This window comes from Pelmatolapia mariae, linkage group LG16_19 (assembly GCF_036321145.2).
Source record: "Pelmatolapia mariae isolate MD_Pm_ZW linkage group LG16_19, Pm_UMD_F_2, whole genome shotgun sequence".
In the NCBI taxonomy this organism is placed as follows: domain Eukaryota; kingdom Metazoa; phylum Chordata; class Actinopteri; order Cichliformes; family Cichlidae; genus Pelmatolapia; species Pelmatolapia mariae.
In genome coordinates this window covers 33,699,933-33,844,111 of record NC_086241.1, presented here as the reverse complement: position 1 = coordinate 33,844,111, position 144,179 = coordinate 33,699,933, and the positions used below count along the sequence as shown (strand labels likewise).

Here is a 144,179-nt window from a genome sequence, read left to right as displayed (position 1 = left end):
TCTCAGATTATGGGGCTATTGCTGTATGATTCAGCTTTTTCAGATCTTGTACCGTTTTAATCTTATACCTCTTTATGTTTTCAGTTGCAAAATTGTGATTTTTCAGAAAATACATGCGTTGTTATGGTTGCTATGCAATTAACTCAGAGTGTGCACTTGTCCTTTCTGAATTTTCTCTTCATGTCTGAACAACTTCTTGCTACTCGCTCAATTTCCACTCAACCCCCACAAATTTTACATCAAAACGTAGGTATTTTTGCTGGCTTTCAGAAAATGGCACTATCAAGGTTGTGGGACTTATAGATGTTTTGCAAATCTCCTCAGAGTAACATGAAGGTTGAAAACTCTCTATAGAAACTCAATGGAGAGTTTCTTCAAAATCAGCGCTGGAATTATCTAATGAGAGGCATTTTCAAATCGTCATATCTCCTTAACGAAACAAAGTTGAGACATGACGCTTGTGCCAATATATCTTCAGGTATCCCTGATGCTCACAATTCAAGAATTTTTTCCTCACCTATTACCGTTTGGCCATGAATTACTCTTGTTTGAGGGTAGGAAATTTGTACCTCGCTCAGATTTCTTCAGATTTCAAACTCTGGAAATGAGGCACTTTTTTCTCTCGTCATATCTTTTTGATGGATTTCAGCAGAGACCTGAAAATTTCCATGACTGTTCACCAAAGCCTGCTGTTTCTTACGGTGAAAGAATGATTTTGATGCTCCATATAGATTTAGAGTTACAAAACATTGTTTGAGGGCAAGTCAAGGCAGTTTTGCTTTGCCTCTGCTCAGTTACAGTGTATTACAAGTCATATATCTTTAATAATTTATATTTTATCTCTGATTTATGAAGACCTGCAGATTCCCCCATCTCTTCTGAACAAAACGGTGTCAGAATGAGCGTTCTATCCCCTACGGTAAGGATATTATGGCCATTTGTTCGAGGGGAGTCCTGAATGTGAGAAATACACTGAAGAAGACTCATACTTCTCTCTGTGTCTGTGTGTGTAAGTGCTGATTACAGCAGGTGCAGCCAATTTAGCTGACCTAGATATACCAAGCCCAGACTCTTAACAGCCACTGTTCCCTTTAGGCTCTGTGTATGTGTGTGTGTGTATCAATATTTTTCCCATGTTAAAGTATTACTCCTCCATAATAGTATTTGTGCTAAATCAAAGTACTTCTACTACAGCTTAGTACTTCTGCTCAATCACAGTATTTCTGCCAAATCATAGAATTACTGCAATTTCATAGTATTTTGAGGAATCCCTTTTGTTATAGTATTACTTCTAAGTCATAGTATTTCTGCTTTGTCATAGTATTTCAACTGAAACATAGTATTTCTGCCAAATCATAGTATTACTGCTATTTCATAGTATTTGAGTGAAATTACAGTGTTTCTGCAAAAACATTGTATTTCTGTTAAATCATAGTATTTTTGTTATCTTAAAGTACTTGCACTCAATTATAGTATTTGTGCCAAAGTTTAGTATTTCTGCCAAATCATATTATCTCTGCTAAATCATAGTGTCTGCCAAATCATAATATTTGTGCCTAAGCGCAGCATTTGTACGAAAACATAGTATTGCTGCTTTATCATAGTATTTGAGCCAAATCATAGTATATGTCGTGACATAGTATTTCTGCCAAATCATAGTATTTTTCCTAAAGCATAGTATTTCAACAAAATCGCAGTATTTCTGCTATGTTATAGTATTTGTGCTTGTAGAAAAACCTGTGTTATTGTGAGCTACATTACCCAGCAGCCTCTGAGCAGTGAGGGAATTCATGGGACTTCTGAGCTAGATGGTCTTCCTTCGTTCCTGGGCTAACGATTGAGGAGAGAGCTGCTGGGAAGGGGAGCAAATAGCCCATCCTGTATTTGTTGGGGATGGTGTGTGTCACATAAACGTGAGTTAATGTTCCATGCTTAAGATGTTTACCCTGCTACTTGTGTGTATTGGTTTTAGTTACCTTTAGCGTATGTGCTAGTTAGCGATAGCTATGGCAGCCCAGTTATTTGATTGTTTTGGGCTTGTTCCTGCTTTGTTTGTTCCCCCTGCAAATTTATGTGAATTTGTACACTGTAATATCGCTGTATTACATAGTGGCTAAGTAGGAGGCTAACTGTTACTAAGTGCATCAGTGTACATAGGTCATCTCTTGTGTTGGAGTGCCCTCTTGTGGCGCTTTTTGGGTAGTGCCTTAGTAAACATGAACACTGCAAAGAAGTGGTATCAGTATGGTTTGTAGTGGAGGAATTTGTTGCCAGTTTCTTTCATCTTTAATCCGTATTCATGTTGTAATGTAGTAACTTTTGTGGCACAAATACCACAATATGGCAGAAATACTATGTTTTGGCACAAATACTTTGATTTGGTATACTTTAGCTTCTTCACCCCTTTTCAGCAAAATTTTCATTTTTTTCACCCCTTTTCAGCACAAATTCCAGCTTTTTTGGCTGTTTTCAGAAAAAAAAACTCTTTTCAGCAGAAACTCTGCTGATTCACCTCTTTTCAGCGCAACGTTCTGCTTCTTTGCCTCTTTTCTGCAGAAATTCTGCTGATTCACCTCTTTTCTGCAAAATTTTCATTCTTTTCGCCTCTCATCAGCACAATTTTCAGCAGCTTCTGCTATATTCAGGAGAATTGTCAGTCTATCCACCTCTTTCTTTAGAGAATGAGTTTAGCTCAGTGAGATGAGTAGCTGCCTTGAAACCAGGAAGGCCAGGTTCAAATCCTGCTCATGGCAAAATTTCTTTTTACCACTTTTCAGCAGAAATTTCTCCGTCTTTACCCCTTTTCAGTAGAACATTTGGCTTTTCACCACTTTTCAGCAAAAATTTGTACTTCTTCACCTCTTTTCAGCAGAATTTTCAGTTCTTCACCGCCACACAATTTTTTGCAACTTTTCGTCTTTTTCAGCTATTTTCAGCAGACAGCTTCGGCGTTAAGGCATCCACACAGCATTTTCGCAGGAAATGCAATTTTTTCTAGTTATTCTTCAAGTTGCTTCCGTACGTTTTTTGCCGTGGAACTACTTCCTCAGTTTTCAGCCGATTTTCTCCGTTCAAACTCTAAACTGTTCTGCTCTTTCTGCTAATGTTTGCTATATCTTTTGGTGTTTATTACTATTATACTTTTAAAAATATTACACTTTTTTCCTTTTTTTTGTCCCATTGAAATGAATGGAAATCTTCAGAAATTCTGCTAAAACTTGCTTGTTTTTGAAACTTAACTACTTCCTCATACTTTCACCTAGAAACTCCATTCAAACTTTAAAATGTTCTCAGATTATTGGGCTATTCCTGTATGACTCAGCTTTTTCAGATCTTCTACCGTTTTAATTTTATACCTCTTTGTGTCTTCATTTGCAAAATTGTGATTTTTCAGAAAATACATGCGTTGTTATGGTTGCTATGCAATTAACTCAGAGTGTGCACTTGTCCTTTCTGAATTTTCTCTTCATGTCTGAACAACTTCTTGCTACTCGCTCAATTTCCACTCAACCCCCACAAATTATACATGAAAACGTAGGTATTTTTGCTGGCTTTCAGAAAATGTCACTATCATTCTTGTGGGATTTACAGATTTTTTGCAAATCTCTTCAGAGCAACACAAAGTTTGAAAACTCTCCATAGACAGTCAATGGAGAGTTTGTTCAAAATCAGCGCTGGATTTCTCTAATGAGAGGTATTTTCAAATTATCATATCTCCTTAACGAAACAAAGTGGAGACTTGAGGCTTGTGCCAATATATCTTCAGACACTCCTGATGCTCACAATTCAAGAATTTTTTTCTCACCTATTACCGTTCTGAGATGAGTTACACTTGTTTGAGTGTAGGAAATTCGTCATTCGCTCAGATTTCTTCAGATTTCAAACTCTGGAAATGAGGCACTTTTTTCTCTCGTCATATCTTTTTGATGGATTTCCACAGAGACCTGAAAATTTCCATGACTGTTCACCAAAGCCTGCTGTTTCTTACGGTGAAAGAATGATTTTGATGCTCCATATAGATTTAGAGTTACAAAACATTGTTTAAGGGCAAGTCAAGGCAGTTTTAATTTGCCTATACTCAGTTACAGTGTATTACAAGTCCTATATCTTCAATAATTTATATTTTATCTCTGAATTATGAAGACCTGCAGATTCCCCCATCTCTTCTGAACAAAACGGTGTCAGAATGAGCGTTCTAGCCCTTACGGTTAGGAAATAATGGCCATTTGTTCGAGGGGAGTCCTGAATGTGAGAAATACACTGAAGAAGACTCATACTTCTCTCTGTGTCTGTGTGTGTAAGGGCTGATTACAGCAGGTGCAGCCAATTTAGCTGACCTAGATATACCAAGCCCAGACTCTTAACAGCCACTGTTCCCTTTAGGCTCTGTGTATGTGTGTGTGTGTGTATCAATATTTCTCCCATGTTAAAGTATTACTCCTCCATAATAGTATTTCTGCTAAATCAAAGTACTTCTACTACATCTTAGTACTTCTGCTCAATCATAGTAATTCTAGGTAATCATAGTATTTTTGCCAAATCATGGTATTTGTGTCAAATCATGACATTTCTGATATGTTATAGTATTACTAGTAGGTGGAGGTATTTCTGTTATGTTATAGTATATGTGCTGAATATAGTATATCTGCCAAATCATAGTATTTATCCCAAATCATAGTATTTATGCAAAATTACTGAATTTCTGCTAAAAAGCAGAAATACTACCTTTTAGCAGAAATTTCTGTCAAAAGATATTATTTATGTTAAAACATAGTATTTCTGCTAAATCATAGTATTTGTGCCAAATCATAGTATTTGTACTAAGTCATAGTACTTGTGCCAAATCATAGTATTTGTACCCAATCATAGTATTTCTGCCATATCATTGTATTTGTACCAAATCTTGGTATTTTTTTGCCAAATCATGGTATTTGTGCCAGATCATGTTATTTGTGCCCAATTAAAATTTCTGTTATGTTATAGTATTACTACTAAGTCGTAGAATTTCTGTTATGTTATAGTATATCTGCTGATTATAGTATATGTGCCAAATCATAGTATTTATAGCAGATCATAGTATTTGTGCCCAAATATAGTATTTCTTGCCAAATTGTAGTATTTGTGCAAAAACATACTATGTCTGCCAAATCACATTATAACTGCTATGTTATAGTATTAGTACTAAGGCATACTATTTCTACCAAATCGTAGTATTCCTTCAAAATCATAGTATTACTGCAGTTTCATAGTATTTGAGCGAAATCGTAGTTTTCGTGCAAAAACATACCATGTCTGCAAAATCACATTATAACTGTTATGTTATAGTATTACTACTAAGGCATAGTATTTCTACCAAATCACAGTATTCCTTCAAAATCATAGTATTACTGCAATTTCATAGTATTTGAGCGAAATCGTAGTATTTCTGCAAAAACATACTATGTCTGCAAAATCACAGTATATCTGTTATGTCATAGTATTACTACTAAGGCATAGTATTTCTACCTAATCATGGTATTCCTTCAAAATCATAGTATTACTGCAATTTCATAGTATTTGAGCAAAATCGTAGTATTCGTGCAAAAACATACTATGTCTGCTAAATCACAGTATATCTGTTATGTTAAAGTATTACTAGTAAGTCACAGTATTTCTGCCAATTCGTAGTATTTGTACTAAATCATGGTACTTGTGCCAAATCATAGTATTTTTTGCAAATCATAGTATTCGAACCAAAACATAGTAGTATTTGTACGAAGTCGTATTTCTTCTAAATCATAGTATTTCAATCAAATCTCAGTAGTTGTGCTGAAACGCAGTATTATTGCCAAATCATAGTATTTGTACTGAAACATAGTATTTGTGCCAATAAGAGTATTTCTACTAAATCATAGCACTTGTGCCAAATCATAGTATTTCTGCCACATTGTGCTAGTTGTGCAAAAACATAGACTGTCTGCAAAATCATAGTATATCTGTTATGGCATAGTATTTCTACCAAATCATAGTATTCCTTCAAAACCATAGTATTACTGCAATTTCATAGTATTTGAGCGAAATCGTAGCATATGTGCAAAAACATACTATGTCTTCAACATCACAGTATATCTGTTATGTTATAGTATTACTACTAAGTCACAGTATTTCTGCCAATTCGTAGTATTTGTACTAAATCATACTACTCGTGACAAATCATAGTATTCAAATCAAAATATAGTATTTGTACCAAAGCATTGTATTTGTACAAAGTACAGTATTTCTTCCAAATCATAGAATTACTGCAATTTCATAGTATTTTGAGGAATCCCTTTTGTTATAGTATTACTTCTAAGTCATAGTATTTCTGCTTTGTCATAGTATTTGTACTGAAACATAGTCTTTCTGCCAAATCATAGCATTACTGTTATTTCATAGTATTTGAGTGAAATTACAGTTTTTCTGCAAAAACATTGTATTTCTGCTTAATCATAGTATTTCTCTCATCTTACAGTACTCAATTATAGTATTTGTGCCAAAGTTTAGTATTTCTGCCAAATCATATTATCTCTGCTAAATCATAGTGTCTACCAAATCATAGTATTTGTGCCAAATTATGGGATTTTGCCAAAACATGGTACTTTTGCCAAATTATAGTATTTGTGCCCAATTAATATTTCTGTTATGTTATAGTATTACTACTAAGTCGTAGAATTTCTGTTATGTTCTGCCAAATCATAGTATTACGGCTATTTCAAAGTATTTGAGTGAAATTACAGTGTTTCTGCAAAAACACTGTATTTCTGCTAAATCATAGTTTTTCTGTTATCTTAAAGTACTTGCACTCAGTTATAGTATTTGTGCCAAAGTTTAGTATTTCTGCCAAATCATATTATCTCTGCTAAATCATAGTGTCTGCCAAATCATAATATTTGTGCCTAAGCGCAGCATTTGTACCAAAACATAGTATTGCTGCTATATCATAGTATTTCTGCCAAATCATAGTATTTGTCCTAAAACATAATATTTCAACAAAATCACAGTATTTCTGCTGTGTTATCGCTGTATTACGTAGTGGCTAAGTAGGAGGCTGACTGTTACTAAGTGCATCAGTGTACATAGGTCATCTCTTGTGTTGGAGTGCCCTCTTGTGGCGCCTTTTGGGTAGTGCCTTAGTGATGATGTGTGTGTTTTTCAGCAACCCGCCCCTTTGCCAGGTGGCGCAATCAGTAATGACACTGCTCTGCAGCTCAAAGGTCGTGGGTTCAATCCCACCTTGGTCAACATTTTTTTTTCACTACAAATTTATACACTATCACAGACCTGTAATTTATATTGCTAATTTTTTTCACTACAAATGAGTAGTACAAAAACATACTATGTCTGCAACATCACAGTATATCTGTTATGTTATAGTATTACTACTAAATGACATTATTTCTGCCAATTCAAGGAGGCTGACTGTTACTAAGTGCATCAGTGTACATAGGTCATCTCTTGTGTTGGAGTGCCCTCTTGTGGCGCCTTTTGGGTAGTGCCTTAGTAAACGTGAACACTGCAAAGACGTGGTATCAGACTGGTTTGTAGTGGAGGAATTTGTTGCCAGTTTCTTTCATCTTTAATCCGTATTCATGTTGTAATGTAGTAGTACCACAATATGGCAGAAACACTATGTTTTGGCACAAATACTTTGATTTGGTATACTTTAGCTTCTTCACCCCTTTTCAGCAAAATTTTCATTTTTTTCACCCCTTTTCAGCACAAATTCCAGCTTTTTCAGGTGTTTTCAACAGAAATCTCTTTTATTTCTGATTGCTGATGTCTTTGTTTTTCAGCCGCCCGCCCCCTTTCCAGGTGGCGCAATCAGTAATGACACGGCTCTGCAGCTCAAAGGTCGTGGGTTCAATCCCACCTTGGTCAACTTTTTTTTTCTCTACAAATTTATACACTATCACAGACCTCTAATTTATGTTGCTAATTTTTTTCACTACAAATGACTAGTACAAAAACATACTATGTTTCATAGTATATCTGTTGTGTTATAGTATTACCAAGGCATAGCATTTCTACCAAATCATAGTATTCCTTCAAAATCATAGTATTACTGCAATTTCATAGTATTTAAGCGAACTCGTAGCATTAGTGCAAAAACATACTATGTCTGCAAACTCACAGCTTATCTGTTATGTTCCAGTATTACTACTAAGGCATAGTATTTCTACCAATAGTATTCCTTCAAAATCATAGTATTACTGCAATTTCATAGTATTTGAGCAAAATCGTAGTATTTGTGCAAAAACATACTATGTCTGCTAAATCACAGTATATCTGTTATGTTATAGTATTCCTTCAAAATCATAGTATTACTGCAATTTCATAGTATTTGAGCGAAATCGTAGTATTGGTGCAAAAACATATTGTCTGTTAAATTACAGTATATCTGTTATGTCATAGTATTACTACTAAGGCATAGTATTTCTACCTAATCATGGTATTCCTTCAAAATCATAGTATTACTGCAACTTTACAGTATTTGAGCAAAATCGTAGTATTTGTGCAAAAACATACTATGTCTGCAAATCACAATATGTCTGTTATGTTATAGTATTACTACTAAGGCACAGTATTTCTACCTAATCATAGTATTCCTTCAAAATCATAGTATTACTGCAATTTCATAGTATTTGAGCAAAATCGTAGTATTTGTGCAAAAACATACTATGTCTGCAAAATCATAGTATTACTGCAATTTCACAGTATTTGAGCGAAATTGTAGTATATGTGCAAAAACATACTATGTCTGCAAAATCACAGTATATCTGTTATGTTATAGTATTACTACTAAGGCATAGTATTTCTGCCAATAAGAGTATTTGTACTAAATCATAGTACTTGTGCCAAATCATAGTATTTCTGCCATATTGTGCTAGTTGTGCATAAACATAGACTGTCTGCAAAATCATAGTATATTTATTATGTTATAGTATTACTACTAAGTCATAGACTTTCTGTTTTGTTATAGTATATGTGCTGAATATAGTATATGTGCCAAATCATAGTATTTATAGCAAATCATAGTATTTGTGCTAAAACATAGTATACTGCCACATTATAGTATTTGTGTAAAACCAGAATGTCTGAAAAATCATCATATATCTGTGATGTTATAGTATTACTACTAAGGCATAGTATTTCTGCCACATCATAGTATTTTTGCAGAAACATTGTACTTCTGGTAAATCATAGTATTTCTACTAAATAATAGTATTTCTGCCAAATCATAGTATTTGTGCCAAAATATTGTATTTGTACAAAGTCATAATATTTCTTCTAAATCATGTTATTTCAATCAAATCTCAGGAGTTGTGCTAAAACACAGTATTATTACCAAATCATAGTATTTGTACCCAAACATATCTGTTCAACTTATTTAACTCTTCTCAACAGTCCAACACCTCTTCTTCACCCCGTTTCAGCAGAATTGAGTTTTTTCACCCCTTTTCAGCACAAATCCCATTTTTTTCAGATGTTTTCAACAGAAATCTCTTTTTTAGCAGACATTCTGCTGATTCACCTGTTTTCAGTGCAACGTTCTACTTCTTTACCTCTTTTCAGTAGAAATTCTGCTGATTCACCTATTTTAAGCAGAATTTTCAGCCTTTCACCTCTTATCAATACAAATCTCAGTATCTTCTGCTCATTTCAGAAGAAACCTTTTCACCTCTCCTCTTTTCAGTACAAATTTGAACTTCTGTACCCCTTTGAAGCAGAATCTTTGCCTTTTCAACTCTTTTCAGCAAAAGGTTCTGTTTTTTCACTTGTTTTCAGCATAATTTTTCAGTTTCTTTAATGCCATACAATCTTTGCAGCTTTTCAACTTTTTCAGTCATTTTCAGCAGACAGCTTCAGCGTTCCGGCATCCACACAGCATTTTCGCAGGAAATGCAAATTATTTCTAGTTTTTCTAGTTGTGTGGATGCTTTAAGGCATCCACACTATTGAGTTCCTGTTTCTCTTTATTCTTTATACTTTATTATTATTATTATTCCAGTTGCTTCCGTACGTCTTTTGGCACTTAACTACTTCCACAATTTTCAGCCGATTTTCACCGTTCAAATTTTAAACTATTCTGCTATTTCTGCTAATGATCGCTATGACTTTTGGTATTTTATGCTATTATACTTTTTAAAATATTAAGCTTTTTTCCTTTAATTTGTCCCATTGAAATGAATGGGAAACTTCCGCAATTCTGCTTAAACTTGCTTGTTTTTGAAACTTAACTACTTTTTCCTACTTTCACGTAGAACAACCATTCAAACTTTAAAATGTTCACAAATTATTGGGCTATTCATGAATGATTCAGCTTTTTCATATCTGTTACAGTTTTACTTTTATCCCTCTTAAAGTTTTGAGTTGCAAAATTGTGATTTTTCAGAAAATACATGCGTTGTTATGGTTGCTATGCACTTGGCTTCCAGTGTGCCACTGTAGGTTTCGCAGTCTTCTCTTCATGTCCGAACAACTTCTTGCTACTTGCTCAATTTTCACTCAACTTCCACAAATTATACATCAAAACGTAGGCATTTTTGCTGGCTTTCCGAAAATGTCACCATCATTGTTGTGAGATTTATAGAATTTTGGCAAATCTCCTCAGACCAACACGAAGTGTGAAAACTCTCCATAGAAAGTCAATGGAGAGTTTGTTCAAAATCACCCCTTGATTTCTGTAATGAGAGGCATATTCGAATCGTCATATCTCCTTAACGAAGCGAAGTTAAAACATGAGGCTTGTCCCAGTATATCTTCAGACACTCCTGACGCTCACAATTCAAGAATTTTTTTCTCACCTATTACCGTTCTGAAATGAGTTACACTTGTTTGAGGGTAGGAAATTCGTCCTTCGCTCAGATTTCTTCAGATTTCAAACTCTGGAAATGAACCACTTTTTTCTCTCGTCATATCTTTTTGATGGATTTCCACAGAGAGCTGAAAATTTCCATGACTGTTCACCAAAGCCTGCTGTCTCTTACGGTGAAAGAATGATATCAATACTCCAAATAGATTTAGAGTTAGAAAGCGTTGTTTGAGGGCAAGTCAAGGCAGTTTTCGCTTGCCTCTACTCAGTTATGGTGCATTACAAGTCAAATATCTTTAATAATTCATATTTTAATGATAAATTGTAAACACTTGAAGATTCCCCCATCTCTTCTGAACAAAACGGTGTAAGAACGACCGTTCTAGCCCCTACGGTTAGGAAATTAAAGCCATTTGTTTGAGGGGAATCCTCACTATGAGAAATAGACTGCAAAAATCCTGTCGCTCTCTGTGCTGCATGTGTGTAAAAGCCTGCACTTGGTGAACCAGTTTTGGCGGGAAAAAGTACACAGCCTCTCTGATTGGTGGATTCAAATTCAGCAGCTCCAGGCTGCTTGACTGACCTAGGGGCATACAGGAAACACAGTATGCACAGCCACTGTTTGTTCACTTGCTGCTGCTGCTGCTGCTGTGTGTGTGTGTGGGTGGGTGGGTGGGTGGGTGGGTGGGTGGGTGTGTGTGTGACCCTTTTTTTGGCAGCATCTCATTGTAGGATATAAATTGAACATATTGAGACTGGTTGACAGGCATAGATCCTGTGTGTGTGTGTCCCTCTGTGCATATGTGTCCATATTTGTAATTGTGTGTATCTGCTGGCTGTTATTTCTCTTTGTTTGTTTATTTTTTTAAAAATTTCTGTGAATTTTTCACTGGAACCTAACCATGTTCAGCATTTTTTCAGCTGTCCATTTTGCTTTTCCAATATTTTTACTTAAGTTATTACTATTATGCAAAATCATAGTATTTCTGCTACATTTTACTATTTGTGCTAAATACAGTATGTCTGCTAAGTCATGCCATTTCTGCTATTTTATAGGTTTTCTGCTAAATGTAGTATTTCTGCCAAATACTATTATTTCTTCCAAATCATAGTATTTCTGCTAAGTTATTATGTTTCTCTTAAGTCACAATTTTTTTGCTAAGATGTTATGTTAATGTTCCATGTCTGAAATACATTACAGAAAGCCCATGTCTCTGTCGGTGTGAGCAAGGGATGCAGCTGCACTGACAGGGACAACTACATAGCCTGATGAAGCAGACAGAAGTGACAGCTCTGATTGGTGGATTCAAATTGAGCAGATCCAGGCTTTTTGACTCTCATAGATACAGCTGAAAATATAAAGCTGAAAAAAAAAACTGAAGAAGCCGATGTCAGTGTTTGAAAAACTTTTTTAACTTCTAATAACTTTACAGAAGTGTGTGTGTGTGTGTGTGTGTGTGTGTGTGTGTGTGAGAGAGAGAGAGAGAGACCCTTTTTATGGCAGCATCTCTTTGTTGGATAAAAATATAATATATTCAGACTGGTTGACTGGCATAGACCCGGTTTGTGTGTCTCTCTCTGTACATTTGTGTATCCATATTTGATTTTGTGTGTATCTTTTGTTTTGTGTATCCATATTTGATTTTGTATGTATCTGTTTGCTGTTCTTATTTGTTTTTTTTCTAAATGTATTTTTATTTTATTTTTTCACAGGTGAACAAAAATTCATTTTGAGCGAACTTAACCATGTTCCTTTTTATTCAGCTTGTCATTTTACCTTTCCAATATTTTCACTTAAGTTATTACTATTCTGCTCAATCATAGTACCTGTTCTAAATCATTGTTATTAAGCTATATTGTAGGATTTCTGCTAAATCATAGTATTTCTACTATATTATATTTTTCTTTATAAATATAGCATTTCTGCTATAGAATAGTATTTCTGCTATGTTATAATACTTGTTCTAAACTGGGGTATTTTTGCTAAAACATAATATTTATTTAAAATTACAATATTCATAGTATATTGCAGTGTCTCTGGTAAATCACAGCATTTCTGCTATGTTGTACTGTTTCTCTAAATCATAGTATTTCTGTAATGTTTAAGAATGTTTGGCTAAATATATTCTTTCTGTTATTTTATACTATTTCTCCTAAATTCTTGTATTTTTGAGAAGTTATCGTGTTTCTGGTAAGTTACAATATTTCTGCTAAGTTCTGCTATGCTATTGTATTTCTGCCAAGTATTATGTTTCCTCTAAGATATTACAGTTCTGCTAAGTTACTACATTTTAGCAAAGTTCCTTTGCTTCTGCAAAGTTTTTACAATTTCTGCAACTTTTCAGCTTTTTCAGCTAGTTTCAGCAGACAGCTTCAGCTTTAAAGCATCCACACTGCATTTTCGCAGGAAATGCAAATTTTTCTAGTTGTGTGGATGCCCTCAAAGGGCTTCCACACTATTGAGTTCCTGTTTCTCTTTATTCTTTATACTTTATTCTGGTTGCTTCCGTACGTTTTTTGCCGTTTAACTACTTCCTCAGTTTTCAGCCGATTTTCTCAGTTCAAACTCTAAACTGTTCTGCTATTTCTGCTAATGTGTGCTATGACTTTTGGTGTTTATTACTATTATACTTTTTAAAATATTACACTTTTTTCCTTTTTTTTGTCCCATTGAAATGAATGGAAATCTTCTGAAATTCTGCTAAAACTTGCTTGTTTTTGAAACTTAACTACTTCCTCATACTTTCACCTAGAAACTCCATTCAAACTTTAAAATGTTCTCAGATTATTGGGCTATTCCTGTATGATTCAGCTTTTTCAGATCATCTACCGTTTTAATTTTATACCTCTTTAAGTTTTCAGTTGCAAAATTTTGATTTTTCAGAAAATACATGCGTTGTTATGGTTGCTATGCAATTAACTCAGAGTGTGCACTTGTCCATTCTGAATTTTCTCTTCATGTCTGAACAACTTCTTGCTACTCGCTCAGTTTCCACTCAACCCCCACAAATTATACATCAAAACGTAGGTATTTTTGCTGGCTTTCAGAAAATGTCACTATCATTCTTGTGGGATTTACAGATTTTTTGCAAATCTCCTCAGAGCAACACAAGGTCTGAAAACGCTCCATTGAAACTCTATGGAGAGTTTGTTCAAAATCAGCGCTGGATTTCTCTAATGAGAGGCATTTTCAAATCGTCATATCTCATTAATGAAACAATGTTGAGACATGAGGCTTGTGCCAATATATCTTCAGACATCCCTGATGCTCACAATTCAAGAATTTTTTCCTCACCTATTACCGTTTGGCCATGAATTACACTTGTTTGAGGATAGGAAATTTGTCCCTCGCTCAGATTTCTTCAGATTTCAATCTCTGGAAATGAGGCACTTTTTTCTCTCGTCATATCTTTTTGATGGATTTCAACAGAGACCTGAAAATTTCCATGACTGTTCACCAAAGCCTGCTGTTTCTTACAGTGAAAGAATGATGTTGATACGCCATATAGATTTAGAGTTACAAAACGTTGTTTGAGGACAAGTCAAGGCAGTTTTGCTTCGCCTCTACTCAGTTACAGTGTATTACAAGTCATATATCTTCAATAATTTATATTTTATCTCTGAATTATGAAGACCTGCAGATTCCCCCATCTCTTCTGAACAAAAGGGTGTCAGAATGACCGTTCTAGCTCCTACGGTTAGGAAATTATGGCCATTTGTTTGAGGGGAATCCTGAATGTGAGAAATACACTGAAGAAAACCCATAGCTCTCTCTGTGTCTGTGTGTGTAAGGGCTGATTACAGCAGGTGCAGCCAATTTAGCTGACCTAGATATGCCAAGCCCAGACTCTTAACAGCCCCTGTACACTTTGCTCTCTGTGTATGTGTGTGTGTGTGTGTGTATCAATATTTCTCCCATGTTAAAGTATTACTTCTCCATAATAGTATTTGTGCTAAATCAAAGTACTTCTACTACATCTTAGTACTTCTGCTCAATCACAGTATTTCTGCTAAATCATAGCATTTTTGAAAAATCATGGTATTTGTGCCAAATCATGGTTTTGGGGCCAAACCAATAATATTTATTTCATGTTATGAGATTACTACTAAGTGGAGGAATGTCCGTTATGTTATAGTATATGTGCTGAATATAGTGTATCTGCCAAATCATAGTATTTATCCCAAATCATAGTATTTATGCAAAATTACAGTATTTCTGCTAAAAATCAGAAATAGTACCTTTTAGCAGAAATTTCTGTCAAAAGATTTTATTTATGTTAAAACATAGTATTTCTGCTAAATCATAGTATTTGTGCCAAATCATAGTATTTGTAGTAAGTCATAGTACTTGTGCCAAATCATAGTATTTGTACCCAATCATAGTATTTCTGTCATATCATCGTATTTGTGCCAAATCATGCTATTTGTGCCAAATCATGTTATTTGTGCCCAATTAAAATTCTGTTATGTTATAGTATTACTACTAAGTCGTAGAATTTCTGTTATGTTATAGTATATCTGCTGATTATAGTATATGTGCCAAATCATAGTATTTATACCAAATCATAGTATTTGTGCCCAAACATACTACAATTTGGCAGAAATACTATTTGTACATAAACATAGAATGTCTGCAAAATCATAGTATATCTGTCATGTTATAGTATTACTACTGAGGCATAGTATTTCTACCAAATCATAGTATTCCTTCATAGTATTTGAGCGAAATCGTAGTATTTGTGGAAAAACATACTATGTCTGCAAAATCGTAGTATATCTGTTATGTTATAGTATTACTACTAAGGCATAGTATTTCTACCAAATCATAGTATTCCTTCAAAATCATAGTATTACTGCAATTTCATAGTATTTGAGTGAAATCGTAGTATTTGTGCAAAAACATACTATGTCTGCAAAATAACAGTATATCTGTTATGTTAAAGTATTACTACTAAGTCACAGTACTTCTGCCAATACGTAGTATTTGTACCAAATCATGGTACTTGTGCCAAATCATAGTATTTTTTACAAATCATAGTATTCAAACCAAAACATAGTATTTTTACGAAGTCATAGTATTTCTTCTAAATCATAGTATTTCAATCAAATCTCAGTAGTTGTGCTGAAATGCAGTATTATTGCCAAATCATAGTATTTGTACTGAAACATAGTATTTCTGCCAATAAGAGTATTTCTACTAAATCATAGTACTTGTGCCAAATCATAGTATTTATGCCACATTGTGCTAGTTGTGGAAAAACATAGACTGTCTGCAAAATCATAGTATATCTATTATGTTATAGTATTACTACTAAGTCGTAGACTCTCTATTTTGTTAAAGTATATCTGCTGATACAGTATATGTGCCAAATCATACTATTTTTAGCAAACCATAGTATTTGTGCTAAAACATAGTATTTCTGCCAAATTGTAGTATTTGTGCAAAAACATAGAATGCCTGCAAAATCATAGTATATCTGTTATGTTATAGTATTACTACTAAGGCATAGTATTTCTATCAAATCATAGTATTCCTTCAAAATCATAGTATTACTGCAATTTCATAGTATTTGAGCGAAATCGTAGTATTTGTGCAAAAACATAGTATGTCTGCAAAATCACAGTATATCTGTTATGTTATAGTATTACTACTAAGGCGTAGTATTTCTACCTAATCATAGTACTCCTTCAAAATCATAGTATTACTGCAATTTCATAGTATTTGAGCAAAATCGTAGTATTTGTGCAAAAACATACTATGTCTGCAAAATCACAGTATATCTGTTATGTTATAGTATTACTACTAAGGCGTAGTATTTCTACCTAATCATAGTACTCCTTCAAAATCATAGTATTACTGCAATTTCATAGTATTTGAGCAAAATCGTAGTATTTGTGCAAAAACATATTATGTCTGCAAAATCACAGTATATATGTTATGTTATAGTATTACTACTAAGGCGTAGTATTTCTACCTAATCATAGTATTCCTTCAAAATCATAGTATTACTGCAATTTCATAGTATTTGAGCGAAATCGTAGTATTAGTGCAAAAACATACTATGTCTGCAGAAATCACATTATATCTGCTATGTTATAGTATTACTACTAAGGCATAGTATTTCTACCAAATCATGGTATTCCTTCAAAATCATAGTATTACTGCAATTTGATAGTATTTGAGCGAAATCGTAGTATTTGTGCAAAAACATATACTGTGACTTTGCAAACATAGTATGTTTTTGCACAAATACTACGATTTCGCTCAAATACTATGAAATTGCAGTAATACTATGATTTTGAAGGAAAACTTTGATTTGGTAGAAATACTATGCCTTAGTAGTAATACTATAACATAACAGATATACTGTGACTTTGCAGACATAGTATCTGTTATGTTATAGTATTACTACTAAGGCATAGTATTTCTACCAAATCAAAGTTTTCCTTCAAAATCATAGTATTACTGCAATTTCATAGTATTTGAGCGAAATCGTAGTATTTGTGCAAAAACATACAATGTCTGCAAAATCACAGTATATCTGTTATGTTATAGTATTACTACTAAGTCGTAGACTTTCTGTTTTGTTATAGTATATGTGCTGAATATAGTATATGTGCCAAATCATAGTATTTATAGCAAATCATAATATTTGTGCTAAAACATAGTATACTGCCACATTATAGTATTTGTGTAAAACCAGAATGTCTGCAAAATCATCATATATCTGTGATGTTATAGTATTACTACTAAGGCATAGTATTTCTGCAAAATCATAGTATTTTTGCAGAAACGTACCTCTGGTAAATCACAGTATTTCTACTAAATAATAGTATTTCTGCCAAATCATAGTATTTGTTTGAAATCATAGCATTCGAACCAAATCATAGTATTTGTGCCAAAACATTGTATTTGTACAAAGTCATAATATTTCTTCTAAATCATAGTATTTCAATCAAATCTCAGTAGTTGTGCTAAAACGCAGTATTTTTGCCAAATCATAGTATTTGTACCCAAACATATCAGTTCAACTTATTTAACTCTTCTCAACAGCCCAACACCTCTTCTTCACCCCTTTTCAGCACAAATCCCAGCTTTTTCAGGTGTTTTCAATAGAAACTTCTTTTTTAGCAGACATTCTGCTGATTCACCTGTTTTCAGTGCAACGTTCTACTTCTTTACCTCTTTTCAGTAGAAATTCTGCTGATTCACCTATTTTAAGCAGAATTTTCAGCCTTTCACCTATCAATACAAATCTCAGTATCTTCTGCTCATTTCAGAGGAAACCCTTTCACCTCTTTTCAGTACAAATTTGAACTTCTCTACCCCTTTGAAGCAGAATCTTTGCCTTTTCACCTCTTTTCAGCAAAAGTTTCTGTTTTTTCACTTGTTTTCAGCATAATTTTTCAGTTTCTTTACTGCCATACAATTTTTGCAGCTTTTCATCTTTTTCAGTCATTTTCAGCAGACAGCTTCAGCGTTCCGGCATCCACACAGCATTTTCGCAGGAAATGCAAATTTTTTTCTAGTTATTCTTCAAGTTGCTTCCGTACGTTTTTTGCCGTTTAACTACTTCCACAATTTTTATGCTATTTTCACCGTTCAAATTTTAAAGTATTCTGCTATTTCTGCTAATGTGTGCTATGATTTTTGGTATTTTTTGCTATTATACTTTTTAAAATATTACGTTTTTTTCCTTTAATTTGTCCCATTGAAATGAATGGAAAACTTCCAAAATTTTGCTAAAACTTGCTTGTTTTTGAAACTTAACTACTTCCTCATACTTTCACATAGAACAACCATTTAAACTTTAAAATGTTCACAAATTATTGGGCTATTCATGTATGATTCAGCTTTTTCATATCTGTTATCGTTTTCATCTTATCCCTCTTTAAGTTTTGAGTTTCATCTTTGTGATTTTTCAGAAAATACATGCGTTGTTATGGTTGCTATGCAGTTGGTTCTGAGTGAGCCACTTGTCCTTTTTCAATCTTCTCTTCATGTCCAAACAACGTCCTGCTACTTGCTCAATTTTCACTCAACCCCCACAAATTATACATCAAAACGTAGGTATTTTTGCTGGCTTTCAGAAAATGTCACTATCATTGTTGTGGGATTTATAGAATTTTTGAAAATCTTCTCAGACCAACAAGAAGTCTGAAAAATCTCCATAGAAAGTCAATGGAGAGTTTGTTCAAAATCACCGCTGGATTTCTCTAATGAGAGGCATTTTCGAATCGTCATATCTCCCCAACGAAACAAAGTTGACACATGAGGCTTGTGCCAATATATCTTCAGACACTCCTGACGCTGACAATTCAAGAATTTTTTTCTCATCTATTACCGTTTGGCCATGAATTGTGTTTGTTTGAGGGTAGGAAATTTGTCCGTCGCTCAGATTTCTTCAGATTTCAAACTCTGGAAATGAACCACTTTTTTCTCTCGTCATATCTTTTTGATGGATTTCCATAGAGACCTGAAAACTTCCATGATTGTTCACCAAAGCCTGCTGTCTCTTACGGTGAAAGAATGATATCGATGCTCCAAATAGATTTCGAGTTACAAAACATTGTTTGAGGGGAGGTCAAGGCAGTTTTCTCTTCGCCCCTACTCAGTTAGGGTATATTAGAAGTCAAATATCTTAAATAATTTATATTTTAATGATAAATTGTTAACACATGAAGATTCCCCCATGTCTTCTGAACAAAACGGTGTAAGAATGACCGTTCTAGCCCCTACGGTTAGGAAATTATAGCCATTTGTTTGAGGGGAATCATCAATATGTGAAGTAGACTGAAAGAAGCAGGTCTGTGTCTCTGTATGGGCTCAAAATGTGGTCATAAATATTTTGTACTTGTAAATCAGGATTTGTATGTGTAAAAAGAATTTGTGTGTAAAAAAGATTTGTGTGTGTGTGTGTGTGTGTGTGTGTGTGTGTGTGTAAAAAAAAAAGATTTGTGTGTGTAAAAAAGATTTGTGTGTGTGTGTGTGTAAAAAAGATTTGTGTGTGTGTGTAAAAAAGATTTGTGTGTGTGTGTGTGTGTGTAAAAAAGATTTGTGTGTGTGTAAAAAAAGATTTGTATGCGTAAAAAAGATTTGTGTGTGGACTTAGCCAAAAAACCCCTGCAAGTTACACGTACGAATTTTGACCCTATTTTTCTTCCTTTCGTCTGATTGGTCAATGTCATGTCAATCACAAATGTAATAATCCAATCAGAGAACAGATGGGTTTGGCTGTCGGAGGGGCACTTTTTTGAACTGCAGGTCCTTGAAGGGTAATACAGTTTGAAGCTGGAGGATCTCTATATAAATATCCGATAGCAGCTAGGTCCGCTAACTTTCAGCAGCTGTTGAAAGGATAAAGTTGTGGTATGTCAGTGGTTAGAAATACCATCATTACTTTAGGATTAGTTTAACACAAAGTCAGGGCTGACCCGGGACCACTGCTGTGAGTCACAGTGCGCAGCATAAAAGTCCTTTCACATCGGAGGCAGGATGTGCTGCTAATGCTAACTGCTAACTAAAAGCAAAGGATCCAGAATTTGTTTCGCTGGCTGCTGGGCTCTGTGGGTTTTTGCAGCAGCTCTACCTGTACTAGATGCACCTGCTCCTTGTCATTTCTATCTCTGACTTTATGTCCTCTACAAGAGTTTCGTTTTTTTTTTTTGCTAGTTCTTCAAATGTTCAATAAAAACATGTATGCTAATTCATAGCGAAGAAAGCTTTGCAATGAAGACTGTCATTTCCAAAACACTGCCCGCCCCCCCGCGGTCCGCAGCGCTGTTGAAAAGGCTGTGGAAGTCCCTGTATTAAGCACGTAAACCTGTGACACAAAAATCACCAAACTCAGACCACAGACTGTTTTCCTTCGTGGTGATGAAGGAAAACGCTGGGTTGGCATGTAAAAGGGCATTTATTCCCTTCAAAGACCTGCAGTTCAAAAAAAGCGCCCCTCCGACAGCCAAACCCATCTGTTCTCTGATTGGATTATTACATTTGTGATTGACATGACATTGACCAATCAGATGAAAGGAAGAAAAATAGGGTCAAAATTCGTATGTGTAACTTGCAGGGGTTTTTTGGCTAAGTCCACACACAAATCTTTTTTACGCACACACAAATCTTTTTTACACATACAAATCTTTTTTACGCACACACAAATCTTTTTTACACATACAAATCTTTTTTACACACACACAAATCTTTTTTACACACACACAAATCTTTTTTACGCACACACAAATCTTTTTTACACATACAAATCTTTTTTACACACACACAAATTCTTTTTACACATACAAATCCTGATTTACAAGTACAAAACTGATTTACAAGTACAAAATATTTATGACCACATTTTGAGCCCATATCTCTGTTCCTGCCCGTGTAAGCAGGTGAACCTGTTTTGGCGGGAAAAAGTAAACAGCATCTCTGATTGGTGGATTCAAATTTAGCAGCTCACAGCTATTTGACTGACCTAAAAACATACAGGCAGGACCATTAACAGCGCTTGTTCACTTCCTGGTGTGTGTGTGTGTGTGTGTGTGTGTGTGTGTGTGTGTGTGTGTGTGTGTGTGTGTGTGTGTGTGTGTGTGTGTGTGTGTGTGTGTGTGTGTGTGTGTGTGTGTGTGTGAGAGAGAGAGAGAGAGAGAGAGACCCTTTTTATGGCAGCATCTCACTGTAGGATTCAAATTGATTATTTTTAGACTGGTTGACTGTCCTGTGTGTGTGTGTCTCTGTGCATTTGTGTTTCCATATATGTCCATAATTTTAATTGTGTGTATCTGCTGGCTGTTATTTCTTTCTTTCTTTTTTTGTCAATTTTTGACCTTTCAACAAGTACATCTGAGAGACCCTTACCATGTTCAGCATTTTTTCAGCTGTCCATTTTGCTTTTCCAATTTTTCTATTTAAGTTATTACTATTCTGTTAAATCATACTATTTCTGCTATTTTAGAAGATTTGTGCTAAATATAGCATTTCTGCTTAATAATAGTATTTCTGCTGAATTATAGAATTTCTACCAAATCATAGTATTTCTGCTAAATCATAGTATTTCTGCTACTTTTTGGTATTTGTGATAAATACAGTATTTCTGCTAAAACATCAAATTTCTGCTATTTTATAGCATTTGTGCTAAATATAGTATTTCTGCTTACTTATAGAATTTCTGCTAAAACATAGCATGTCTACTAAATATAGTATTTCTGGATAATTATAATATGTCTGCCACATCACAATATTTCTGACACAAGCAGCATCTGTGTGTGTGTGTGTGTGTGTGTGTGTGTGTGAGAGAGAGAGAGAGAGAGACCCTTTTTTTTGGCAGCATCTCATTGTAGGATATAAATTGAACATATTGAGACTGGTTGACAGGCATAGATCCTGTGTGTGTGTCCCTCTGTGCATTTGTGTTTCCATATGTGTCCATATTTGTAATTGTGTGTATCTGCTGGCTGTTATTTCTCTTTGGGTTTTTTTTGTTTTTGTTTTTTTTATTTCTGTGAATTTTTCACAGTTGAACAATTACACTTGATGGAACCTAACCATGTTCAGCATTTTTTCAGCTGTCCATTTTCCTTTTCAATATTTCTACTTAAGTTATTATTATTATGCAAAATCAGAGTATTTCTGCTACTTTTTAGTGTTTGTGCTAAATACAGTATTTCTGCTAAGTCATGCAATTTCTGCTATTTTATAGGTTTTCTGCTAAAATATAATATTTCTTCCAAATATTATTATTTCTTCCAAATAATAGGATTTCTGCTAAGTTATTATGTTTCTCTTAAGTCACATTTTTTTGCTAAGATGTTATGTTACTGCTCCATGTCTGAAATACATTACAGAAAGCCCATGTCTCTGTCGGTGTGAGCAAGAGATGCAGCTGCATTGACAGGAACGAATACATAGCCTGATGAAGCAGACAGAAGTGGCAGCTCTGATTGGTGGATTCAAATTGAGCAGATACAGGCTTTTGGACTCTCATAGATACAGCTGAAAATATAAAGCGGAAAAAAACTGAAGAAGCCGATGTCAGTGTTTGAAAAAGTTTTTGAACTTCTAATAAAAATTTACAGAAGTGTGTGTGTGTTTGCGTGTCTGTGTGTGCGTGTGTGTGTGTGTGTGTGTGGTTCTGTGTGACTCAATTTTTATTCGCTGGTGACCAGCATCCCATTAGTGGATTCAACTTGACCAGATTCAGACTGATTGACTGGCATAGAAACACACAGGAAACTTCATGCTCTGTTTGTCTCTGTGTGCCCTTGTGTGTGTATGTTTGCATGTCTGTGTTTATGCTTGCATCTATGTTTGTACACATTGTTTTCTGAACATGGGTTATGTGTGTGTGTGTGTGTGTGTCCCTATTTGTAAACATTGCTAGTCATGTCATTTTTGCCTTAGCTTTGTGTATCTGCTGGCATTTCCTTTGTAACTTTTCTAATGTTTCTGCCAATTTTTCACAGTTGAACAACAACTAATCTTTTGAGAAAACTTCAGCTTTTTGAAGCTGGCCGTTTTGTGTTTCCAATATTTCTGCTAAAGTTATTACTTTTCTGCTGAATTATACTATTTCAGCTCCTATGTTGCATTTCTACTACGTGTTACTTTTATACTACTGTATATTAAGTTGTACTCTTACAACATTTTTCCAAGTTTTTAGGTTTGTGCTACATATTAACATTACTGCTGTATTACAACACTTCTACCATGTTGTACTATTTCTGCCAAGTCACTATTTTTTTGCTAAGTTACAATGTCTGCTATATTCTCCTTTGATATAGTATTTTTGCAAACGCTTTATGTTTCTTCTTAAGTTTCCGCAAAGTTATTATATTTTGGCACAATTTTTATTCATCTACAAAGTTATTACAATTTCAACCACTTTTCTGATACTGACTTCAGCTTCTTCAGCTATTTTCAGCTTTTTCAGCAGTTTTCAGCAGACAGCTTCAGCTTTACAGCATTCACACTGCATTTTCGCAGGAAATGCAAATTTTTCTAGTTGTGTGGATGCCTCATGGCATCCACACTATTGTTTTCCTGTTTCTCTTTATTCTTTATCTTTATTATTCCTCTAGTTGCTCCGTTCTTTGCCGATTAACTACTCCCTCAGTTTTCAGCCGATTTTCTCAGTTCAAACTTTAAAAAATTCTGCTCTTTCTGCTAATGTGTGCTATGACTTTTGGTGCTCATAGCTTCTATACTTTTTGAGATATTGAATATTTTTTGCAATATTTTTGCCCATTGAAATGAATGGAACACATTATCAATGTGGTCACTTGTTTCTGCTCGCTGGGCTGAGCTGTGTTTTAGTTCAGTGAGATGAGCAGCCGTTCTCAGACTGGGAGGCCTGGGTTCAAATCCCGCTTATGGCAACATTTCTTTCAGTTAACAATTAAACTTTTTTTTAACTCTTTTTAACTCAATTTCAGCTTTTTCACCCCTTTTCAGCAAAGTTTTCAGTTTTTTCACCACTTTTCAGCACAAATCCCATCTTTTTCAGCTATTTTCAGCAAAAACCTCTTTTCAGCTGAATTCTGAAAAGAGTTCTGCAGAACTCTTTTCAGCCTAAATTCTGCCTATTCACCTCCTCTGCAAAATTTTCAGCCTTTTCACCTCTTATTAGCTCAAATCTCAGCTGTTTTCAGAAAAAACTCTTTTGAGCAGAGATTCTGCTGATTCACTTCTTTTCTGCAAAATTTTCAGCCTTTTCACCTCTTATCAACACAATTCTCAGCAGCTTCTGCTCATTTCAGCAGAATTGTCCGTCTTTCCACCTCTTCTTTGTGTAAATGAGTTTAGCTCAGTGAGATAAATAGCTACCTTGAGACCTGGAGGACCAGGTTCGAATCCTGCTCAGGGCAATGTGTTTTTTCACCACCATACAACTTTTGCTACTTTTCATCTTTTTCAGCTTTTCAGCAGACAGCTTCAGCGTTAAGGCATCCGCACAGCATTTTCGCAGGAAATGCAAATTTTTCTAGTTATTCTTCAGTTTCCGCCTGAAATTTTGCAGCGAATCTCGCCTCGCAGTTTTGAGACAAGCTTCATATATGTTACCTCATTTTGTGCGGCTGGATCAGGAATGGTGTGCTATGACTTTTGGTGTTTATGACTATTATAGTTTTTTAAATATTAATATTTTAGTGAAAATGTTCCCGCGCTTCTCTGCCAAACAGTTTTGACAATAGGGTTACATATGTTAGATCATTTTGTGCGGCTGGAGCTGGACTAGTATGGTATACACTTTTGGTGTTTATGACTTTTATAGTTTTTTAAATATTAATATTTTAGTGCAAATTTAGAAAGATTCTTCTTTTGGCGCCATAGAAACAGACTTCATTTGTGGTGTGTTGGCTCCATCTTTTGGTCCCACTGAAACAAATTTCAAACTTCATTTGTGGTGTGTTGGCTCTCTCTAGTGGTATGCCGGGAGTAGTACGGCCTGTCTACCCTTATTTGGATTACCGTAATGTTGACAATATCAACGGTGCGCACAGCGTTGCTGCTTTCAGGAGCCATTGGAATTTTTAAGGTTGCGCAAATCATTCAAAAGTTACGGTAATGCTTGGTGGAAAACTCAATATCCCACAATTCATAGCACGCCTCTGCCGAGTCAAACAATGGCGGCCATCACTTAGTTTTTATTTTCCTCTTAATACTGTTTCTAGGTCACAAAATAAACTTTTAAGATATTTTCAGGCGAGAATGTAGTTGTGTAAACTTCAAATATCTGCTCGTTTTGTCAAAACATCCCATATTAGCAACAGTGTTCTGACGATGTCGTTTCTGCCTGAGGCTAGCTGGCTAGCTAGCTAGCGCGGCTTTGCTAACAAGCTACAGCCGGCCTGGATGACAGTGAGGGCGGCTTACTATCGTTTCACCCCCGGTCCTTCGCAATATTTCGTGGTCACAGCTGGACTTATTTTTTGTTTATATGGACCGATGATTTATTTATTTATTCATTTTAGTAACGGTATAAACAGTGAAAGGTGGTGGATTGGCCAGATGTAAACTTCAAATATCTGCTCGTGTTACCAAGACATCCCATATTAGCTCTGATGTTTTCGGTGCCTGCAAAGAGCTAGACAGCTAGCTAGCTAACCCGAGCTGGCTGTCTTTTTGACTCAGGGTCATAGCTGGACTTATTTTTCGTTTTTATGAGCCGATGAGGGTTTTTTTTTTAGTAACGGTACAAACAGTGAAAGGCGGTGGATTGTCCAGATGCTGGTCGATGTGGAAAAAATAACTGAGTTGTTTGGTGGTCGCTGACGCGGAGCTACAACCGAGGGCAGCTATCCACCGGTGTGTGTCAGAAAGAACATGCGGGGAACGAGACATACGAGGCGGCGAGGCGACCGCCGATCGACCGGTGGTAGATCGTGGATCAGGGAAACCGAAGGCAGGAGAAGCAGGCGGCTGCCGGTCGGAGCGTGAGGTGAACTGAATTTCAGGTAAGAAGTTATGAACTGCACTCTATTTGGGTCAGATATAAACCGAGTTTAGGTGTAGTTTATTTTCGTTGTGCTGACTTTTTACAATCAGTTATAATAACTCGTACTGCGTGCTAGCTAGCACGACGGAGTTTCTATACCTCTGTGTGCGCGCTAAGTTACTGATGTTGAACTTTATGACAGCCTCCCCTGTCATTCTCTCGCCTGTTCAAACTTCAGTCATGAAACTGATCAATGATCGGCTTTTCTCTCTTGTTTGTTTATCGCGCTAAACAACAGCAGCACGTTTAAGCTTGATCAGCTGTTGTTAGAATTCATTTGATTTTAATTTCTAGTATCAGCTGATGTTTGCTGGAGCCACAGCTGTAGAAGCGGCTGGTGGAAACCAGGAGATGACCTTGCTGAATCATCAGAGCTGAACTGGTGATGGAGAAACAGGTTTACCTTTCTTTTAGGTGACATGAATGAGTTGAAGGGAAGTTATGAACTGTTTCTGAGAGAAATAAACACCAAGCTCCTTTTTTATTTAGCTGACAGCTGGTAACTGTGCAGGGGCGGATCTAGCAAAGCTTTTGCCAGGGGGCCAGGTAGGGCATCTTACAACCAAAGTTTGTATAATAATACACAAGATTGGCTGTAGACCATTGTTAATCATTCAGAACACTGTGTAAAAATAACAAAAAACAAAAAGTGAATGCAAAAGTGCATAAATATTTATTTTACGTGATTGATGTGTGTGGCGGGGCGTGGTCTGCAGGGCGTGGTCTGCAGGGGAGGTGGACCCACCTGAGTGGCATCTGCAATCACGCCTCTCTGGCGTAGTCTGTGCTCTCTCGGCTGTTTTTTGGGTGTGTGTCGGGCTGTGAGTTGAAAAGCTACAGCTGGCTGTGTGGGTACACCAACCATGTGTGAAAAGTGGTCCATAACGTAATGCTTCAAAGCATGTTCATGCAAACATTGTCGGGTCTGCCGTAGTACAATGGGACTTCTGCTCATGAAACTATGTGCACAGCGTCTGCAAATCGGGGCTGTACAAAGTCACTTCATCTTTACCCAAAACTGTAAGCTGTCATCTGTGAGGCGCGAGCGGTGTTTGATTTTACCATAGTTCATGGTGGAGAATGGCTGCTCTGCTGAGTTTTGCTCTCCGTAGCTGTATGAATGGCAAACTACACTGATTCGCAGCGGCATAGGCACACTTAAAATGTCTTCTGAAATTTTCGCTTTCTAGTTATTTTTATTATATATATATATAAATAGATAGATATACTCTCACAAAAAATTAGTACTCTTTGTGTGTCACATGTGTGTCACATCTGCTGTTCTATCTAGAAGAATCTATATTTAACATCAAATTGTGATATTTTGCCCTGCCCATCGCATTATCTTTAACACTGAGAAGGGTCTGGCTGCAGCCACTGGGGAGCGCCATATTGGGACCTCCACACTAACCGGAAACACGTGACCTCCACAGTAGGCAGAAATACGTTCCTGTATGGATCATCGACAGTGGAAACCTTGCAAGTTTTTGTTTTTTTTAATGAACTTTGTCATTGTTATTGTTCTAAATAATCTCAAAGAGACAAGCGACATATTGAATCATTCAGAACAGAATCACGCCTCCTTTTTCTTTTCTACCAATCAGAGGAATACACATCATTGCCACAGTGCAGTTGGTACACCAATATGAAATTGACAATAACTGAAAGTAAACATAGAGATATATATATATATATATATATATATATATATATATATATATATATATATATATATATATATATATATATATATATATATATATATATATATATATATATATATATATATATATATATATAACACCCATCTCGCCCCTGCGGGCGGTTTATCCTTCAAGCTCGGGTCCTCTACCAGAGGCCTGGGAGCTTGAGGGTCCTGCGCAGTATCTTAGCTGTTCCCAGGACTGCGCTCTTCTGGACAGAGATCTCCGATGTTGTTCCCGGGATCTGCTGGAGCCACTCGCCTAGCTTGGGAGTCACCGCACCTAGTGCTCCGATTACCACGGGGACCACCGTTACCTTCACCCTCCACATCCTCTCGAGCTCTTCTCTGAGCCTTTGGTATTTCTCCAGCTTCTCGTGTTCCTTCTTTCTGATGTTGCTGTCATTCGGAACCGCTACATCGATCACTACAGCCGTCTTCTTCTGTTTGTCTACCACCACTATGTCAGGTTGGTTAGCCACCACCATTTTGTCCGTCTGTATCTGGAAGTCCCACAGGATCTTAGCTCGGTCATTCTCCATCACCCTTGGGGGCATCTCCCATTTTGACCTCGGGACTTCCAGGTTATACTCGGCACAGATGTTCCTGTACACTATGCCGGCCACTTGGTTATGGCGTTCCATGTATGCCTTGCCTGCTAGCATCTTGCACCCTGCTGTTATGTGCTGGATCGTCTCTGGGGCATCTTTACACAGCCTGCACCTGGGGTCTTGCCTGGTGTGATAGACCCCAGCCTCTATGGATCTTGTACTCAGTGCTTGTTCCTGTGCTGCCATGATTAGTGCCTCCGTGCTGTCTTTCAGTCCAGCTTTGTCCAGCCACTGGTAGGATTTCTGGATATCAGCCACCACCTCTATCTGCCGGTGGTACATACCGTGCAGGGGCCTGTCCTTCCATGATGGATCCTTGCCTTCCTCCTCTTTCTTGGGTTTCTGCTGCCTGAGGTATTCACTGAGCACGCTGTCAGTTGGGGCCATCTTCGTGATGTATTCATGGATGTTTCTTGTCTCATCCTGGACTGTGGTGCTGACACTCACCAGTCCCCGGCCCCCTTCCTTCCGCTTAGCGTACAGCCTCAGGGTGCTGGACTTGGGGTGAAACCCTCCATGCATGGTCAGGAGCTTTCTTGTCTTTATGTCAGTGGCTTCTATCTCCTCCTTTGGCCAGCCTATTACCCCAGCAGGGTACCTGATCACGGGCAGGGCGTAGGTGTTGATGGCCCGGATCTTGTTCTTACCGTTCAGCTGACTCCTCAGGACTTGCCTGACCCTCTGCAGGTACTTGGTGGTTGCAGCTTTCCTAGCGGCCTCTTCATGGTTCCCATTTGCCTGCGGGATCCCCAGGTACTTGTAACTGTCCTCTATGTCTGCAATGTTGCCTTCTGGTAGTTCAATCCCCTCAGTTCTGACTACCTTCCCTCTCTTTGTTACCATCCGACTACACTTCTCCAGTCCGAACGACATTCCGATGTCATTGCTGTATAGCCTGGTGGTGTGTATCAGTGAATCGATGTCTCGTTCACTCTTGGCATACAGCTTGATGTCATCCATGTACAGGAGGTGGCTGACAACCGCTCCGTTTCGTAGTCGGTATCCGTAGCCAGTCTTGTCAATGATCTCACTGAGGGGGTTCAGGCCTATGCAGAACAGCAGTGGGGACAGAGCATCTCCATCACCATCATCCCGCACTTGATGGTGACTTGTGCTATGGGCTTGGAGTTGGCCTCTAGTGTTGTACGCCACATCCCCATTGAGTTCCTGATGAAGGCTCTTAGGGTCCTGTTGATCTTGTACAATTCTAGGCATTCCAGTATTGAGTCATAGGCCTTCTTGTAATCAATCCAGGCTGTGCACAGGTTGGTCAGTCTGGTCTTGCAGTCTCGGCTGACTGTTCTGTCTACCAGTAGCTGGTGTTTTGCGCCTCTGGTATTCTTGCCAATCCCTTTCTGTGCCCCGCTCATGTATTGACCCATGTGCCTGTTCATCTTAGCCAATATGATGCCTGACAGGAGCTTCCATGTAGTACTGAGGCAGGTTATTGGTCGGTAGTTGGATGGGACCGGTCCCTTCTTGGGGTCCTTGGGGATCAGGACCGTCCGACCTTCGGTTAGCCATTCCGGGTGTCTCTCGTTAACTAGCAGCTGGTTCGTTTGTGCTGCCAGACGCTCGTGGAGTGCAGTCAGCTTCTTCAGCCAGTAGGCGTGAACCATGTCGGGCTGTCCAACTCTTCATACTGGAGACCCTTTCTTGGATATCTGCCACTGTGATGGTTACTGGACCCTGTTCAGGGAGGTCGCTATGGTCTGCCCTCAGATCCACTAGCCACTGAGCATTGCTGTTATGGGTTGCGTCCTTCTCCCATATGCTCTTCCAGTATTGCTCCGTCTCCAGCCTTGGTGGTGCTGTTCTCTTATTGTTCCCTTGCCACTGAGAGTACACCTTTGCTGGTTCTGTGGAGAACAGCTGGTTTATTCTCCTGCCTTCTATCTCTCTGGTGTACCTCCTCAAGCGGCTGGCCAAGGCTGTGAGTCTTTGCTTGGCAGTTTCCAAGGCCTCAGGTATGGACAGCTTACTGTATTTCTTATGCACCTTCTTTGTCGCACCTTTCTGCAACTCCGTTAGTTGGCTAACCTCCCTTCGTGCTACTTTGATCTTGCCCTCTAGCCTCCTTCTCCATGGTGGGTACTGCCCCTTGTGGCTGTTCAACTTGTAGCCAAGCATCTCACTGATCACTGCTGCCGTATTGTAGATCAGCTTGTTAGTGTCGGTAATCGTGGTTGTAGGTATCATCCGTAGTGCTGCATTAACATCATCTAGTAGACCTTCTGAGGGTACTTCACGTAATCTTGGTAACCGGCTACGGGGGATCCAGGTTTCAAGCTTGGCCATGATCCTATCTTTGAGGTCAGTTCCTCTCGCACTCAACGATCCTTCTCCTATCTCGTACCCAATCTCGGGTGGGGGTGATGATATCCCCCCCCTGACCTGGCGTCCTGACTCCTCCTTGCCGTAGCATTTATGTTGTACCTCGTCAATCTCTAGCTGTGAGAGCAGTCCCTTCTTTCGAATGTTGGAACACTGAGCTACTAGTTGTTTCGCCGTCATTGTGGATGTTGGGTATCGAAGAATCCATAGGTCCCTCATCCTATTCATGTAACCCCTTCCGACAGGGTTACTTGCGTAGTAGCATTCCAACAACGCCCTGTTTTCGTCTCTTGCCCACCGATGCCTTCTTGTTCCAGTAGCCCACTTGTCGTCAGGGTGTCCTGGTTCCTCAACACCTGACGCGGACCTTGTTGATCCGGGCGACGTCCGAGCCGGCATGCCTTCATATGTATCTGTCTCGCTCTTGTCTGCAGTAGGCTCACTTAGCATAGGGGTCTAGCCTTAGGACCCTTACTGGATACAGACGCCCCAGGCGGGAATCGAACTTGCGATCCTCTGCTCCACTCACTCATCTTTAAAGATGACTCACTCATCTTTAAAGATGAGTGAGTGTTTTGTCCTACCTGGATATAAGGTGTTAACCAAATACCTCCTCAGAAACTGATTATTGCATTTTTCATTAATCAAGTCAAGACCATCTAATTTAATTTTATGTAAATTTGGAGTCAGTATATTTGAAAAATTGTTCTTTATCATATTGACAAGAACTATTGGGATATTCTGTGAAACCTTTTTATAGAGCTCGAACGAGCAACTCATGTCATATCTCTCATTAAGCCTGTTTAATTCAAGTATATCTCCATTTTCATCCACTATATGTGTCACAGACCAAATTTGTTTTGTCATCCATTCTTCCACAAACATAGATTTCTCCCGATTCAATATCACCCTATTATTCCACAATGGAACGTTGTGGGGACTAAAGTTATGTTTAAACATTAATTTAATTAATTTAACAAAACTTGTTGATGAAATTTGGAGAGTTTTATGGGCAGTTTAGAAATTTCAAAATCACATACTAAAAGGAATTGGATCCCCCCAAAATATTGAAAATAAGAGAAGGTATCAAGAACCAGATCTCATCATCATTTTTTAAGAAAGATCGGAGCCAATTAATCTTTAACATGCCATTCATTATTTCAGAATCGATTGCTTTTAAACGCCCCTCTTCATAGTCTTTTATCAAGTCCCTGTTACTGATATAATGTTTATTTTTCCATATGAAATTAAAATTCACCTTATTGATGTCTTTTATAATTCTTGGTGGGATGGCTAGGGAATAAGCTGGATAGATTAATCTGGACAAAGATTCAACCTTGGTTAACATTATCCTGCCGAACAATGTTAAATCTCTCTGTAGCCAATGGTTTAAATTTTTTTTGCATTTGTCAATTGTGTTCTGAATATTCTTTTCTTCACTATCAGCCATGCATTTAGTTAACCAAATTCCAAGATATTTGATTTCATGTTTGGCAGGTATATCGTACAAAGAAGAGTGAGAACAATTGTGGATACTCATGAGTTCACATTTGTCCAGGTTCAGGCGTAGTCCAGAAGCATCAGAAAAGATCTTTATTGTATCTAAGGCCAATGGAATTTGTTCTTTATTTCTTAGAAAGATTGTTGTATCATCGGCGAGCTGACTTATTATTAATTTGTGGTTATCTAATCCTTTGATGTTTGAATTTATGACGGTAATAGCAAGTAATTCAGTGGCTACAATGAATAAAAGAGGTGAGATGCTGCAGCCCTGCCTGATACCTCTCTCCAGAACCTGGGACATGTGCCTTCTGAAAGAGAAACACAACTATTAATATCAGTGTATAACATAGTGATCATATCCAGAAATGCGTCTCCAAACCCAAAATGTTTAAATGTCTTAATAATAAAAGTGTGTTCGATAGAATCAAATGCTTTTTGGAAGTCCAAGAACAACATAAAACCATCATCCTTAATTAGGTAATTGTAATCGATAAGGTCCAAAACCAAGCGGATATTATTTTGGATCAACCGTCCTTTGAGAAATCCTGATTGTGTTGGGCTAATTATTTCAGAAATACCTGTTTTTTTGTCTTGTTGCTAAAACTTTTGTAAAAATTTTGTAGTCTGTATTTAAAAGTGTTATAGGTCTTAGATTACTTAGTTTTTTCTTATCTTTCCCCGGTTTTGGAATTAATTTTATAACTCCTTGTTTCATTGTTGCCATAAGCTCCTTTTGATTTCTACATTCATTTAATGCACTGAATAATAGTAATTTTAGATCTTCCCAAAAGTGCTTATAGAAATTAGTTGTTATTCCATCTGGTCCCGGTGAGCGATCAGATGCCATGCTCTTAATAGCAAAATCAAATTCTTCTATAGTTAGGTCTTCATCACAAATTTCTCTAAAATTATCATCAATTACTGGAATCCAGTTACTGATTTGTCAAAAAAGGAGGTGACATTTTGTTCTGAGTATGAAGACTTATAAAGGTTACTGTAAAAAGCAAATACTTCATTTGAAATGTGTTTAGGGTCTGTACATTCCTCTCCATTGATTATTAGGTTACATATTGAATTATATTCTTGTCTACGTTTTTCTAGATTGCAAAAATAGGCAGTGTTCTTTTCACCCTCTTCTATTCACTTGGCTTTGGATCGCAAATAAGCGCCCTTGGCTCTATAAAGGTACATTTTGTCCAATTTAGATTGTAAGTTGTTAATTTTTCCTTTTTCTTCCTCAGTCCAATTCAATTTGCCATAAAGATTCATAAGTTCTGTTACTACGTTTGATTCCTCTTCTTTCCTTTGTCTGTTTAACTTTTTACCAAATGCGATTGAGGTTTTTCTGATTCTAAATTTAAGATATTCCCATTTGAGTATCGGTGTATTGATGGCTTCATCATTCTGGATATCTAAAATTAATTTTTTAATAGAATTACAATACTCCTCATTTCTCAGCATCTGAGAGTTAAATTTCCAATAATCCTTAAATGTGTTGTTTTGGTCTTTGCTTTGTAGTCTTAGAAAAATGGCGCAATGGTCACTTAAGGGACCATTAGAGATGACTGTTTCCTTAACATATTGTAAAATTGAGTTGGATACCAACCAATAATCAATACGTGACCTGCTTTGACCATTAAGTTTGTGCCAGGTGAATTGTTTTACATCTTTGTTTAACTATCTCCATACATCTATTAATTTAGTATCATTAGCGAAATTTTCAAATATTGGGTTTTTATGTTCTCTTGAAAATTTTGAAGGCCATCTATCCAACCATTCATCAGGAGTCACATTGAAATCACCTCCAACTACTATATAATCAGTGGGGAATTTGGTATTAAGTTCCTTTATAACTGTAGAAATTTGATGCAGGTTCTTATTCTCTTGATCATTGTTGTATCCATAAACATTAACCAAAGTAATCAGAGTATTATCAGTATTTAACACACAGGCAACCCAATGTCCATCTTTGTCTGCCATGTTGCACAAAAACCTACCAGGACATCTGTTGAAACAAATAGCAACCCCAGCCGACCTGTTTGTACCATGACTAAAAAAGAAATTTATCTCCCCATTGTGACCAAAACTTATCTTTCCTGGCTCAATACACGATCTTTAATGTCGTCATTATCTTTTTTGAGTGATTCAATCTCTTTTTCCAGGTGTTTTATTTTCTTTTTGCATTCTTGCAGCTCCTCTGAATTAAACTGCACCGATTTAGCGATGGAAGCCAGCATGGCGCTATGTTGTTGAATTTGTTTGCCAACTTCGTCCATGCGATCATCAACACGTTTTCCAAGACTCTCAATAGCTTTCAGTATAGTGTCAGTGGATGTGTTGGAGTCGTTAGTCATTAGCCGTACCATTTGCTTTTTTCTCCATATGTGGTTTCTCAGGAGTATTATCAGGGGTTGTTAACAGTCTGTCCCTCTTGTTGCTGCTTGAATTAGCCGTTTCCATCGGGGCTGAGTAGTCATGCTCGCTGTTTCTCTGGGTTGTGAAAGGGAGGTTTTTCACTGCCGGAGGTTTCGTGTTGTTGTTTTTCTTCATGTTCGGGCTGAAACGTCGTCAGTATAACTCAAAGGAGTGGATTATATAACTTCAAGATTAAAACATCGGGACTTTAGTGAGGAGTTCAGACGGATGCGACTGCTCAGTCCGCCATCTTGCCCTGCCCCCAGAAACCTTGCAAGTGGATCGTAAAGGTTGGGACAGAGTCTTTCATGCATAAATTTGCCGTTAATAATTATATAATTCTAGGAATCATCTAGTTTGCTGCACTGATTATGGTGGCACTTTGTTAGCGCTACAACAACGGTCATATCCCCGAGGTATCTAAACTTTAGTAAGGTATGTGTGCTTTTGACACCTCTGGTTAGCATTTAGTGGGCAGTTTCAAACGTATTTTATTTTTTGCTTGTTATTGAACAAATTCACTTCACTACTTTTCACTATCTGTAACATCAATGCACATTGTTCCATTTACTGCATATTGCACTTTATTCATGTCTTTCATTTCACCTCCAAAAACATTGTAAAGTTCGTCACAAAGGGGTTTATATATTTATAAATACTAATATTCTCTATTCCATTCTGTTCTGCTTTTTTATTGCACAGATTTTAGTTAGCCTTTGTTAAATTGTCTGTTATATGTCAATAGATACGCATGTCACAAATAAAAGTGTCTTGAAAATTATGTTTTTGTAAAGAATTTTCTCCCAAATCTCTTACATGCTAACTGTAATGTGTTACTTCTGCTAAAACCTGAGCTTAAATGTGTATATGGTGTTTATCTGTTTTTCTCTCTGTTTTAGATGCACATATCAATTTGGAATTATGCCTCCAAGCTAGAATTGCAGGAATGCACAACATGTTGCAGAAGACTTCTTCACTGCCCTCTGTGCCCCACTTTCAGCTCTACTGTCAGGGCAAAGATTGAGGAGCATATAAATGGACACATTGAAAATGCTTTGCCTTTCAAAGGCATGTTGGTATTAAATATACCTTTTAGTTAATGTAACGGTCTTTTGCATTTGATGTTTGTTGCATTTGATGTTTGTTGTATTTGATTTTTGTTAAGCTGTATGTCTGGATTTTGTTCCTTTGCGCCCTCTGGTGGTGAACTGTGTAGGGTACAGCTTTGCTGTTTGGGTCTCCACCCAGCAACTTTTTCTTTTGCTAGCGCACATGGTGTCTGCATGCTGCAGCTCACAGTTAGCTCCACACATGGAGAAAATATTGTTTAAAGAGTGGAAATAATTGAGAAAGAAGATGGAGGATAAGGCAATAAGGCCATAAAGGACTATTTAGCACCTCCTGGATGTCAGCTCACGAGGTTTGTGTGTTTTACATGTTTTATTTTCTGTAATTAAGGATTTTTGATTGATTGATACTGCGTACAAGAGCGCATTTTTATGTGATGTTTTTGTTTTATTGTTTTGTCCGTGAGCAGTTCTCACGGGTTGCCAAGACCAGAATAAACCCTGTTCTATAACTACATCGTGCGTACGTCCATCCTTGAGGGTGCTACAGTGAGAACTGTGCTCTGCGCGGGTAGATGAAAGGACGCAGCCCCGCAGGAAAGTCAGGTGCCCCGAAAATAAGTGTTGCCTCAGTTAAAGGACTCAATATAATTAACCACAAGAAAGAGAAATAAAAAGGAAAAAGGACTGCAAAAATAATTAAGATAAGTTTCCTTTTATAAATGAACAAAGGACTGGAATATTTCTTTTTTTCTTTTTTTTTTCTTATTGTTTACATTTCTGCTGTTTAATTGACTGATATTCATACAGTGATAGATTAATGTTGTGATGAGTAACCTGTGCATTGTGCGTATGGTAGGTTTCAGCAGCTTCTGTAAGAAAGTATTACTGGCTTGGACAAAATATGTAAAGTGACTTAAGTATACACGTTGAGTGATGTTTAAAGAGTAACAGTAATTACTGTGCTTTAAAGTTGTAACAGTAAACGTAGATTAATATTCATTTGTTCCTCAACTACCAAATCAAATTTAAGCTGCTGCACCATTACATTAAGTCTAAGTAAGATACACAAAAAAAACAAAACCCTCCAACAATGGCAGAGTTTGACGCTAATCCAGAAGTCAGTGAAAAGGGTGATATGTGGAACAACTTTCTGCAGATGAGCAACTACAAGCAGTTAAAGGCACAGCTGATGATGTTTCTACTACCTCACAAAGAGCACGACAGAGCCAACGAGTCCGTACATTGACGGAAAAGGGCAAAGAACTGTACGGTGAGCACATAAAGAAGGCTGCACATCGTTTCAGTGTGCGCTATGAGAAGTGGAAGGTTGTCATTAAGGATGCCAAAGGAGCTATAGATGGTCAATGCTCAAAGGATCTGCTACAAGAACATGTTACCAAGGTTTTGAGTGCTTCTAAGGATGTGAATGCTGCCTATGATGACTTCAGACGTATTGAATCTCCAGATAGTGACACAAGACGAAGGATGGATACGTGTGAAGCCATAACAAAGACAATTATCGAATCTGTAAGAAAGTGCCCAAGCCCAAGTAGTGCGGAGGTTCAAAGAGATGAAGAACTTTGGAAGGACACTGAGTCTTCATCTAAATCCGTAGCCTCAGATGTGGAAAGTCAAAGAGATGAAAAATGGAAGGAGAATGACTCTATGCCTAAATTAGAAGCCTCAGACAGGATGAGTGTTAAGTCACACCACACTAAGCGCTCTTCTCATTCAAGGGTTTCCTCTAGACACTCCAGCAGGCTCTCGGCTAAAAGACAAGATGCAGCTGCTGAAGTTGCAGCAAATGAGGCTGCTCTCCAAGTTCTGCTTGAACAAGAAACCCATATGAAGGAAATTGAAAGGCAAGAAGCAGAAATAGCACAAAGACAAAAGGCTCTAGAAGCTAAGCGCAGAGAAGTAGAGCGACTTGAGACTGTAAAAAAGCTGAATGCAGCAAAGGCTCGACAGCGGGTGTATGAACAAAGTGAATGTTCAGATGAAGAAATATACAACCTACTTCACCACAGATCTGATAAGAAAAATGAAGTCAAGTCTGAAAACCATGACCAGCATATGAAACGGTGTTCCTCGCCACAAAATGTGACACCGCAACGAGAGGTGAGCACAGAAGATCTGGTCAAAGCATTTGCAGTATCTCTTAATGCAAGTCGTCTTCCGGTACCAGAGCCAACAATATTCAGTGGCGATCCTATCAGATATAATGATTGGAAAATTTCCTTTCAGACTCTGATCGACAGGAAAAATATACCAGTTGAAGAGAAGACTTATTACCTGAGGAAATGTGTAAGTGGCCCTGCAAGGAAGGCAATAGAAGGCTACTTCCCGCTTGGCACAGAGTCTGCATACTATGCAGCATGGACAGTTCTCGAAGAGAGGTATGGCAATCCCTTCCTCGTAGCAAAGGCCTTCAGAGACAAACTTGACGCATGGCCTAAGATAAGCTCTAAAGGCAGTATGGAACTTCAAGCATTTGCTGACTTCCTTTGCTGCTGTAAGACAGCCATGTCACAAATGAAGGGGCTTGAAGTGCTCAATGACTGCAATGAAAACCAAAAAATGCTTGCAAAACTTCCAGATTGGCTGACTTCAAGGTGGAACAGAAAGGTTACAGAAGTGCAGGAAGAGACTCACACCTTTCCAAGCTTCAGCCAATTTGTAGATTTCATCTCATGGGAAGCCAAAATTGCCTGTAATCCTATAACATCTCTCTATGCTCTGAAGCCAAGTGAAACTGAAGGGGCAAAAACAACAAGGAACAGAGGCAATGGAGCAAAGGTGCTAGCAACTAACTCAAATGAAAGGACTGGTAGTGCTAGCTGTGTGTACTGTGGAAGGTCGGGTCACAGCCTACTTAAGTGTAGAAGGTTCATAAATGAGAGCATTGTTGAGAGACTAAAGTTTGTTCAAGACAAGAAGTTATGTTTTGGCTGTCTGAACTCTGGTCATCGCTCCAAGGATTGTGAAAGCAGAGAAACCTGTGACACATGTAATAAAAGACATCCAACATGTCTTCATGAAAATCGCACTAAGGAAGAGAGAACAAGGAGAAATCAAACCAAGAACAGTGACAGGACAAGACAAACGAACTCAGACGTCTCACAAGACAACAGTGTCACACCAACAACAAGTGAAGCAACTTCTAACAGAGTCACGCAGAATGTCGACGACACTCACACATCTTCCATTATTCCAGTATGGGTGTCAACCAAAGGTGAGCCAGAGCATGAAATTCTTGTGTACGCGCTCCTTGATACACAGAGCGATACAACCTTTATTCTTGAAGAAACGGCACAAGCTCTGCATATCAAAGGTGAATCGACTCAACTAAAGCTCACTACCATGTCTTCAAGAAACACAGTTGTGGCCTGTCGCAAGCTCTCAGGTCTACAAGTCAGAGGGTTCTACTCAAATAAGATCATTTCCCTACCAGTAACATATTCCAGAGACTTTATTCCCACAAACCGAGATCACATTCTATCGCCTGCAACAGCTAAGGCATGGCCGCATCTTGAATGCATTGCAAGTGAGATCGCTCCACTACAAAGCTGTGATATTGGTCTGCTGATTGGGTACAACTGCCCCCAAGCACTTGTTCCTCGTGAGCAATGTTCCCTCAAATTTTTCATGTGTCTGAGCGAACACACAAACTCCCTGAGCGGTCCCTTGGACCACTGTGAGCAACAGCAGACGTGTGCACTGTGGTCACGCCAGCATCAAATCCATCCAAGTTACATGGTTTATTAAAATAATCAAATTACAGCATTTACATTTATGTTAGACTACTTTTAATTAACTGCTTTAGCCCACTTACAATGAAAATTTAAAAAAATCTTGTTCATGACCTGTGTAGTATGTTAACACTATTGGAAGTAAAAATAACTTAAACTCCAATTTTGAAAACACAACTTTCTTTTTATTTTATATAAAGCTCTGACTTGTATTATAAGTATGAGTCTCTGGTCTGGGAGAGAGTCCTCGAACTCTCTGTCTGCAAAATACAGTATATAATGACCAATGTTGGGCAATTAATTATATAGTTACTTCTTCAAAAAAGTAACTGAGTTTTGCAAACAACAAAGTTTTTGCAGCTGTTTACCTAAAAATGCAGCCAAGGTGTTTTTTAAAATAAACATTTCAAATTATTTACAGAACAATCAGCTGTTCTGCATCAAATTTGATGCCACACAAATTATTTGTGCCACTCCAAAAAATAGTTTCTGTCCACTATGAGATAAAGGAGAACAACAGCCTGATACCTGCAGGCCTGCAGTTGTTCTGACACACACAACAAAACTGTTGACTACACTACACACTAACTACACAAGAGTTGCGCTAAAGGTCGCAAATCTCAAAACACCGCCGTCACTCCTAAAACTTCCCCCTTCCTAAACAACTACATGCCATTTTTTGATTGGTCGACATGGTACATTTTTCGACCAATGGGAAAGGGTGGGGGGTGTTTTGGTTTCATCTTTGCTCACCGGCGGAGAGTGCTTTCGAGCGTTTTCCTTATAAAACGCTGTTTTTACCGTTTCTTCCCGCAGTAAATATAAACAACGATAGTATTCAGGAAGAAAACCAAACATTGCATATATTTTTATCATAACTCCGGTTTTACGTGGCCTATCAACACAATTTAAAAACTGGTATAAAGTCCACACTTTTTCCGTCAATTGTTCCGTCTGTCCTGCTCACATCTCCAATGGTTGTACACGTTGTCATTAACGTGGCTTCACTCCACATCAGCCACGCCGCTTTGCTAGCTAAAACACCGGTGTCAGCACATAAGGACGCTGTCATAGCCTGTCACCGACGTTGATTAGCTGCGTATATACGAATGTGAATCGCATCATTGGCTGGACTATGGGATAAGGTGGCATCGTTCTAATCCCATTCGGGAGCAGCCAGTCACTTACTGATTAATACTGCAAAACAGAATTGTTAAAGTTTTAATTTTAATTTCAATTCAGGTTAGATTTTTTTTTTTTTTGTGCGCAACGCAGATTTTCTGTGCACAGAGACCGTGCCAGCAGTGCGCAATTGCGCACGCGCGCAGCTTAGAGGGAACATTGCTCGTGAGGTTGTGTCTGGAAGGGAAAACCAGCCATTCGCTCAAAGAACTGATCTGGGATGGAGTATTGTGGGTTATGGCAATCCATGTCTTGATTATGGAGATGCCTTCGGAATAAGTCACCAAGTCATTGTGAAGGAAGTGGTGCCTGACATTCAGCCTTCTTCAAACCTCACCAACAAGGTTCACTATGTCTACAGAACTCAAATAAAGGAAATTATCTCTCCCGCAGAGGTCCTAAAGATGTTGGAGTCTGACTTTGTTGAGAAAGCACCAGAAGACACAAAGGTCTCTCAAGAAGATCTCAAATTTCTAACAAAGATGAAGACCGGCATTAGGCACAAGGAGGATGGTCATTTTGAAATGCCACTCCCATTCAAGAGTGAAAGGCCGAACCTGCCGAACAACAAGGCATGTGCTATTCATCGCCTCAAATGTTTAGAAAAAAGGCTCAAGCGTAACAAGCAGTACTACATGGACTATAAGAAATTCATGGATGAGATCCTAGCCCATGGAGATGCTGAAAGGGTCCCAGAGCAAGACATTGACAAGACATCAGTTTGGTACATCCCACACCATGGTGTGTATCATCCACAAAAACCCGGAAAGATTCGTGTCGTCTTTGATGCCTCTGCCAAGTTCCAAGGCACTTCCTTAAATGACCATCTCCTGACTGGTCCAGAGCTAACAAACACCTTGCTCGGAGTCTTGTGTCGCTTCCGAAAAGGCCCAGTGGCTTTCATGTGTGACATTGAACGCATGTTCCACCAATTACATGTGCATGCCTGCGACCAAGATTACCTACGGTTCTTGTGGTGGGAGAACGGTGACCTTGAAACTCCATTCACTGTCTACAGGATGAAGGTACACCTATTTGGAGCAGCATCCTCTCCAGGTTGCGCCAACTATGGCCTCAAGCATCTTGCAGCTGAAGGGGAAGGAAGTTTTGATGAAGAAACCATCAAGTTCATCAAAACCAACTTCTACCTTGATGATGGACTAGCAAGTGTTGACACTGAAGATCAGGCAATACAGCTGGTTAATGAAGCACGCAAACTCTGCAGCACGGGCAAACTTTGGTTGCACAAGTTCATCTCAAACAGCACCCAAGTTCTAGCTTTGCTTCCGAAGGAAGAATGCGCTGCAGCTCCCAAAGAGCTAGATATGGCACTCGGTGAAGTACATATGGAAAGAGCACTTGGCGTACAATGGTGTGTGGCATCAGATCAATTTCAGTTCAGAGTAGTTGTTAAGGAAAAACCACTCACCAGAAGAGGAGTATTGGCCACAGTCGCCTCTGTGTTCGATCCACTTGGGTTTGTGTCACCTTTCATTCTGCTGGGAAAGCAGATCTTGCAACAAATGTGTCGAGATAAACTCAGCTGGGATGATAACTTACCTGACAGTCTTCGACCTCAGTGGGAATCTTGGTTGCGTGACCTGGGAAACCTTGCAGACGTAAAGGTTCACAGATGCTACATTCCTTCGAACTTCAAGGCACAGCACTACGAACTTCATCATTTTTCTGATGCAAGCGCATCTGGATATGGAATGTGCACTTACCTCAGAGCAGTAAGCACAGCTAGTGAAGTCCACTGCTCATTGGTGATGGGAAGATCGAGAGTTCCACCAACCAAAGTCACAACTATACCTCGGCTTGAGTTGTCGGCGGCTGTTGTTGCTGTGCGCACTGGTGACATGCTGAAAAAGGAATTAGAAATGGAAATTTCAGAAGAAAGGTATTGGACCGACTCGAAGGTGGAACTCGGATACCTCAGCAATGAAGCCAGAAGATTTCATGTGTTTGTTGCAAACCGAGTGGAACGCATCAAACAAAGCACAGATTCAACCCAATGGAGGTATGTAACTTCCGAAGATAATCCGGCAGACCACGCCTCAAGAGGCCTCACAGCAGAACAACTTGTAGCATCAAACTGGTTCAAAGGCCCAGACCTCCTTTGGAAGAAGGTCATACCAAGTGGGGAAATTAAGGTGGGAGAGCTATCAACCAGTGACCCGGAGGTTAAGAAGGTTCAAGTCCACAAGATACAAGTGGAGGAACAAAGGTCCCTGTTAGATCGCTTACACAAGTTTCCGACTGGTCGAGAATGATTAAGGCAGTTGCTAGACTGAAGCGGTATGTGAAAGAAGCAAAGGATCACAAGAGTAGCTCACACAACATCAGTAGCCTACAAGAGAGAAAGGAAGCAGAGTTAACGATCATAAAGATGGTTCAAGAAACAGCCTTTGCTCAGGAAATAAAAACCTTGCAACACCATGATGTGATGCAAATGAAAGACAAGGTTAACAAGTTACACAAGTTATGTCCATTTCTTGATGACCAAGGCATTCTTCGGGTAGGCGGACGCTTAACACATGCAGCTTTGCACCCCAATGTCAAGCATCCTGTGATCCTGCCAAGAGAGTCACGTGTCGGCATTACTGGTCAAACATTATCACGAGAAGACATACCATCAAGGACGAGGGATCACCATGAATGAACTTGGAGCTAACGGATTCTGGATTCTTGGATGCAGCAAGATTGTGTCATCTTACATCTATAAATGTGTAAAATGCAGAAGGTTCAGAAGGCACACAGAGCAGCAGAAGATGGCAGACCTCCCAGAGGATCGGATGGAGACCACACCGCCATTCACCTACTGTGGGATGGACTGCTTTGGTCCTTTTTATGTCAAAGAAGGCCGCAAGGAGCTAAAGCGTTATGGCTTGCTAATCACTTGCATGTGCTCCAGAGCAGTGCATCTTAAAATGCTTGACGATCTCTCTACAGATTCCCTCATCAACTCCTTACGTGCATTCATAGCCATCAGAGGTACAGTTCGCCAGATAAGATGCGATCAAGGCACGAATTTTGTCGGCACTAGAAATGAGTTTATTGGAGACTTTGAGGAAATGGATCAAGCCAAGCTAGGGAAACTGGACTGCGAGTTTCTCATGAACACCCCAGCATCTAGTCACATGGGTGGTGTCTGGGAAAGACAAATTCGCACCATTAGAAGTGTCCTCACGTCCATTCTGGAACAATCAGCCAAACAACTCGACAGCTCCACTCTGAGGACATTCCTGTATGAAGTCATGGCAGTGATTAATAGCAGACCATTGACTACTGACCAACTATGTGATCCATCAAACCCAGAACCTTTAACACCGAATCACATACTAACCATGAAGTCCACAATCATCTCTCCACCTCCAGGAAGGTTTGTGAAAGAAGATCTTTATCTCCGTAAGAGGTGGCGTCGTGTTCAACTACTTGCCAACACTTTCTGGACAAGGTGGAAAAGGGAGTATTTGTTAAATCTTCAAGGCAGACAGAAGTGGACCAAAGAGCACAGAAATGCTAAGGTCAATGATGTTGTCCTCCTGAAGGATGAGATAACTCCACGCAACCAGTGGAAGTTGGCAAGGATCAGTGAGGTGTATCCTGGAAAGGATGGAAAGGTGAGGAAGGTGAAATTGCTGCTGAGTGATCCAACCCTGGATAGAGCAGGGAAACGTACCTCCAAACCTGTGCACCTGGAAAGACCCATTCAGAAGACAGTCATTCTGATGGACGCGGAAGAAGATTCTCCACCGCACTCTGCTTAAAGGATAATTCATGATAGTTCATTCAAAAGCCGTTCATTAGTTCATAGGCAATACTTTATTCTTTAAAATCACGAGTGATTGGTGGGAGTGTAACGGTCTTTTGCATTTGATGTTTGTTGTATTTGATATTTGTTAAGCTGTATGTCTGGATTTTGTTCCTTTGCACCCTCTGGTGGTGAACTGTGTAGGGTACAGCTTTGCTGTTTGGGTCTCCACCCAGCAACTTTTTCTTTTGCTAGCGCACATGGTGTCTGCATGCTGCAGCTCACAGTTAGCTCCACACATGGAGAAAATATTGTTTAAAGAGTGGAAATAATTGAGAAAGAAGATGGAGGATAAGGCAATAAGGCCATAAAGGACTATTTAGCACCTCCTAGATGTCAGCTCACGAGGTTTGTGTGTTTTACATGTTTTATTTTCTGTAATTAAGGATTTTTGATTGATTGATACTGCGTACAAGAGCGCATTTTTATGTGATGTTTTTGTTTTATTGTTTTGTCCGTGAGCAGTTCTCACGGGTTGCTAAGACCAGAATAAACCCTGTTCTATAACTACATCGTGCGTACGTCCATCCTTGAGGGTGCTACAGTTAAAGTTATAAATATGCACTTTTTTTCCAGCACTTCTGCAGTCTCTTTGTTGGCTTACAAGTTGCTTTTCACATTGTACAGTTCAGTGCATTCATCAGCAAGACAAAAAGTGTGTTTTCATTAAAAAATATTTTTTCCTGTTCATCACATTTCTTGACAGCTCTTGTGATCCACACCATTTTGCTTTCATTATTGAGGATGGCTTGGATATTTTTGTTAATATGTACAATCTGATTGTTAGATAAACTGATTGCATTCTATACAACTACATTTAAATTACATGTTGTTGTTGTTTTTCTCTCTTACAGACAAAACGATATACCGGTGCACTTTCACTGCCCTGTCTGTAACATGACAGTCATACAGCGTGGGGATATGGCAAGGCAATTTTCAGCATTCAGGACTGCTCCCCGCTGCACTCTCCGTGGAGCCCCATCTCCCTCTCGATGTCTTGTCTCCAGCATCTAAACCATTTTCTAAATCTTCGGTAGAACATTCATGTGCTCTACCCTCTGTGCTAAATGAAACTGCGGCTTGTGGAAAGTCCATGAAAATAAAATGCCCTCACTGTGGTCTTAGTCTTCTTACAAAAAAACCCTTCAAGGCTCACATGATGAGGAGGCATTTAAACAGATCAATAGATGTTTGCCTGGCCTGTCATCTGCAGTGTTTTTGTGCAGAGGGACTTCTTCCTCTTTGTTTTTCAGTTTGCAGAGGACATGGAGCTCTTTTTAAATGTGCTGACGAGCAGGAACTTCGGGTCAGTATGATGTTTGACATTTAATAGACAGATGAAGGCCCTGGCTGTTTCTTTGTGGATTTTATAGGTTGTTTGTTTTTCAGTGTACAGAATTCCAGTCAAACTTCTTATAAAATGTTCACTTGTTTCCATGTCCATACTTATAGTAAAAAATTTAAGTGTAAATGTAACAGCATTGTTTATGCTTGTAACTTCAGAGTAAAAAGGTTACTGTTGCTATTAACATTAATGTATTACCCTGTAATCAATAATATTTTATACATTTTACGCATTAACCCTCTGGGCTCTATCCTGGCCATTTGTGGCCACTTCACTTCTTCTTTTTGACTTCTACACTGTAGTGGACCAAAAGAATGACACATGTTTGATCTTAAGGATCTAATATTTGTGTGTGTTGTGCATGACATTGCAACGCAAATATGTATTTGCAAGATAGACTGGAATAAATTATGACCAGTGTTGGGTGTAATGCGTTACTAAGTAACGCGTTACTGTAATTAAATTACTTTTCCACTGAAAAAGTAGAGTAACTGATTCTTGTTCATTTTTAGGTATTTTAATTACAGTTACTTACAATGTACTTGCGTTACATTGTAAAATAATTAAACTTGCTGAATATCATTATTTAATTTCAATAATTTATCTTCTAAAGGTAAAAGTAAACTCTGCCGCTTTAACATCGCTGTAGTGCAGGTGCACGTCATTTCGCGCCAGTTTGCTGCATAGTCGTATTCTAAAGCGGAAGCTGTTGGACTCGGCTGAAGCGTGTGGCTGTTTTATGAAATGGACATATTCCCGTCTCTTCACTTTTCTGAAACAAGCAGACAAGAACATTACAGTAATATGTAAGCTATGTCCTGGGGAGAAAAAACTATCGGCCGCTGTTAATAGCACGAGTAATCTACTGAAGCGCCTGACACGAGAGCATAGACGAACACTTCTGAGTGATTCTTGTTCATCATCCATGGATAACACCGCGGCAACTCCTGCTAAGCAGGCAAAACTTGATTTTACTTCAGCAGCACAGAAAGCATCTGAAGGTGAGTTTAAAAAATGATTGCAGGCTACATTGTGGAAGACATGCTACCACTGCGTACTGTAGCGTCTCCGTCTTTAAAAAAAAATGTATTTATTATTTAAAGAGTTCAATTTCTATTGTTTGTCCACTCAAGGTTTACAGGGATTTTAAGAAGTATTTAGTTAAATTACTTATTTAGTAATTAAGTTACTTTTCTGACACAGTAATGAGATAAGTATTTTAAATACGATATTGACTAAGTAATTAGTAATTAATTACTTTTTTTAAAGTAACTTACCCAACACTGATTATGACGCATCAAATATTACACAGGCTGCAGTGAATTTCTGTTGATACAGACTATTGAGCTTTGAGTTTCCCTGTCAAACTTATCTTTGAAGCACCTGCTAAAAACACTTTTACTCTTGTACATTTCATAACAAGACACCATAGCCAAAATATTAACTCTCAAAAAAAAAAGTTCAAAGCTGCAGCTCATACAGCAACAAACACTGTTAGTAAATGTGTCCTGGAGTTTATGCAGGTGCAGAAAGTGCTGCTGCTGTAAGTAAGACTAACAGCTTCCAGATCACTTATTTTTCTGGAAAGATGATTTATGAAACCATTAGGACTTTATCACTGTTTTATCTGAAAAGTTACTGGTAATATATGACCTAACTGGCATTTAAAGTGTAAAAAAAGAATGTAGATAAAATTTTGGTTTTGATGAAAAGGACTGGTGCTAATTTAAAGTGTCAAGTTGGTAAAAGTAGATAAATGTTTTAATAAATATACATTTTACAGCATTTTGTGAACATACACAAAAGTGTCCATTTTTGGTAACAGACAAGCTGAGAGAGAGTTTTATATTTTTTGCTCTCCTTGAACAAAAATAATAGTGCATAATAATCAATGTTGATGTTAATCAATTACATGCCCCAGACTCTACTATTAATAATACAGCGGTCCCTCGTTTATCGCTGGAGTTACGTTCTAAAAATAACCCGCGGTAGGTGAAATCTGCGAAGTAGCCAACTGTATTTTTTACAATTATTATAGATGTTAAGACTGTAAAACCCCTCACTACATGCTTTATACACTTTTCTCAGACAGGCATGAACATTTTCACACTTTTCTCTTTTGTTTAAACACTCTTAAAGTTCAACCCATCATGGAAACATAAGTCCAGTATTATGGAATGAAACCGTGCAAAACGTTTCGTCGACATTGTTGTGTTTGTTGAGGAGAAAACTTACAAACATACAGTACAGCACAGAGTCACACTGCTAACGATCGAAGATTTATATAAATTCGACAAGCTAAACGCATTCTGTACTACTGTACAGCAGCGGTCCCCAACCTTTTTTGCACCACGGTCCAGTTTAATGTCAGACGATATTTTCACGGACCGGCCTTTAAGGTGTCGCAGATAAATACAACAAAATAAAATGATACAGACAAAGACAAAACTGTGGTATTTTGTAAATATAATAATAAACGTGAATTCACTGTGTGTCAGTGCGCCCCAGGGTGGCTGTGGCTACAATGTAGCTTGCCATCACCAGTGTGTGAATGTGTGCGTGAATGGGTGGATGACTGGTTGTGTAAAGCGCTTTGGGGTCCTTAGGGACTGGAAAAGCGCTATACAAATACAGGCCATTTACCATTTGATTGTGTAACTTTATTAGCAGCGTACTCCTGAAATGCACCAACAACATTGAGAGTAACATCCTCGTCTTTACGTAACACGTAAATAGTTCTTTCAAAATAAGACACACGACCACAACACGGGATAAGACCCAGGGAAACCGACTCAACGGACCGGTAGTGGTCCGTGGCTCTGTTAGGGACCGCTGCTGTACAGGAGACACTGTACTAGGTTGATTGACAATGGCCTACAGCAATGAGAACGCACAACACAATGTACTGTAAAAAAAAAAAAAAAATCAAAAAATCAGTAAGTAATCACTAGTTTATATTTATGAAAAAACTTTATGCAGAAAAAGTAGCAAAGAAACAAAAACATATCACATGGACACTTTTGGCCACGAACAAGCTGAAGGGATGGTGTTTTTTTTTTTAAATAAACCCAGAGTGTTAAAAAACACTTAGAACCATGTGTATTTATCAGCAGCATGAATAGTAACAAAAACACAATTTTGTTTTCGCTGTCGATTTAACTGAAATTACGTGTTTCCGGTTAGTGTGGAGGTCACGTGTTTCCGGTTACTGTGAAGCTCCCAATATGGCGCTCCCCAGTGGCTGCAGCCAGACCCTTCTCCCCAGTGGCTGCAGCCAGGTGCTCTTGTTAACACTGGTTGCTTCACATTTCCTGTCAAGAGGGCGGAGTTCAGTGTAACTGTCAGCCACCTAACAGAGCTGAATCTTCCTGCTTCTGGTAAGTTGCGCTTTTTGAAGAAATTGTTCAAAAATAGATTTTTACCTCTAATGAGTCATGTCACATTTTTTCTATTGTCTCTTCTTACATTAAAAAAGCAAGTTTATTGTAGAAGAACAAAATAAACTTTATAGTTTATATCATCAGTGAAAAACTGAGACAACACCAGACTAAAGCTGGGCATACACTGTGCGATTTTTTTCAGTCGCGTTATTCAGCTTCTGCTCAAACTGTACGATTGACTCGCAGGGGTTAGAAGTTCATAGGTCACGATGCAGGGTCTCACACTATACGGCCCGATGCTCTGATGCGACCCGAGTGCTCACACTGTGCGTCCATAAAAATGAAGGTTATAACAGAAAATCTGTTGCTCACTCTCCCTCTCTGTCTTTCACTCACACAGACACGCACCACCACCATCAACTTTGCTAAATTGCTAATGAAAAACATTAGGAAGGAAGCTGCAATTGAGCAGCAGTGTCCGTTCAACTCTTTTCACGGTTGTTGTGGTCGTGACGCTGCACTGCCATGCTACTCCGTCTTTTTCACCAACGTTTATGTGTTTGCGCGTGCGCAGTGTGAGAAGCTGCGGTGACAGCCTCACGACGGTAGCGAGGATTTCAAACAGGTTTGAAATCCTCACGACCAAGCGATTGATGATCGGGAGCTGGTCGTGAGGTGTTAATCGCTTCTCGTTACCCCACGTATACTACACGATGCACGACGCACGATGAAGGCCAAACTCGGGCCGATCACCAAAACGGTTGCACGACTAAAAAATCGGCTCAAAATGGGCCAAAAATCGCACAGTGTATGCCAAGCATAATGTAATGCAGCCACACCACTGCTTTGTGACACTTAAAGTTATAATAAGCAGCGTGCGGAAGAGAAGCTTGTGGTTTTTGGGGTTTTTTTTCAAACCAGGTTTCTGTGTCAGTGTTGTATTAAGTGGAGTTAATACAATGCTTACATTCAACATTAAGACTTAACAGAATCATGTATACATTTGTTGTTAACAGGTTGGAACTTTTCTCCAGCGCTTTAAATACAACAACAGTGACAACACAGGAAGAAAGAAAGTCAAAACACATTCTTAATCCATGTTAAATTACAGATTAAGAGCAGTTCATATCGGTATCAGTGCCTTAAAATCCATCTCATCGGTCACCTGGCAGAGTTGGAGTAGAATCTTCTCGAATAAAAAAGCGGTTAACACAGGGTGAGCAATAAAGTTCTGTTCACAGAAGTGCATTGTAATGTATGCTAATGATCACGTTTCTTTTTCCTCTGCTTATTTTATAATCTAATATAATATGAATTTTTCATTCTCTCTGTGTGTGTGTGTGTGTGTGTGTGTGTGCACGGTGCATACACTTTCAGTCACGTTGTTTAATTACCACACAGTAGAGCAATTTTAAATCAGCTGACTGTCTTTTTCCAGCAGAAGATGGATCGGTGTATGCCATTACTTATTCTCCTGCTGATGGGTAGACATGGTAAAGCATAAATACTACATTACAATATTTATTCACAAATTTATAAACCTTATAAACCTTTACCTTTTCACTTAATTTGATGTTTAATAGAATGACTGCATGTGTAAAATGTACATTTGAGTGTTTTATGATTTGTACATGATACATGTTTGGGGGTTTCTTTCCAGGGCTGTGCCAACAAGAGGAAGTTTGCTCAAAGTCACTGATCAACTCCTGTGATGACTGTATAAAATCTGGGCCATACTGTGCATGGTGCCAAGCACCGGTGAGAAAGAACGTTTATGTAAAATCTAAATACTGTCTCTGTTTTAGTGCTAACGTCAGCGTTTTATCTACAATGAAAAGCTGTCCTCTATAATTCACTGCTGAGCCTGTGGTAGCATGTCAGTAATGACCTGTTATACCATTAAATACACATAGATGTGTTTCACTTTAGTCGCAGATGAGTTCAGTTTCAATCCACACAATAGACCCTCAAGTTTTCTAATTAGTTGACGTTTTTTCCATTCTGTCAAACACCACATGCTGCGTCACACTTCCTACAACCAAGTTTGATTTTGCTTCTCAGGTGATCGTAGGTTCACATCCAGAACTTATTGTAAGACTGAGCCACTGCCAGTACATTAGGTCAGCTACCTGTTACTCTTACTGTGATGGCACGTTTTGTTACTTGGGTGACTATTAGATATTGGATATTTCTGCACCAGAGATGGAGTGCATCAAATTCAGACTACACTGCGTAATCACTAATTCCACTAATTTTAAGCCCAGTGTCATGCTCTTCCTGGTCCTGCCGTTATACCAGCAGATCAGCAATGTAACACACCACTGTTTTCCAGCCCCTCTTCAGGCTTTCAGATGTTGTAAAGTGTGTAATGTAATTTGAGTACTTAATGGTGGAATCTACCAGAACCCCATGTTGGCATCAAGTTCACACAACACTTTTGCTCTGCTGGTATGCACAGTTTACAGTGCACATACTCTTTCAAATCAGATAGATCCTCACACAAACCTAGCTTTGTGTTGCCTTTGTTAGACACAACCACCATGCCCACACACATGGCTGATAGCACCCAGGTTTTCCATGTGCTAGAGGTTGTGCTTAACCCTTCCCTCGTGAAAACTTTTGGAAAAATGGCATATCCCATTTAAAAAAAAAAAATCTTACAGTTATCATACTTCACCAAGGCTGCATCAAAAACCACATTTTACTAACTGGCTGTACCCATAACAAGACTTTGTCCAGTTCTAATATTACAAAGCAATGGTGCTTCAGAGATACACTGGACCTGGCTTTATGAAAGGGGAGACAAGAGCACAGTTCTATGATTCATTGTAATTCAGACCATTGAAAGCAGTGATAAATATATATGACAAGTGGTGCAGATCTTAGAAATGTTAACAATGCTTTTTCAGTTTCATGCCATAAGCTGTGTGGAACTAAACTCAGAGGTCAACTATGAACATTATGCGTGCTTTTAAATTTGTGGCCTTTTCTAATCTAAGGTTTTTATCATTAAATGGTTATTATGCAACAATACAGATCAGGCAAACTGTGCTTTTATAACACAGAAAAAATGGAACGGAATCATTTAAGTGCAGGAAATAACAATAATGAAATACATTTTAAAAATTATGAGAAATGTGTTGCACTTTACCTTTTTTATACAAGAAAAGATTTAGGCTAAAAGAGTGCAATAACTGAACTCTTTTATCAGTAACAACCTATGAGTCAACATAAAAATCAAAGGACATAAATAAATAAATAGCTCATCAAATGAAGAGTGGTGATTGTGACTGTGTTATTGTCCTGATGGAGCTCATACTGTACATTACACTCACTACTATAGTGAGTGTAAGCCACTGGAAAATGTTTTTCTTTTCACTTGAGGACGATTAACAATATTCTATCAATATGTAATGAATGATGGGGTGCATGCGCACCCAGCAACCAGCAGTGAATGAGAACTTGGCGTCCTAATTTTTTAACCGTTTTTGTTTTTATCTTTTTTTTATATCGCTGGCATGTGTTTGGTTACCGTATTTTCGCACTACAAGGCGCACTTAAAATCCTTTAAGTTTCTCAAAAATCAACAGTTTGCCTTATCATCCGGTGCACCTTATGTATGAATTCTGTTTGTACTTACTGACCTCGAACCGATTTTATGTGGTATACGGCGCTCAAAAATCTGTCAAAAATGTTTTAGTACTCTGAAGAGCTGCATGATGAAGGTGTGCGTCGTCTTGTGTCCAGACAAAACGCAGATTTTGGCAAATGTGAGCCTGAGCAGAAATATGATTGCTGATCGGGTTTGTGAGATGGCCACTGATTTAAGAACACAGTTGTGTGAAATAAGCAAAAACTTTATTGCATACTTTCTTGCTGTGGATGAAAGTACAGACATGATGGACATTGCACAGCTGGCCATCTTCATCTGTGGAGAGGAAATATTGGACATTAAATCGATGCACGGGACAACGACAGGAAAAGACATTTTTTAAAACGTATGTAAAGTGTTACCGACATGAAACTGCCGTGGGACAAACTTGTTGGACTTACAACAGATGGAGCGCCGGTGTTGTGCGGTGAAAAAAACGGACTAGTTAGCAGGATGAGAGTAAAGATGCAGGAGGAGAACTGTACCGGTGAGTTAACAGCATATCACTGCATCATACACCAGGAAAGGCTGTGTGGTAAAGTCCTAAAAATGGAGCATGTATTGATCACCGTAACGCAAACCGTAAATTTTATCTGAGCTAAAGGTTTAAATCACCGTCAATTTCAGTCTTTTATGTGGGAAATGGATTCAGAGTTTGCCGACATGCCATCATACAGAGGTCCGTTGACTGAGTTGGGGAAAAATTCTCAATAGAGTTTTTGAGCTCAGCAAGGAAATCTGTCAGTTCATGGACATGGCATGTATGATGCGGTGAAGGCATTTCAAGTGAAGCTGTCACAAATGCACCAGTGCAACCTGCCTCACTTTCCCTGTTGCCAAGTAATGTTGAACCAAGTCAGCGGACTTTGCTGAACTGCACCTGTGCAGATTCAGATGGAGCTGCACTGTAATGGGACACTCAAGGTAAAGTACGACACTGAGTGACCCGCACAGTTTATTAGTTCCATTCCTGAAACAATAGCTCCGTCGACATGCGGCTCCAACCTTGTGTATGCTTTCATTTATTTTTTCTGGGGTTTTTGGCAGCATGTTCATATTTCTAACTTGCATAATTTTGACAGGATATATTTTTATGAAGAGCAAAATATTTAAAGTTAAAGTTTATTTTTTTCTGGAATAATATTCCTGTCCGTTTTTATTCATATTTATGTTTAAAAAACATTGTTTTAGTGTGTTCAATAAATGCTTATCTTGTTTGGCCCGTGACCTAAAGTGTGCCTTGAGTTTTGACCCCCTGTGCAATTGAGTTTGACACCCCTGGTTTAGGTGGTTGTGGTTGTGGTTGTGGTACTGCATGGTGCTGTAGATGCAGCAGCAGCAACAGTTGCGGGAGACACACCGGCGCCTTCATTAATATCACACTCAACTGATTGCGTTTTATCTTCCCATTGCACTGATGGGTGGACACTTCTCAGGTGCCTTTGCAGGCTGTATGTGGAGGGTGATAGAAAAAAAACAAAAACAAAAAACCACGGCTCCCAATAAGGAGTCGGTTCTACAAACGAACACTGCGGCGTCACTGAGAGTTAAAAACTGTCTAAATTCTTTTATCTTTAATAAAATGATCAGTGTTGTTGCTTTACCAGGTGTAACAATTAAGTTTAACATCCAGGCATCCATGAAAACAGAATGTAGCAGCCCTTGGCATCAAGAACGACAGAAGAGTCTCTAACGTTTGCAGCCATTTATTTCCTCACCAAACACGGCTCATTCTCTGGACATTGTTGAGCACTGTGAAAACTATAAAATAAGAAAAAATTGATACCCATACAGTCCCTTTGAACCGCAACAATAAGCAATAACAACAAATGAGTTTAAATTGAATCGTCATGTAAATTTAAAAACAAGTAATTCTGAGATTTACAGTCACTGATTAATTAAAACAAAAAAGACTGCTTTAAACAGCATCAAGGTGCTTCACAGTTCAGTTGAATAAAATATAACATCAGATCACATCACATACCTCAGTCCGCTTGCCAAGGGTGCAGACGCCTGCGAACACTTAAACATTCGGCCCGTTTCTCATGGGGTGCTGCAAGCTTGAGTGACACACATGTCTAAGCTACAAAATAGCACATGAATGTATGTAACGTAAATACAGAATGAGAAGGTTTTTAAATAGCTCACAAAACAAATGCAGTAACATACCTTACGTTAGAAACAAACTTAACACTGAAATTTATCAAAGTATTATTGCAACTTACATGGACTTTATACAGCTTATTCCCCTGCATGACAGACTGCTCTATACAGGTTACAGGGCACGCCTCTGAGCGCATCCGTCATTAATGTTACTGCGCAATAAGCTCCAACAACCCCCATAATGATAATTTATGGTACAGACCAGCGGTTCATTACACTCCCACCAATCATGCTATGATTTATAAACTAGCTAAATCATACATGATTTTGAAAAACAACAAAAATGAACCACTTCAACAAATATAAAAGTGTACAGACCATCAGAGCAGTTGGAATGTTATGTCGTTTATGTCAGTATGCCAGTTAATCTCAGAAAATGTTTGTTATTATTCTCTTTCAACAAGAACCACCATTTTTTGAATAGGCCGCTCAATAATGGGGGGCTTGAAAGCACGGTCCTGTTTCTTGGTCAGACTTTGGTCTCCTACTTGAACCTTGACCAGACAGATTAAACCATCATCCCCCTCGATAGTTTCAACGATACGTCCCAGTTGCCACTGACACCTTGGTAACATATCTTCCTTGATGATAACAATGTTGTTCACTTTTAGATTGCGGCGGGTTTTGTGCCACTTCTGTCTTGTGGAGGCATTTATGAGGTATTCTCTTTTCCACCTACCCGCAAACTGCTCAGTTAAGTGTTGTACTCTACATCATCTCTTCGCTGCATACATGTCTTCTCTCACAAATTTCTCAGGTGGTGGCAGGGCAACCTTGGATTTCATCAGTATAAGATGGTTTGGAGTAAGAGGTCCAGGTGATTTTGGGTCAGTGACGCTGTCCACAGTCAAGGGGCAGCTATTTACAATAGCCATGGCTTCATAAAACAAAGTTCTAAGAGGGGCATCACTACTAATAAGATGGCAGCAATCCAAGATGGCGGCCAACCAAACAGGTTTGAGAACCGGTTTGACCGGTTTCGTGCGTGTGCGCATGCGCGTACAGGTCCTGGGATTATGTGAGTTCATGTGTGGAGACACACAGCTGGTCAGGGGGTCATATGAGTTCATGTGTTTTTAACTTGATTCAATCAAACCATAGGGTTTTTAATTAAACTATTTTTTTGTCACTTTGGTGTGTCTCAACATTCATTTATGCAGACATATGTGTCCTTAAGAGCAATTCTTTGTTTTTGTGTGCAGGGGTGGAAGCCGTTTTTGTTCACAGTGTGCATTAACAAAGCCTGAATGCTTTTTATTTACATCTAGTCAAAAGTGTTGGTAATAGTGTTTTAATCACACTAAATTTGTGATTCTGACAATATCTCAGCTCGCAGCGATGCAAGTATTTTATTTTATAAACCACTCAAATGGGAATTTCTTCTGTACAGGTAAATTCAGCCTGTTCACAAGCGTTTCATTTAATAAAACCACTAGTTTTAATTTAACTAGTTTTACGCATCTACTGGGGCTTCTTTCACTGTTTGATGCGATCATTTTATTTAAAAATCGGGATTTCAGAATGTTGATCCAAGAGGGAGACAGAGCCAGCTAATTTTTAACACAGTAAATGGTCATAAATAATATTCAGTCCCTTTAGAAAATAAATGCTATAAGTTGGCAGTATCGCTCTTTCAAACTAATTGTGTTTTAACCACACTAATTTTATGATTCTGACAATGTCTCAGCAGCACACAGCGATGCAACCATTTTATTTTAAAAACGGCACAAGTGGGAATTTCTTCTGAATGGGTAATGTCAGTTCAATGCCTGTTCACAAGCGTTTCATTTAATAAAACCACTAGTTTTAATTTAACTAGTTTTTACCTGGGGTTTCTTTCAAAGGTTGATGCGATCATTTTATTTAAAAATCGGGATTTCGGAATGTTGAACTAAGAGGGAGACAGAGCCAGCTAATTTTTCAACACAGTAAATGGTCACAAATAACATTCAGTCCTTTAGAAAATAAATAGGCCTGCTTCTAAAACACGCTGCACATGATGTCACCTTTTCCCCCAAAGCAACCAGTATCGCTCTTTTCAAACTAATCCTGTTTTAATCACACTCATTTTGTGATTCTGATGTCACAGCATGCAGCGATGCATGCCTTTTATTTTAAAAACGGATCAAACGGGCATTTCTTCCGTAAGGGGTTTCATGGTTTCAGAGTAGTTTTTAACACAACAGATGGTCGCAAATAACATTCAGCCCTTTAGAAAATAAACGCTGCAGTGATACCTCTAAACAGCCGGTTAATTGTTTGAAATTGTTCAGGATTGCAAAAGCCCACTGTGGGTATCATTTAATTGTTGTGATTCCTTAGGAAAAGGTAAAAGCCGACAGGTGTACCACCCGAGCCGGGACCCCGCCTATTGTCTGAAGTATCGGTTCATTTGTAATTCCTTAGGAAAAGGTAAAAGTCCCGCAGATGTACCAGTCATGCAAGTTCTCGCCTATTTTCTGAAGTAGCCAGCAACAGCGGACCCTTAGGCCTATCTTGGCCAGTTACACGGGAGCTCCCCAACTGCGTGCCCCACCCTCATTGTTTTAAACTTGTACAGCAAGGTGATGCCCTACAGGTGTATCGCCCCCCAGACTTATCGGCACCCCAGCTACTGTTTTGGAAGCACCCGGTCCTATATGAAGAGTTCCTCAGAGCGTGAGACCCTCGCCATTTCGCGTCAGGACCAGCGCCAGTGCAGACCATTTTCTACCCACACAGAGCGTTTCTGACCAGCCGGCGTTGCTTATGCATAAGAGAAAAGCAGCAATACAACGCGGTTCTCTGCTCCAAGACATCCACGGTCCTTTCACACGGTAAGGATGTGTGTTATAGCCAGCGCTTCATAAATGTCTGTCTGGCAGCGCAGATTATTTAAACTGTTTTTAAAACGTGACTCATTTGTTGTCCAAAAAACATTTTCTCTAAATTTGCAAAGTTACTGATTTAAAAATATATATTTTCGAATTTTTAGTTGGATGTCAAACATATGATAGACTCTTGAGCATATTTGTATAGCAAAATTCACAGTGGTATAACCATAAAAGATTGTGCACCAATGCACTCTAATGCAAGCCTTTAAACTGTAAGCTGATAAGTGCATGAAGTATACCTCAATAGCTGAAAAGAGTCTGCATCCATAATTTGTGGATCTATTGATTTGTTTTTAATGTGGCCCTTTTTTCACGAACTGCAGATGATGAAATCCTCTTTATTTGAGAAAGTGTCCCTAAGCTATTGTGGCTCATACTTACTGAGTTCCCTAGCTATGTCAGTAAACTTTTTGAACAAGGCGCAGGTATCATAGATTTAAAGACACATCTTAATTGAAGCAAAGGCAAAAGTTGGAATGAATTTTATGTGGTTTTTCATATTAAAGCCATCAAAGAGTGAAAATCCAAAAAGCTGCTGCAATCCTTTGTATTAATGATCTCTCTTTCTCCCTCTCTCTCTGTGTTGTTGTTCGTGTGTGTGTGTGTGTGTTTGTGTCTGTGTGTGAATGCGTGTGTGTGCGTGTGTGTGCGTGCGTGCTCGCAGAAGCAGACAGGAGCTTTTTTTTTTTTTGAATGCATCTCCAATCAGCTTCTTTTTTTTTGTAACAAGAAGTGTAGCTCATACATTGCAATAAATGCATTCTGCTACATCTGCTAACGAGAGAACATGTTTTTTCATCATAAAGACTGTGATATTGTTAAGGTGTCACCTCAGTAATGCTGCTGAGGGAAACAAGTATTGACTCATTTCTTTTTAAATACATGACTTAAAAAACTAAAATCTAATTTCAGGGGTTTATTTTAAGTTTACAGAATATAACAGCTGGAAAGACGATGAGTTTTACTTCTCACTGTCCGTGTTATGTTTTAGTATCCATTATCATTTATGCTACTTTGCTCTGTGGACTGTAAAATGTTTCATTGTATTCATGAAATAAACCAGACTTTCAATGTCTGAATCTTTTACCGTTTTTCTGCTTTTGTTCACCCCAAGTTGACAAAACCCGCAGACATCCTGAGTTAACTCACTAAAATGTGGAGCAATCTCAGTATATTTAGCTGCTTTTACCCTAAACACAATCAGCTGACTGAGAGAAATGTCTGTAGTCCACACTTTGGTCATTATGAATGTTGAAGGAGATTTGTTCCATAGAAAGCTTATTTCCTACACTTAATCCAACACTACTATGTTATATTTAAACCCAGATTCCTTTTATAGATTGCAATGAAATTTGTTAAACCATCGCTTAATGGGACAGAAGTACAAGTTGCTCTTTACTAGCACTTTGTAGATAAGTTTGTTGCTGGACAATAAAGCTAGCAGTCTCACACTCTCTTTAGATTTTTGAAGTTTTGTGTGTAATGGTTTAGTCTCGCACACCTTACCCTTTTCTTCCCAGTATCACAACAGTATGACTCTCAAAGTGCGGCTCAGTAAACAAACAAGGACTCTGAAGTCAGAACAGAAAGATACAGTTGGAAGATTAATGATTGCGGTTTTTTTGTTTGTTTGTTTGTTTGTTTTTTTATGATGCGTAGTAAACTACCCCCTCTTCTTCTTCTCTGTGTTGATGTTGTTCTTGTGTGTGCGTGAATGCCTTAGAAGTCAAAGTATACATTAGCCATACTTACAAAAAACATTTTTTAATTTCATTTAGAAGTGAGATTCTAAGTTGTAAGAAGAAATCTTATGCTCAGCCAGGAGTATGTTTCCCCACTTTTACAATGCTAAGATGTCAAATCCGTGATCCAACAGATGGTTTGGCGCATGCAGGCAAGAAGGGCAAGCCATCCCTTACTCACACAACCTCACACACTATAGATTTTGAAAGTTCTTTTGTACAACGGTTTAGCCACAGTTATAACTTCTACTTTTGATAAACATCACTCCCTCGGCATATTTCACAACAAATAAGGTGTCTTTACTGGGATATTTATTGTCAAACTATGCGATTTTCCAAATGTGTGTGGAGTAAAATGTTGTGACCAAGAATCATTCAGGATTAACAACACAAACTGTTTTGATAGCAGAAACAGTCTGGCTTATAGTTCCCATACTTTACCACTAGTTTTACAAACACATTCTTCTTCATGTCTGTTTACATGGTTTTTATGAAACTGGTTTTCATTAGTACAACCAACGTCTAACTTTTCTTTGCTCCCCAGTATAAATGCAAGAATTTTGCAAGCTTTATTGAAACTGTCACAATTTAACACTCAACGCCATAAACAGAGTTGATCCATGTCTCTGTGGACACTGTTTCATACATCAACAGCTCTGAAAATCACTTTTAAAGTAATGTAGAACATGATCTCTCTCACTCTCAGCGTCTCTAATAACCCCGCAAACTGACAATCACCTCTAAACAAGGGGGCTTAGTTTATAGGTTTTCTTTTTTTTTTTGTTTGTTTGTTTGTTTTGTTTTTTATCAGGCGCAACACCATGTAACGCATGGCTGTTAGACTCTTTTACCAGACCATGTTGCTAGCCCAACCACCAGGCTCAGGGTTTCTGAGCTCTAACCATGGCTGCCAAATGTGCCTCTGACCCTCTTGTGACTTTTCACCACCAGACTAAGTTAGTAGTCTCACCTACCAATATTATTTTATTATAGCACAATATTCAGCTTGGTTACTACTTTGACTTTCTTACTTTGAGCACATTTCTGAGCCCATACATTATCAAACTTTTACTTGAGTATTTCTGACACTAGCAGCTATACTTCTGCTTAAGTAAAAAATGCCCGTACTATCGGTATATAAAGCTGTCTGTAATTCTTGAACAATTCATGCAAAAATTATACATTAAATCTGCACCACAGCTAACTCTTCTTAACAACCAATAACAGGTGTATTTCTTAGATCTACTGATACAGCCAAAACACTCTGCTTGTATAATGCCATATTCTCTCCCAGCGTACCCTTGTCTCACAACAGGGTGATTCCCAAAGTACGACTCAATAAACAGAGACTCTAAAACCAGAACAGAAAGATAAAGTTGGAAGATCAAAGATTAAGGTTTGTGTTTTTATAGCATAAAGTAAACTGTCCCCTTGTCTTCTAGGCTTTGGCGTGCGTACCTTAGAAGTCAGATTATACATTAGTCATACTTCCAAAAACATTTTGAATTCCATTTATAACTGAGATGTCAAGCTGTTATCAGACATCTTATGCTCACCAGGAGCAAGTATCCCCAACTTCAAAACCTTAAAGTGTCAAATTCACAAACCCAACATGGGCTCATTCAACACAGGGGCCAGAAGTGCATGTCACCCTTTACTGACACACTGTAAATAAGTTCAATACAGGGCAACGCGGCTAACAGCCTTGGAAACGCTTTACATGAAATAAAACTTTTTAGAAAACCCTTTACAAGAATAAATGTGATGATGTGTTTTACCTGAATCAAATGTATTTGTTTGTTTACTTGAAATAAAACTTATTTGGAAACCCTGTACATGAAGTAAAAAGTATCGTGTTGTAAGTTCTGGCTTTAATATTTCCAGCTGATAAGGAGACGTATTGCATTTCAAACACTTCATACAAAAGACTTTTAAACATCCACTTTGTCTGTAACGACAGTATCAAGCTACAAAGCATTGTTTTTACTAAAATTCAACATTTTCAGATGAAATTTTTACTTCTTTTTTTTAAAAAAATAATGTATTTTACTGTAACAACCCGCTGAATGCCATTTTAAGATGATATTCTTGGAGATTCCATATATATAGAGATATATGCTTTTGAAGTGAGGGTATCTAATACACAAGTTGTCACTGTGTTTTGTACTACCAGCTGTGAGGGCTCTGCTTTTACTTAGTCTCGTGAGTATGTATTTTTCAAAGGAGATCTTCATCAAGTTGATTTGGTACCGCAGTCTTGTTGACAAGATTAAAAGACACGTCCATCAGAGTTCAGCAACATTTCAGTTTGATTAAAGTTTTTTTTTTTTTTTTAACTACACAGGGATTTATTTTCTCATCTGATATAGTTATCATATTGAACATGTCAGTGTTGAAAGCAAGACATAAAGAATAATAGTAAACGGCTGTCTAATTAAACTGTTCCTGTGAACCTTAAGCCCCCAAACAGCCTTAAATCATCCTTTAATATGTTCGGTGTTGCAAACTTGAAGAATCACAGAAAAGGTAATCAGAAATTAATCTAATCAGTTTTCAGCCTACGATCATATTGAAATGTTGAAATCTTTCCTGCTAGACCAAATTGCAGCATTTAATACCGCTGACCATAACATTTTATTACAGCTATCATTAAATGGAGAGTCCTCTTCACACACACTGAGGTTAATTATGAAGCTCCAAGGACTTCTGTGCAAAGACCAGTTCTGTTTACATTATACATGCTTTAGAAGGCATAGCATACATTTTCACAGCTATGCAGATGATACCCACTTTTATTGGTTAAACAGTTGGGATGTTTTAGATAGATAATGAGCTTTAATTTTCTGCTACTAAGTTCAGATAAAACTGAGGTTATTGTAATGGGACTTGAAAATCTTGGAAACACTGTCTAACAAGATCCTTACTCTGGACGGCATCGTCTTGAGCCATCCATTGTAGTGATTTGGCACATTATATGTAAAATTGAAGCACACAATCCCGTCGCATAACATCAACATTTTATTTATATACAAAATAAAAATGCTTTTTTACAGAAAAGAACTGTAGCTTCACAATTCATCACCATTTACGTGGGTACAGAGGGTAAGTCCCCATCCTTATCCCATAGTGATTTGGGTAATTTCTCAGGGCCTTGGAAGGGTGGCCATATATCAGGATACATGTTTTAAATTTATGTTTAAAAAAGGATACATGCTTTTAAAAATGTGGTAAAATGCAGGTTACACATTTTAAAAAGAAAAATCTGGATGCTTGTTTGAAAAAAATAAGCAGGGTAGCTGTTTGAAAGATACCGTTCAATACGTTTTTTGGGTTTTTTGGAAAGAATCAGTGTTTCAGAGAAAACATTAACAGCCTCCTTTGTAACACTCTGTGACCAACCGTAGCTGTCCGATTTTCACCACGTCCAACCCCACCAGATTGTCGTATGCCTCGGCGATGGCGTCAAAGACTTTCTTTACCGATTTTAGTTCGTGCAAGAGAGTCTCCGCCACCGTGCGGACTTTGACATCGTCCATTTTGATGTTGCGGGCAATCAGCAGACGTTGAATGGAAGGAATGAAACGAGGGGTGAGGAGTCTTTTTCGGATGCTATAATAATTTTCAGCGTAAAAGTCATCCTCCAACACTTGCAGACACTCATGCTGTCTCTGGCTGGGGTGATCGAACTTACAGCCACTGCATTCGTCAGTGAGGTACTTGTTGATTACTAGGTTGACTAGGTGATACACAGCTGTTTTCATGGTATCGATGAATAAAGAAGAAGCCCGACCGTCAAGCTCGATGGCTTGCTGCTGCTGCTTCTCCAAGGGGCGATAGTAACCGGGCGTGTCAGGTACTAAAGAGCCCTCGTCTGAGGAACTGTCCTCCTCCTCAGTGTGACGCAGGGGTGCACAGTCCATCCTTCTCGCTGTTTTGAGATAAAAAAGGTTTTGGAGGAATGAGACGGCGGTATTGTTTTAAAATAACAGAAGGTGGGGCTTGATCTGGAAGTGGGATGATCTTAAAGGGCGGGTAGGATATGAAGTGTTTGAAATGCAATACGTCTCCTTATCAGCTGGAAATATTAAAGCCAGAACTTACAACACGATACTTTTTACTTCATGTACAGGGTTTCCAAAATAAGTTTTATTTCAAGTAAACAAACAAATACATTTGATTCAGGTAAAACACATCATCACATTTATTCTTGTAAAGGGTTTTCTAAAAAGTTTTATTTCATGTAAAGCGTTTCCAAGGCTGTTAGCCGCGTTGCCCAGTATTGAACTTATTTACAGTGTGTCAGTAAAGGGTGACATGCACTTCTGGCCCCTGTGTTGAATGAGCCCATGTTGGGTTTGTGAATTTGACACTTTAAGGTTTTGAAGTTGGGGATACTTGCTCCTGGTGAGCATAAGATGTCTGATAACAGCTTGACATCTCAGTTATAAATGGAATTCAAAATGTTTTTGGAAGTATGACTAATGTATAATCTGACTTCTAAGGTACGCACGCCAAAGCCTAGAAGACAAGGGGACAGTTTACTTTATGCTATAAAAACACAAACCTTAATCTTTGATCTTCCAACTTTATCTTTCTGTTCTGGTTTTAGAGTCTCTGTTTATTGAGTCGTACTTTGGGAATCACCCTGTTGTGAGACAAGGGTACGCTGGGAGAGAATATGGCATTATACAAGCAGAGTGTTTTGGCTGTATCAGTAGATCTAAGAAATACACCTGTTATTGGTTGTTAAGAAGAGTTAGCTGTGGTGCAGGTTTAATGTATAATTTTTGCATGAATTGTTCAAGAATTACAGACAGCTTTATATACCGATAGTACGGGCATTTTTTACTTAAGCAGAAGTATAGCTGCTAGTGTCAGAAATACTCGAGTAAAAGTTTGATAATGTATGGGCTCAGAAATGTGCTCAAAGTAAGAAAGTCAAAGTAGTAAGTTAACCAAGCTGAATATTGTGCTATAATAAAATAATATTGGTAGGTGAGACTACAAACTTAGTCCGGTGGTGAAAAGGCCCAAGAGGGTCAGAGCCACATTTGGCAGCCATGGTTAGAGCTCAGAAACCCTGAGCCTGGTGGTTGGGCTAGCAACATGGTCTGGTAAAAGAGTCTAACAGCCATGCGTTACATGGTGTTGCGCCTGATAAAAAACAAAAACAAACAAACAAACAAAAAAAAAAAGAAAACCTATAAACTAAGCCCCCTTGTTTAGAGGTGATTGTCAGTTTGCGGGGTTATTAGAGACGCTGAGAGTGAGAGAGATCATGTTCTACATTACTTTAAAAGTGATTTTCAGAGCTGTTGATGTATGAAACAGTGTCCACAGAGACATGGATCAACTCTGTTTATGGCGTTGAGTGTTAAATTGTGACAGTTTCAATAAAGCTTGCAAAATTCTTGCATTTATACTGGGGAGCAAAGAAAAGTTAGACGTTGGTTGTACTATTGAAAACCAGTTTCATAAAAACCATGTAAACAGACATGAAGAAGAATGTGTTTGTAAAACTAGTGGTAAAGTATGGGAACTATAAGCCAGACTGTTTCTGCTATCAAAACAGTTTGTGTTGTTAATCCTGAATGATTCTTGGTCACAACATTTTACTCCACACACATTTGGAAAATCGCATAGTTTGACAATAAATATCCCAGTAAAGACACCTTATTTGTTGTGAAATATGCCGAGGGAGTGATGTTTATCAAAAGTAGAAGTTATAACTGTGGCTAAACCGTTGTACAAAAGAACTTTCAAAATCTATAGTGTGTGAGGTTGTGTGAGTAAGGGATGGCTTGCCCTTCTTGCCTGCATGCGCCAAACCATCTGTTGGATCACGGATTTGACATCTTAGCATTGTAAAAGTGGGGAAACATACTCCTGGCTGAGCATAAGATTTCTTCTTACAACTTAGAATCTCACTTCTAAATGAAATTAAAAAATGTTTTTTGTAAGTATGGCTAATGTATACTTTGACTTCTAAGGCATTCACGCACACACAAGAACAACATCAACACAGAGAAGAAGAAGAGGGGGTAGTTTACTACGCATCATAAAAAAACAAACAAACAAACAAACAAAAAAACCGCAATCATTAATCTTCCAACTGTATCTTTCTGTTCTGACTTCAGAGTCCTTGTTTGTTTACTGAGCCGCACTTTGAGAGTCATACTGTTGTGATACTGGGAAGAAAAGGGTAAGGTGTGCGAGACTAAACCATTACACACAAAACTTCAAAAATCTAAAGAGTGTGTGAGACTGCTAGCTTTATTGTCCAGCAACAAACTTATCTACAAAGTGCTAGTAAAGAGCAACTTGTACATCTGTCCCATTAAGCGATGGTTTAACAAATTTCACTGCAATCTATAAAAGGAATCTGGGTTTAAATATAACATAGTAGTGTTGGATTAAGTGTAGGAAATAAGGTGTCTATGGAACAAATCTCCTTCAACATTCATAATGACCAAAGTGAGGACTACAGACATTTCTCTCAGTCAGCTGATTGTGTTTAGGGTAAAAGCAGCTAAATATACTGAGATTGCTCCACATTTTAGTGAGTTAACTCAGGATGTCTGCGGGTTTTGTCAACTTGGGGTGAACAAAAGCAGAAAAACGGTAAAAGATTCAGACATTGAAAGTCTGGTTTATTTCATGAATACAATGAAACATTTTACAGTCCACAGAGCAAAGTAGCATACATGACAATGGATACTAAAACATAACACGGACAGTGAGAAGTAAAACTCATCGTCTTTCCAGCTGTTATATTCTGTAAACTTAAAATAAACCCCTGAAATTAGATTTTAGTTTTTTAAGTCATGTATTTAAAAAGAAATGAGTCAATACTTGTTTCCCTCAGCAGCATTACTGAGGTGACACCTTAACAATATCACAGTCTTTATGATGAAAAAACATGTTCTCTCGTTAGCAGATGTAGCAGAATGCATTTATTGCAATGTATGAGCTACACTTCTTGTTACAAAAAAAAAGAAGCTGATTGGAGATGCATTCAGAAAAAAAAAAAGCTCCTATCTTGACCTTCGTTCTGCCAGCACGCACGCACACACACGCACACACACGCACACACACAGACACAAACACACACACACACACACGAACAACAACACAGAGAGAGAGGGAGAAAGAGAGATCATTAATACAAAGGATTGCAGCAGCTTTTTGGATTTTCACTCTTTGATGGCTTTAATATGAACAGCCACATAAAATTCATTCCAACTTTTGCCTTTGCTTCAATTAAGATGTGTCTTTAAATCTATGATACCCGCGCCTTGTTCAAAAAGTTTACTGACATAGCTAGGGAACTCAGTAAGTATGAGCCACAATAGCTTAGGGACACTTTCTCAAATAAAGAGGATTTCATCATCTGCAGTTCGTGAAAAAAGTGCCACATTAAAAACAAATCAATAGATCCACAAATTATGGATGCAGACTCTTTTCAGCTATTGAGGTATACTTCATGCACTTATCAGCATACAGTTTAAAGGCTTGCATTAGAGTGCATTGGTGCACAGTTGGGCATCTTTTATGGTTATACCACTGTGAATTTTGCTATACAAATATGCTCAAGAGTCTATCGTATGTTTGACATCCAACTAAAAATTCGAAAATATATATTTTTAAATCAGTAACTTTGCAAATTTAGAGGAAATGTTTTTGGACAACAAATGAGTCACGTTTTAAAAACAGTTTGAATAATCTGCGCTGCCAGACAGACATTTATGAAGCGCTGGCTATAACACACATCCTTACCGTGTGAAAGGACCGCGGATGTCTTGGAGCAGAGAACCGCGTTGTATTGTCGCTTTTCTCTTATGCATAAGCAACGCCGGCTGGTCAGAAACGCTCTGTGTGGGTAGAAAATGGTCTGCACCGGCGCTGGTTCTGACGCGAAATGGCGAGGGTCTCAGGCTCTGAGGAACTCTTCATATAGGACCGGGTGCTTCCAAAACAGTAGATGGGGGACCGATAAGTCTGGGGGCGATACACCTGTAGGGCATCACCTTGCTGTACAAGTTTAAAACAATGAGGGTGGGGCACGCAGTTGGGGAGCTCCCGTGTAACTGGCCAAGATAGGCCTAAGGGTCCGCTGTTGCTGGCTACTTCAGAAAATAGGCGAGAACTTGCATGACTGGTACATCTGCGGGACTTTTACCTTTTCCTAAGGAATTACAAATGAACCGATACTTCAGACAATAGGCGGGGTCCCGGCTCGGGTGGTACACCTGTCGGCTTTTACCTTTTCCTAAGGAATCACAACAATTAAATGATACCCACAGTGGGCTTTTGCAATCCTGAACAATTTCAAACAATTAACCGGCTGTTTAGAAGTATCACTGCAGCGTTTATTTTCTAAAGGGCTGAATGTTATTTGCGACCATCTGTTGTGTTAAAAACTACTCTGAAACCATGAAACCCCTTACGGAAGAAATGCCCGTTTGATCCGTTTTTAAAATAAAAGGCATGCATCGCTGCATGCTGTGACATCAGAATCACAAAATGAGTGTGATTAAAACAGGATTAGTTTGAAAAGAGCGATACTGGTTGCTTTGGGGGAAAAGGTGACATCATGTGCAGCGTGTTTTAGAAGCAGGCCTATTTATTTTCTAAAGGACTGAATGTTATTTGTGACCATTTACTGTGTTGAAAAATTAGCTGGCTCTGTCTCCCTCTTAGTTCAACATTCCGAAATCCCGATTTTTAAATAAAATGATCGCATCAACCTTTGAAAGAAACCCCAGGTAAAAACTAGTTAAATTAAAACTAGTGGTTTTATTAAATGAAACGCTTGTGAACAGGCATTGAACTGACATTACCCATTCAGAAGAAATTCCCACTTGTGCCGTTTTTAAAATAAAATGGTTGCATCGCTGTGTGCTGCTGAGACATTGTCAGAATCATAAAATTAGTGTGGTTAAAACACAATTAGTTTGAAAGAGCGATACTGCCAACTTATAGCATTTATTTTCTAAAGGGACTGAATATTATTTATGACCATTTACTGTGTTAAAAATTAGCTGGCTCTGTCTCCCTCTTGGATCAACATTCTGAAATCCCGATTTTTAAATAAAATGATCGCATCAAACAGTGAAAGAAGCCCCAGTAGATGCGTAAAACTAGTTAAATTAAAACTAGTGGTTTTATTAAATGAAACGCTTGTGAACAGGCTGAATTTACCTGTACAGAAGAAATTCCCATTTGAGTGGTTTATAAAATAAAATACTTGCATCGCTGCGAGCTGAGATATTGTCAGAATCACAAATTTAGTGTGATTAAAACACTATTACCAACACTTTTGACTAGATGTAAATAAAAAGCATTCAGGCTTTGTTAATGCACACTGTGAACAAAAACGGCTTCCACCCCTGCACACAAAAACAAAGAATTGCTCTTAAGGACACATATGTCTGCATAAATGAATGTTGAGACACACCAAAGTGACAAAAAAATAGTTTAATTAAAAACCCTATGGTTTGATTGAATCAAGTTAAAAACACATGAACTCATATGACCCCCTGACCAGCTGTGTGTCTCCACACATGAACTCACATAATCCCAGGACCTGTACGCGCATGCGCACACGCACGAAACCGGTCAAACCGGTTCTCAAACCTGTTTGGTTGGCCGCCATCTTGGATTGCTGCCATCTTATTAGTAGTGGCATCGTCTAGTCTTCCTGAACACTGAGCAGTAGTGGCATTTAGCCAGTGATGGGAATAACGGCGTTACAAGTAACGGCGTTACAAGTAACGGCGTTACTAACGGGGTTACTTTTTTCAGTAACGAGTAATCTAACTAATTACTATTCCTATCGTTACAACGCCGTTACAGTTACTAACAAGAAAATGCAGTCCGTTACTATTTTTCAACAAACAGACGGTTGAAGCTGTGTTCAGCTTACTGCATGTTATATCAGTTGCACGGAAGTAGCTGACTACGTAAGTAATCTGGACGCTACAGCTTTAAGCAGCTGCGCGCGCTCCCGTGGACGGTAATCACGATCACTGTCTAGCACAACACCTGGAGCTAAGGGGGCAAAACAATCGCATGAGTGCTGCTGTTTGACTGAGGAAGAATAAAGTAGTCGTGGTAAGCCAATCACATGACCACTTTAAAATGATAAAGCAACAAGGTGATATATACCAGTTTTTAAATTGTGTTGATAGGCCACGTAAAACCAGAGTCATGATAAACAATATATACGCGGCGTTTTTTCCTCAATAGTTTCGTCACGTTTACTGTCTAAGGACAGCGCTAGCTAGCACTCTCTGCTTATGAGCAAAGAAACAAAACAAAACAGGGGAAGTTTTAGGAGTGACGACGAGAGTGAGAGAGAGAGAGAGAGAGCAGAAAAAGAGAGAGAGCGAGTTTTGAGATGTGAGAGATTTGTGACGTTTAGCGTGTTTGGAGTGTGTAGTTAATGTGTTGTCTTGTGTAGTTAGTGTATGGTGTTGTGGATAGTTTTGTGTTGAACAATAAGGTGACTGCTGTCTCCAGGTAGAAACAGGAGTGATACACCTGCTGCTGTCAGACCTGCAGGTATCAGGCTGTGATGTTCTCCTTTATAGTGGACAGAAATTATTGTTTTGGAGTGGCACAAATAATTTGTGTGACATCTTATTGAATGCAGAACAGCTGATTGTTCTGTAAATAGTTTGAAATGGTTATTTTTAAAAAAGGGTAAAAGGTAAATGGATACAAATAAATTTGTTGTTTGCAAAACTTGTGCATATGATTTTAAAATTGACAATTTATATTTGCATTTAAAGTTATGAAATATGATTCATTAAACATGTTTGTGGTTGTTACAGTAAAACTATAACTTTTTCTACTCTGATTTTATGTTTTTTGTCTGATTTTAGATCAATTGTGTTAATACAGTATGTCAAAATGAAAACATGACTGTAAATTCAGACACGCGAGGTTGTGCTGAAAAGGATGATACCAAACAAGGCAAAGTAAATAGTTTTTAAAGGTGAAATGTAGAGGAAACATCAAAAGTGGTTAAAAATGGCCAATGATACCCTGGACCCCAGAGGGTTAGACATTTTTTTAAAGTAACGCAATAGTTACTTTTCAAGTAATTAATTACTTTTAGAATATTGTAACTCAGTTACTAACTCAGTTACCTTTTTGAAGAAGTAACTAGTAACTATAACTAATTACTTTTTCAATGTAACTTGCCCAACACTGCTGGTGACACACCTTTACCCCAAGGCCCTGCATGTGTGGGTGATTGTGGTGGAGCGGGAAGAGGGAGGCAGCTGGAGATGGGGAGGGAAGGAAAGGAGGAGCAAGTGGTCCCTCCCTGGGGCCAGCTCCCCCGCTGACCCCAGTAGGCACCCCCATACTCTGCAACACACCAGGGCAAGGGGTCCCAGGCCCATCCGGACCGGGGCCCAGTTCAGCAGCGCCTCCCGGCCCCACAGAGCCTGGGACAGCCCACCTGACCCCACGAAAGAGAAAACTACACCCATCCCATCATCCACTCATCTTCCAGACTACACAATAGACACCCAGGCTGAGTTCTTCCTCCACCTCTCCTATATCTCCCCCTCCTGCAGAGTGAGTTCCTGGAGAGAGGAGACCTCCTGCAAGGTGTAACAGCCTCCCCCACCCGTTGAAGAGCCCCCCAGGTGGCTCGATGCACAGGCGGCACCCTGCTCCAGGGCTGAGTTGAGGCCATGACCGCAACCCTGGGTTGAGCCCTCCAAGGAAGACGCTCCTGGGGAATCCCCTGACGCCCCAAGCCTGTCTCTACCCCCACACCAATCACAACAGCGAAGGTGGAACCAAACTATGACCCCCCACCCTCACTAGGTGATGGAGCTGATCAAAGGAGCCCAGAGCAATTGATCTGATGTGGTGGCAGAGGCTGTATCAAGACTAATGTAATCTAATAGATAATTTCTATATTGGTTAGAATTAAGATTATTTTTATTTTTCCAGTTCATGAGGACTGTTTTCTTGGCTATGCATAGGGCAGTGAAAACCATATGGGCTATATTCTTTTCTGTAGTGACATTATCTAAGCTGCCCAACAAACACACTAAAGGGGAAGTTGGAATGTTACATTTCAGACACTTCGATAAGTCTTCACATATCTCGCGCCAAAACTTCTGAACTGGTGGACAGAACCAAAGAGCTTGGATATAACTGTCCGGTGTATTGGTTTGGCAGTGTGAGGAGTTGTTGATAGACGTAAAGCCCATCTTGAACATCCGATGACCTGTATAGTGTACTCTATGTAGTATTTTGTGTTGAATTAATTGAAGACTGGGATTTCTAATTAAATGAAAGGTTTTTAAGCATATCTGAGACCAGAAGTTTTGGTCTAAGTTAACTGATAAATCCACTTCCTATTTTGCAATAGGAAGTGATATTGATTCATCTGTTTTAGAAAGCATTCTGTATATTTTGGAAAGTAATTTTGGGAGAAACATTAATACCTAAATATTTTATATTTCCCGATTGCAGTGGAGTAGAAGAGGAATTATGGAAGGAGCAATTAATCGGAAGGACTCTAGATTTTGACCAGTTAATTGAGTAATCTGATATTGATTGATTGATTTTTTTGATTAGCATTCAAATATCTCAGCGAATACAGAATAAAGATTACCACAAAGCAAGAGAGCACGAGACAAGGCTAATCAACAGGTATTGGCTGAAGCATATGCTTATTATGCCAACCCTTTGATATTACTGCAATTACCCCATAGGGATTGGTTTGTGAGTTTTGGAGAAAAAGTAACACATCATCCGCATAAAGGCTGATTTTATGTTCCACGTTCTTGCATTTTATGCCCTTAATTACTGAATTCTGTCTAATTGCTGCTGCTAGTGGTTCAATAAAAATTGCAAACAGTGAACGGGAGAGTGGGCATCCCTGCCTGGTGCCCCTCAGGAGACAGAAGCTGGAGGATGTTTGGTCATTTGTTTTGACACAAGCTGTTGAGGAATTATATAATATTTTTAACCAGTTAATGAAAGAGGTTCCAAAACCAAATTTGTGTAAAGTTGCAAAGAGAAATTTCTCTACATCTATAAGGGATATTGGACGATAGCTTGAGGGGTATACAGGGTCTTTGCCTGGTTTTAGCAGGAGATTAATGTTTGCAGAATTCATATTTGGTGGAAGTCTGCCCTTTTCTTTGATTTCCAACAACGTTCTGTAAAAAACTAGTGCTAGAATCGTTCAGAATTCTTTGTAGAATTCGACAGGGAAGCCGTCTGGACCTGGAGCCTTATTATTGGGCATACTTATCAGGGCTTCCTGGAGTTCACCTGGTGTCAGTGGCGAATCCAGTGCCATTGCTTGAGTGTCTAATAACTTTGGAAGAGTTATGTTGTCCAAAAACTGATCAATTTCCTTTTTAGATGGGTTTATTTGTGGTGAATACAACGTTTTATAGCACGTGTCAAACTCAAGGCCCGCAGGCCACATCCGGCCCGGCGTACATTTATATCCAGCCCGGGAGATCATTTTATATAGATTTTTTTTTACTGTTATGCATGGCCCGGCGATATGAGGTGCTAATAACACACAAACAAACAACAGATCCCATAATGCAGCGCTGCAGCCTCCTTGCCAAACGCTAGGCTAACTGGGAACATTCCCGCGTCAATCAAGTCAAACTTCTGTTATTGCGAAGCTAGCCGCTCACAATGGTGGAGAGAAAAGTTGATTCTGAAAACAGAGCCTTTCAGCGCCAGTGGGTGACTGAATATATGTTTACAGACATTGCTGGTAAACAGTTTACCAGCAGTTTACATTGCTGGTAAACTGGTTGACAGGGGATTTCTTTAAATCACCCTGCCGTTCTTCAGCTGAGACGTCTGAGTCAGAAAAACACAAACACTGCAGTTGCCTTTTTACTCGCAAGGACGGTCACAGAGCGCCTGCATAGGAGACACTCACGGACACGCGCTCTATCATCGTCCGCGAGATTTATTTATACAGTTGTGTCTGTGTGTGTGTGTATGTGTTGCTGTCACAGAGTTATTCTCAGAGCTGAGGTTCCCCTTTTCTAAATCTGTATGTTCTAGAACAAAAAGGGGAAGCTGCAAGTTGTTTATCACAGACAAGGTACATGTCAAAAGTCACGTAAACATGTGCTTCACTGATATAAAGAATACATTTCATGTAACTGATCAAAACATAATTTTCTTCTGACACTGGTAAATCACAAAGTGAAGCTGTTGTGAAAGCAAGTTTTATAGTAGCAGAGGAGATAGACAAATCAGCCCGGTACCACTCTGAAGAGCTGCATGATGAAGGTGTGCGTCATCTTGTGTCCAGACAAAACGCAGATTTTGGCAAATGTGAGCCTGAGCAGAAATATGATTGCTGATCGGGTTTGTGAGATGGCCACTGATTTAAGAACACAGTTGTGTGAAAGAAGCAAAAACTTTATTGCATACTCTCTTGCTGTGGATGAAAGTACAGACATGATGGACATTGCACAGCTGGCCATCTTCATCTGTGGAGAGGAAATATTGGACATTAAATCGATGCACGGGACAACGACAGGAAAAGACATTTTTTAAAACGTATGTCAAAGTGTAACCAACATGAAACTGCCCTGGGACAAACTTGTTGGATTTACAACAGATGGAGCGCCGGTGTTGTGCGGTGAAAAAAAGTGGACTAGTCGGCAGGATGAGAGTAAAGATGCAGGAGGAGAACTGTACCGGTGAGTTAACAGCATATCACTGCATCATACACCAGGAAAGGCTGTGTGGTAAAGTCCTAAAAATGGAGCATGTAATGATCACCGTAACGCAGACCGTACATTTTATCTGAGCTAAAAGTTTAAATCACCGTCAATTTCAGTCTTTTATGTGGGAAATAGATTCAGAGTTGCCGACATTCCTCATCATACAGAGGTCCGTTGGCTGAGTTGGGGAAAATCGGGTAACTAGTAACTATAACTAAAATTCTCAATCGGGTTTTTGAGCTCAGCAAGGAAATCTGTCAGTTCATGGACATGGCATGTATGATGCGGTGAAGGCATTTCAAGTGAAGCTGTCACAAATGCACCAGTGCAACCTGCCTCACTTTCCCTGTTGCCAAGTAATGTTGAACCAAGTCACCGCAAAAGTGTTCCCAAATGCGCATTTTGCTGATAAACTGAGCGCACTGAGTTCGCGGCGCTTTGGTGACTTTGAAGCACAAAAAGAGGATTTCAAGCTGCTTCGCAACCCATTTATGTGGAAACTGCACCTGTGCAAATTCAGATGGAGCTGCACTGTAATGGGACACTCAAGGGAAAGTACGACACTGAATGGCCCGCACAGTTTATTAGTTCCATTCCTGAAGCAATGCCCCAGCTCCGTCTACATGCAGCTCGAACCTTGTGTATGCTTTCATTTATTTTTTTCTGGGGTTTTTGGCAGCATGTTCATATTTCTAACTTGCATAATTTTGACAGGATATATTTTTATGAAGAGCAAAATATTTAAAGTTAAAGTTTATTTTTTTCTGGAATAATATTCCTGTCTGTTTTTATTCATATTTATGTTTAAAAAACATTGTTTTAGTGTGTTCAGTAAATATTTATCTTGTTTGGCCCGTGACCTAAAGTGTGCCTTGAGTTTTGGCCCCCTGTGCAATTGAGTTTGACATCAATCTTGAACAGCACATATAGTTGTTTTTTCTTTATTTATTTTTAGCTGGTTTGCTCGAAATTGACCGGATTTATTACCATGTTCATATTTTTGTAAGCGTAGTCTTTGTACTAAGAATTTTGTTTTTTTATCAATTATCTCATTTAGTTCTAGTTTTGTTTTGTGTATTTTGTTCAATGTTTCCTGATCTTGGTGTGACACGTAGGCTTCTTCTAGGGATTTGATGGTTTTTTTCTAATTCCTGAATATTTTTGTTTTCTTCTTTCTTTTTATGTGATGAGAAAGAAATTATTTTACCTCTCATCACAGCATTCCCTGCTTCCCATAGAACAGATGCTGAAGTTCCGGGAGTGTCATTATAGTCTAAATATAGAGTCCATTCTTTTTTAAAATATTTAATAAAGTCTTCATCTTTAAACAGTGATGTATTAAATCTCCAGTTTTTACTTGGCGTAGTATTATTCTTGTGTATTAGTGTTAAAGATACAGGAGCATGATCGCTGACAGCTGATGAACATAGGAGAAGAAAGTATATTCCTTACTGTTGGGGTGAAGGGAGCGCCATGCATCGCAAAGGCCAAAGTCGCTCATATACTGTTTGATTATATTTGTGGACTGCCAATTACGCTGAGTTCCTGCTGTACTGAGCCTATCCATTTCTTCATTTAGTCCACGGTTGAGGTCGCCTCCAACAACAAGTGTGCCATCTAAGTGTTCAGAACAGGGGTAGGCAACCTTTCTGATGACAAGTGCCATTTAAAATTTCCTCAGAAGTCAATGTGCCATATGATTGCATTAGCAATAAATTTAATAACGCTCTATATTAACAGTTACACACTATATAGAACAACTTTATACAATTATATTTGTTCACAGATGTTGGCAGCTATCAGCGAATAGTTATCAGCTATTTTGAAACAAAAAAAAGACACTTTTTATCCATAACAAGAACTCCATAACAGCAAATGAACTGTACAACAGAAAATACAAATGCTATTTATGGTCTCCTCACAACAATGATAAGAAAAACAAACTGGGCCAATATAGCATGTTTGTTAATACAGAGATACACATGTTAATGTGATCTCTGGTCTCCCACTCAGAGACACAGGTCTCCGAGTGTCCAGCATTCAGACGGCTACCTGAGGACACTCATGTGAGAGAAAATCTGCTCACACAGATATGTAGAGCCAAATACTGTCAATAAGGCCTCTGTAATGTTCTGAAGACAGTTAAACTTGTCAGGTAGTGATGTCCAGCAGGTGAAAATGCAGCTCCATGAACACGCACAGCTGTGGATTCCAGCTGCTTCGATGTCGCATTAACTGGCATTAACTCAGCCAGTTAATGCGAGACAAATCCAGCTGCTCATTAAAGATTTCTGGTTTGATCAGAAGAGAAAACATTGGTCCATACACCTGAAAGTCCCGAAAACGCATTGTGAATTATCTCAAGTCTACAGATGTATCCATGTATTTCTGTGGTGCTGATGATGTGCTGAGCGGACAGCTCATGAAGCATTTGAAGTGTCGAAATGTGGAAAGCTAACAACGTCCCTCTCACCGGTAGGCTAAGTTATTTTTAGCCAATTACAAGTTGAATCTGGTAGTTGGGTTTGTTACCTAAGATACCGTCATTAAGAAGCGGCACAACTAATGTGTCTATGCGAGCTGATTTGTGATGTGCACCGCTGGCCCGGCCATTAATTTTTTTAATGCACCTTCTCAGATTAATTCACTGCGTGTCGTCCCCAGGGCTGGACTGGGACAAAAAAATCGGCCCGGGCATTTTGACTAGAGACCGGCCCACCAGATATTAAAGCCATAAAGCCTTTGAATGAAAACAGTCGCTGTTGTGACAGTGATGTACACTGTCTTGTTGGTATATGTATGATTTCTATACATTTTACGTCAGATAAAAACTTTGGTTGTAATATTCAGATAATTATTTATTAAAAGCGAGACATTTTAAATCAGAATAAGAAAGAAAAGTATTTCTTTGTGCCCCCCTTTTCCTGTTAATGCCCTACCTGGCCCCCTGGCAAAACTTTGCTAGAGCCGCCCCTGCACAGTTACCAGCTGTCAGCTAGAAAAGGATCCTGGTGTTATCTGTCTCTCAGAAACAGTTCATAACTGTTTTTGAGAGACACCTAAAAGGTAAACCTGTTTCTCCATCACCTGTTCAGCTCTGATGATTCAGTAAGGACATCTTCTGGTTTCATCTTCATGTTTCCCTCTCACCAGATAACCAAACTGATATCATGACCAGCAGCTTTTACAGCTGTGGCTCCAGCAAACATCAGCTGATACTAGAAATTAATATTAAATAAATTCTAACAACAGCTCATCAAGCTTAAACGTGCTGCTGTTGTTTAGCGCGACATCCGCTGGTTTCCTCTTTCTGGCGTAAAGTGGGCGATAAACAAACGAGAGAAAAGCCGATCAGCTGATCATTGATCAGTTTCATGATTGAAGTAGCAACAGGAGAGGGAGGGGAGAGAATGAGAGAAGAAGAGGCAGCTGTGCAGCGTAACGACAGAATAACTCCAGCTTTGTGTCTTTTTTCATTCTAGCTGAAGTACGGCACAAACTGTGTTCCTTTTCACCTCAATACGAAACCCGTAATATTTTCTCTGAATGCGGGACAATTTCATTTTTGCGGGACAGTTGGCAACTCTACTAACTAACCTTATGAAAAAAATAAAGTTCAACATGAGTAACATCATAGCACCCACCCACCTGTATAGAAACTCCGTCATGCTAGCTAGCATTATTTACGAGTTATTGTAACTGACTGTAAAAAGTCAGCACAACGAAAATAAACTCCACCTAAACCTGGTTTATATCTGACCCAGATAGACTGCAGGTCATAACTTCTTACCTGAAGTTCAGTTCACCTGACACTCAGACCGGCCGCTGCCTACTCGGGTCTCTCCTCTTGCCTCCCCTTTCTCTCATCCACCTGCTGGCCTCCACCACTTGCTAATGTTACTGAATCTGTGGAAGCTCCGCCATAGCCACCACCAAACAACTGAGTTATTTTTACACACCGACCAGCATTTGGCCAATCCGCCATCTTTCATTGTTTATACCGTTACAAAAAAAAAAAATCATTGGGCCACCGAGCAAATGCCTGATATGTCCGATGGCCAGTCCAGCTATGGTCGTGCCATCAGTTAACCCTTCGCGTGCCAACTGTGGCACGCGTGCCCAGGGTTGCCGACCCCTGGTTTAGAGAGTGCACTGAAAAAACTGTGAAAGAATGAGAGATCATCAACATTTGGACCATATACACTTACAATACATAGCTTTTTATCAAGTATAGATAGTTTAATGATTAAAAATCTGCCCTCTGGATCTATAACCGTATCGAGTACTGTGAAATTAATATTTTTATGGATTAAAATTGCTACTCCCCTTTGTCTAGAATTATAACAAGCTGAGAACACATTAGGAAACTCAGGTGTTTTAAGTTCTTTTAAACCTCTAAGAGGTCTGTGGGTCTCTTGTAAAAGGACAACATCTGCCTGTAGTTTTTTGAGATGGTTAAATATTTTTAACCTCTTTTCTCTGGAGCCAGCTCCATTTACGTTCCATGTAACAAAGCTTAGTGCACCCATAGATGTCTGTGTATAACTAGGGGTGTACGCTGTGTGTGTGTTGCTTAGACAGGTGGAGAGAATACATCACTTGTTCGTAAATAGAGAGAAGGAGAGAAAAAAAAAGTGTGGCGAGATCCTGAGTATCTCGCCACACTTCTCGCTCCCTGAGGAAAAGGGTGTAGCGTAGGGGTGGGCGATAGAAATGATATACGATAGAAACGATAGAGATTTTGACTATATCGCTCTATCGCGATAGCGCATGTTGATGATGTCATCAAGCTGCGCCTGTTTTGGTTGAAAGCATCGCAGCAGCTAAAAACATTATCATCTGCAAATTATGCCGGGCGACAGTCATAGCAAAGAGATGAAGCACTTTTGAAATATGGGGAAAGCCAAAAACTGCGCTTCCTCCACTTCTGTAACATTGATTCATTAATGCTGAATTCTCTCGCAGCTGTTCTATTCCCATGTTGTTGTAGCATTATATTAATAACTAACCTTGTATTGTGGATGAATAATCTCAGTTGTTCTCCTGACTGAAGTTTGGCCTGTTTACAGCATCCTGCTATGCGATTGCATTTGTCCCTAACCACCAGAATCCTTCAGGTTAACTTTTATCGAGTGGAAAAAAAGTTGGTGTTCATCCTCCAGCTTCACTGTGCTAATGTTATGCTAACATAGCTGTGTCGCTAGCAATCACGTAGTACAACATTATATACCAGGTAGTCCAACTTCAGTAACCCTGCAAACGCCACTGGTGTTTAGTTTTCTGTCTTCATTTATGTTGGAAGTGGTAGCAGAGCTGTACGTTTTAATTAGTTTCAAAAATCCCTCAGTCAGAACATGGTATGTCATGTTTAGGTGTAAACTAACGAGCTAACTTCCTGTTAACTTGTAACTCCGTTAAATTTAATAACTTCTGTTTTCATGGATGCCTGGATGTTAAACTTAATTGTTACATCTGGTAAAGCAGCAACGCTGATCATTTTATTAAAGATGAAATCATTTAGACCGTTTTTAACTCTCAGTGTTTGTTTGACTTTGGGACCTGAAGGGGACGGAGTTTTGGACCCAGATAACTCCGCGACGCTCCTCACCACGGCAGCCGTAATGCTCTGACAATCCATCAAGCAGTGCGGCTTACCAAAGTTGTACTAAAACATTTTTTAACAGATGTCTGCACGCCAAAATCGGTTCGAGGTCAGTCAGCACAACCAGAATTCATACATAAGGCACACTCTCGATTTTTGAGAAAATTAAAGGATTTTAAGTGTGCCTTATAGTGTGGAAAATACGTTATACAGAAGAACAGAATATATCGTTACCGCACGTGCTTCAAATTATACCATATCGCCCAGCCCTCGTGTAGCGGATTCTTATCTGGTGTGAAGTTAATACAGCCACGGAGTGATGCCGGGGTTGCAGTAAAGCTGTCCATCCACATAGAGCTGGTCCACAGCGATGACAGCGCGGGAGCCCTTCTGGATGAAACTGTGTCGGATGGGGAAGAGGACCATGCGTCATTCCAGGATCTCTTTTGGGAACTGGTCGTTTACGCTGAAGTCCATTCCTTTTAATTCCCTGCCGCGACTTTTCACCTGTTCCTTTTGCTTGAAGTGGCCGAATTTGGCCACAATAGGACGTGGTCTCCCGGTCGCTGCCCGCATGAGGCCGATGCGATGCACTTTATCAAAGGCGATGTTCTTTACGATGTCCTCCGGCAGCTTCAGGTAGGTTTTGATGACGCTTTTCACTGTAGAATAGAATAAATACACACACACACACTTCTCTTTCCTGCATTTCTCAGTTTCTACACACTTCATACTGCATGTATTATTTCCCATATTTCTGAAAGAGGGGAAAAAAAATATCATGCAATCAAAACCTGGAATTGCCCGGACCACCTGGAATGATGTCCCTTACGGCCTCACGCGATATGGCAGCCTCGCTTCTGTCAGTCTGCCACAGGGCAGCTGTGGCTACAACTGTGGTTTGCCTGCACCAGTGTGTGAATGTGAGAGTGAATGAACAGTGGAATTGTAAAGCGCTTTGGGTGCCTAGAAAAGAGCTATATAAATACAATCCATTATTATTATTATTATTATTATAACACGAGTCGCTTACCTTGTCCGTCACTTCCGTCACTTACCTCACAGTTCCAGACTGATTACTAGCTCACAAGCCTTCCTCCTTTCCTCCACCGTCACAATGCTGCTGACACTATCTGACTTCATACCTAGTCTCTTAATTCTTACAACTACTCTAATGAGCGTTGTCCAGCTGGAAAAGCGGCTTAGACGGTTCAGGATGTCATTTTGCTCATTGACATGGGTGGAAATGGTTTTTCACTGATTTTTAACATGACACTTAGCCTTGCGGAGATTACTGCAGCTGAAAGCTCCAGCCTTGGGATGCTCACGAGCTTTGTTGGTACAACTCTTGCTTTGGCTAACACAAGGCTACAGTGTACTTCATCCTTATCATTCTTGTATCTGAGGTACGAACATGCACCATAACCTATGTTACTGGCATCTGAAAAGTGATGCAATTCCACCTTCACTATGTTGCCAAAGTCTGGAGGATGGTAGCATCTGGGTATTGCTAGTTCCTTCCTTGCCTGTGTAGATCCCCTTTCCACTGTTCCCACCGTGAATGTAGGCTATCAGGAAGTTGATCATCCCAACCTGCCCATGCGACACAGCTCCTGAAGAATATATTTACCACTCAGGATAAAGAAAGCTACAAGACCAAGAGGGTCGTAGAGGGAGGAAACAGCAGACAATGAAAGCAGCCTCTGAAGGATAATCGGCCTTGCAGTGTTGTGCAAGATATTTAAGGCCAAAATTGGCACACCCTGGAGAAGAACCAGCACCGAAAAGGTGCACCGCCATTCTATATTCTTGGGGTTCTGTTTGCAGCTGACCACCCTTCCACCATAGGAATCTCAGGTAGTTACGCTTGTTGGGTGAGACATAGAACTGATGGAACATTTTTTCAGTGTCGCAGGTGATGGCAACTGCTTCTCTCCTAAAGCAGCAGAGAACTCTAGAGAGTTTATCAGATCAGGGCCAGTCAATAAGTTGTCATTTAGAGAGATGCCCTGAAACTTGGCTGAACAGTCGAAGACCACCCTATGTTTGTCTGGTTTCCTAGGATGGTACACCCCATGATGTGGAATGTACCATGTTGTCTCTCCCTCATGTGCAGGGGGGGCTTGTTCTGCAACACCATTGCTGATGGTTTCCTCCATGAATGCTGTGTAATGGTCATGGTACTGCTTGTTGGACCGTGTTGTAAACGAGCTTTAGCCAGTCGCTTGTTGTTTGGCAGGATGAGTGGAGAGCTGCCCTTGAAGGGAAGTGACATCTCATAGTGTCCATCCTTCCTTTTTGTGACTGTGCTGCCGAGGAGTTTTACAAAATGAACATCATCTTGAGAAACATATTTATCTTCATAGTTTCTTTCGCTGAAATCCATTTCTAGGACCTTTAACACATCAATGGCCGGAGGCAATGGCATTTCCTTTACCGCCACTCTATGCACAAAGCTCTGATGTTCTGAGCTCTGATGATATGGATTTGCTGATGCTATGATGCTCCAGCCAAGCACGGTTCTTTGAGCAAATGGCTGATTTTCTGACCCTACAATGACTTCTAGGGGAGCCAGTGCTGATGGGCAATCATAGCCAATCAACAATCCCACTTCACAGTCTTGAAGTGGCTGCAGCTTGTTTGCCAGTTGCCTCAGGTGTGGCCACTGAAAGTGTGGTATCCTTTGTAGGAAAGCGAGAATTATCAACTGGGATAAAATCCCTTGTGTATACCTGGTTCAGCTGAACATGCGACTCACTATTGAGCCCACGAACCTGCAATCCGCAAGCCACTTTACTACCTATGACTGTGTCTACTGCTGTCATTGTACTGAGCTTTAATTGCACTGGCTGATTCTTCACATTTAGTGCAGAGACCAGATCTCCTAAGATGAAAGTTGAATCGCTCTGTGTCTCGAGCAGAGCATATGTGAGAATCTCTCTGTGGGGGTCTTCTGCCAATGACACAAAAACTGGGACAATACTAGATGTAGCAGAGGAGTCTTGTCAATGTGACATGACATTGAGGACCTTTGTCTCACTTCCTGCAGGTGGTGAATCACTGTTTGACATTTCACTGGCTCCCTCAATTCTCTCTATGTGCAAGTAGCTTGGATGGCTTCCACTACATATAGTGCATGTGTGCTTTCTTTTGCATTCTTTATTAGTGTGACCCTTTCTTAAAGCTCTCTTTTCATCAGGAAGCCTTGTGGCAAAGGTTGGGCACTTGGCGACACCATGTGTTTCATCGTTGCAGACGAAGCATGGTGGTCTTGGCTTTGAAAATAAGGTCCCTGGTTTACCTGCAGAGTGCTTAGCTTGAGCATTTGTGCTGAGTGCCTTGGTTCTCTTAGGAAGCTTTTCATCTGTTACTTTAGTGGTTAGTAGAAAGGGAGAAGCAATCTAGCTTCCCTTTGTAGAAACCTGGTGAAATGAGCAAATAGTGGATTCTCTTGACATCTGTCTAGTTCATCCCCAACAATGCCACCCCATCAGCGTACCAGCCATTCGGGCACTCTTTTGAGAAGTTTATGATTTTCTTCACAATCGTTTAGAATTGCTAACCCTTTAACATGATGGATGTTCTCGACACAACTTTGAAGGAAATCTGAAAACTCCCTGAGGGCTACTCGGTCATTGGCAGCTATTTTTGGCCATTTCATCAGTTTGTCCCTGAAAGCCTTTTGGACAACAATTGAACTTCCATACCTCTCCTGAAGAATCTCCCAGGCACCTTGATATGCATCTTCTGAGTTTCGAAAGAAGAACCCTTCAACCGCCTTGCGCTCCTCACCTGCAAGTACACCACTTTTGTCCACCTGCGGGGGTTTGGGCGAAAAACAGATCCATACTCCTCCTTACTTAATATCATCCTTCTCGAGCCTATCATTAAAAGTCTTATTTATATCCTCTAGTCGTTTACTAATGAAATCACACATTTCTGTTGTTAGGGCAACACACGCATCCATTCTCTTGACAACATCTGGAGTAGAAGTATGATTACATCAGATAGGCTCATACAGTTGATGCACTACTGCTTCTTTAGCCTTAATGTCCGTTTGTGTTCTAACAAGGTCGTCATTTGAGCAGGAACCTTTTAGTTTTGTTCTAATTCTTCTTGCTAACTCCTTCCAGGATTCATATGCCTTGCTAAATGACCTTTCATTTTTCTTGGCTTCCTGTTCATGCATCTCCTGCCCCTTCTCTGTTAGTCTTCGCTCTCTGGAGCTGGACCTGGCCTGTTGTTTTTTTCTTCAACGGAGGACAACATTATTATTATTTTTATTTTTGGCTTGTTGCACCTGTCCTTTTAAGTGTCTATATCTGAACTCAAATGTGTTGAGTGGTGGTTTTAACTTATTAACACTCAACTTAGATATTTGCATCTTTAACCTCACAGACTGGCAACATAACCCAAATAATTCAACACATAATAATACTGATGATGCCCTCAAATCAGACAATTTGCCATTTAGATTTTTACAGAAGTACAACTGATAGCATAAACCCCACATTTAGTCATAGGCATTTTGATGCAAGAAACATGGAATATTCAGCATCACAAGGTTACATGCTACTGTGTTAAATACAGAACAGGTCTTCCTTTCTTGTATAACTTTAGACTGCCAGGTTGAACATCATTTGCTCCCACAGCTTACAGGATGCACATGTGCATGACATTGTATTTATAATGTCTTTATTTTGAGTCCTTTACTGATACACCAGTCTCTGGATTATGCGATACGCTCCTTTACTCACAGTTCGAAGAAAGAATACAATGAATGTAGATGGCTGCAAGGCAGTGTTGAGTTTTCACTGTAGCAGCCCTTGGCATCAAGAACAACAGAAGAGTCTCTAATGGGTGCAGCCATTCATTTCCCTCACCAAACACGGCTCACTCTCTGGGCATCGTTGAGCACCCTGAAAACTATAAAATAAGAAGAAATTGATACCTGTACAGTCCCTTTGAAGCATAACAATGAGCGATAACAACAAATGAGCTTAAATTAAATCAGGTAAATTCTACAACAAGTAATTCTGAGATTTACAGTCTAAGCTAAAAAAAAATAGATGGATGTATGTAACGTAAATACAGAATGAGAAAGTTTTCAAATAGCTCACAATACAAACGCAGTAACATACCTTACATTACAAACAAACTTAACACTGAAGTTTATCAAAGTATTAATGCAACTTTAATGGACTTTATACAGCTTATTCCTGTGCGTGACAGAATGCTCTATACAGGTTACAGAGCGTGCCTCTGACCGCATCCGTCATTAAGGCTACTGCGCACAAAGCTCCAACAACCCCCGTAATGATAATTTATGGTACAGACCAGCGGTTCATTACACATAATTTATTAAATTTAACAGAGTTAGAAGTTAGCAGGAAGTTAGCTCGCTAGTTTACACCTAAACATGATATAGCATGTCCTGACTGAGAGATTTCTGAAAAATTAAAACATACAGCTCTGCTATCACATCCAACATGAATGAAGACAGAAAACTAAACAGCAGTGACTTTTTTAGGGTTATTGGAGTTGGGCTAGCTGGTATATAATGATGTGCTACGTGATCGCCAGCAACACAGCTATGTTAGCATAACATAAACACAGTGAAGCTGGAGGATGAATGCTAACTTTTTCCACTCGATAAAAGTTAACATGAGGGTTCCTGATGGTTAGGGACAAATGCAATCACATGGCCGGATGCTGTAAACGGACCAAACTTCAGTCAGGAGAACAACTGAGATAATCCATCCATAATACGAGGTTAGTCATTAATATACTGCAACAACATGGGAATAGAGCAGCTGCCAGAGAATTCAACATTAATGAATCAATGTTACGGAAGTGGAGGAAGCAAGAAGAATGAGTTAAGTAAAGTTTGACTTATCTGACTGTTTTGCTTCGCTTAATGGGCCTTATAATCCGCTGCGCCTTTTGTATGAAAACAGACCCGTTCATCAACAGTGCGCCTTATAATCTGGTGTGCCTTATGGTCTGAAAAATATGGTAAGTGCCGGTTTTTCTTTCTTCTTCGTTGTGGTTGGATTTTTTACTGTGCTTGCTGGTTTCCCATGATGCATGTGAGGCTGTGAGTCAGCTGAGGATTTTTTCTCCAGCGAGGAGCTGCAACAACATAACTTCCCCTATGATGGAGCTAAGGACAGAGATAAGGAGGGGAAAGGACAGCCGCAGGAGGAAGCTGGAGGAGCAGCTCTAGCAGAGCAACACCAGAGGTGTGTGGAGAGGACTGAACACCATCACGGGAGAGATCTAGACCCGCTGCAGTTTGCCTACCAGCCGAACATCGGGGTGGATGACGCTGTCACTACCTGCTGCATTGGGCCTTCTCTCATCTGAAGAGCACCAGGTGCACTGTGAGAGTCATGTTTTTTGATTTCTCCAGTGCCATCAATACAATACAACCCTCAGTGCTAAGGGAGAAGATGCAGGGAGCGGGAGTGGAACATCAGCTGTCCTCGTGGATTATTGACTACCTCACCAGGAGACCCCAGTATGTGAGGCTGCGGACTGTGTGTCTGAGGTGGTAGTCTGTAGCACGGGGGCCCCACAAGGTACAGTACTTGCCCCTTTCCTCTTCACTCTGTACACTGCGGACTTCAGTTATAACACGGACACTTGCCATCTCCAGAAGTTCTCAGAGGGCACTGCCATTGTGGGTTGGGTGTCAGAGGGAAATGAACTGGAATACAGGGGGGTCATCAATGACTTCGTCAGCTGGTGTGAACAGAGCCATCTTCGCATCAATGCCATCAAAATGAAGGAGCTGGTGATTGACTTCAGCAAGAAGCCACCTGGGTGTTCACCTCAATAACAAACTGGTCTGGTCCACAAACACAAATGCACTTTACAAAAAGGGTCTAAGTCGTCTCCACCTGCTACAGCAGCTGAGATCCTTTGGGGTGAACAGGACACTCCTAAGGACATTTTATGACACTGTCGTGGTGTCTGCTATTTTCTATGCAGTGGTCTGCTAGAGTGGTGGAAAGGCAGAGAGGGACAGGGGGAAACTCAACAAACTGGTCAGGAGGGCCAGCTCTGTCCTGGACTGTCCACTGAACTCCATCGAGCATGTTGGGGAGGAGAGGATGTTGTCTAAGCTAACATCCATTATGGACAACCCCTCCCACCCCCTGCATGAGACTGTACGAGCACTGAGCAGCTCGATCAGCAGTAGACTTTTACACCCACAGTGTAGGAAGGAGCAGTACCACAGGTCATTCTTACCAGCAGTTGTCAGACTCTATAATGCAGCTTAACATTCTTTTGGTCATCTTACTCACCAGCTTGTTTGTCTACTGTACATTTTATACATAGCTCTGTAGATTTTAAACATAACCCTGTAGATTATATCTTCGTATATCTTCATATCTTCGTACTTTTTTTCAATTTTTCTATACATATTCTGTACATTGTTACCTGTATATACCTGTATATACAAACTTCAGTTGCTTGTGTTTATAGGACCATCCAGTGTCTTCCTTTTATATTTTATTTTCCCTTGCTGCAAGAGCTCTGTAACACCGAAATTTCTCATCCGTGGGATAATAAGGGTTTATTCTATTCTATTCTATTCTATTCTATTCTATGATAAGGACCTCACCTCAATATGCTGGATTTTATACTGAGAGACTCTAACAGAACAAGTGACAAGAGAAAGAGAAAAAGAGGGTGATGCGGAGGTGTCAAATTGCGTCTGAGGAGACAACAGGTCAGTTGACGGCTTCCCCTGCCCTCTGTTATTCTGGAAAATGTTCAGTGTCTTAGGAACAAGCTGGATGAACTCCAGGGGAACATCAGATTCAAGAAGGACTTCAGGGACAGCTGTGTGATGGCTTTTTCTGAGACATGGCTGATGGAGCAGGACCAGGACGTTTTCAATTGACCATTTTGGAGCTCCTTTTCACTTGGATCCGGATGCACGGGTAACAGGGAAATCCCAAGGAGGGGGGAGTATACTTGTATGTGAATAAACGTTACTGTGGCGCTGTGACTGTTAAAGAGTGTATTTGTGCACCAGACGTTGAACTTTTATCCGTGTCACTGCGCCCTTTTTAGCTCCCTCGTGGGTTTCCACAACTTTTTATTACCATAGTTTACATGCACCCGAGGGCTCACGCTGCGTCAACCAAATCAAAGCTGTCGTGGCTACTGTCCCTAAATCTAGTCGTCCGAAAGTTCTAAACAACTTCAGGCCTGTTGGTCTCACCTCAGTTATGATGAAAGTCTTTGAAAAAATCATCAGAAATGTGATCATGGAAGAGACTGAACATCAGCTGGGTCCAATGCAATTTGCATCCAGGCCCAATAGAGGAGTGGAGGACGCGCTTTTGACTCTACCAGATCTGATCCTTCTTCTGGATTTTAGATTTTTTAACTGACATGCCACAAAAAGTGAGAACAAATGGTGTTTTGTCTGACCCAGTGTTTTCCTCCACAGGTTCTCCTCAAGGGTTTGTCTTATCGCCCTTCTTATTCATTCTCTATACAAACGTGTCAGAGCAGATATGAAAACACGGACATATATTAAACATGAATATAAAAATATATAAAAATTGCAGATGACGCTGTTATTGTCATCTTACTGAAAGAGGGTGAAACGAGCCACGGTCCAGTCACTGATGACTTTGTTCAGTGGTGGGAGGAGTCTTATCTCCAATTGAACATATCTAAAACAAAAGATATGGTCATTGATTTTAGGAAACAACAAAATGGGCACGGAGTCACTTTAATTAAAGGTCAGAAAATAGATCAATCATATAAATATCTTGGGACCATAATCAATGAAAAACTGAACTTTAATGAGAATTGCAAATCGGTCTGTAAAAGGGTCACCAGAGCTTTTATTGCCTCAGGAAACGTACTCATTTCCACATTGACCAAAAAATTTGAACTTTGTTTTATCGTTCTTTGTGTGACAGGTGAGACCTGAGACTGAGACCTGCCCCTGGTAGGCAGACTTTATAAGCACAGGTGCAGGCAATTAGTCATTCTCAGACTCATTTGTTTGGGAGGATTTTAATTTTTTTTTTTTGTCATTTCGGTCCACAGTCCACACCAGTGGCCAACCGCCAATAAACACTATAAAGAAGAACAAGAAGAATTACTCATTCTCTTGAGTGAACCTGCAGCTGTGTGAGTGTCTGGTCCAAGCCATGCTATTTGGCCTTTTTAATTTGTCTATGACAGCTTGATGTGGGTTCCATAGCCTTCTACTGGAGCGATAGGTTGCCAAAAATGGTCCGCTTGCGTGTTGGTAATTCAGCGGAGGTCTAAAGTTATCTGTACCCCCAGCAGGAAGAAACCATTGTTTTGTTCCTTTGAAGAAACGTTTAGTGGACTCCGCCACTGTTTGCCGATATTTGTTGGGGGTGTAACCAATTTGTAAACAGGTAACTGAACAATACATACAAAGCCAAGTGGGAGGGATATTCCTGCTGCGGTCAGTTGTTCAGTGTAAGTGATGTCCTGTTTCCATTTACAGATTGCCAAGCTGTTTCTTTGGCGGGGTGGATCTCTGGCTCTGGGGCCGAGGTCCCGATTTACCAATGGTTATTTTAATTTGTTTTAGTTTAGTTTAACTCGACAGCAAAGAGCTGACAACAATTGTGACGGCTGTCGATGTTGTTGTCTTGTTTATGTGTTTGTTTTGTTTCTTTGTGTCAGTAGACACCAATGCATATATTGATTGTATTTAAGAGTGGTTTAGCTTTCATATATATATATATATATATATATATATATATATATATATATATATATATATACATACACACACACATATATATACACTCGCTACATTATTAAATAATGTAGCGAGTAAAAGCCACCGAGTAACCGCTAAAGGCCTCTATACTACTCGTGCAAACTTTCAGGCCCAAAGCCCTTACAGGAACGAGCCCAGAATAAACGGGACAAGAGGGTCAGTATCAGTCAAATACGTTAAAATTTATTATTTTAAAAGAAAACACAAAGGGTTTGCAAAAGGCCTAAAACATCAAAATAGAAAAGGTCACTAACGACCACAATATAGTTTTATTGGTGCAACCTGCCAGCAATGCAACTATCACCTGAGGGCTTGCTCTACCCTGGTGGTCCTGGATGCTCGTTGCTTTAAAAGAAAAATCCACCCCAAATAAATACGAGCCCAACAGAACACTTATCGCATGCACTAAGTGTTTTAGTTCAGGCAATAATTGGTGGCACTAAAATCACTCTTAATAAAACTTATTCACTGCAAATCCACACAGAGCACCTCTAAAAGACCTAATTCCCCTAAGGTAAGAGCCCAGCTCAGGGATTGCACATTGCCCGACTAATATTGCACCAGCCCAGTAGAAATAAAAACAAACCCGGCATAAAAAACAGTTTTAAAAGGTGACCCTACTCTAAAACCAAAAACGCAACAAAAAGGAGGAGGAAAAAACAGTGACAAATTCACATGTGCAGCCTGTCCTGCAGGAGGCAATACAATATAAATTAGATTGTAGTGCATAAATATACTTTTTTTTAAAAATGTCAATATATTAAGTTAACATACCTCCAGCAGACAACTGTGTTTGCTGCACACCTGGCTTGCCTTCTAAAATCACTACTGAAAACATAAAATACAATAAACATCAAATACATTTCAACGAATTAAAAAAAAAGCACTAAAAGAAAAACAGCCTGTACCTCGAACCTCTGCTGTAGAGGTTTAAAACAACCGTTTGTGTAGAAGACAATTAAAACTTCTCAGGCTCTTCACCTACTCACACAACCATTGTTCACAGCCGCTCGTCAGTGCAAATGACAGAAGAAGAGCACCTGCTGCTACTTCCTCTTTTATACCCTCCCTTGGGTCCCCTGGGTCCTAAAGCCTTCCCCATTACAATTGCCCCCGTTTTGAAAGGTCACCGTCCCGGTGACCACTTACTGCCAGGGCCTAAATACATTTTGGGGCAAAACATTATGGACAAGAGAGCTCTGTGAATCGCTAGTGAGAACAGCAGCAGTCTGATTTACTGACCGTGGGAGATTAAAGGGGTTAGAATGCTTTCCTGCTGTACTTCTTTTAGGCCTCCCCTGAACTCTTCCTGAGTCCTGTGCTAAAACATTCTCCCTATTACCAATCCCACTTTCCTCTGCCTGTTCTGGATCTATGGACACAGGGTTTATGTTACTGGATTCTATGCTCCTAGTTTCCTTAATGGGCTCTGGAACAGCTACCGAGGGTGGCTGATCTTGGGGTGGGTTTGGAACAAGGGCGAGCACTACTCCATCAAGCTCACTGTCCTCATCTGGTGTGTCTGATATTAACTCTCGGGGTGACTCAACTATCAGACCTGGGTCAGAGAGAGGATATTCTTCTGGAGCAGGTACTACCATACCTGAGGGTATTACTCTCAACTCTGCCCGATTTAAGTTCTTTTCTGGACCTAAACGATCTCTAGGGCGTATTTTGTAAACCCTGCCTTCTTTGTCCATGCTCTGCACAACAACATACACCACAGGATCCCAGGCATCTTGGATCTTATGACGGCCTAAAGGATGACTTTTCCTATAAACCAGAGTACCTGGGGAGAGAAGGGAAGTAACTGTTGGCTGAAAATGTTTATTTCTCCTCCCTGCAGCTTGCTGGAGTTGTTCTTTCACATGCACATAAACTGAACTTAGACGTTGTTGATGCTCCTCAACCCACTCCTGTGCAGATCTAGACACAGGTTCCGACTGGGAGGCCCCCAATAAGAAGTCAACGGGCAACTGGGGCTTCTGACCAAACATCAGCTCATTAGGTGAAAAGCCGGTGGACTGATGTTCTGTGGTATTGTAAGCATACAATACCTGTGGCAAGTATTGCGGCCACTTTCTTTTCTTATCAGGAGGGAGGGTGCGCAACAAATCATGGAGTGTTCTGTTAAATCTCTCGCATTGTCCATTGCCCTCAGGATGATATGGCGTGGTCCTGCTTTTGTCTATGCCATACAGGTGGCACAGACGTTTCAGCAAGTCTCCCTCAAAGCTCTTTCCCTGATCACTATGGATACGCTTAGGGACCCCATAGATATAAAACCATTTTTCAGTTAATACCCGGGCCACTGTACTCGCCCATTGATCTACCCTCCTGAGACCCAGTAATTCATTTTTGTGCACTGTAGTACACATTTAGTTTTTGCTTGTATCACTCATACTGTACATGCCACTCTGCTGAGTCCGGATGTTTCTTAGAGAGGACAACAGTACCTTTAAAATGATGTCACATGTGTGGGGGTGTGGCCTTCCAAACTGTCTTTTTCCCACCTTTCAAAATGGCTGTCATGCCCACAAGCACATTTTATGGAAGAAAGAAATGCAAGCATGATATCTACATTTAAAATATTTTTTTAAACTCAGATTTGGATTAATTTTCAAAAATAAACATCTAGTAAGTAATTTGAGGTGGTTTTCAGACCTAAGCTTATTTAGTTTCACAGAGGAAATGACTAATTTATTAATGTGTACTCTAGTGCACGTCAGGACTTTGTACTTAAATTTGTTTCACTTTTTTCTAGTAGACAACTCTTTGACAGAGGCAGAAAGAATTCTTAACACAATCATTGAGGGAGATTCAGACATAGATCTTTCAGAAGATGAGAGTCATATGAGCCAGATAGGAAAGGGTGAAAACCCAGGAGGAGCCAGACAAAGATTATCAAGATGCAGGGGCAGATGTAATGGAGAACGACACAGGGTCAGCTGAAATCTGCCGTCATCCTATCTGGTCCAAAACCAGCATGTAGGACAATCAGGAATTTTTGATTTTGACTGAAAAAAGTATGGGTAACATGCAGAAATGTTTCCAGTAAATTGATTTAACTTATAATCCTAGTGTAAATGTGTTGTAAGTGAACTAGATACTCCAACTATATTGGAGTATCTAAATTTTATTTTGCTAAATAATTTTCCATTATCTTAGGTTTATGCCTTTGTTGGAAGAATGCAGAATTGGAGATGATGGTACCCCAGTGACACTTAATGATTGGAGCCCACAGCAGTATTTCCAGCAGTACATTGACAAAAAACTAATTCAGGACTTGTCCTTGTTGACCAACCAGCGTATGGTACAGGATTCAGGGTGTAGTTTAAACACAACACCAGAAGAAATCAATAGCTTTTTAGGAATCTCAGTGTACATTGCATGCCTTGGATATCCGAAAATTAGAATGTACTGGGCTGCCAAAACAAGAGTCGCAGTTATAGTTCCATGACATGTGGTCATTTCTACAAGATCAGGTCTTCGCTGAAAGTAGTCGATGATCTGCCAGAAATTTTTTTTTTTTAAAAAGGATCTCCTGGGGAGAGTCAGACCACTTCTAAAGAGAGTCCTTCAAGGTTGCCTCAATCTGCCCAGGCCAACAAAGGTCTTTATGATGAACAGATCATTCCATTCACTGGCCATCCCAATTCACAAGTCCCAAGACCTGCAGTGGTTGCAGAATATAATATCGACATGGGAGGGGTTGACCTATCAGATTGCATGCTCAGCTTCTACAGAATATCTAGTCGGACCAAAAAGTGGACTGTTCGCACCACACATTATTTCATTGATTTGGCCATCACCAACTCCTGGCTTCAATACCAACAAAATAGCGAGGACATGCAACGACCTCAAAAGAACTCCCAGTACCTGGAGTTCAAGTGCCTCTTGGCTGAGGAACTGATAAACAAGGGACAAACATGTGAACAAGACCTGAATAATACCAGTGATGTAGAGTTCTCTCTAGAAATCAAGAAAAGGATTGAATTTTGTTAGTTTCACATTCGTGATCAATGAACTCCCCTTATGCACTGTAGTGCATATGTTGTAAAATTTAAATAAAATTAGTTAAAAACAAAATTGTTTTTGCAATGTGTTTTTTACCAACCCAATACTTGATTTATATGAAAAAAATCAAAATCAAAATACTTTTTTTTTCCTGGGTCTCAGGAGGCTACTGTAGGGTATGCTTGAGAGAACTTTGAAAATACGTCGGTAACCACAAGTACATTCTCACGCCCATCACTAGACTTGTCCAAAACACTGAAATCAATAGCAATGACTTCCAGGGGTTTAGAAGCCACCAGCCCCCCCCTGAATGTGCGAACTTTTGGTTTCACAGCCTTTGCCAAGACACAACGATCGCACTCCTGACAATATTTCTCAATGTCACGTGCCATAAAGGGCCAAAAACACCTTTCTCTCACCAGGCTGGTAGAGCGTCCAATGCCTTGATGCCCATGATCATCATGTAAACTTCTCAGGACCTCTGTTTGCAAGCACTGGGGTAGCAACAGTTGAAACAAAACTTGGCCATCACCAGGTGTCTGAACTTGACGATACAAGACACCTTCCTTCAACTTGATTCTGGGCCACTGTTGCACCAACTTTCTCACTCCCTTACTTACATTACCCATTTCCTGCTTGGTAGGCAGATTCCCCCTTTCCCAATACTGTGAAAAAGGGCCAATTACCGAGTCAGCAGCTTGAAGGGATATTAGATCAGCTTTAGGTCGGGATGGAAATGCAGCTATGGCTCTACACGTAGCGGCAACAGCATTTCCTACATTCCTACGTTGACCTACATCTGTCTGATCTTGCACTTCCTGTGGAACCTTCAACCCTGGAAGCAGGCCAGATGGACTCTGTGGATGCAGTTGCCGTGACAATGCATCAGCATTGCGATTGCTGGGACCTGGCCTATATTTAATCTCAAAGTTGAACACAGCTAGTTCTGAGGCCCATCGCTGCTCTACGGCTCCCAATTTAGCAGTCAGCAAATAGCTAAGGGGATTGTTATCTGTGAACACAACAAACTTATTTCCCAACAAATATTCACGGAATTTTTGAGTGACAGCCCATTTTAGCGCAAAGAATTCCAACTTTCTAGAGCTATAATTGGACATATTCCTTTCACTAGGTCGCAGGCCCCGGCTAGCAAAAGCAACTGGCCACCTCTTTCCTTCTTGCTCCTGAGATAAAACTGCCCCTAAACCTGCCTGGCTAGCATCTATCTCAAGGACAAAAGGTTTAGCAAAATCTGCATATGCCAATACTGGGGCACTAACCAGCAGCCTTTTTAGTGTGTGGAATGCATTCTCACATTCCTCACTCCAAAGGTGACACATTGCCCCACTGGCACCACTTCTACGTTTCTTCTTGGTACCTCCCAACTCGCCCACCAGCCGGTGGAGCGGGGCAGCATACTTGGCAAAACCTTTAACAAAACGCCGATAGTATGAGGCAAATCCCAAAAATGACTGTAGCTCTGTACAAGTAGTTGGTCGTGCCCACTCAGCCACTGCACTAATCTTAGAAGGGTCAGTCGCCACCCCAGAAGCAGATATCACATGCCCGAGGTATTGAACCTCCGGCTGGAAAAAGTGACACTTCTCCAGCTTCAACTTTAGATTGTGCTCTTTGAAGCGCATTAAGACCAAGTCAAGATGCTCCAGATGCTGCTCAAAGGAGGATGAAAACACAACAATATCATCCAGGTACAATAAAAGGGACTGGAAACTTTGATCCCCAAAAATCCGCTCCATTAGCCTCTGAAAGGTGCTAGGGGCATTACAGAGCCCAAATGGCATTCGATTAAATTCGAAAAGACCAAAAGGGGTACAGAAAGCAGTCTTTGCTTTGTCCTTCTTGGCCACTGGTACTTGATTATACCCACTTGCAAGGTCCAAGGTAGAAAACCACTGTGCTCCCGTCAGGGCATCTAATGACTCCTCAATACGGGGTAATGGATAAGCATCTTTCCGTGTCTTGGCATTAAGCAAATGGTAATCAACACACAGCCTAATCTCTCCGTTTTTCTTGAAAACCATCACAATCGGAGAAGAATAAGGGCTACTGCTTGGACGCACTACCCCCCGATCCAACAAATCTTTAATATGGGCTTTCACTTGTTCATACTGAGAGGGTGGAAGTCGGCGATACCGCTGTCGCACTGGGGCATCATCCATTAAAGGGATCTCATGTTCCACCAATGTGGTACATCCTAAATCTCCCTCCCCATGGCTGAAAACTGAGCAATGCTTCTGCAAAAATGACACTCCCTGTTGTGACTGTTCATTGGACAAGTTAGGCCATGAGAGCTCGGAAAAATCAAGGGGCAGATGTGCCGTCACTTCATGCATCATTATCTGCATCGTGGGATCATCAGACTCTTCAATGATGACAGAGTCCCCAGATGATGGAGGGTCAACCACATGCAATTCACCTAATTGTGTACAGGGCGGTAACCAAACATCCTCAATTCCCACATTAACCACTGGAATGTCAACAACACCCTGTTCAACAGAAAGGAGGGCCGGGGAAACCAAGATGCCCCCTGGGAGGGGATTACCTGTCGCTATGGGCTCCAGGAGCACTGATAAAAGGTTAATGTTAGCAGCAGAGGGGCATCTAGTACGTATCCATTTCAACGAACCAGCAGGGACACAAACGGCTCGACCGTGGACTTTTGCTTTACCTAAATACCCGGATGTATTCAAAGCCTCAATGCGCTGACACTTGTGAAGTGTCTCTTTCCACGTCTTACTGGCATTTTCAAGGGCAGGAGATTCAAACAGACGAGGGCCAAACTGCTCAAAGAGTAGGTGGTAACAACGGCTAATTATATTCATCCCCAAGAGGCCAGGCACACTCTGTGGCTGCTGAACGCTCCCATCTGGAGGGTCCTCCACCACTAACACACCCATTTTTGTCAGGGTGCCACCAAAAACAGTCACATCAAGCTCCATGTAGCCTTTATAGGGGATTCTCAACCCATTAACTGCCCTAAGGCGTAACCATTGACATTTCTTTAAATGCCCCACCCCCTGTGACCTGAAGTGCTTCTCAAAGAAACTCTCTCGAATAGTGGTGACCATGGACCCAGTATCCAAAAGGCAGGGAACTATAACACCCCCCATTTCTATTTCCACCACTGGACAATTCCCAATTAATCGAGAGGGATCTTCCATAACAACTTCAGCTGAGCCTGTAAACCCTGTTCCTGATGCCTGGCTCTCTGCACCAGAGGGACCTAGTTTCCCGATGGCTGAGACTCAGGGCCTTGTTCCACAACCTGACTTTGTACATGTGCATGTGCATCAGCATGAGACCCACCACTATTCTTTATAGCTGGATGTTTTACCCTACAGAACCTGGCAATATGACCAGCCCTACCACACCGATGGCAAATTGGCTTTCCATCTGCCTGGAAACGAAAAGGCCTAGTTGTGGGAAGGATCGGGGCTAGTCCAGTCTGAGAGGGCTGTGAAAAATGGACAGACATTTGCTTCATGAGCGTATCCAACTGAACCTGTTGTTTACGAAGGCAGTCTTTTATCTGTAGAATGTCATCATTAGGCCTAGCGGTGACTGCATGCTACATTAACTCCTTCTACTACCTGACAGTTCGTATGACAAGAATAGGCTCGGGACCTAGTTTTCCCTCCCTGACTACCTACATCAGCCCACTTAAGGGCAATACTGCGTAGGGCAAGAAAGGACATGTCTGGTGTTTGAAGGACCCGCTGTTTCAACTCTCTGCGCAGCATATCATCATGGACATGTTCAGTAAACTGGCTGCGAAACCAGAACCAGAAGATTCAAAACCTCCCAATTCAGTCTTTCCTCCTTCACTACCAGCCTCTCTTCCATCTAAGTCCCCTTCTGCTGCCAGTGGTGCTGAAGCACAAGGCGGAGAGAGGCATTCTGCCTCCATTCCAGCGGCTGATCTCAACCCTCCTGAAGTACAACGCTATGTTGTGGAACACGTTGTTCGGGGTGGGGACAGCTTGCTGCATGCATTCCATCGACTGAGAGCGTTTTCTGGTAAAGTGCCCAGGCCAATTCAAGAGACAGATTATGATACATGGCGGTCAGGTGTTGAATTAGCCCTGAAAGATCCATCTATATCTGATCTGCAGCGCACCAGACTGATTCGCGACAGTCTACTGCCTCCTGCCTGTAATATAGTAAAACATCTCAGCCTTGACACACCACCAGAAGTCTATATGAAACAACTTGACTCAGCCTATGGCACTGTGCAAGATGGGGAAGAGTTATATGCCAAGTTCATGGACACCTTCCAGGATAGTGGAGAAAAGCCTTCGGCCTATTTGCAACGTCTGCAGGTGGCATTACAGCATGCAGCAAAAAGAGGAGGTGTTTTAGAAAAAGACATGGACAAACAACTGTTGAATCAATTCTGCAGGGGATGTTGGGATAACAATTTAATATCGGAACTCCAACTTAAACAAAAGAAACAGAACCCCCCTAAGTTTGCTGAGCTTCTATTACTCCTTCGAACTGAAGAGGACAGAGAGGCAGCAAAGACATTAAGGATGAAACAGCATTTGGGACCGACAAAACAGAAAGCCACCACTAATGCCCAGTTTGCCAATACTGGGGAAGAAACTAACCTCTGTACTGCGCTAACCACTCTGACTAAACAGCTCTCACAACAGATGGCAGCTATACAACAGCAGCTTGCAGCTTTGACAGCACAGCAGTGTAATGTCAAACCACCGGTTGCTGCCTGCCCAGCTCCAAAGCCCTATGGGCCGAAGAAGGTTTGTAAGAATCCAAAACCTAGCGTCTCCAGCCCTAAACCAGGGTTTTGCTACCGCTGTGGAGAAGATGGTCACATTAAGCCACAATGTGAAAATGCACCCAATTCGGCATTGGTAAGCGCTAAGTGGAAACAATTTGACAACAAACAAAAGTGGCAGAAGCAAAAGTCCTCTGCCTCTGAGGATTTAAACTAGTTCCAGTTCCTGTTGAGGGACAAACAGGAGCTGAGCTGGACCAACCTTGTCCCGCTAAGAACAAAAAGCATGTCAAGTGTGCAAAATTGCAGACAAAGACAAAGATCCACACTAGATTACCGCCAGGATTAGTTGGATCCAGATGTACAGCAGAAGTCAGCATTGCAGGTCGCAACTGTCCGTGTCTACTGGATACTGGTTCCCAGGTTACCACAATTCCAGTTTCATTTTATAATGAGCATCTCTCCGATCAGCCAGTCCACCCATTGAATGAGCTTCTTCATGTGGAGGGGGCTGCTGGTCAGTGTGTTCCATACCTTGGGTATGTTGAAGTTGCCATAACATTTCCAAAAGACTTTCTTGGGAGTGACTTCCCAGTTCAAACACTTGCACTTGTTGTTCCTGATGTGAGACCTGATTTTCCAACCTCAGTACTTATTGGCATGAATACACTTGAAATTCTTTATGAACAATTCTCTTCTAGTAACTGTTCATCATTCCAGCCTACCTTTTACGGGTACAGAGGAGTTCTGCAAACTCTCCAAGTGACGTACCAACAGAATTGTAATGATCATCTTGGTGTTGTGACCACCCTTAATAAATCTCCTGTGCTAATTCCAGCTGGCTGCACAGTTGTGGTCGAGGGTTCTGCCAAGCTTCTCAGCCCAGCTAGTCAATGTGTTGTCATTCAGCACCCGGGTTCAGGCCTGCCGGGTGGTTTGTGTGTCAGTAATTGTCTAGTCGCTCTTAAAGCTGGTACACACACTCAGGTTCCAGTTGTTGTATCCAACGGAACAGAGCAAGACATCTACATACCAGCTTTGAGTGTCATTGCAGAGCTGGGAGCCTATGACTGCATAGTCTCTGGGCACAGTGTGACCCACCTCCCAGATCAGGAGATGTTGTCAACACCACTCACTTTCAATTTTGGTGAATCACCAATACCAGCAGAATGGAAAGAACGGATCACAACAAAACTGAATGCCATGTCTGAAGTTTTTTCACATCATGACTTGGATTTTGGTTGCACTAAAGAAGTATCACATCAAGCTCCATGACAATACCCCTTTTAAACACAAAGCAAGACCTATTCATCCCCAGGACATAGAAGCTGTTCGTAAACATCTTCGAGAGCTTCTAGATGCTGGTGTTATCAGGGAGTCGGAGTCATCATTTTCATCACCAATAGTGGTTGTCGAGAAGAAAAATGGAGACATTCGACTATGTATTGACTACCGCAAACTTAACCTGCAAACGATTAAGGATGCGTATGCATTGCCCAATTTGGAGGAATCGTTTACAGCGCTCACTGGATCGAAATGGTTCTCCGTGCTTGATCTCAAATCTGGTTATTACCAGATAGAGATGGATGAAGCTGATAAAGCCAAAACTGCTTTTGTAACGCCAATCGGGTTTTGGGAGTTCAACCGAATGCCTCAAGGAGTTACTAATGCACCTTCAACGTTCCAAAGACTCATGGAGAAGTGCATGGGAGACTTGCACTTGAAAGAGGTTCTGGTGTTTTTGGATGATTTGATCATATTCTCCAACAACCTTGAGGAGCACGAAGACCGTTTGCTGAGAGTGTTGAATCGCTTGAAAGAATTTGGGTTAAAACTTTCGCCAGAAAAATGCAAATTCTTTCAGACATCTGTCCGATACTTGGGCCACATTGTTTCAGAAAATGGTGTTGAGACAGACCCAGAAAACGTTGCCACCTTGAAATCCTGGCCAATTCCAACCAACTTGAAGACCTTGAAATCTTTTCTGGGATTCGCTGGCTATTATAGGCGTTTTATTAAGGGATATGCCATGATAGCCAAACCACTCAACAACCTCACACGTGGGTACCCATCCACACACAAAAGCTCCAAAAATGAGACTTCTAAGAGCTCACAGTTTGATCCCAAGCAATCCTTTGGTTCCAGGTGGAGTCCTGAATGTCAGTTGGCTTTTGATACACTCATTGACAAACTTACCACTGCACCAGTTCTAGGTTTTGCTGATACGGCACTGCCTTACATCCTCCACACAGATGCCAGCACCACCGGATTGGGCGCCGCCCTTTACCAAGAGCAGGAGGGGAGACTTAGGGTGATAGCCTATGCCAGTAGGGGTTTGTCATCCAGTGAAAGTCGTTACCCAGCTCACAAGCTTGAATTCTTGGCACTGAAGTGGAGCGTGACAGAAAAATTTCATGATTACTTGTATGGAGCAAATTTTACAGTGGTCACGGATAACAACCCACTTACCTATATCTTGACATCAGCAAAGTTGGATGCTACCAGCCATCGTTGGCTGGCTGCTCTTTCTACATTCTCGTTCAAGATACAGTATCGAGCTGGCAAGCAAAATCTGGATGCAGATGCACTTTCCCGTCAGCCCCGTGATAGTACTTCCTTCAGTGAACCTGCTCAAAAAGATGAGGAGCTAATTAATCAATTTACTCAACAACATCTCTCAAGCAGCAGTGACGGTGAAATATCAGCTGAAGTCGTCGATGCGATTTGCCAAAGCTGTGTTGTCAGGACCCAAGCTGAGAATAGTCTGGTCGAATCCCTGTCCATCAACACAGCAGTGCTTCCTGAGAATTACTCAGAAGATTCCCATGGACTTCCTGTTATTTCCACCATATCCCATTTTGAGCTTTATGAAAAACAGAGAACTGATCCAACTCTCCGGGAGGTTATTCACCAGTTGGAGTCAGGAGAAAAAGTTCCCCTGACAGCCAGGAAAGAGCTTCCTGAAATTCCTCTTCTCCTTCGAGAACTGAATAAATTGGAGCTGATTGATGGTATTCTCTATAGGAAAAGATATGAAAATGAACAACCATCATACCAACTGGTCCTTCCGACAGAACTGCGGCAAACTGTTCTCCACAACCTCCACGATGATATGGGCCACCTGGGAGTGGAACGGACCCTTGACCTTGCCAGGACTCGGTTCTATTGGCCAAGAATGGCAGTGGAAGTGGAAAATAAAATAAAAACCTGTGGCCGGTGCATTCGCCGGAAAAGCTTGCCAGAGAGAGCTGCTCCTCTTGTTAACATTCGGACATCACGTCCACTTGAACTCATTTGTATGGATTTCCTCAGTCTCGAGCCCGATACCAGCAACACCAAAGACATCCTGGTACTGACAGATCATTTCACCAAATATGCCCTTGCCATTCCAACACCAAACCAAAAGGCAAAAACTGTGGCTAAATGTCTTTGGGAAAACTTCATTGTTTATTATGGAATTCCAGAAAGACTCCATACAGACCAAGGGCCAGACTTTGAGTCGAAATTGATAAAGGAGTTATGTGCCCTGTTGGGAGTCCAAAAGTGTCACACAACACCGTACCATCCAAGAGGAAACCCAGTAGAGAGGTTTAATCGCACTCTACTGGCCATGTTGGGAACTCTTGAACCCAAACAGAAATCCCAATGGAAACAGTTTGTAAAACCACTCGTCCATGCATACAACTGTACCAAAAATGAAGTCACTGGCTACACCCCATATGAACTAATGTTTGGACGTTGTCCTCGTCTCCCCATTGACCTCGCTTTTAATCTTCCTGTACGTGAGAAAGAACATCAACTTACTCCAACACCTACACCTGAAATGGAATCAGCTGGGGAAGCTCTGTTAGGATCTCAGAGTGAAAAACCATTGGAGTTTGATGCTGATGAGACATCTGAGGAAGATTTGCTTGAAATCTTACCCGAACCCATTCTTGAAACCGTATCTACAGACTTGTCCGATCCTGAAGTCTCTGACAACTTAACAGCCGAGCCTAGTCCTGTGACATTACCAACTCTTAATAGCTCAGATTCGGTTATTGACCCCCCTCTGAGGCGGTCAATGCGTCACAGATCGCCACCTAGGCGACTTCAGTATGCAAACTTAGGCAATCCATTGATATCAGTTGTTCAGTCTCTGTTACATAGTCTGTCAGATGCTTTAACCTCCACAACCACCAATTCTAACTCTTCAGTCGTACATATTGTGTAGTGTTACCATGCAACGGGACGTGCATGTATTCGAGGGGGGAGGGTGTAACCCAGAGTAAAATCTGTTTTACTAGATTTCAGTAATTTCCTGCACTTATCTCCTGCCATTGAACACATCACAAATACATGACTCCAACCACATGACTTTGCTCAGCCAATCGGATGGCGTGTAGGTCATAGTAAGCCTGTCCCGGCTTCCTCCCGTCAGATGTGTGGAGGCAAGCCAGGTGACAGAGCTGTTGCAGGTTTGTATTGGCAAACATTTGCTTTTCCCGTTTTAATGCATTTTTTTAACACCAACTAACTTATGCAACTTAGACGCTGATTACCAGAGCCATAGTGTTGTTGTGCACTGAACAGAACAGAACTGAACAGAACTGAACAGAACGGAATTGGTGAGTTTGAACTTTTAATTGACTGTTTGTATTGTTACCAGCTGGCGCTAATTGGCTGCTGCCGGTCCAAACAATTTGATTTTGTTTTTTCCGATATTTGTTGAATAAAAAAATGTTGTGAAGCTATATAGTATGTATATAGCAGTTGAAATGTTTCCTTATTGGTTAAATATACTGTTTGTTTATTTATTGTGTACACGGGAACAAGAATAACTTATTGTATTTAGCTTAATTGGCTGACATTTTTTGTATTATTCTTGTGATTTCTTATTGGCCTTGTTTGTTTAATGCAGGCCAGGTGAACCTTTTTTGGGTATGAAAAAGGATGGCGAGCCAATGAACGGCAGGACTCATTCTGCATTGAAGCTTCCACTGGTTGGGTAGGAAGCTATCAAAGACAACGCTCTGTCCCCATTTTCCAAACACACTGATTTCCACAATCATACACACCATTCCCCCCGTTTATGGACAATAGCGCTTGGACATCTCTCATGAACATTCAGATAAAACTCATGGACTTCAGTGTGGATCAGTGGTTTTGATGTTAACATGTGTTATTTATGGGGAACTGTTTTTTGAGACTCTATATTGCTTGGTATAAGCCATAAGCCAGAAGAATTTGCTTAGTTGTCTTTGTGCACCCCCACTGGGTTTTTGATTAATTGAATAGCTGCAGCAGGAGTGATTATTTAAGTTTTCCTTTTCTTTTCTTGTTATTTTTCTTTGGGTTTTGGTTAAATATATGGTACCTGCAAAAGCATTTTGTGTTGTGTGTATTTATTAATTACTGCCCATCAGCTCCAGTAGCATTCCTAAATCTTCTGATTGACCTAATATTTCACTCAATACCTAGCCTGTCTTAATTCATTAGCGCTTCATCAGTGTTACATGGTTCCTTAGCAATATATCAGAATTTGGAATACCACCTGGTGTCTTACAGATTACAGTGTCCATTAAAGATTTAAGGGCATGAGAGTAATCTCGCAGAGATTCCCCTTCTCGCTGGGTGCGCTGGAAGAACTGTAGCTGGGCAGCTACATATGACTGAGTGCAGCTATAGTTCTCGACTAAAATATCAAAAATCTTGTCAGGAGTGTCTCTACTGGTACTCGAATGAAAACAGACCTCAGATTTAGCACTGCCATCAAGATGGTCCATCACAAACATCGCTTGTGCTGCTCTTGACATAGGACGAATCTCCAGGCATCTACGTACTTCTTCAACCCACTGATCAACAGTTAACAAGTCCACTGATAATTTACCAGTAAACCTTGGGCATTTACGCTCCGGAGGTGCATAAATGTAACACACATTTGTAGCTTCATTTATTGGGTTCATATTTGATGGCACAGTAGATGGACCCGACACTGGACCAGTCACAGGAGAACGTTCCTGTAATTGGTCTCTCAACTGTTCATTTGCTGCTTTTAGCTGCTGCAGCTGCTCCAAGAGGGCCTGTACGTCGTCCATAGGGTCGGCGAAGGAGGTTTATTATCCCCGCAGACAGCCCAACCGTTGGCTTCCCCTCTGTAGAAGATGTCACTGTTTTTCCTCCTCTCCTCTAACACTCTTACTAAAATAAACAGGGCCACACCAAAATAAAAACAAAACACTGTAACTGATATGACCTGGATCCTGTCGACAACGCCAAATAATGTAGCGAGTAAAAGCCACAGAGTAACCGCTAAGGGCCTCTATACTACTCGTGCAAACTTTCAGGCCCAAAGCCCTTACAGGAACGAGCCCAGAATAAACGGGACAAGAGGGTCAGTATCAGTCAAATACGTTAAAATTTATTATTTTAAAAGAAAACACAAAGGGTTTGCAAAAGGCCTAAAACATCAAAATAGAAAAGGTCACTAATGACCACAATATAGTTTTATTGGTGCAACCTGCCAGCAACGCAACTATCACCTGAGGGCTTGCTCTACCCCGGTGGTCCTGGATGCTCGTTGCTTTAAAAGAAACAAATCCACCCCAAATAAATACGAGCCCAACAGAACACTTATCGCATGCACTAAGTGTTTTAGTTCAGGCAATAATTGGTGGCACTAAAATCACTCTTAATAAAACTTATTCACTGCAAATCCACACAGAGCACCTCTAAAAGACCTAATTCCCCTAAGGTAAGAGCCCAGCTCAGGGATTGCACATTGCCCGACTAATATTGCACCAGCCCAGTAGAAATAAAAACAAACCCGGCATAAAAAACAGTTTTAAAAGGTGACCCTACTCTAAAACCAAAAACGCAACAAAAAGGAGGAGGAAAAAACAGTGACAAATTCACATGTGCAGCCTGTCCTGCAGGAGGCAATACAATATAAATTAGATTGTAGTGCATAAATATACTTTTTTTTTTTTTTAAATGTCTTTTATACCCTCCCTTGGGTCCCCTGGGTCCTAAAGCCTTCCCCATTACACATAGACAGATTGTGCCGCTTCTTAATGACAGTATCTTAGCTAACAACCCCAACTACCAGATTCAACTTGTAATTGGTTAAAAATAACTTAGCCTACTGGTGAGAGGGATGTTGTTAGCTTTCCACATTTCGACACTTCAAAAGCTTGCAGTTAATGCAACATCGAAGAAGCTGGAATCCATAGCTGTGCGTGTTCATGGAGCTGCATTTTCACCTGCTGGACATCACTACCTGACAAGTTTAACTCTCTTCAGAACATTGCAGAGGCCTTATTGACAGTATTTGGCTCTACATATCTGTGTGTGCAGTTTTTCTCTCACATGAAGAGTGTCCTCAGGTAGCCGTCTGAATGCTGGACACTTGGAGACCTGTGTCTCTGAGTGGGAGACCAGAGATCACATTAACATGTGTATCTCTGTATTAACAAACATGCCATATTGGCTCAGTTTATTTTTCTTATCATTGTTGTGAGGAGACCATAAATAGCATTTGCATTTTCTGTTGTACAGTTCATTTACTGTTATGGAGTTCTTGTTATGGGTAAAAAGTGTCCTTTTTTTGTTTCAAAATAGCTGACAACTATTCGCTGATAGCTGCCAACAACTAGCACCCACCTTCAGCTCAGTTTCCAGTGTCCCCTGCTCAGCAGCCACCTTCAGCTCAGTTTCCAGTGTCCCCTGCTCAGCAGTCACCTTCAGCTCAGTTTCCGGTGTCCCCTGCTCAGCAGCCACCTTCAGCTCAGTTTCCGGTGTCCCCGCTGCCTGTAGCCCAGTTAGCCGCCCGGCTTGTAGCTCAGTCGTCAACTCCACCACCACTTTCACCTCAACTACAGTCGTCCTCTGTTCAGTCTTCTGTGTCGTCGGTAGCTCAGTCCCCTGTTCAGTTGCCGCTAGCTCAGTCTACACCTCCACCGCAATCAGCCCCGCTACCTGTAGCTCAGTCTTCAGTTCTGTCAGCTACTCAGCCACCATCACAACTAGCATCACTACAACCTTTTTTGCAGTCCATAGCTCATTTTGGAAGCTCAATCATTAGCTTTGTCATCAGTTCAGGCTCCAGTGTTGTCACCCATCCAGTCAGCCACTCATCTACACCTTCAGCCAGGGGCCTCAACGCCTTCTGGCCATGCATCAGCTCCTGCTGAAAGCTCGAGGTGGCCAATCCAGCACTTCGCGGCTCCCATGCCGCTGGCAGTCTCCGCTGGCAATCTCCGCTGGCAGTTCAGGAGAACTGTTTCAGCCGTCCACCTCTGCTGAAGGGTCTGAGGGTCCCGTTCAGCCGCCCGTCTCCGCTGGAGGGTCCGGGGGGGCCCGTCCGGTCTTCTCCTGTTTCAGCTGTGGGTTCAGGAGAGCGCAGCCAGCATTGTGTCAAGTTAGCTGGGGGCTCTGGAGAACCGGGCCAGCATCAAGCTACGTTAGCTGGAGGTTCAGGAGAGCCCAGCCAGCATCAAGCCACATCAGCTGGGGGTTCTGGAGAGCCCAGCCAGCATCAAGCCACGTCAGCTGGGGGTTCTGGAGAGCCCAGCCAGCATCAAGCTACGTTAGCTGGGGGTTCAGGAGAGCCCAGTCAGCATCAAGCCACGTCAGCTGGGGGTTCTGGAGAGCCCAGCCAGCATCAAGCCTCGTCAGCTGGTGGGTCCGAGGAGCCCATCCAGCATCACACCTCGTCAGCTGGGGGTCCTGGAGGACCCAGCCAGCACATCCTCGTGTGCGCTGACGGCTCTGGGGAGTCCGTTCAGTCACCACCTGCAACTTCCACACCATCACCTGCAGCGTTGTCACCTGCAACTTCCACACCGTCGCCTGCAGCATCACCACCTGGAACTGCAGCATCACCACCTACAACTTCCACACCGTCGCCTGCAGCATCACCACCTACAACTTCCACACCGTCGCCTGCAGCATCACCACCTGCAACTTCCACACTCTCGCCTGCAGCGTCTGGTTCCGCAGCTGCCACACTGCCGTCTGGTCCCGCCTCGTCTTTCCTCGACCTCGCAGTCAGCCTCCGGACCTGCTCTGTTGCCGCCACCGCTGGCTTCGCGGTCGGCCTCCAGACCTGCTCTGTTGCCGCCGCCGCTGCTGTCCGCACGACCGGCTGCCTGAACTGTGTCCATGCTGCTGCTGCTTTCGCGCAGTCGGCCTGGAATTAGATTTTGGATTTTTGTGCTGTCGACCTCTGGGTCGACCCCCTGAACTTTTTATGGACTGATGTTTGACCCAGTTTGGTTTCGCTCTCCTATTGCTAGATTTTGATTTTTGGACTGTTTTCCTGAACTCCAGTGTTTTTGTTTTGAACTGTTTTCATGTATGTCTGGAATCTTGCTCCTTGTCTTTTGTTTTGCTTCTGTCCCTCCATCCTGGACACTGAATGAAATGATATTATGTATTTATTTTTGGCCCACATCAGTAGAAAATGCCAAATTCTAAACACAAAGTTAAAGAAATCACAACTCCTGTTGTTCATCATGATTTCAACATTATTTTTCCAAAAACAAAGAAATACGTCTAGAAAAATATATAACACATTAATATTTCACTAGTGTTGTAACATCACATCCTGTAAGCATAGTCTGCCTGTGTCTTTTCTCTGGAAATGAACATTTTCAGCCAATTTACAACTATATGAATGTACTATTGCTGTGTGATTTATTACTATTACTGAAGGCTATATGCCATAGCAATACCAACTAGATTTTTAAAATTTAATATAGAACGATCGCGCTGCGTTCTTGGGAAGTATGGAGTCCCGTGTGAACCTACAAAGTCCGGACTAGCGAGGACGCGAATACCGACTCGCGTTTTTGAGTATTTAGAAACGGCCTAACAGTCTGCAGTCTATGAACTAACCTCAGCTAATGCCAGCTAACAATGTTACCCCGGTGGCAAGTAACCTTCGTTAATACTAATAAAAATCACACAGCAATTGTACATCGAAGACACTTAAGTTTCGCCCATCCCATTCTTCTTATGAAGTTGTGTCAGAATTTCCAAGTAAGAAATGCATTCCTGCCTATGCACTGCTGGCTCTGGGTCCATTGTGTAACTGACACCACCAACATTAACAGGACGCTTACATTAGAGACTTTATTGCGTGTTTTGTTTGGGTTTTCAGCAATCAGAATTAGAGAAACTGTATTCATCCCAGATGGAAATCGAGTTAAAAAAATAAATAAATTTAAAAAAAGGTCCGCGGGTCATACTAAAACCTGGGCTGGCTGCTCTTAGTCATGTACCATATGATTACATGCTCATCCAACTGAGCTAAACCTGCACCAACTTAGGACAATCACAAAAATTGGAGAAAGCATAACATATGTAACGTGAAATTACCACTGTGTATTCTATTAATTTTAACAAAGTAACTGTATTTTGATTACCACTTATTTAAACTGTAACTGTAATGGAATACAGTTACTCATATTCTGTATTTTAAATTCGTACCGCCAGTACATGTATTCCGTTACTCCCCAACACTGACAGTATATTAGATGGAGGAGCTGTACAGAGAGATGGCCACAGGCAGGAATGATTTCCTGTGTCAGTCAGTGGTGCTTTTTGGTTAATCTCAGTCTCTCACTGAACGTGCTCCTGTTGCTAGCCAGGAAATGGGAAATGTTTGGTTGTTATGAAATAAAGCCAGAAAAAGTCAGAGGGAATACCAGGAGTGCAGCCTGATGTGTTTCACCGAATCATGGATGCACGCAGATATTCCCGATGACAATGCATCTGTGGAAGCCTTCCACACTGTTCGGGCAGACAGGGACAGCATCGCTAGCGGTAAGCGGAAAGAGGGTGGGCTTGCTGTTTTTGTTAACAACCGGTGGTGTAACCCTGCTCACATAACAATCAAAGAAAGGATTTGCTGACTGGACATTGAACTGTGTGCTGTTGGACTCAGGCCGTATTATTTGACCAGGGAAGTTACCCATGTAATCTTGGTGGCTGTTTACGTTCCTCCCTCTGCTAACTCCACAGCTGCATGTGACACAATCCACTCTGCCATAGCCCGGTTACAGACCCAGCACCTGAGTGCCTTCATTGTGATCTCAGGTGACTTCAACCATGTCACCTTGGACAATACACTGCTAACATTCACACAGTATGTGGCCTGTCCCACCAGAGGGGACAGAATCGTAGACCTACTGTACGCTAATGTCAAAGATGCATATAGCTCCTCCTGTGATCTGACCTACCACTGGGTAGGTCAGATCACAACCTGATTCACCTCACCCCCCACTATGTGCCGATTGTGAGGAGGGAACCTCTAACCACGAGAAGCATTAGGAGGTGGTCAGAGGAGGCCTTAAGGCCACTGGATATTTGAAATTGCTACATGATGATGTGTTTCCCTCTTTGTGCACTGAAGCTGGCACGTTCCCTGAGTTTTTCCAGAAGGATGGTGCACCACCACATTATGGGTGCCAGATCCGAGCATTCCTAGATGAACAGTTTCCTGGAAAGTGGATTGGTCGTTGTGGGCCAGTTGAATGGCCCCCAAGGTCTCCCGATCTGACCTCCTTAGACTTTTATCTTTGGGGTCATCGGAAGGTAATTGTCTATGGTGTGAAGATACGAGATGTGCAGCACCTGAAACAACAGATACTGGATGCCTGTGCTGGCATTTCTCCTGCGGTGTTGCTATCAGTGTGTGAAGAGTGGGAGAAGAGGGTTGCATTGACAATCCAACACAATGGGCAGCACATTGAACACATTTTATAAGTGGTCAGAAACTTGTAAATGACTCATGAAAGAATAAAGTTACGTTGAAACCAAGCACACCATTATTTTTCTTGTGGCATTACCAATAAGTTTGATGTGTCACATGGCCCTCTTCCTATTGAAAAAGCAAAAGTTGTATCCAAGATGGCCGACTTCTAAATGGCCACCATGGTCACCACCCATCTTGAGGAGTTTGCCCCCTCACATATACTAATGTGCCACAAACAGGACTTTAATATCACCAACCATTCCCATTTTATTACGGTGTAAGGGTGATAGAGCTTTTGCCACTGTGGCCCCTAGACTGTGGAACTCTCTCCCCCAAGCACTAAGAACTGTGGACTCAGTAGCTGTTTTTAAAAAACAACTCAAAACTCACCTTTTTAAAACTGCTTTTGGTTAATTTTTTGCCTGTTTTATTTTCTCTTTTTAAATCTTTTTATGACTTGTAATCTTATGTGCAGCACTTTGTGATTCTGTCTTGAAAGGTGCTATATAAATAAAAATTTATTTATTTATTTAACCTTATAAATGGCCCACCCTGTAGTTCCAAGATGCAGGACAAAGCGTTATAAAAACAGCTTTGTCCCTGTTGCTGTCACTGAACTCACTAAAAATTGTTTTTGATTTGATTCATTTTGTATTAATTACTAAAAATGTGTTTTGTCAGGTTTAATTAGGTGTGTGTGTTTGTGAAGGGATACCAAATGCTTTCATTTTTCTGTAAAGCAAATTTACCTATGGGTATAAATAAAGTAACCTTAACCTTCTTTTCAAACTTGGGAACTCAGACACAGATAAGTGATGTGTTTCAAGATTTATTATGAAGAAGAATTTTCTTTTTTTCCCTCCTTCCCTTCATGCAGAATTTCACCAAAGCAGGAGAACAGGATGCAGTGCGCTGTAACACCAGAGCTAAATTGATCAGTAAAGGCTGCAAAGAAAATGAAATCATCTCCCCTGAAAACAAACTTAAGATTGCCAAGGATGATCCTCTGTCTGCATCTCAAAATCAGCAAGTTGTCCAAATGAGGCCTCAGAAGATTGACCTTGACCTGCGACCTGGTCAGTTGAATCGGTTAATGTTGCCGACAATATTAAGGGAATGTCAGGCTTGGTTTCTCACAGATTCATTCCAAGCAGAAAGTGCTTATAAAAATTGCATGAACTCACTGTATCACAACAATCTGAATTATGTGTCTGTATACATTACTGGTGCCTACGTATGCTGTGTACTGTATGTACTATTTGCAGTTCATATATCATTCTACTGTATGTGTGTGAGAGTAGCTTTGGTTTTGCCTTTATTTATTTCCTTTTTTTTAAACTGTGTTTGCAGGACTTCCAGTTTCATTCAATGTTTCTTTTAAGGCAGCTGAGGGCCATCCAGTGGATCTCTACTACCTGATGGATCTGTCCTACTCCATGAAGGATGACCTGGCAAATGTCAAAGTACTAGGAACAGATCTTTTTGCTGCACTGAGAAAAATCACAAACCATGCTAGAATAGGTAAAAACATTACATCATAATCTCCCAACTTGGTATACACAGATTTCACTAACTGTGGACAGGAACTCCAGCCAAAGAGCAACGAATGAAGATTTAAATCCAAATTAGTCAGTGTCTTCAAAACTGCTGTAATAGTGCATTAGTGGCTAAAGAGATGTTTTAGCGACACAGTAGTGTTCATTCATTAGGGAGGAGGTTTTCCTACAGAGGTTTGTGCTCTCCCAGTCACCTTTGATATGATTATGAAAACTAAGTCAGAAATGAATTTGAAGTCCATTGTCAGCAAAGAGTTAACACAAAATGTGTTATATTTTCTGCCCTATAATGTTGCTTTTTAGTATGTTTTATAAACCTTACTATTTCTGTAATTCCAGGGTTTGGTGCCTTTAATAAAACAGTCCTTCCTTACACATCGTGTGATGAGAACGACCAGCAGTGTCAAGCTGCCTTTGGCTACAGACATGTTCTTAGCTTGACACCAAATCAGAATGACTTTGAAGCTGAAGTGAAAAAGCAGTTTATCTCTGGGAATCTGGACTCTCCAGAGGGGAGTCTGGATGCCATGATGCAGGCTGCTGTATGTGAGGTAAGACCTCTGCTGAAGACCATACAGTGCCGTCCTTTAAGTCACACATCCCTTATCATTGATTCGGTGGCATCTGAACAGGTCAGCCTCTGTTCTAAATGTAAATGACGGTCGCTTTTCCATAAAGTGGTAATTACAAGCTTTCTTGGTCAGGCGTACATACGTGTACATTACATATAAGTCTCTGCATGATCTGAGTCTAACCTGCTCACCACAGAGACAAACACCACAGTGCAGCAGACTCACAAACACATATACACACATGCAGTGGTGTTAAAACCTCCCGATTCTTTCGATCTTTGGGCTGAAGGAAGGACAATACTCGGTGTATAAATGCTCAATCAACAATTACTTTATTACACACAATTCAACACTTTTGAGCATAAACCATCCGGATGGGGAGACATGCATGCAGAGGGTCACAGCAAATCTCCAACTGGTGGAGGGTTTCTCAAACTCTTATAGCTGCTAGTGGCCCCCACCTAGTCGTAAAAACCTAAACATTCACATGTTTTCTAACTCCTAGCGAGCCTGACTTATGGCCTTGGCTCCCTATTTTGTCTGCTTTCAACAACGGTGGGGGTGAAGCTCCTGTGGAATGTGCTCCCTGTCTCCTCTACTATCAGAAAAAGCAAGGTCCTGACTCTCTGAAAACAGTATTTCTTATAACTCAGCAGTATCATGCATCATAAAACAATATCATTCATTCACAATAAATTAGCAGTCTAATGTAATACAAATCAGTTTAACAAATGTAATATTTATCACCTTCTTCTAATTCAGGAGAATAATGCAAACTAAAACTACATAATAATTTCACAATCTTTAATTAGGGGTATAACGTGGCATAAGATAATATAATAATCCCACAATTCCCCCTTACATCTTGCAATCCAATATTACGAGGCCCATCTCCTCTTGCCCTTGAACGGGTGGACCATATGTGTGATGACCTCTGTGTTTGGGCAGTTCAAATGCACGACAAACTAGATTTACGACAACAACAGTAGTTACAGATGACACTCCCATCGCTCTCCAGTTCTCCCACAGCTTTATTTTTACATGGCAGTTTCCCACCCTCATCTTGGTGCCACCTTATACCTTTCAAGTGTACTCAGACTAGAACCTCTGTCCGAGGAGCTTTTAACCTTTATTTTATTGCTGCAGCTACCAGTATCTTCCAGTCGGGTGATTCGCTGCTCTTCTTTCTTCGACCTCAGGGGTTAGACTACCCTTTAGTCGGTGCACAGATCAGGGGATTATTCTGCCCCTATTTTCAAACAGCGATCTGTGTATTCCGGGGTCACAGCCGTGTCCCCCTTTTTACCAAGAGCCTCTCGAACCTCGTTGGTCTGGTGTTCCTGGATTTTTTGCCAACCCCTTCATGGTTATTGCTGTGCTTCTGGGATCCATCCCCTCGAGGTGACTAGCTGGAGCCCACACTGCATGACCCCTGAACCCAGTTGCTGTCTTGGCAGTCTCTATGTCTGTCTCTGCTGCGAAGGATCCTCATATCTCCGTGACCTCGTCTGGTGTCTGTTCCTTTCTCTGTACGAGACAGAAAACCAAAACACCTCTCTCCCTAGCCTTAATAATCTAATGTTGTTATCTACTGTTCTTCTAGTGATTCAAAGTTGGTTTGGAATATCATGTTCAGGACTCTCTGACCCAGGGACTTATTCTAATCATAATCTATGTGTGTGTAAGCATGTTTGCATCCTCTGCACTCAAAGTCAATACCTACAATATATCAGTCCGGACAGTCACGCCGAACGAAGCTTATGACCTTCAAAAGACTGAGTGCCAACTCATTATGAGCACATTTGCAATGTGTGTATGAAAATGATTATAACCACTTATTTTAGTAAAAGAAATCAAAAACAAATTAACCATTTTTAATTCTAACACATTATAAGCTTAAGTTTTACCATCCCTAAATTATTAAACACACAAATAAAGTCATAAAATGTTCATGAAACCATTGTTTGATGTTAAAACTCAACTTCCCCCTTTTTTGACACAATCCCATGTGTCAATTCACCGGAGCTAGAAATTAAAAGGAAAGGTTAGTGACTTCATATCTCAGAAAGTATCAGAAATTCTCCTCTCCAGTATCGTTGCTCCAGTCTTGTCATCCTGTGTTAGGGAATGAAATCAATTTAATTATCATGTTAGATCTGTTACACTCCTGGCTCCGCCTAGAGCCTGCCTCCGCAGAACTGCCTAGAAACAAAACCTGTATTAATATGAACTTCACATATAAAAACGTCGTTTTTTCCCCCCTTGTTTTTCCCTCACTGACCACAGCAGGGGAATTTATGTCTTGATTCAGCCATGAATCCAGCTCACCTGATTCATCACTGAGCCCAACCGTCACTGGCATCTGATAGTGTGGCACTGCATATTCTCCCTTAATGTCACTGTTTTCAATCTGTCAATTTGAGTCCTTAAACATGAAGTAGACTGCGCCCACAACAAGTCAATACAGCTGTAAATATGGCCAATTATCAATCTATTACCAATCGATAACAGAATGATAGCTTCTATTTTATGCATGCTTTCGTCAACCACTTACCCAGAGGATCTTCAATCCCAGAAAATTCCTTCCCCTCTTTTAATAAAGTCTGTCATCCTTCCATGCCCTAGTAACTGGCCCCTCCAGAGCTGTATCATTTTGAAATATACATACAACAAGCCAAACCACACCTTGGTTACACCAACCCTTTCTCCACCCTGAGGATGTCCAACGCCATCCCAGTCTGGATTGTCAAAGGTGACTTTAACTGTTCTCACAATCCTGTTTTTATTACATTCCCTGGTCAGAGCAGCCAGTCTCTGCACACTAGAATAAACATAATCAAAATGGTCAACATTCTACTGCGTGTTATTTCACCATATTATAGATTCAAACCCTCCATCTTGTCTGTAAATTTTGGAGAATAATTATGTTTGGTGTCAAATTTTAAGAATTTGACCATAAGTGAAATTTATGGTGTTATCACCCCCATGGGGGCTTACCTTTCCAACTTTTGGTGATATTCCTCCTTTGAATATTCGTAATTACTCTCCTTTGGTGGCGAAAAACTGTTGGTGTGGTCAAGTGGGTGCTATAGGAAACAAAAGCTCAGGACAGAACAGTCATGTACTTCATACAAAATTTGCATATTTTATTATTTCATATTGATCCTCTGAGTGTAAAGGTACATTTTAATTAGAATTCATCAAAACTTAACACAATAGGTTTTCTTTCTTTACTTTGCTCTTGTTCTTTTGCAGTACCACATCCTATCACATGTTGTATTCTACTTGTAATAATTTACTATTTAAGGGGAAGAAACCTCGGTCAAGTGGACCAGTGTCTGTTATTACATATCTCTATTTTGAATGTGACAAGTCTACCATTCCCCTATCATTCATAGATAGTGTTAAAGTTTTGGCTATTTTCCTCTATAAAATTTAATTGAGTTTTTACAGTGGCCTGCTATGGTTAATAGTAACATATTCCAGTCATGAGTGATATCGAAAGTTTTCTCCACTGTAGCATTTGACATTCCCAACAATATAATGTGATACCTTTAATCGAAACACAGCTAACAAAACACAATTTTCATCAGTAACTCAAAATTAGCAACCAAAAGGGTTAAGTCTGCAGTTCCACACTCTCATGTGAAGCTACAGTCTCTCCCTCTGGTCTCTCTTATCCTCCTGCTCCTGCAAAAACAAAACAAAGCATCCACCCGTCTGTTACAGGCTGGGTGAATTGTTGCTCAACATTTACTACTCCTAAGGTCGGTGCAGTTTTTGTCTCAATATCAAGTCAGTCAAAACTTTTAGTCTACATCGTCCGTCCATCACAGTCCAGTCACATGCATTCATTCACACACATTCATACCAGATATTGCTGATAATGGAGTCTCACGTGTCGTGGAAGTTTTCCACTTAAATAAAGCCTGCAGATGAGCGGTGAGCGGTAGCCAACATTCTTTAATCCAGACACACAAAGACAACGGACAACCAAGCTTGATGGAGAGCCTGCATGACGCGGGGCAGGTCAGCAGAGTCTCTCTGAGCCTAGCATGGCCCTCAGTTAAATACCTTCTCCAGGAACAAAAGGCAGTACACAGCTGTTTCACACTTTAAGATTCACACTCCCTTGCTACCTCCCAGAGTCCTGGAAGAGACAAAAGACTCTTCCTGTGGAGTGGTCTGCTCCCCCCCAACTTCCCTCTTACAGTATGGGTGTCAGACATGTTAAAATCCAGTGGCACCAAGGCATTATACAATAAAATAATGTGATTAGTACATAAGTAAAAGAAATTCCATTACACACGCGTGACCTATTCGAGCATCCATCACCAGCAAGATGACGTCATCAATTTAAGAATATCCATTGTGGAATTTTGCACTGGATTGACTCGCTGCAATCCTTTTAGACTCAGGACTTACCATCCCATGTGATCAGTGTCCCATATAAGTGAATTTTCTCCCAAGCCCATTATAATCATGGAGAAGTACACTTCACAACTGTGTCCAGTAAGAATATTTCATAGCACTTTAAATTTCAATCTTTCAGGCCTGGTTTAAAGAGCTGATTGTTAAATCATGAACTCACAAAATATCACCACCGGTGGATCACACCTCTCAGATTTTCTTATCTCAGTGCACTGTAACAAAAGCAAACGCAAACATAACCAACAAAATACTAATAAAATAACACTTACTAGGGCCCGTTGCAGACATGTCCAAGCATAAACCCATCTCTCTCTCTCTTAGAGAAAGAAAACAACCCGAACCTCACTGATAAAATCAACCTAGTGCTAAGCAAAACCCAAAAATCAACCAGAAATTCACAGGAAAGTTTTTGCTTCCTCCTGGGACACTGTTGTGTTGGAATGCAAACCTCAGGTGCTATAGCAACTTTTGTTCCCCCTTCAATTAAATCTCAATCACAGAAAATGCGGCGCTCCGAAATAAAACTTACGCCATTAGTTCATCATTTTCACTCTGTACCACTGCTCCTCATCAGGGCTGTGGGAAGCACAATAAACAATTCAGTCGAGGCCTTGAGCAGCCATAAACAGACATCACGCACAGACATTGTTTTCATAACCAAACTGTTTTAGACCTTGTTCCTTAAATCTACATAAATGCCCTCTGGGTGACATAAAATGCATTTAACCAATAAGTAATCAATAGCTTCTTATAACAAATTCTGTATTTGGATGTTTGTGTGCAGCTTTTTGCATATCAGCATAAGCATTTGTTAGCAAAGCATTCTTCATTGCATCAGCATGTGTGTGTGTGTGTGTCACTTTTCATTGCACAAGCGTGTGCATGTGTATTTGTGTGGATCACTTCTCAGTTAATCAGCATTTCGATTTAGGTATGTGTGTCATTTCTCACTCAATCAACGAGTGCACATATGTTCATGTGTGTGTATCACTTCAAGCTGAATCAGTGTGTGTGTAGATATGTGCGTGTGTGAGTGTTCATCACTTTCCTGTTCTGGTGTCTTGGGTAAACCACAGCCTGAAGCATGCCCTGGGGTCCTGCCCTCCTCCTTTTCAGTCTGTTTGCGACCATTGCTGCTGCTGCTCAAAGTTCAGTCCGTCCTGGTTCTGGCCCCAATTGGGGCAGTCCTTTCTCCAGTGTCCATGCTCACTGCAGGTAAAACCTGCATCTTCTTCTGTGTTTTGTCCATTCTGAGGTGCCTTTTGACCTCAGTTACTCCTCCTGTCCCTGGCGCGCCCTTTTTGCTGCCCGATCATCCGTGTTGGTCCGTCACTGCCCTGCACCGTGTTAATGCAGAGTTATCAAGGTCAGCATTATGCTGCTCGGCCTCACTTTTCATCCGGGCTTAATGGGCGTCTCGTCACAGCTCTGTCAGCTGAAGGTGTCTGACATTTTTCCCCCGTGTAGTGAAATGGGCCTTAGGTTCAGCACTCTCCGTCTCCTGCAGCACCATTGACATTTTCAGATTGTTGTTGTTGGTCCAGCTGCTGCAGCGTTTGGTCAGGGTCACGTCAAAGATGGTAGAGGGGAGAGCAGGAGTCCAGGTCAGCCTCGGCTTTCAGGGTCGGCAAAGCAGCCTGTAATAAACCATAAAAAGAAGAAAAAACAAAAAACAAAACGAAAGAAAAACAAACAGAAATGGATGAACAGGAAAATGATGTTGTGTTGGCTGTGTTACAAAGAGAGGGGAGAAACACCGGGGCAGGCCCTGTATCAGCCTTCTCTCCCCCTTTATTTTTTTTTGTTTTTTCTCACGATATAATCAACTCATAGCCCACCAAGTTGACAATACAACACAAGTACATGTTTAAATTTTTAAGATCATGTTTAAACTCACAAAAGGGAATTTTCCTTCCTTCAGTAATCACTTGTGTTGATCAATCAGCAGAAAACATCTCACAATTTGACTACCTTAACCACTAAATTTGTTGTTTCATCACTGGTTGGTCATACCAGTCTCTTTCTTTTTGAAGTTAAGTTGTTGTCCTGCAACCCAGAGAGTTTATTTGTTAGTAGTGGATAAACTTCATCATTTAACAACAGGTGTATGTTAAGTTTCCCTGCTTTAATCTTGCTGAAAAATCTTCACGTGTTCATGAGTGTAAGCTGCTTTTTCATTGCGTGTGTGTGCATTTGTAGGCGGGTTAATTTTAACTTTTTTCTCAAACAAGGCATTACCTTAAAAGCTGCCTTTTCTCTCACATTTCTCTGATTGTGTGTGTTTCACCTTTTTTGTGATGCTCCGGACACTTCCCAACCTCCACAAGTCCGTTGGCCCCAAATTTCAACCCAATTTTATGTATTACAGCTTCTCTTAATTTCTCCTCTAATTCTCTCCTCGCTGCTGTCGGTTCCACAGCTGCTGATTCTTGCTGGGTGTGGTTCCCATTATGTCAATTTACCATTTTGCTCTGGCCGCTGTGCTTGTGGTGGGCGGTTGGTCCAGGTCCGTAGCCACCTGTATTAACACATTAAGAGATTTATTTAATATCATTTTCATCACTGTTAAATAGAGAAGCAGGCAACAAGCCCACCTTTACAACGCAAACTGCATGCCAGTCTCACAACACATTCCTCTCTCTGCTTCTCAATAATTCTCCACTCTCCCTTTATTTCTCCGTGCTCTACGTCAGATTTAAAACCCAACATATTTCACACCACTACTCACCTCTTACTGCTTTTTTTTAACACCACAGAGTATTGCACCCAATTACGCCTGTCTATCTCTATGTGGCTCCAAATTGTCCTCTTTACTCTTTTTCTTATTTAATTTTACACACTCGTCAGGGGACAGGCACAAAGCAATCAACAATTTCTACCACTGAAACGAGGAATTCAACCTTTTTGACTAATATAGAACTCAACCTTAGATGTCAAAGCATTTTCTTGTTCTATTCCAGAATAAATGTAAACCCATGATTACACAGCGGTTTCAGTGTTATTCTGTAGCTAATGCGGGAGTCCTCAGTTCTCAAGTCGCCACCTCGGCTAACCAGACGCCGCTGGACCGGCCTGTGCGTCCACAGACAGGGGGGTTGCCACACCATGAACAAAATCAATTTCCACAGGTCCACTAGGCATCAACCTTAGATCTTAAAGCATTTTCTTCACACTAGTGTCCTCCAATTCACACATTAACCGTCACTGTCACCATGTTCATATTTCACACAATGAAACACACAGAGAGCGTGTCTCACCCGCAGAAACACATATACACAGCACCTCTGAGCTCAACTTAGAAATAATTCAAAGCATAACCGCACCACAAGCCAGCCTCTATTTCACCTCTATTTCATATGCTGACCTTTTGGCCGCAACTTAGAAATTTTCTACCATCTTATTGCCACAGAAGCCAGTCATAGACAAAGTTAAATGTGGAAGGTAACGTGGGCTGCAACTCTAGACTCAACGTAGTATGTTATTAGGAACTGCCTCTAACAAGAAACTATGTCACACTGGAATTCAGCCTCAACTTATGATGTTAGTATCTCGTGCCAAAAACCAGACACTGATAAATTTAAACTTCATCACAGTCAATGCTCACAGCTCATATGGCCAAACTTGTAAGTAAAAGTAAAATTTATTTATATAGAACTTTTTAAAACAGGAAGCTGTTACAAAGTGCTTCACATGATCTCTGTTTCCTACTGCAAGTAGTTTAGAGAAATAAGTGGCTCTTGAGTCTTTCACTATGTCATTAAAGCAGAGGTTTCCAAAGTGGGGGGCCACTGCATGGGGGATGCGGTATGAATAAAAAAAAAAAGAATGCTTGGACACTGCTAGCATAATGGACAGGTTTTTGACAAGACTCCCACACAAACGCAAAGCAGAAGATATAGCATCGCCAGATATGTTTCCAAACCAACTTCCTTCCAAGCAAAATACTAGAAAACATGATGAAGCACATCTTGCCTTTGGCTTCAACTTCACAAGAGCCACAGTAGGTCTCCCTGACAGAATTCGTTTCTCCTGCGTCGGGAGCACACGCTGGGTTGTCCAAATCACGGACAAACAGTATCGCACATTCTGGATTTTTAGTTCGCAAACAGTTCTTATAATGACTAACTACTCCTGATATTTTGGAGACCTTAACTCTTTATACAGTAACGTTACAGCGGGATACAAATAATATCAGGCTCATCCTGCTATAATTTGTTCCCCCTGTCCAAATCACGGAGAAACAGTATCCCACAGTTGTTTATGTTTTTGAACCCATTTTGCACGGAGAGGCATTTTTTGAAAAAAATTATTGATAGCAATGTTGAATATTATTACACAGGAAAAAGAACAAAACAACTAAACGTAAATTAATTGCACCACGATGCCTCTGCCTTTCTAAATGGAGGGACAGTAACTGCGTATGTATATGTAAGCATGTAAAAACTGTAGATAGTCAGATTAACAGTAACAGTATTTTGTCTCTATCTGCCATTGTAGAAATTCATCTCATGTAAATAATAACGTGGCGCACAGTGTGATGTGGAAAAAGGCACATACCTTTGACGTTGTGTGACGAACTCCGTATTCCTCGTCCACACGTAAACGCAAAAACTGAGTTTCCAACTTGACAGGAGTTTTAAAAAATCTCAGTTTTTGGTGATTCAAAACGTCGTTTACATGTGGATGAACGGTCCAAACACATAGAAAAAGCTGCGTTTTCAAAAAATACCTGTGTAGGTGTGGACGTAGTGTAAAAGAGTTAGTAGCCTAGTTTCTTTTATTGCTACCTGTAATTTATTGTAGGTAGATAATAGTTCTTTTAAGTGGAGCTTATGAATCTCATGTTTTGTTGCTTTTCCACAGGTGCTTAGTTTTGCGGCAAATTCGCCTAAAGCTGCGCATAGATTCTGTGATCCAGGGCGGTGATTTAACAGTGCTGCCTTTCCTGATTTTAAAAGGAGCCACTTTAGCTAGAATTTTTAGACATTGCGAATTGAAGGAGGCCACATGCCGTTCCATATCGTCAGTTACAGGTAGATTATTATCAGACAATTCCACAAATTCTTCTGCCACAGAGTCAGTAATTAATCATGAATGTTTCACATGAACAGAGGGCAGAGTGTCACAAATAAAGGAGAGATCAAATAAAAGATATTTATGCTCACGTCCTCATGACAAACTGGTCTGATATACGGACCCATCAGAGTGTGACCACCGCTGTGTGTTGGCCCAGTCACATGTTGTGTAAAATTAAAAGAGTCTAAGAGAGTGATAAAATCAGAAGCAGCATGGGATGAACTGTCTTCGACATTGAAATTAAAATCCCCCCCGCAGCGAACCCGAACTAGTCCCGGTGGTCTATGGATTAAGATTACATAGAAGGATTTAGTCCTATTAATCTTCATCATCTGAATGTCAAAGGAGTTAAAAGAAGGAGTCTTGACCAGATGACAGAAAAAGGAGTTTCTAGTAGAGATGGACCGATCCGATATTACGTATTGGTATCGGTCCGATACTGACCTAAATTACTGGATCGGATATCGGAGAGAAATAAAAAATGTAATCTGATTCGAAGTATCACAAAATCACCTCACAAAACGCGTTACTTGGCGTAACCCAGCTCGGCGCATCGGAGCAGTATGTGTCACGTGGCTGTTGTCTGCCAGACCTGTCGGCGGTCTGTTGGAGCATTTGGAGCCTCACTACATGCTTCCTAAGGCATTTCATCTCGGCGAAAACTATCCCAGAGAAGTAAAGCAAGTGTGTAAGTTCATCCCTGAATGTTTGCATAGTATTTCCATGTTAAGCTTAACAACTGATATATTGAGCCACAGCTGAACTGGCCTTCGGAGTTCCATATTGAGGTGAAAGGGAAGCGATTTGTCCCGTACTTCAGCTAGAATTAAAAAATAGACACAAAGCTGAAGTTATTCTGTCTTTGCTGCGCAGTTGCATCTACTTCTCTCATTCACTCTCCCTCCCTCTCCTGTTATTACTTCAAACATGAAACTGATCAACGGCTTTTCTGCCGCAAGTCCCGTCTTTCTTGTTTGTTTATCGCCCACTTTACACTAGAAAGAGGAGACCAGCGGATAAACAACAGCAGCACGTTTAAGCGTAATAAGCTGTTGTTAGAATTTATTTAATATTACTTTCTACACCAGGATCTTTTTCCACGTAGCTGACGACTGGTAACTGTGCAGGGGCGGATCTAGCAAAGTTTAGCTAGGGGGGCCAATAGGGCATGAACAGGGAAAAGGGGGGCACAAAGACATACTTTTCTTTCTTATTCTCATTTAAAATATCTAGCTTTTAATAAATAATTATCTGAATCTTACACCCAAAATTTTAATCTGATGTAAAATGTATAGAAGTCCATTACTGTATATAGTAACTATTAAGTCTAATATACCCTAGTAAGCTAGTACTTTTTCCTTTGGGAATGTACAGTCTGTGCAGTCTGCAATTCTGTTGAAGAAAGATGTTGAATCTATTTAATTATTCTTGAAAAATAATTGATTTCTGTGCATTTGTTTTCACACTGCATCAAATTAAAGTTGATTACGTCGATTAAGCATCATGAGGTGGGGGGTGGTTCCCTTTTTTTTTTTGCTGGGAGTTTTCAATCCTATTAGTTAGGTTGCTTACTCTTTAAAATACCAGAATAGGGAGGATGCAGTAGGTTTAAGTTTATTAGATTGATTAGTATTGCTGAACTATGAAATATTTTGGGTGCAGTGTATTTTTTGCACACAGGTATAACAGAATAGCTTTAGTGTTTTTTTGTTTTTTTTTAACTTGAGTTTGAACTTATACAAAATGCAGCAAGATATTTAAAAAAAAAACCGTTTTATTGATTAAAAAACACACTATATCGGATTCATATCGGTATCGGCCGATATCCAAATTTATGATATCGGTATCGGTATCGGACATAAAAAAAGTGGTATCGTGCCATCTCTAGTTTCTAGCACTAACAGCCAGCCCACCTCCACGTCCTGAAAGCCACAGTGTGGTTAGACAATTACAAACTGCCGGTCACAGTTCATTAAAATGAACAAATTCCATATTCCGCTGCCACCTTTCAGTTAAGAACATAAAATCCAAGTTATGCCTAATAAAAAAGATCGTTGAGGACAAATCCCTTATTTGAGGTCGAACGGGAGTTTAATAAGGACATCTTAATATGCGAGGCTGAAACATCTCTAGTTAAATCCTGTGGGGTTGGCGTAAGTTTGCCCTGCACACTCCCTGGGACTTCTTACCATTTATTATAAGCCATGGGAGAATGAGATGGTCACTCATATGGTCTGGGAAAACTGGTCTCAAACCCGTGCGTAGAAGCCATGTATCCAGCTGGAGGTCCATTTTAGCTAAAACATCCAACGCCGGGAGCCCCGAGTAGGACGCTAAATCAATGGTACTCCTATATTTCCTTATCTCATCTATGACTTGTCACATGTTCTGAAAAGCCAAAGCTAACAGACTGGAAACAGGATGAAACAATGGAGTTCCATCTAGCCAAACATGGCTCACACAGCAGTTATGTTCATGACTAAATGTTTTAGACAAATTAGATCTAGATGTATTTTTCTCAGGGTAGAAAAAGTAAATACAGCTGTTTTTTTTTTAGCCAAAGTTGATTTTGACAGCTGGGTCTTAATGTTCCCTGACATGTTGTTCAGGACAAAATTGGTTGGAACAGCAACAGCACTCGGCTGATTGTTCTTACCACTGATGCTGGATTCCATATGGCTGGGGACGGAAAGCTGGCCGGTATACTGGAACCCAATGATGAACAGTGTCACATGGAAAACAATCTTTATGTCAAGAGCACTGAGATGGTATGTATGGAGTCATGTGAGTTTTGTTCAGCTTCTAAGAAGAACATGGATCAGATTTATAAGCATTCAATGTTTTTCCTTCTCTTTTAATTTTTTTGAATAACAACAAAAAATCAGACTGCACAGACAACAATGATATAAAATCCATACTTTCATCTATAAATACATGCATACATAGCACTTTTTCTTTTCCATCTCTTCTCCACTCTCCAAACATCTCCAGGACTACCCCTCTGTTGGACAGCTAGCTATGCAGCTGGAAAAAAAACAGGATTCAGGCGATATTTGCAGTGACACAAAATGTTGAGTCTGTGTACAAGGTAAATAAGATGTACCTTTCACTTTCTACCTGTTTGTGGGGCAAAAATAGTCGGACTCTGACTGATTTTACATTTCATGTCTTTCCAAGGAACTCTCTAAGATGATTCCAAAATCAGAAGTTGGAGTTCTGTCATCAGACTCCAAGAATGTTGTTGAGTTGATTGAAAGAGCCTACTATGTAAGTTGGCACATTTTGTGATGAGTGGAATATTTCTAATGATTTGGAGGTGTTTTTTTTTCTCTCTCTCATTATCTTTACCATACCAGACCATTTACCATCTTTTCAAATTCATGACAGGCATTATCCTCTAAAGTGACCATAACTCATGACAGTCTCCCTGAAAACGTGAGAGTCGTCTACAGGCCGATATGCAGCCATGGAGAAAAAAAGCGAGAAACAGGGGGTTTGTGACCAAGTGCGCGTGGGAGACAAGGTCAGTGTTCTTTGAACTTTTCATAGTCACATGTCACCCACATGTCAGTGAACATTGGATGATCGATCTGGATGGGTGGTCCAAGTCTTGGTGGCACCTATTTTGTAGCTCAGAATCTTTGTCCATTGCTGAGGAGATATGAAAGGCTATGATATGGATTTTTTTTTACCAAGTCCAGGATCCCACAGAGTTTTCACCTAGTTGGGAGAGTACTTTAAATGGAAGGTGGGCTGAAGACATCCTTGTCTGAACCCCCTTTTTTTGCAAAATGCTCAGTCTTTTTGCACAACCCACTGTCATTGTTGCACTTTCCTATTGCACTATTGTGTCAGTATTGTTCTGTCTGGTGTTGCACTGTCGTTTTTGTTTTTTGAAGTTTTTGCACACTTGCACTTTATGTCGTCCTGTGTTGATTGTCTGCTACATATAGCAACATGGTCTTGGAGACACAGTACAGTACTCTGTACCGTACCGCTGCACATGGTTGAAATGACAATAAAGCCACTTGACTTGACTGGACCTTCAAAATGGCTTTTTTAAGTAAAACCAACCAAGCTGACTCCTAACCCTAAACTCTAAGGATAAACACAGCCATGCTGTCGAAGAAGTTTGTCTCAGCCACTTTGTGCAGTTCTTTTGGTTACTGTGCAAAAGTTATATTTGTGATTTATCCGTGATAAACAATTAAATTAAGACTATTGTTAAATTTAGAGTATTGTTAGATATGCACTTGTGACCCACAAAACCTGAATTCCCATTCCAGGTTATTTTTGAAATTACGGTGACCGCAGACACGTGTATGGAGAACAAGTTCTTTACCATCAGTCCACGGGGCATTAAAGAAACGCTGACAGTGACTTTAAATACCACATGTAAGTGCCAGTGTGACACTGCTGGACCCATTCTTGACCCCCATCCACACTGCAATATGAGTGGAAGCATCAGCTGTGGTATTTGTAGGTAAGCTCTGATTCTCAGTGTTTTGGTATCGACTGAAAATGTTATTGAATCCACTTAAATGTCGTCCAAGCTGTTTGCAGCCTGCTCCGTCTGCCAGAAAAGTACCAGCATCAGTCATTTGTTTAAGCATATCAGAATGGTCACATTTATTTTTCTGTTAATGCCGACAACCAGAGCTGCTTTACACTGTAAGTAATGCTCCTTTCTTTAGTTCAGTAAATCACTGCATCTGTCTGAAGTAGAGATTGGCAGCCTTCAAGTGGATAATTCAAACACAGCCTGGGATTAGAGCGTTGCTTCTTCTCTGTCACCAGCATTTGTGATCAGTCTCAACTCATGTCAGATATCATAAATACAGGTCAAGGCAGTCCTTTGTCTTCACACAAGATTGACTTTGTTGCTCTTTGTACTTCTCTGTCCTGGTCTGAAAAGACATGTGATTGGCTATCTTCTCCCATCACACACCACATTTTCTAAAGATAGCCAAGAAGAGGTGTAGGGGTCAGTGTCCCTTTCAGTTCACAATATTCAAAGAGTTTTATTCATATAGCACCAAATCCCAACAACAGTGGCCTCAAGGCACTTTATATTGTAAGTTAAAGAGCCTACAAGAGGGGTGTCAAACATAAGGCCCGGAGGCTAGAATTGGATAAGCAAAGACTCTAATCTGGCCCACTGGAGATCTTTGGAAAAGGTGAAGTGCATAGATTTGGAACTTTAAGCTGAATTTTCACAGGTTTTATAGCTTTCCTATTGATAAAGCACCAATGTTATTCATATCAAAATCCTACAGCTATCTCATTCAGAAGATTTTTAGAAAACTTGACCGCTGACCTTGAGGTCATGGTCAGCGGGATTCAAAGTTATTTGAGAGTTTTAGTCAGTGCAGCTATGGCATAAATTTGAAAGTCCTTCGTTGCCTTATTCTCAAGTTATTGCATTCACAAACTTCGGTATCCACACTGGGGTGAAGGCGATACCCGATCAGCCTTTACAGCTGAGGGATAAAAACTTACTTGGCAGAATAAGCTAAAAAGAGAAAAGGTCAGTTTGTGTGTGACCATTACAAGAGAATTCTTTACAGAAATGTTTTTAAGTAAGAGAAAATGCACAGATAGAGTTTTAAAGAAGAAGAAGAAGCTGGACTGTTTAGGAGAGCTGACCAGGTTGATGGACATGAAGTAAAACACAGTTTCACAGTAGAAACTGTGCAACAATTGGAAGTTGCACCATCCACAATGAGCTGCTTTGCACTGACAAGCACATGGATAAACACTTCTGACTTAGTTCTAGGCTTATCTGTGTAAATGTTTAGCAGTGTGAGGGACAGGAAGTCAGGTCTTATGAAAACACTCATGTTTTTGAGGTGTTGAGGTTTAGAGGAAGAGAACCCTGATGAATATTGAAACACTCCTATTATCAGATAAAATGTTTGCAGACTCACCTGACTCATCATCAAAGATGCAATCACATTTGGATAAAAATAAGTTAGAAAGGCCTTTATTATTTGATAATACAAATTGATATTAATGATAGTAGATCAAACACTCTGTTATTGTATTTGTACATGTAAAAATCAACATTTTCATATTTTACTTTGTTTCCTAAAATTGTCTAATAGTTTCATTTTTCTCTCTCTATGCATTTTTAAATTGAAGATGTCAAATTGTGTCCATTCTTTGAACCGCAAATATGAACTTCTGATAAAAAGTCTGCTAGGTTTACACAACACATCCATCTGTCACAATCCACACAGCTTTATCTGCACAAGTGAAAGACGAAAAAGTCACCAGCATCATTTAGAGGACAGACTCCCTCACACCTCAGAGGTTTGCTGGAGAAGGAGTTAAGACAAATGAGCAGTCATGCATCAGAAAGTTTAAGTTTATTAGATTGATACATATATGCCAACAAGACAGTGTACATCACTGTGACAACAGCGTTTGTTTTCATTCAAAGGCTTTATGGTTTTTCCTATAATACCTGGTGGGCCCGTCTCTAGTCAAAATGCTCGGGCTGATTTTTTGTCCCAGTCCAGCCCTGGCGCAACCTATTCCAGTCTCCATCACCAGCAAAATCATGTCATCATTTTTAAAAGAAATAACAATAACAAGTGTTTATGATTTTGGTCTGGATTGGCTTGCTGCAATCCTTTTAGACAGGGACTCACACTCTGACCGGGTCCCCACAGGTAGCCTTCTCCTCAGCCCATTGTAATCTGGAAAAGCTCACCTTATATTTGCTCTCACGAAAATGTTTTACAGCGCTGTTTATTCAATCTTGCAGGCCTGCTTAGAAAAAAAAATGAGGAAAAGAGAGCTGATTATTAAATCATCAAAGCACAAAACATCATCACCATAAGGTGGGAACCTGACAGGTTTTCTCTAAGTGCACTACTACAAAAATATTGGGCCCAGTTCTGGACATGTCCATGTATAGAAAAACTCCCTCTGTTCATTTTCCCCACATCATATTTTAGTGGTTGCCCTCAGGTGCTCCAGTGTCCTGAATGGTCTGAGGTCAACTGACATAGTTTCACCTGCTAAATACACAGAAAATCTTGTTAAAAGCCGCACAGTTCGCACAACACTAATATTCCCATTAAGCATTTCCTAAACACTTTATGACAATGTATCATCACTAAATGATAAATTTCTTCTCCAGAGCTGCACTACTGCACTTAGTCACAGACTTTATTTAATTATCCTGTGCCTGCCATCATATATTTTACCAAGCAATTCTTCTCACACAGTCATAGATATGTTTCTCTCAATGCAAACTTCACTCATACATTCAAACAGGAAACTTAAGGGTTTTTTTTGGGTTTTTTCTCCACTCATTCAACTAATTTGTATATTGAGTCATATCTCAAGAAGTTGCCCTGACAACAGAAATGCATATTCAAAACATTACCACAAAATCAAATAATTTTTATTTTTTCTTTCTACAGTAATCACTTCTTTTGCTCTTTAAGCGTTTGATCACTGGTTGGTCATCCCAGTCTCTTTTTCCTTTTCACAAAAGTTACTCTATTGTCCTACAACTTCTTGAGTTATTCCTCAGCAATGGATAACCTCAGCATTTAAGTGTGTTAAATCTACACTATTTAGCATTTATGTAATGTATTAACATTCATGAGTGTAAGCTGGTCTTCATTGCATCTATGTGTTTTTCTAGTCAGTTTAATTCATGTATCTTTGCGCTGAGCTGTGGATTCAAACTGTCTCGCCCCTGATTCTCTCCAAAAATAATTTCACATGTGACAATTTGTATGTGTGTGTTTTCTATTCATTTATGTAATTATTAGTTTATTTATTTCTTTATCTCTCTTTTTTATTTATTTATTTAATTTATTTATTTATTTATTTTTACCTTTCTGTTGCGATGCTCTGGACCCTTCTCAACGTCCACAAGTTCAGCCTCAATTTTCAACCCAATTTTCCTATACTCTCACTTTAACACATCCAGCCTTCACCTCTCACCGGTCCTCTTCCCTCTTCTCACAGTTGCCTGTGTGTCCTCACAAATCTCCAGCAAACACAGGCCCAAATCAGCTGTTTCTTCTTCTCTGTTCATTCTCTCTTCCTCTTTTCAGTCTTTTCTTGGCGCTTAACTCCCAGCATGGCAAATATGAACCTCAGACAGTCCCATCCAGTGCTTTCACACAGTCATGTCACTGGTACACTTTCCAGCTTGTGATTGTGAGCGCATGTTTCCATCCACAATGGTATTCATACATGCTGCTGGACCCTTCAGTGTTTTAGGTCAGTCCTGCTGTCTTTTGCCTGCTGTTCATTCTTCAAGTCCACGGTGTTGTTCTGTTTCTTCTTCTCTGTTCATTCTTCTGTCTTCAGGAAGAGATTGACCGTCCTTTAAGCTTCTTCTCAGGATAAGAGCAGGATGAGAGGTGAACCTGTAAAATTTCAGCCAAAACCTGGCCTGTTTGTCGTCCTAATTATGTTAATCTATCATTTTGCCGCTGTACTTATCCACCAGGTTGAGCCAAGTCCATGGGCACCTATATTAACACACTAAGACACTTATTTAATATCATTTTCCTTAGTGGTTATTAACACTTTCATTCTCTAATTCTTCTTTTTACATTTTTAAGACGTCTCTCTCTCACTCGTTGCACACACATCAGGCAATTTCCTGCAAACTGCCTGCAAACATTTCACTTCCTGTCACAGATACACACACCCACACGGCGGTTTTCACACACACACTCTTCACTTCACTGCATTTCATCAGTTTCTACAGCCTAATCGAACTCTTCTTTTATGTTCACACTCTATATACTGTATCTTCTGTGATTCTCCTCACTTTTAACATAAAAACTGCACCCTCAGCCATGCACACAAACTGGACAACATCATGCAGTTATATAGTCAGCACTTTACACTTGCAGCAATAGACAATAAACAGACAACCCAGGTACAAATACAACAAGAAGAAAATAAGACAAACACACAAATGACTAAAAAAATAAATGAATTAAAAAAAATTAAATAACATTTTTTGGGGAAAAAAAAAATAAAAAAAAAGAAGAAGAAGAAGAAGGGGGAGGACTTACTGAGTAATGCTGGAAGTCGGGTTCGCAACCTGGAGGCTGAAAAGTATTTCAGGAATCGCCCCCACACCTTGTAAAACTTACCGCTGTTATTACTAATCGCATATCGGATCTTTTCAAGGCTCAGATAGTACATAAGGTCCCTCAGCCATTGAGTCTGGGTGGGCAAAGGGGCACCCCTCCATCTTAGTAGGATTGCTCATCTAGCTACAAGGGAGGCGAAGGAGAGCATGCAACACTGTGACGAGGTCAACTGTGCATCAGCCTCTCCAGTTGTGCCAAAAAGCGCAACTAATGGATTAGGATCCATATGGTGTCCAAGAATTAGGGACAAGGTTTGAAATATATCTCTCCAGAATCCTTCAAGGCTAGGGCACACCCAGAACATGTGGATAAGGGAAGCCTCCGCACTCCCACACTTATCACAAGTGGGGTCAACATTCGGATACATATGAGATAGTTTGACTTTGGAGAGATGGAACCTATGCACAACCTTAAATTGTAAAAGACAGTGGCGGGCACATAGGGATGCAGAGTTAACTAACTTGAGTATTAAGTCCCATGTATCCATAGACAATGACTGATTTAAATCTCGTTCCCAGGCCGTTTTAATCCGATCTATCGAAGAACCGTTCATGCTCACCAGCCTGTCATAGATAAGAGAGATAAACCCTTTACGTGTTGGAACTAGGGTAAGGAGCATATGCCCTGGGCTTGCAGCTGGTGCTACCGGGAAGTTTGGAATCTGAGATTGGAGGAAATGTCTGGTCTGCAGATATCTGAAAAGATGTGTACGTGGGAGATTGCATCTTTTGCTCAGCTTTCTGAAAAGTTCAAAGGTATTGTCAGAAAACAGATCATTGAAACATGTCCCTGTCATGCCAATCTCGAAATATAGGATCAGATAATGATGGCTGAAAAAAAGGGTTAGAAAAAACTGGACTCAGAAGGGAGAAGCCTGTAAATCCAAAATGCTTCCTCATCTGAGCCCACACTCTCACCGTGTGCCAGACAACTGGATTATCAATTGTCTTGTTTGGGGGAAGGGGGAGTGAAGATCCAATCAGGGCCAGGACAGAAGAGCCTGTAGTTGAGTTCAACTCCATGAGCACCCAGGACGGACAATTACCTTTGTTTTGGAAGTACAGCCAAGAAATACTGTAGCGCATATTTGCTGCCCAATAGTAATATCGAAAGTTAGGCAGTGCCAGGCCTCCACGACTCTTGGGTTTTTGGAGTTGAGCCTTGTTCAATTGAGGGCGTTTACCTCTCCATATATAAGATGAGATAATTGAGTCCAAGGAACCAAAGAAGGATTTGGGGATAAATACTGGTAACAATTGGAAGAGATACAAAAATTTAGGAAGTATATTCATTTTGATTGAGTTGATTCTTCCCACCAAAGAGGTGGAGAGAGGGGAGCACTGTGCCAGATGTTTTTTTGTATTATTTAACAGAGGAAAAAGGTTAGCTTTGAAAAGACAATTATGCTTCCTTGTAATTATTACACCTAGATATGTAAATTGATTTCCTGCTATTTTAAAGGGGAGGGTAGTATAGTCATACACTGGTGCAACTCCATCCACAGGAAACAACTCACTTTTATATAGGTTGAGCTTGTATCCTGAAAACTGGCCAAATTGGCGAAGTATGGATGGCATTGCAGGTATAGATATTTTGGGGTTTGAGATAAAGATTAAGAGATCATCTGCATACAAGGATACTTTGTGTTCAACACCCTTCCTCCAGATCCCATCGATCTCCCCACAGCTGCGGAGTGCAATGGCAAGTGGCTCTATAGCCAGAAAAGAAAAGAAGTGGGCTTAAGGGGCATCCCTGATGGGTTCCTCGTTGGAGGTTGAAAGGCTGCGAGTGTATGGAATCAATTCAATTCAATTCAATTCAAATATTTATTGTCATTGTCAGAAAAACAATGAAATTGCGTTTGGAGCTTCCATACACCCGTGAATAAAATAATGATAAGTAAATATGACTCCAGTGCAATAAAACAGTCCTTAGCAACAACATACAACATGACAAGTAATATTTAGAAGTTGGATGTGGTTATTGTCCGTGAGAGAGAGGGGACAAAGAGTTCAGAAGCCTCACAGCCTGTGGATACAGGCTGTTGGCCAATCTGGATGTTCTGGCCTGTATGGACCTGTACCTTCTCCCTAAGGGCAGCAGATGGAAAAGGTGGCGCGCAGGATGATATTGGTCCCGCAGGATACTGTGCACCCTCCTCAAACAGCGAGTGCGGAAGATATTACTAATCTCTGGCAGAGTTGTTCCAATAATTCTGCCAGCTTCTTTCACCACCCGCTGTAGTGCTTGCTGATCGGCCTTGGTGCAGCTGGGGAACCACACTAGCAATCCATACATCAGAACGCTGCTAATGGCACAATTATAAAAGTTCAGCATCAGAGGTCTGGGAATGTGTGCACTCCGCAGTCTCCTCAGGTAGTAGAGGCGCTGTTGGGCCTTCTGTGCAGCTAAGGTAGTATGGTTGCCCCAGGACAGGTCCTCGGTCACCGTTACCCCCAAGAATTTAAAACTGCTCACCCTCTCCACCTCCCCACCGCCAATAAAGAGAGGCAGATGGTTGCTGTGACCCTTCCTCCGGAAGTCCACAATGATCTCCTTGGTCTTTTTGGCATTCAAGACCAAGTTATTTTCGTGGCACCATGACTCTAGTTGTTGCACCTCTGTCCTGTAATTTGTCTCATCATTGTCAGATATAAGTCCGAGCACTGTAGTGTCATCGGCAAACTTAACTATGAGATTGGACGCACAGGAGGAAATGCAGTCATAAGTAAAGAGAGTGTATAACAGAGGGCTCAGGACACACCCCTGAGGGGCACCGGTGTTGGCCACAAGAGGTGTTCTTACCCACTCTGACACTCTGTCTACGGTTAGTAAGGAAGTCTGTAATCCAGTTGCACAGAGAGGAATTAAGACCCAGTTGGTGAAGTTTGGGACGGAGTCTGTATGGCCGGATGGTATTAAAAGCCGAGCTGTAATCCACAAAGAGGAGCCGTGCATAGGTGTTCCTGTTTTCCAAGTGCTCCAATAGTGTGTGCAGCACTATGGCGATCGCATCCTCGGTTGACCGATTCTTTTTTTTTTTTTTTTTATTTTTTTTTTTTTTTTACCGATTCTTCCTGTATGCAAACTGGTGCGAGTCCAGAGGTGGTGGACAAGCAGCTTTAATATGTTTAATAACCAGTCTCTCCAGACACTTAGCGGGAATGGGAGTGAGTGCCACAGGTCTGAAATCGTTCAGACATGAGACATTTAACTGCTTTGGGATGGGAACAATGATTGCCGCTTTAAAACAGGATGGTACCAGTGAACAGGACAACGAGGTGTTATATATAGAGATGAAGACGTCTGCCAGGTCCGCAGCACAGTCTTTTAACACCCGGCCCAATACTCCATCTGGCCCGGCCGCCTTCCTGGTGTTAATGCTCCGGAACACACGCCTCAGCTCGTGAGTGCTCAGGACTGGAGCAGGGTCAGTTGAGGGGAGAGGGGGCAGGACAGGGTCGGTGTTCTCCCTATCAAAACGGGCATAAAAGAAATTTAAATCCTCAGCCAGAGTAGGACTATCGGCTGAGGATGATGGTGTTCTCTTTTTGTAGTCCGTGATAGCCCTGATGCCCTCCCAAACCTGCCTTGGGTTTGTGTTGTTCTCAAACCTGGCCTCGATACGCCTCCTATGCTGTTGTTTGGCGGTCTTAATGCCTCTTCTCAAGTTGGCCCTGGCAGCACTATATGCCTCCTGGTCTCCAGATTTAAAAGCGTTGTTCCTCGTTCGAATGAGTTGTTGGACTCCGTGTGTCATCCAGGGTGGATTATTAGGGAACACACGGAGTCGTTTCCAAGTTGTTACATTATCCACACAGAAACAGATGTAGTCCAAAACAGTGGAGGTGTAACTGTCCAGTGCAGTACGATTGTCGGTGTCCTTCACCTTGAATACATCCCAGTCTGTGCAATGGAAACAATCCTGAAGCATCGGGGTAGCATCCTCCGGCCATGTTCTCATAGTTTTAATTGTAATCCCAGTACTCTTGATTTTTTGTGTGTATATTGGGTGTAGCAGAAGGGAGAGATGGTCTGACAGACCCAGGTGGGGATAAACCTGGGCTCTGTATGCATTCGCCATGTTGGTGTACACCTGGTCTAGCGTTCTATCTCCTCTGGTAGCACACTTCACATTTCGGTGGAAATTATGAAGTACAGATTTCAAGTCCGCATGGTTAAAATCCCCGGCCGCAATAAAAACGCTGTCCGGATGTGCTACCAGGCTGTTATTGATGCTGCAGCTCAACTGTGCTAACGCTAGCTTAGCATTAGCGTCTGGTGGAATATAAACAGCACAGATGTAAACGGCAGAAAATTCCCGAGGGAGATAGAATGGATGGCACTTTAACACCAACAATTCCACCTCTGTACTGCACAGTTTTTCCAATACCGTGACATTCGTGCACCAAAAGTTGTTAATGTAGATGCACAGCCCTCCGCCGATCTTCTTACCCGAGTCCGCAGACCTATCGGCTCGATAGGCGGTGCGGCCTGTTAGATCAATAGCCGCATCGGGAATGGCGCTGTCCAGCCAGGTTTCCGTGAAGATCATGCACGAACAATTATTAAAAGTCTGTCGAGTGGCGATCTGCAGTCGTATTTCATCCAGTTTGTAACGGATTGAACGGGCATTGGAGAGGAATATGGTCGGGATTGGTGGTTTAAACGGACTAGTCCTCAGCCGTGCCCGCAGACCTCCCCGCCTGCCTCTCTTCTGCCTCCGCTCGCAGCGTCTCCTCCTACAGTTTGCTGTTACGGGTAGCCCCGTAGGTTGCTTAACGATCTCCGGAGGGATGAGATACTCGGATGTTAATTGAAGATCTCCACGGCTTAATTGTAGTAGATCGTCTCTGTTGTATTGAAGTAACTCTAGACTGTGTGAGATAATACCCAGTACCACCAATAGTGCAAAAAGGTAGGAGCTCCGGGCCGCTGCGTCCGTGCGCGCCGCCATCTTTCTTGCCGTAGACTGGAAATTAGTAAATTAGTAATTAGTAATTAGTAAAAACTGAAGTGTTAGGAAACACGTATATAATAACCTTATCCATGAAATAAATTTTGATCCAAAATTGAATTTATCTAGAACTGTGAATAAGTATTTCCACTCGACCCGATCAAATGCCTTCTCCACATCTAAGGAGAGAATGCACTCAGGACTCTGACCGGAAAGGGTGTATAATATATCCAATATTCGTCAGATATTGGAATAAGAGGAACGATTCTTAATGAAGCCTGTTTGATCTTCGGATATAACTGACGGCAAAATATTTTCCAGTCTACGTGCCAAAACTTTGGCCAAAATTTTAGCATCGACATTTAATAGAGAGATTGGCCTGTAGGATGAGCATTCCACAGGATCCTTACATTTCTTTGGGACAAGAGCAATACTTGCCTCGTAAAAGGATGGCGGAAGTTTACCACACTTGCATGAATCGGAGAGGGTTAGATGTAGTTGGGGTAAAAGCAAGGGTGAAAATGCTTTGAAAAATTCTACGGGAAAGCCGTTAGGACCAGGGGATTTTCCAGGCTGCAGTGAAGAAATGGCTGCACCCAGCTCCTCTGGCGTGATGGGTTCATCTAATCTGTATTTACTATCAGAGGAAAGCATAGGTACATTCAAAGTCTTTAGAAAGTTATCCATTAAGGTGCTTTCCTGCTATGAATATAAAACAAACTCTTACTCTTCAGGAGCTGACGTTCAATTGAGTGTGTTGAGAGGAGATCGAATTTAGTCTGAAGCTCCACGCACTTATTGTATAGATCTGGGCTTTTTACCTTAGCATAGAGCTGGTCTACTTCTTTGATTCGGTTGACTAAATCGAGTCGTTCTATACGGGCCTTTTTCTTCATATTAGCAGTATAAGAAATAACTTGTCCCCTGAGAAAGGCTTTTAGTGTATCCCAAATTATTAAGCTAGAAGTTTCTCCTGTGGCATTTGTTTTAAGAAACAAGGTTATTTGTTCTTTCATGAATTCCAGGAAGTTTACATCTGCCAGGAGAGTCGAATTAAAACGCCAGTGTCGTCTGGGTTGAGGGATGTCTGGGAAACTCATTGATAGCACAACAGGGGCGTGGTCTGATATTACTATGGTCTGGTATTCACAGGATTGGACCCATGGAGTCAGCTCATTATGAATAAGAAAATAATCGATCCTAGAATAAGTGTGGTGTACCTGTGAAAAAAAAGAGTACCCTCTTCTGTGGGGGTGTAAGCAGCGCCAAACATCAGAGACACCACAGTTAGATAAAAAGGATTGAATGAAAAGAGCAGATTTACTGACAGTGCAGGGACTCGGGAGGATCGGTCTAACACAGGGTCCAGCCAGCAGTTGAGGTCACCACCAAGTATGAGAGAATATGAGCTCAGATCAGGCAGCAATGAGAAAGCACGCTGGAAGAAATCTACATTATCAATATTGGGGGCATATATGTTGGCCAACACTACTTTTGTATTTTAAAGCTTACCCGACACAAAAACGTACCGGCCACTCGTATCAGAAATTACATTATGTTTCTCAAAGGGAATATTTTGGTCAATTAGAATAGAAACGCCTCTGGCCTTAGCCTGAAAGGTGGAATGAAAATGCTGCCCTGCCCATCGGGACATAAGACGAGAGTTATCCAAATCACGGAAGTGTGTTTCTTGTAGAAAGACAACAGCTGCTTTAAACTGCTTTATGTGTAAGAGCACCTTTCTTCTTTTCACAGGGTGGTTTAAGCCTTTGACATTCCAGCTTACAAAGTTTAAGCGACTACCCATAGTCCTGCACTAAAAATGTAAGAAAACAAGTGCGGCTGAAAACAGAGTACGAGAAAGAAGACAAATAAGAGACTAAAAGAGACATACAACTACCCCGGCTCTGAAGGGTGTCACCCCCCTCCCCCCACTCCCCATCCACCCCCCCACCCACAAGACAGCTGCTAAGGAAAAAAGCAGCAAGCTCTCCAAAACACACATTGTGTACCCTCCAGAATAGCCTCCCTGCTTGTAAATAGCAGAGGAGAAGAGAAAGAAAAAAGAAAAGAAAAGAAAAAGAAGAGGCGTCCGTGATGTCTGAATATGAACGAAAGTCCTTGCATATCCCAGGAGAGGAAGATAGTCAGGGCAATCTATTCACAGGGCTGTGAATAACATCAAGACCAGATAAGCAGGCTCTCAGGGTGATTCCGCTGTAGCGGGCAGGTCGTCCAAGTATCTCCTCGCTTCATCGGCCGAATGAAGCCAGCGTCTTGCGCTGTCAGGAGACGTGATGCGAAGTTGTGCAGGATACAGCAGAGCGGGCTTGAGACCTCGTTTATACAGCTCGGACATCACTTCACGGTACTCCGCTCGCTTGCTCAGAACTTCCAGGCAGTAGTCCTCCACCACGCGAATCTGCCGACCATGGTATTCTAGTTTCCCTCCTCGCCGGGCCTCTCGGATAAGAAGGTCCTTTACCTGGTACCGATGAAGGCGTATAATTACAGGGCGCGGTCTCTGTCCTGGGGCTGGCTTAGCGGCAGGTATACGGTGGGCTCTGTCGATCTCCGGGCGGGTCGGGAGCCTCTCCTTCCCGAAAACCTCGCAGAGCAAATCTGCAAAGAATTCTGTGGGACGCCCACCTTCAGCGCCCTCCTCGAGTCCCAGGATACGCAGGTTTTAGCGCCTACTACGGCTTTCTAAGTCCGTAACTTTAGCCAGAAGTTTAGTGTTAGATTCGCTGAGGTTGGAACAAATGTTCTCAAGTTCTCTAACCCGCTGGCTTAAGTCATCCGCTGCTAGCTCTAAAGATCCGAGCCGCTGGCCATGATCTTCTACTGCAGAGCGGACTTCATCAAACTTCGACTCCAGTAGGCTAAAAGATGTTTTGAAATCGCTGGCCAATGCCTCCCTATGCTGCTCCAGAAGGGAGGAGATGGCCGCCATGTTCAGCTTAGGTGCGTCGTCCTCCTTTTCTGCCGCTTTAGTGCGTTTTGAGGCCATGTTAGAACGAGCAAAAACCAATTTCGGAACCCGTAAAATAAAATGTACGCAGTTCAAAAGTTTTGTTGTGAATTGGCTGGTTTAGGAGTGGAAAAAGGTAGAAAAGTTAGCGGAGCAGTCTTCTCCTCTACCTACTACATCCCCCTAGCGACCGGAAGCCCCTATTTTATTTTTTAGAAGCGTCCAACACCCAAGCCCAGCTTTCACGGTCAAATAAGAGCATATATCGTCCCAGACAAAAAAAAGTAGTCCTTGACCACTAGCTATTAACGAGCATCCTCAGTGCCTGCGGGAGCCACCCGGACTGCAGATCTCAATACATATTGAAGTGGAGGCGTCACTCTCTGAACACTTGCACTTCTTAGAAGTCCAACTTCAGTCCTAAATTAATTTAAATAACTTTAAAAACACCACTGGGGACTCTAACACCCAGTTTACTGATGTCCAGGCCCAGCCTTCTGACCAAAAGGGACTTAAATCCCTGAAACACGTGCCCAATTCCCTACTCTAATCTCTTTTCTCTTGGCTGAGACAACACAATTAACATTACACACAACACATCAACTTTAAATACACAACACATCAACTTTAAAATTCACCCCAACATTAACAGCAATAAACTTTCAGCAAATATTCCCCAGACTTTACTTTTATTGTCACAAATTACCCAAAATCATCATGGACATATCACCAGAAATCTACTGAAAAGATTTTATAATTTAGTTTAATTTCACCACTACTGAGCCAATTTAACGGTGAAGATCAACAACTCGGCGAACAGATAATTTAGAATTCATCCAATATGCACCCTTTGCTTTTTTGAACAGACCGGTCTTCGGTTCGCCTCATTTCAGATCCCACCTTGGGCCACATTTGTTCTCGCCGTTGCAAAGGGAACCGGGCGGAAACACCAAATATTAAACCCGATTCTTTTATCCCCAGTATTGAACAGAGGAAACCTGACTCAGTGTGGTCAAAGCTCAAAAAATCATCTTTATTCTACATTTCCGGAAAAGGAGAGCTGCGGACGCTAGCAAACATCAACAGGTCTAAAAGCATCACAAGCCAAATATGTATATATATAGTTCTCTTATACGTCACACACAGTCACACACAGTTTCGATCAGAACAACTCTGCATTACACTCTGCCTAGTTTTACTTTCTGTCTACATCCTGTCAGCCTCTGACCTAGTTTATACTCATAGTTGGCCCTCTCCTAAACTGGAAGCAAACTATATTAAAAATAAGTGACAATAAGCACTAAATAGGCACTAAGAATATATATTTATTTCATAACAACACCAAATCCAGTTGTTGGTACTTCTTGGCTTGTGTAGCCACTAGGTAACAAAAGCTCAACACTGCACCTAGCATCCTGGAGCACTTCTGTTGTGTTTTGGAGTTTGTACGTGCTTTGTCTCTAGGTGCCACCTTAAATATACTTTTATTTATTCACGCCACATAAAATGTAATAAATAAATTATATAATACAAAAAACAACTATTTACATTTCAACTTTTAACTATTTAAATTTTCAGCTTTTTCCTTTTAAACAAATTTAAAGTGAAACATCTTGATGCATTCTCAATCATCCAGGAAAGTAAATCTCCAAAAGTTGATTCTGTTCATCTGGACGTAGCGTTTTGTGGGAGAAACGTTTTGTCACTCATCCAAGTGACTTCTTCAGTCTCAGCTGACTGCAGGTTTCCCCAAATCTTATAAACAGTACATTTGCATAATGACTGAAACCAGCCCACTGAAGGAACAATGGGCTGGGAGGTCAGTTCCTTAATCAAATTATGCAAATTCTCATGACCATTGATCAACAACCACTGACCAAAACCCACTGATCAAAGACCACTGATCAATAGCCCTGAGTACCATTCACAGAGCGCTGGGGAATGGCTGCAATCACAGCATTGTAAGATGGTGAAAGATGTACCCTTAAAATACGTAAATTTTCACCAGACCTGACGCGTGTGCAAAATTTCATGAGTTTTTGAGCATGTTTAAGCCCTCAAAAGGCCGATTCATTTGCCGTAATAATAATAATAATAAGAAGAAGAAGAAGAAGAAATAGAGCAGATACAATAGGGCCTTCGCACTTTTGTGCTCGGGCCCTAATAATAAACGGAGCAGATAGAATAGGGCCTTCGCACTCTCAGTGCTTGGGCCCTAATAATAATAATAATAAACGGAGCAGATACAATAGGGCCTTCGCACTCTCAGTGCTCGGGCCCTAATTAATGTCCACAGAAATATCAAGGGAAAATTGGCTCAGTAGCGCCACCTAGAAAAATGAAAAACGCGAGCCCCTGATGTGGGTATGACCTACATGTATGAAACTCGGAACACATATCTAACGTTCGGAGACGCACAAAAAAGTCTGTTATGGCCATGTCCTAAACCCAACAGGAAGTCCGCCATTTCGATGTGAATGTGACATTTTGACCCTAATTTTGCCATTTCCATGCCTCGAACTTTTGCGAACTCCTCCTTGGGATTTGGTCGTATAAGCTTCATCTTTGGTCAGTGTCAACTACACACCTGGGCCATGTTAAATTGCAGAGCTTTTGAGTTTTCACAATACGGTGAGGCCGTGGCGCCATGGCGAATGTCGATGACTCGCCATGAAAATCTTATTGCCTCTCATTCTGTCATACATTGTCCCATCTGGACCAAAGAGCACACATGTGATAAGGCTCCAACCCTGAACAGATTTCAACTGCCATATTTGACACCAGGGACAGCGCCACTTAGTGGCAACAGGAAATGTCATGTTTTACACTTTGGGGTACAGTATTGTGATGGGTGACATCTGCAGCCTCAAATTTCTCCAGGAAAGCCTTAAGGAGTTGGTCTTGGGTTACAGTGAAAACTGTGACTTTTCGCGAAAGGGTGTGACCCCAGCAGCATGGCGAACTTTGATGTCTCGCCATGAAGAAACAAATTAGTATAACTCAATGAAATTCAGACTGATCAGTAACAGACTTTACAGGCATGATGTCAGACCTGCCCTGAACAGATTGAGATGCCCATTGTCAGGAATATGCAGAGCGCCATCTAGTGGCAACAGGAAATGTCATGTCTTTCACTTTGTTGTACTGATTTTCACAGGTTCATCGTGGTCACCTCAAAAGCTGTGAATATCACCATCAGTCCCTCATGATGCTTCAGTGCGAAAATTGTGACTTTAAACTGAACGGCGCACCCTGGTGGCAACGCAGTTCACCATGAATAATGAAGTGGCTTTTGAGGGGCTTGGAAAGTTTAAAAAGTCTTGAAATTTGGCGCACACCTCCAATGTGACGAGCGCTATCTTGTTCTGTGATCATTTTCATTGAATAACGCAAAATGGCTCCGCAGCGCCCCCTACAAAATTTCAAAACAACAGCCCCTGCTCTGTGTTTTATCTATAAGTCTGAAACCTGGTAAGCTTATAGGAGATTTCAAGATGTACAAAAAAGTCTCTTGGAGCAATATCCCAAATCCAACAGGAAGTCAGCCATTTTAAAATTAATGCGTAATTTTGGCAACATTTTCCCCTCCTTTCAGGCCTCATACTTTGACGAACTCCTCTAAGGAATTTCATCAGATTGACCCGATCTCAAGCACGTGTAATCTAAAGACCTTTGTGATGTTAAATTGCGAAGCTTTTTACGTTCAGGGAAACGGGGTGGTCATGGCGGCACGTGGAGTTTCAATCACTCGCCAAAAAGCAGTAATCTGCTGTCACTCAAAAACACAATGTCCAATCTCTCCCAAAGGTCGCAGGCATGATGAGACTTGAGCTCGGAAATGTTTTTCATGCCATTTGACAGTAATGGTTAGAGCGCCACCTAGTGGGACGACTATAATCATGATTGAATGAGATGAAATGTTAGCTGGTGGTTAAATGCATGAATTCCATCAATGTGACATCAGATCGGACGTGCTGGTTGTAGGAGTTGGGCGTGGCTCGACGCGCCGGGGGTGCGAGGGCCCTCATAACGCTGCTTGCAGCTTTAATTTTATTTTATTTTCACTTGCTCCACACGGGACAGACATGACTGGGGGGAAGAAAAGGGAGAAAGAAAGAGATGTAGGGAAAGAAAAACAGTGGGGAAGAGGATCAGTGATAAAGGGCAAAAAACAACAAAACAAACAGACAAAAAATACAAATATCAATCACCTGGATCACCTGTTGAGAAAGAAAAAAGAGAAAACAAGCAAAAAAAGAGAGCAATATAATAAACAACATCATCGCGATGATCTATGTGAATATAACAGTAAATACTAAATATTGAATATTATTGTGCAGCACGTAAGATCGACAGCGCACAGTGTGCTTTGAGGTAGGAGCCAAAAAGGGTGTAGTTTGTGTGTGTGAGCACCCGTGTGTACACCTGTGAGCATGAGCGCGCTTGTATTTAAAAGGTTCCTTCATGTAATGATCTGCTGGAGGGTGTGGGGAGCCATAGCCCCGTCCTCCAAGGCATGAAGCAGGTATGGAGGAGATCCAGGCTCCAGACATCCCGAGGCCCTCAGAGCACAAGACACCAAGGAAGACCAACGGAGGGACAACCGTGCCACTCTCCCCGAAAGAGCTGAGGAGAGCCCCAGATGAGGGGTCACTCAGCAGCCGCGGAGCAGAAGCCAGGGGGGGTTGCAGTGACGTGCCCGTGAGCTCCGCCAGCAGCCAGCTGTGCCAGAGTGACCGAGCCCCAGGCCGAGGGCACCCCACCCCCGAAGGGGCCCAAGGGAGCTACAGGCCCCCCCCCCCAAAGGCAACAGAGAACGGGGGTGTGTGAAGACTCCAAGCCTCCCTCCGCCCGCTTATATGTAGTGTTGATGCATGTGTGTTCTAAGGTGCATTTAAAACCCAGGAGGGCATGGAGCTACCTGCCAGAGAGCAGCAGGTAAGCGCATAGCCCCTCCTGCTAGCCCTCAA

At 40.6% G+C, this 144,179-nt stretch overlaps 1 pseudogene; it reads left to right on the top strand.

The window, feature by feature from the left end:
- Nucleotides 1-50,877: 50,877 nt before the first annotated feature.
- Nucleotides 50,878-130,520, top strand: LOC134644554 (integrin beta-2-like; annotated as a pseudogene).
- Nucleotides 130,521-144,179: the final 13,659 nt, after the last annotated feature.